Source organism: Rhineura floridana, chromosome 11, assembly GCF_030035675.1.
Source record: "Rhineura floridana isolate rRhiFlo1 chromosome 11, rRhiFlo1.hap2, whole genome shotgun sequence".
NCBI classification, from domain to species: domain Eukaryota; kingdom Metazoa; phylum Chordata; class Lepidosauria; order Squamata; family Rhineuridae; genus Rhineura; species Rhineura floridana.
In genome coordinates this window covers 23,091,425-23,215,547 of record NC_084490.1, presented here as the reverse complement: position 1 = coordinate 23,215,547, position 124,123 = coordinate 23,091,425, and the positions used below count along the sequence as shown (strand labels likewise).

At 44.8% G+C, this 124,123-nt stretch overlaps 5 protein-coding genes across 12 annotated transcripts; 4 read left to right on the top strand and 1 right to left on the bottom strand.

Annotated features, from left to right (window-relative positions):
* The first annotated feature begins 1,919 nt into the window (after positions 1–1,919).
* On the top strand, positions 1,920–26,113 carry LOC133366579 (interleukin-27 subunit alpha-like). 2 transcript variants are annotated; one of them, XM_061589826.1, is made up of 6 exons: positions 1,920–2,308; positions 4,996–5,383; positions 22,538–22,734; positions 23,284–23,382; positions 25,588–25,752; positions 25,843–26,113. In XM_061589826.1, the coding sequence occupies exons 2-6, from the start codon at positions 5,050–5,052 to the stop codon at positions 26,071–26,073; spliced, it is 1,026 nt and encodes a 341-aa protein (XP_061445810.1). In that variant the 5' UTR covers positions 1,920–2,308; positions 4,996–5,049; the 3' UTR covers positions 26,074–26,113. The 2 variants fall into 2 exon arrangements, with proteins under 2 accessions (XP_061445810.1, XP_061445811.1); XM_061589827.1 differs by lacking the exons at positions 1,920–2,308; positions 4,996–5,383 and adding an exon at positions 20,006–20,201.
* A 14,452-nt stretch (positions 26,114–40,565) lies between these two features.
* LOC133365852 (golgin subfamily A member 6-like protein 22) lies at positions 40,566–54,698 on the bottom strand. Of its 4 annotated transcripts, none has more exons than XM_061588202.1 (9): positions 54,396–54,698; positions 52,464–52,687; positions 49,670–49,892; positions 49,359–49,492; positions 49,164–49,218; positions 48,949–49,102; positions 46,294–47,636; positions 46,029–46,213; positions 40,566–45,909 (listed from the first exon to the last, which is right to left on the bottom strand). In XM_061588202.1, exons 3-9 carry the CDS (start codon positions 49,712–49,714, stop codon positions 45,846–45,848), a joined length of 1,980 nt encoding a protein of 659 aa, XP_061444186.1. In that variant the 5' UTR covers positions 49,715–49,892; positions 52,464–52,687; positions 54,396–54,698; the 3' UTR covers positions 40,566–45,845. The 4 variants fall into 4 exon arrangements, with proteins under 4 accessions (XP_061444186.1, XP_061444185.1, XP_061444184.1 ...); XM_061588201.1 differs by lacking the exon at positions 52,464–52,687 and adding an exon at positions 52,370–52,432; XM_061588200.1 differs by lacking the exon at positions 52,464–52,687.
* CLN3 (CLN3 lysosomal/endosomal transmembrane protein, battenin) lies at positions 49,197–73,178 on the top strand. 3 transcript variants are annotated; one of them, XM_061588207.1, is made up of 16 exons: positions 49,197–49,465; positions 54,900–54,988; positions 55,102–55,186; positions 56,939–57,041; positions 59,460–59,531; positions 59,620–59,699; positions 62,354–62,439; positions 62,672–62,744; positions 63,793–63,936; positions 65,620–65,750; positions 66,051–66,100; positions 68,715–68,783; positions 68,890–68,945; positions 69,061–69,154; positions 70,538–70,678; positions 72,477–73,178. In XM_061588207.1, exons 2-16 carry the CDS (start codon positions 54,940–54,942, stop codon positions 72,594–72,596), a joined length of 1,353 nt encoding a protein of 450 aa, XP_061444191.1. In that variant the 5' UTR covers positions 49,197–49,465; positions 54,900–54,939; the 3' UTR covers positions 72,597–73,178. The 3 variants fall into 3 exon arrangements, with proteins under 3 accessions (XP_061444191.1, XP_061444189.1, XP_061444190.1); XM_061588205.1 differs by lacking the exon at positions 49,197–49,465 and adding an exon at positions 54,656–54,807; XM_061588206.1 differs by lacking the exons at positions 49,197–49,465; positions 62,354–62,439; positions 62,672–62,744 and adding an exon at positions 54,656–54,807.
* A 2,133-nt stretch (positions 73,179–75,311) lies between these two features.
* EIF3C (eukaryotic translation initiation factor 3 subunit C) lies at positions 75,312–95,913 on the top strand. 2 transcript variants are annotated; one of them, XM_061589078.1, is made up of 21 exons: positions 75,312–75,414; positions 77,269–77,413; positions 80,114–80,179; positions 80,427–80,616; positions 81,777–81,902; positions 82,312–82,366; positions 82,512–82,621; positions 82,975–83,102; positions 84,463–84,616; positions 84,752–84,855; positions 87,452–87,593; positions 87,755–87,880; positions 88,473–88,566; positions 89,425–89,612; positions 90,823–91,047; positions 91,615–91,978; positions 93,462–93,621; positions 94,044–94,109; positions 94,516–94,603; positions 94,862–95,024; positions 95,721–95,913. In XM_061589078.1, the coding sequence occupies exons 2-21, from the start codon at positions 77,313–77,315 to the stop codon at positions 95,804–95,806; spliced, it is 2,736 nt and encodes a 911-aa protein (XP_061445062.1). In that variant the 5' UTR covers positions 75,312–75,414; positions 77,269–77,312; the 3' UTR covers positions 95,807–95,913. The 2 variants fall into 2 exon arrangements, with proteins under 2 accessions (XP_061445062.1, XP_061445061.1); XM_061589077.1 differs by having other exon boundaries at positions 75,327–75,431.
* Positions 95,914–100,319: 4,406 nt separating this feature from the next.
* PRODH2 (proline dehydrogenase 2) lies at positions 100,320–112,176 on the top strand. The gene is made up of 10 exons (XM_061589627.1): positions 100,320–100,571; positions 101,556–101,749; positions 106,132–106,252; positions 106,423–106,506; positions 106,614–106,694; positions 108,601–108,747; positions 109,670–109,836; positions 110,887–110,997; positions 111,779–111,867; positions 111,989–112,176. The coding sequence occupies exons 1-10, from the start codon at positions 100,320–100,322 to the stop codon at positions 112,156–112,158; spliced, it is 1,416 nt and encodes a 471-aa protein (XP_061445611.1). The 3' UTR covers positions 112,159–112,176.
* Positions 112,177–124,123: the final 11,947 nt, after the last annotated feature.

Here is a 124,123-nt window from a genome sequence, read left to right as displayed (position 1 = left end):
AACCCTCTAAATTTTCATGGTGATACACTCAACACTCTGAGAGAATTGAGAGTTCAAAGTGTAAAATGAGAAAATTAATCCAGACCCCTGTTGGTCTTTTTTCTGTCAGTGTTCTCATAATTTGTTGAAATTAATTAAAAATCAGCCATATTCGCAGAGTACCTATAATCCTATTACTGACCTTGCCCCATTCTCTGGCCTTCATCTTCTGCAGTTTAAAAGTTAAAAAAATGTATGGCTGATTTTTAATTAAGAAATTTATCATTGAAGTCTGTTATAACATTGGGCACGCTCAGTAAGAACCAACTGTCAGTGTTCTAAAAGCCAGTCTCACAGCTGTTTGGCTTGGCTAATTGGGGCCATACCAATGCCAGACCTTCATTTCACTTTAGACAGTCATGGCTTCCCCAAAGAACCCTGGGAAGTGTAGTTTGTGAAGTATGCTGAGAGTTGTTAGGAGACTCCTATTCTCCTGACAGAGCTCAGTGACCGGACTGGTTTAACAGTCAGCCACTCTGACTGAAGCCCTGTGAGGGGAACAAGATGTCTCCTAGCAACTCTCAGCACCCTTCACTAACTACACTTCCCAGGATTCTTTGGCAGAAGCCATGGCTATCTAAAGTGAAATAAAGGTGTGGTGTGGATGTGGCCAGGGACAGCTTTGGTTTAAATTTGGGTGAGAGACTACAGGTGCCTGCTGTAGAATAAAAAGGTGGGGTAAGTGCTGAGAAAATACGGTTTGCGATGTTTTCCTTTTGGAAAGGAAAGGGGCTTTCCTTTTGCCCAGTGCCCACCCACCCAATCTCCTCCCTCCCTCCTCAGTTTCACCTTTCCTAAGCATGGTTATACACAGGAATAAATCCCACTGAACTCAAAAAGCATGCAAAAGATCAAACCTGCTTTCCCTTCTTATCCTCTCCCCATCCACTTCCAATCCCCTCCCGCTCCTCTCCTTCTCTCTGCTGTCCCCTCCTCCTCCTCCATAGTCAGTTTTACTATTCCAAGCATGATTTCATGGGAGTAGATCCCATTCAACAATAAGCATGCAAATGATCAGATCTGCCTTTCCCCCCTCCTTCCCCTCCCCTCTTCCTCCTTCCCTACTCAGAGGCACGTTACCAAATTCTTCCCAGCTACACAGGAAGTGGATTGGACTGAAAGACCAGCCTTAATTGTGTTTGCGTTTTTACAAATTTGTAGTGCAGTACAATTATCTCAGAGAGAAGGTCAAGTCTCCGCTCCCCTGGTGCATTCAATATAGCTGCCCAATTTCCCTGCTTTTTAAAGTTTGGTAGAAACATCTGTTGGCTGTAGGTACATTCTTAAACCGCAGGGTTTTTTGCCTATTAGTGAATATTTTATTTATTCATTACATTTTATCCCACCTTTCCTCCAAGGAGCTCAAGGTGTACAAATGTGGTTTGCCTCTTCCCAATTTTATCCTCATAACAACCCTGTGAGGTAGGTTAGGCTGAGACACAGTGATAGGCCGAAGGTCACCCAGTGAGCTACATGGCAGTGAGGATTTGAACCCTGATCTCCCAGGACCCAGTGTGACACTAAGCCCTGCACCACACCGACTCTTCACACTTAGAAGAGGCATTCCTTCTAAGAGTGAAAGGAGGAATGCCTCTTCTCAGATTGTGTGAGCTATCTACAGTTTTACTTGTATTTAAAAATAGCTTTTTTAAAAAAAATATTGCCTTTTTATATTTATAAGGGTATTTATAAACCACCTAAAAATATCACAGTGTTGACCACTAAAGAGCACAATAAAGTAAATTCAAACAAAACATAGGACCAACAATCTATTGATCTAATTCATTCATCAGCTAAACGTTGCAACCCTAGTGTTAATAGTTATGTATCTCTGAGACCACGCCTAGTATACAGTTTTGATTTCCTCCGTTAAACTTTAGAGCAGGAGTGGGGAACCAATGAGCCTCCAGATGTTGCTGACCTACAACTGCGATCATCCTTGCCTCATCCATGTGGGAACGAATAATACTGCCAATCAGAGCTACAAAGAACTCACGTCAGACTTTGAAGCTCTAGGAAGGAAATTTAAGGACTTTGGGGCCCAGATAGTTTTCTCGTCCACCCTTCCGGTACTTAGAAAAGGAGTGGAAAAGGAAAGAAAAATACTCCAGGTGAATGACTGGCTATGAAGATGGTGCCTACATGAGAGATTTGGATTCTGGGACCGCGGGCTACACTTCCTGGAAGATGGACTGCTGGCAAGTGATAGATTGCACCTCTCAAGGACTGAGAATAACATGTTTGGCCGCAGCACGGAGAAATTCATCAGGTGAGCTTTAAACTGAATCCTAAGGGGGAGGGAGACATAAACTTGATGGTAACTACTAACAAAAGCTTTCACACAGTAGGAGGAACTGAGGGAACTGCTCTAATGGGGCCCAGTAATAGTCTTCATAAAAATGTAGGAAGAAAGCCAGGCCATAAATCACATGGTCTTCGATGTCTGTATACTATTATTTTTATTATTATTATTATTATTATTATTGTCTTTATTTATACCCCGCCATTTTTCCAAAACTGGAACTCATGGCGGCTTCCAGATAAAAATACTAATGCCCAGAGTATGGGAAATTACAGGATGAACTTGATCTCTTAATATAGGAGAGTAAATACGATTTGATAGGTGTAACTCAAAGTTGGTAGGATGACTCCCATGACTGGAGTACAGCAATTGAAGGATATAACTTGTTCAAAAAGAACAGAAGGAATAGCAAGGGAGCTGGAGTTGCACTATATGTTAAAAATATATATCCCTGCACAGAAATACAGAGGATGAACTTGGTAGCCCCAACCAGAATATCTGGATTAAAATAAATGGGGCAAGGGATAAAAGGAAAATGGTAATGGGAGTCTACTACCAGCAACCCGATCAAGGAAAAGACGAGGATGAAACCTTTGCAAAGCAAATTGCCAATGTTTCGAGAAGGCATGATGTAGTAGTAATAGGGGACTTCCATTACCCTGATATCTATTGGGAGACAAATTCTGCCAAACATATTCCCTTCAAGAAATTCCTGACCTCTGTTGGAGACAATTTTCTACACAAAGTGGAGGAAGCAACTAGAGGATCAGCTATCCTTGTCTTGATTCTCACCAACAGAGATGACTTAGTAGATGAAGTGGCAGTTACAGGAACTCTGGGGGAAAGTGACCATGCTGTACGAGAGTTCTTGATTTTCAAGGAAGCAAAAGCTGAGAGTAGCTATAAGCGTACCCTAGACTTTAGGAAAACCGATTTGAATAAACTCAGAACAATGGTAAGTAAGGTTCCATGGCAAGCAACCCTAATGAGAAAAGGAGTCCAAGACGGGTAGGAGTTTCTAAAAGAGGAAATTCTAAAGGCACAATGGCAAACAATTCCGTCAAGGAAAAAGGGGAAGACAGCAGAAGAAGCCAATGTGGCTTCACAGAAAGCTTAGAGATGACCTGAAAACAAGAAAGGACACATACAGGAAGTGGAAGGAAGGCCAGATCACAAACGAAGAGTACAGACAGGTAGCATGGAATTGCAGGGATGGCGTCAGGAAGGCTAAAGCTGAGAATGAACTGAGATCAGAGCTTGGAAAAGTTACTTTTTTGAACTACAACTCCCATCAGCCCAATCCAGTGGCCATGCTGGCTGGGGCTGATGGGAGTTGTAGTTTTTAAAAAGTAACTTTTCCAAGCTCTGACTGAGATTAGCGAGAGATGCCAAAAGCAACAAAAAAGCTTTCTTCAGGTACATCCATAGTAAAAGACAGAGAAAAGAAATGGTGGTACAGCTACTCAGTGAGGATGGCCAAATGATAACAGATGACAAAGAAAAGGCACAAGTGCTCAATTCCTACTTTGGCAGTCTTCTCCAAAAAGAGGGTCTATGACCCTCCTGAGAAACATGAAGTTGAAAGGGCAGGATTGCAGCTTGAGATTGATAGACAAATGGTCAAGGAATACCTAACCACGTTGCACAAATTCAAACCTCCAGGACTGCATCCTTGAGTATTGAAGGAACTGGCTGAAGAACTCTCAGAACCACTGTCTATTATCTTAGCTAAATCTTGGAGGATGGGTGAAGGAGGGCTAATGTCCCTATCTTCAAAACGAGCAAAAAGGAGGAATCTGGGAACTGTAGACCAGTCAGCCTGACATTGATCTGTGGGAAAATTCTGGAGTAGATTATAAAGCAGTCAATCTGTACGCACCTTGAAAACAATGCAGTGATTACTAGAAGCCAACATGATTTATCAAGAACAAATCTTATCTCATTTTTTAATCAGGTAACGTCCCTGGTAGACTGGGAATGCTGTGGACATAATATATCTCGACTTCAGCAAAGCTTTTGACAAAGTGCCCCATGATATTCTGATTAGCAAGCTAGCTAAGTGTGGGCTGGATGGAACAACTATCAGGTGGATTCACAGTTGGCTCCAGAATCATACTCAAACAGTGCTTATCAATGGTTCCTTCTCAAACTGGGCGGAAGTAACAAGTGGGGTACCACAGGGCTCAGTCCTGGGCCCAGTACTCTTCAACATTTTTATTAATAACTTGGATGAGGAGGTGCAAGGAATGCTTATAAAATTTGTAAATGATACAAAAGTTGGAGGGATAGCTAATACCTTGGAAGACAGAAACAAAATTCAAAGTGATCTTGATAGGCTGGAGCATTGGGCTGAAAACAACAGAATGAAATTTAACAGGGGTAAGTGCAAAGTTCTACACCTAGGAAAAAGAAACCAAATGCACCATTATAAGATGGGGAATACTTGGTTCAGGAATACTACATGCGAGAAAGATCTTTGGATCGTTGTTGATCACAAGCTGAATATGAGCCAACAGTGTGATGTGGCTGCAAAAAAGGCAAATGCTATTTTAGGCTGTATTAACAGGAGTATAGTTTCCAAATCACGTGAGGTATTGGTTCCCTTCTATTCGGCACTGATTAGTTCTCATCTTGAATACTGTGTCCCGTTCTAGAGACCACACTTTAAGAAGGATGCAGACAAACTGGTTCAGAGAACGGCAACGAGGATGATCAGGGGACTGGAAACAAAGCCCTATGAGGAGAGACTGAAAGAACTGGGCATGCTTAGCCTGGAGAAGAGAAGACTGAGGGGAGATATGATAACACTGTTCAAGTGCTTGAAAGGTTGTCACACAGAAGGCCAAGATCACGTCTTAATCATCCCAGAGTGCAGGACGTGGAATGATGGGCTCAAGTTACAGGAAGCCAGATTTCAACTGAACATCAGGAAAAACTTTCTAACTGTTAGAGCAGTACGACAATGGAACCGATTACCTAGGGACGTGGTGGGCTCTCCAACACTGGAGGCCTTCAAGAGGCAGCTGGACAGCCACCTGTCAGGTATGCTTTAATTTGGATTCCTGCATTGAGCAGGGGATTGGACTCAATGGCCTTATGGGCCCCTGCCAACTCAACATTTCTATGAGTCTATGATTAAGTACTCACCAGCTAAGCTTCGCAGCAATATCATCCCCTCTGTCTCCTGTTGCACAACTCTTTTGGTCAGGCCTCCAGAACAGGTGACCTGCCAAGCCAAACGCAGCCCACCATCTTTATATGATGGCTTGTTGGGGGTCTTGATAAACAGCCTATCTGTTTATGTGCGTGCTGCTGCTTGCTTGAGGATTGCCCTGGCATGCACCTGCCAGGCCAGTGGTGCATGGTGGGCAGCACATGTTGTGCAATCCTGAATTAAATCCAACTCATTCTCAAAGCTAGCAGGGAGAACCCAGAGGCCCAAATTCCCACTCAGGCACCTACTGGTGGTAAGGAAGCTCTGTGGGTGGGGAGGAGTTCAAGGGACTCTTTGTTCCCCTGCTCAGAAACGGCAGCTGCTCTAGGAAATAAGTTTTCACCACTGCAGATTTTGCTTTCTGTTTCTCAGCTTTTGAAAAGAAACCCAAAGGCCCCATTGGAAGAGGCTTACTAAAAAGACATCCCAGTGCACATTGACACACACACACACACACGCAATCCTTTCACCATGGACAGCCACAGTTCAGTTGCAGAAAGTGAGTAGGTTGTGGGGAGGGGAATCCCCTGTTGGGAGATGGCACTGTTATGTGAATAAACAGAAGCAGCTATAGCCTCAGTATTGGAAGGGCAGAAATATTGACTCGCGCTACCTACCAGGTGTGAGTGACTCCGTGGCTCACCTACACAGTGGTTTAGTGTGTGTTTGGTGCTACTTGCACCCCCTTTTAATTTGCATGGTTCGCATGAACAAACAAGCTATTACACAGTTTCCCCCCTGTAAATCCATACTAACCCAATCCACTGATAATACAAAAAGTTTAGAACAATACAGCTCCACTCCACTCATCTTTGTAGATAGTTTGCTTCGATGGTTTTTAAGGGGTGGGTGAGTCGTCACTTTCAGCTACTCCCCTTTCTCTGCCCACTAACTCTCCCATGAATTCCATTTTGTTTCTGGTGGTTTATCCAGCAACTTCCAACTGCTCTGTCCTCCCTTCTTCATAGTTTGCTGCAGCCTTCTTTCTTCCTGAGCAAACTTCCTTCACTCCTTTTGTTTCCAAAAAAATCACCCCCAAAATATCCATATTTATATTTTCTCAATATATGAATATTGATATTTTGAGAAAATATAGATATTGATGTTGATTTTTTAAAAAAATATATTGATATTTTCCAGTGGGGAAAAACGAATTCAGAAAAAGCAAGGGGCAGCAGAGAAAGGCAGGCAGATGACCCCACTTCTTTTCAACCACCAAACGTCAGGAAGTGGTGGGGGCAGGAGAGAGTGGAAATACTGCTCAGCTCAAAAATAGTTGCACATGCCCAATAACTGAGCAACTAGAGGGAATAAAAATGTAAAATTAGAGGGGGGGCACAAGGTAACAGCAACACAAATCCTTCCCAGAGGAACGCCTACTTGTGTGAATGGAAGACGACAGATTTGAAGCTACCATTGAGACAAAGTGTGGACCTTGCAAATCTATTATGACGGTAAAAGCAGTGTATTTGCTATGAAGAAATGCCTCCCATGTGGATAAGCCCTCACACTGTCCTAAAGAGCGCTGAGTGATGAGCCGAGGCTGCTGGCTGTGAGTCAGCAATATCTGAAGCAGCCGCAGCAGCAGCCACCCCCAGATTTCTGCTATGGGTGCCGGGGGTTTTCCACTGGCATTACTTAAAATCCCCTCAATTGTTTTTCTTGCTTGTCTCTTGCTCTCATGATCTGTTTTCCACTGAAACCAATCCCCCTCCATTCCAGAGTATCGTGGTCTCACTGATCAAAATATGAGGCTTCTGTGGTTTTTAAAACATGTTGCCACAGCTCTGGTTTGTCACAGAAAGCAAGCTGGGCCTCTGTGTTTTTCAGATCCAGGCTGTAGGACCTGCTAGTCTTATTACTCTTTTTTACACAGACACCTTGATGGTGGCCTCTCTGCAACAGAGAGAGAGGAAACTAAGCTGCGATTCCCAAATGACTCTCTCTTTCTAGAAAAGCCCAAGCCACTGAGAAACCTCCTTTAAAAAGGCAGGATGGTTGACCACTATGTAAGAGCCATCAAAATAATGGAACCTGCAGCGTGTGATTGGAAGAAGCTATAAGTCAGCAGTATCTCCCTGGCCAAACTTCACAACAGTGTCTTCTCCATCTGGAAGAAGCCCCATCTTAAGGGAGGGAGTTACGGGGCTACCACAGTTAAGTCCCTGCTCTGGCAGGCAGTCAGAGAGGCTAGGGCAACAGTGGCATGCTTCAATCAGCAATAGGACAGCTGGGAACAGTGTTGCTCCAGGGCATTGTGGGAAATTAAAAGCTCTGAGTGAAGTAGTAGAAATCAGGGGCTCAGGCAGGTGTGACTGGTAGGTCCTGCCTGGCATCCAGGAGCTGGCCAAAGGTGCCACATATTAACACCAACCCCCACCGATATGTCTAGTCACATGCAAATGAAGGAATGCTGAGCAAAGTCTCTTTAGATGGCCTCAGAGAATGGCACACCTAGGTATGACTCAAGAGATGTATGATTGTGATCACCTGTGTTTATTTTAAAAGTTTAAACGCAGCTGGAAGGGAAGAAGGTATGTCTTCAAAACTAGGGATCACTAACAGACATTAAAAATGTCCATAAGGTGCATAGATGGATGGATGGATTAGGGTAGTGAGAGTTTCTAGCTTATGTACTTAGAACTTAAGTACACACAGTGCACACAGGTGGCAGCCTAATTAGCCTTTGACACAACTGACCTACCTAGCCTGGTAGTTGTGGAAGAGAGTAAAAGAGAGTAAAAGGTACTTTTACCACAACCACCCTGGCTTCTCTCAACAAGCCCTACAGATGTTGGACAGACTCCAATTCCCATCATTCTCAGCCAGCGTAGCCAATGGCCATAAATGTTAGGAGTTGTAGTCCAGCAACATGTGGAGGGCTGCAGTTTCCTCACCCCTAACTTACAGGGTAAATAGCAATAGTAGCAAGGAAGGCTGAGCTCAGTGATAGATCATGTGTTTTGCATGTTAACGGTCCTGGGTGTAGTCTTCAGCTGGAAAAGATTCCTGTCTGCAGGGCCGGCTCCAGGCATGCCAGGGCCCTTGGGCATCAGCTTGTCTTGGGCCCTGGCGTGTGTGTGTTGTGTTCAAATTTAATTTCCCCCCCCTTCCCTCTAAAGGGGCGAGCTAACACACTCCTCAGCCCTGGATAGGAGTGCAAGCTTGGTGCTTTAATTTACCTGTCTCAGTGGCTCGGCCAGATACCAGACATAAACATAAAGTAGACACACAATACTGCTTGATCAAGAGGGGTCTCTAAACTGTGCAGACAGCAGTCTGACAGGAAAGAGAGCACCGTTTATTAATTGAAGCATCGTTATATAGGTTTCAGAAACAAAACAAGATACGTTATTATTAAAATCATAAAATGGGAATACAGTATTACACAGATAAAGCAAGCGCATCTTCTTATCCTTGTTACATTTCTCATAATAAAAAAGCGAGGAATTGATGAAGAATTTATATACTTGTCAATCTAAGAAACTTAATTGAAGATAAGAACTGAGGAACGCGAGGAAGAGAGTTAGATTGACACCTAGTAAAAGATAAATATGGGGCTAGTAAAAGTTATCCACTCAGCAGTGTGACGTAAAACTTATAGATACAATTCTAGCAAAGTATTTTGGGAACACTTCTAGGTTTGTGCTGAGTCCGCTACACTGTACAGGATGTGTAAAAGGAAACAAGACAAGAGAAATAGCAACAATCCAGAAGTGATACATTTTATCTCCTTTTCAAGATGTTACAGCCTGAGAGGCGCCTGTGGGTGTGATCTCTAACTAGAGAGAAGAAATGAAACTTAGAGTCTTCTGTTCCCCACCCTTTCTTAGGTCCATAATTCATTGCGACAATAGCTCTGGCTACAATGTACAACTCTTGGGGCCTAGAAATAAAATATTTCCTAACATGTGTACATGTGAATGCGTGCGGCATGTGTGCGGCATGCGTGCGGTCTACCATTGCCCTTAATGAAGATGGCAACTGCGGTTTCCCTAAGGGGATGAAGCCTCCGCCGCCATCTTTGTTGATGGCATGCGTGCTATGTGCTCGCATCTCTGCCATCAACTAAGATGGTGGCAGCGGCTTTGGTATCAAAGCCGTGGCCGCCATCTTCATTAAGGGCAATGCTACAAGGCAGGAGACAGGTAGGTGGGGCAAGGGAATGGCGGGCAGGCGGATGGTGCTGTGGATCTCAGAAGGGGAGCAGAGGGCCCCTGAGGGGCTCCTGTAGCTCTGGGGCCCTCTGTCCAGTGCCCCACCTGGCCGCCCTTTAGAACCAGCCCTGCCTCTCTGATCTCATACTGTCTCGTTTGATGGACATCAGGACTAATCTTATTTTTCTTCTACTACTGACAGCTGTACAATGTGTCCATCTGTAGGGCTGTGGGGGTTATGGTTATGTTGTTGTTTCTAGCTGAAAAAACTAAAATTAGAAAGAGAGAGAGAGAAAACTGCAGCCACCTTCACTTTAAAGACAAACCCACCTCTCCTGGAAATTCATCTGCCACCAAATTCGCCTGCTTTCAAGTTGTTGCAATGGCCCCACTGAAGGCGGGGGAAAGAGATATTCAGGCCAACCTTTCCCCTGTTTGAAACCTTGGAGAGCTACTGCTAGTAAGTATAATAGAGATTATAAATCAAGTTCCTATATTCCTATAGCTCAGGTGTGGGGAATCTTTGGCCTTCCAGATGTTGCTGAACTACAACCCCCATCATCCTGTTGGCCACACTTTCTGGGGCTGATGGGAGTTGTAGTTGTAATTCAGCAGCATCTGGAGAGCCAAAGGCTCTCTACTCCTGAAATGTCTCTTGGACACCAGTAGGCCAGAGCATATCATAAAAGCATCCAGGTTGGCTTCCTCTCTGACCTCAACAATAAGCCTGCTTTTTGAAATCCCCCTCCCCGCTTCCCTAAGTTGGTAAAAGCAGTTCATAACAGTTGCATTATGGCATCACAAATCTGAGAAGCTGTATCAGAGGGTTGCCAACAAAGGTCTTCAATAGCATCCCCATCAGCTATCCCAGAATCTGAAATTTCATTTACAAAGAAATTGAACCTCTAGCCTAGCTCTCCTAGAAAGAAAGTTATGGAGAAAAACATGCAAGTACCCTTCTAAGTAATTTATGTGAAATGAGCCAACCTAGCTGCTCCTGCTTGTCAATGTTATTAGCCAGTGAATGAAGTCAAAGCTGTGATTGATAAGTGAGTTGTTTGGACACCAGGCAATAGGAATCCCTGGGGTGAGCTTCTGTTTTCCCCTTTCTTTTAGAGCACTTTTCCTTCTTCTGTCTTCTTTCCCCCCAGTCCTTGGAATCCCCACAGTTTGCCCTTCCTTTTTCCAAAACAAACAGGATGCATATTTCCTGTGCTAGGTTCACCTGAGATCAGGTAGCACCTAGAAATTACTACCCAGTAAGTGTGAGTGAATTTTAAAGCATCCCCTCCTGCAAAAGGCAACTGTGAAAACTTTACAAAGAGGCTTAGGCATATTTTCTGCTTTGCAGGAGCTAAAGACCAGGGACTTATTAAGAATTCACTATTGTTAATTTAGAGTGCAGTGGTATAAACGTCTACTCAGAAGTGAGTCTTTGTGTTTAATGGGCCTTACTTCCAGGTAAGTGGGTTTCAATTAGTGTTCCTCCTCACTAAGTTACCTCCTTTTACTTCTCCCTCCAAACGACGGCAAAATAGATTTCCAGTTTTTATATGTATGTTTAGATACAATGGTAAAAGTTTCTATAATTTTAATAGAAATATAGCACAGCTCACCATAGAGAGAAGACTGTGGCCAGGTGACCTGTGTACCTGCTGTGTCTGCTGTCCAGGTGCTAACACTTGACAGGAAACTTCAAGGCCTCTGCTGTTTCCCTTCTGGTGGTTTTTTGTCTTTAACACAGACTTGGATCGGATAACTTTTGAAATGGGACTCCTACAAATAGAGTACTGTTCTCTGTAAAGTATGACTCATGGCCACTCTACTCCATGTAGGACTGGATCCAGGATGGGGTCACTGCATACACTTCATCCAGACTGTGTACACTTCATCCAGACAATTGATTTACCACATTCATATTTGACTTATTTGAAAATAGGAAGGTTTCTTGTTTTTAAAAAATCCATGACAGGCAGTGTCTGGGAGAGCAGTTATTTCTCCAAATTTCACGTAGTTCAGCCTTCCTGAAATTTCCCCTTGTAGATTTTGCCACATCACTCTCATTTTTATGCTTTTTTCCTTTTTAATCACACAACATGTAATAATTAGCTTACCAATGCTAGGAACCTATTACTGTTTGTTGTGAATGGTTTCTTGCTCTGCTGCCGGTGTTAATCCAATCATTCCAGCAATTATCAGCAAACTGCTACTTTAAAAGGTTAAAAAGGTGTACTTAGTTAACATAGATTTAAGCTCTAATTATAACTGACTAATTCTTGCATCTTATTGCCATTCAACTGCCACCTTCCCATTTTCTCCTTTATATCCCTGCCAATTAAGAATTAATTTATGTATCTGAGGAAGTAGGTTTGAGTCCACAAATACTTATGCCATAAAAATGTTTAGTCTTTAAGTTTCCACAACACTCTCTTGATAGTTTTTGCTGGACAAGACTGATAGGGTTACCCCTCTGGAAATTCTTAAGCTCAAAAAAGAAAAAGAAAAACCATTAGCTAGTATGACTGTGAGTATGACAAGGAGCTTCCACATTTTTGCAATCCTATATTCACTTATCTGGCAGTAAACCCCACTTAATGCAATGGTATTTCTGAACAGAGATGTGTAGAAGTGTGCTGTAAAGCAGATAAGACAAGTGTGGGGAACCTTTGGTCCTCCAAGGTTTGATGAACTGCAGCTTTCATCATCCCTGACCATTGGTCATGCTGGCTGGGGCTGATGGGAGTTGTAGTTCAGCAACATCTGGAGGGCCAAAGGTTCCCCACGTCTGAGATAAGAAATAACTTAAGGAAGTTATGCTTTATTTAAGAAAGGTGTTCATTATAAGTGAGTTTTCAGGTCCAGTCCAAGACATTTTACAGCATGAGTCAGAATGGTCCCCATACACTCCCGTCAAGGTACATAGTAGCCAAGGCTAAGGTGAAGTCATTTTGATACCCCGCAGATGCCATCCCTTCATCCTGGAAATAAAAATACAATAATTAATAACTAGCAGTTTGGTGCCCTTTCATGACACCCAAAACCAGCTGCCTCACTCTGTCAAATGGTACAACAGCATATGTACAAAGACTTGAGCTGGGTGACCAGGTTCTAGAATCTAGACCAGTGTTTCTTAAAAAGTGGAGTGTGCCCTCTCCCCGGGGGACACAAGTGTTTCCAAAACATATGTACGATATAAATAAAATGTGCATAAATATATTTGTAAAAAAACTATCATTTGTTTTTATTATTAAGCCCAACATTTTATTTATAATTACAAGTCACAATATTTCAATCCTTTTGAAAATTTAAATAAAATAATGAGGGGAGCCTGGTTTGAAGGGGTGTGTGGGATTTTTATATTAGCTAAAAGGAGGCATGGGTTAAAAAAGGTTGAGAAACACTGATCTAGACATTGTGTTGGTTGTGATGAAATCACTGGTTTTCCATTCATTTCTTTGAAACCCAGCTGGAGTCTTTGGCAGCCCTTATCTAGCAAGGAAGATTATATAGGCCTCCTGCTTTCATAAAGGCTGTCTTAACATCAGTTATGTTAGTATTCTCTGGAGTTCTCTAAATCTAGTCTCAAGACAACTCAGTGCAAGATCTGGGTTGAACAGGAGGGAGGGAGGGAGAAAGAGGTGGCCGCTTAACCCAAATCTCTTTATGATCTCACTAGGCAGCCTCATCTACACACTGAAAAGGATGAGATCCCAATATGGACATGCTTTGGGCTATGTGGGAAGGTTAGCAATTTTCCGTTACCCATTTGTCTCCCTCAAAAAACAAATCCAGGTATTTAAGCAGAGGCTAGATAGCCTTCTGTCAGGAATGCTGCAGTTGCATCCTACATAGATCCTGCACTGAGCAGCAGGTTGATCTCAAAGATCCTTTTCAACTTGAAAATGCAGTGGGTTGGATCCAGAGTCAGTTGAATGTAGGACCCATTGAAAATAATGGGAGACTGTTTTCAATGGAAATTAAGTTCCAGTAGCTTAGTTGGATACAGCCCTATGATTCCAGTGGCTATGTTCATTGTAGACCAAGGGGACCTGGGTTCAAATGTTTGCTCACTCACAGAGCTTATGAGTCACACCTTATGAGTCAAAAATCTCCCAGACCAATATACCTCCCAGGATAAAAAGAACATGGGTGTTTTGAGGAAGAGTGAAGATCAAGATGTAAGAACAACAGTTATAAAGAAATAGTGCCTGTTCAAAAAACACGATTAGCTTTGTGGTTGTTGTCGTTATGTGCCTTCAAGTCAACGACAACTTATGGCGACCCTATGAATCAGTGACCTCCAAGAGCATCTGTCATGAACCACCCTGTTCAGATCTTGTAAGTTCAGGTCTGTGGCTTCCTTTATGGAATCAATCCATCTCTTGTTTGGCCTTCCTCTTTTTCTACTCCCTGCTGTTTTTCCCAGCATTATTGTCTTTTCTAGTGAACACGATTAGCTAGCTATGCAAAAACTCAGAGGTGGCTGTCTCATCAACTGACTCTTACACTGTGGATCAGTAGAGAGCAGGAGCTGGAAACTGGGTTTCCTGCTTCCAAACCAAATGCTCCAGTTGCTTCACCGCATCAACTACAAAAATAATCACAATACAACTACAAGGGATGATGGCAACACAACATCCATTTGTATTTTTGTGTTTATTATGTCAGGAGTCACTTGTTACCAGTCATTCCCAAGCCATGGGAGAAATAAATAAATAGCAAAAGGCTCTTACAGATGAGGTTTCCCAATGCTTCTCTGCATGAGTCTCTCTCTGCACAAATGGTCTAGCCTCAGAGGAAGCTGTCTGTTACATCTCTGCATGTCGCTGCTTTAGGCTGGCTTCTTTCCAGTCTGAAGGCATACCAAGAACAGCATAACTATATTATTTATATATATAATTTATTTATTATTTGATTTATATCCCACCCTTCCTCCCAGGAGGAGCCCAGGGCAGCAAACAAAAACACTCTAAAACATCATAAAAAATTACTTTAAAATATATTACATCCTTAAAAACATATTAAAACAAATCATATTTAAAAACATCTTTTAAAAAAAGAAACGGCCGCAGCTGTCTTACAGCCAAAGCTGGTAAAAGGCACTCCTAGCCATGGAGGTCACCTGGGCCTCTAGCGACAAAGATGGATGCAGGAGCACCCCCAGACAACTGACCTGATCTTTCAGAGGGAGTATGACCCCATCCAAAGCGGGCAACTGACCAATTATCCAAACTTGGGAACCACCAACCCACAGTGCTTCCATCTTGCTAGGATTCAGAGTCAGTTTATTGGCTGTCATCCAGCCCACCACTGAGTCCAGGCAGTGGTCCAGGGCTTGCATGGCCTCTCCCAATTCAGATGTTACAGAGAAATAGAGCTGGGTATTTTCAGCATACTGCTGATACCTCGCCCAAAATCTCCTGATGACCGTTCCCAAGGGCTTCATATAGATGTTAAACAGCATGGGGGACAAGACGGTACCCTGGGGCACCCCACAGCACAGCTGCCAGGGGGTTGAAAGATAATCACACAATGCTATTCTCTGAAAATGACCCTGGAGGTAGGATCGGAATTGCTGTAAAACAGTACCTCCGACACACATCTCACCACGTTGGCCCAGAATAATACCATGGTCAATGATATCAAAAGCCGCTGAGAGATCAAGTAAGAGTAACAGGGTCGCATTTCCCCCATCCTTCTCCAGATAAAGGTCATCCAAGGCAAATTCATCCCATAACCAGGCCTGAACCCAGACTGGAATGGGTCAAGATAATGGTTTCATCCAAGAGTATTTGCAATTGCTGCGCCACAAACCTCTCAATCACCTTCCCTAAAAAGGGGGTATTTGCGACGGGGTAGTAGTTGTCACAAACCACTGGGTCCCGGGTGGGCTTTTTCAGGAGTGGTTGGCTCACCTCTTCTTTCATGGTGGCTGGAACCATCCCCTCCCACAATGACTCATTGACCACACCCTGGATCCACTTGGTCAAACCCCCTCAGCAAGCTTTAATAAGTCAAGAAGGGCAAGGGTCGAGAGGATATATTGCTGGCCACATAGTCGCAAGCACCTTGTCCACATCATCAGGCTGCATCAACTGAAACCAGTCCCAAGAAGTTGCAGCAGATGTTGCACAGGACATCTCACTGGGGACTACAGTAGATCTGGATGGGGCATCAAGTTTGCTACAGAGGCGAGCAACTTTCCTGGAGTCGATATCAACAGACCCCTTATAATACGGAAAAGCTCCACTAGATGGCTACTCAAGGATGCAATGGAGGCAGAGAAGTGGGCCTTCTTTGCTGCCCTTACCACCACACAGGAGGCACGGTTATGATGCTAAAAACTATAAAAGTAAATGTACTGCCTTCAAGTTGATTCCGACTTATGGTGACCCTATGAATAGGGTTTTCATGAGGCTGAAAGGCAGTGACTAGCCCAAGGTCACCCAGTAAGCTTCATGGCTATGTGGGGGTTCGAACCCTGGTCTCCCAGGTCATAGTCCAACACCTTAACCACTACACCACACTATATGTTGTATTAATTGTTTTATTGCATTTAATGTGACCGTTTAAAAAAAGTTAACAGTGGGGGGGCAGTCAGGAACATAGCGTGTGTGTGGGATTAAGTATTTAACCCTTCCCCCATGTTGCGATCCTGATGAAAATTCCCTCTCCTCTGCTTAGACCCAAAGCTGCACTGGGAGGAAAGCCATCAATTTCTTGCTGAAACATATGCCACTGAATTCCCAGAGGGCAGTGAGCTCTTGCCCTTATATTACACCTTTTGAATATAACCTTGAATAGTGCTTCCAGTTTTAATTTAAAACATAAAGTGTTTTAATATTTTTTAAAAATTAGTCTGAGAAACATCTAATCTGCTTGTTTATTCATGAACAAGTTCCACTTGCGAAATTCAATTTCTGTGAATTCGATGTGAATTAACTTGATCCATATCTACTGGACCCATATGCGGATTGGAACATAATACTACACTACACTACACTACACTTGATCTTAGCTAAAAGGCAGAAAAGCGAGATCTTAGCCAAAAAGCTGAGAACTTTCAAAGTTTGCACTTCTCTGAATTTTACAGTACATTTCTTGGCTCAATAAAGTACCAAAATGCACTAAAATGATTTTTGGATAAACTATTTTTACGTATGTGTACGTTGAGATAAAATATGTATTTAAATACATATTAAATACATTATTTGGATGAGGGTTTCTCAGACTGTGGGGGATCACCAGTGGTCCATGAGCTTCATTCAGGTGGTCGACCGCATGTCTATACAAATTCAACCAAAACACCCTACAGCATCTAGCTCACTGCATTACAATTGATGCAATAGGCAGAAAAATAATTAAGTGGTCTGCCAGGACACTCAGCGATTTTCAAGTTGTCATGGAGAAAAAAGTTTGGGAACTGATTTAGATCCATTCCAATCTGGGTTCTTCAGGCCTGGCCATGGGATTAAGTCAGTCTTGGTCGACCCTGATGAATGAGCTGTACAGAGAGTTGAACAAGTCAGTGTACGTAGGATTGCAGCCTGAACAGACACACAAGATGTGTGCAAAATATATGAGAGAGATGGCAGAGATTAAAAGAAGTGGATACACACAGTGAGTAGCTCAGAGACGGACAGTGTTGCAAGATTGGCAGATTGGACAGGACTGCGTTAATGGAGCCAGAACTACACTGCAGTAATAATAGTCCTAGCACAGTTGCCCAATACCTTCCTTTTGCAAGAGAGGTTGGGTGAGTGCTCTCAATGGCTGACCTTCTAAATACTTTCCCCCATCCCAGGCAGAAGTAGATGGGGAGAGTAAGACATAGAATAATTTGGAGGGTTTATACAAGAGAGGGAACTCCTATAAGGCAACTTCCCAGCTCTCAGTATTTCTCATGGAACAAGCATACTTCTTTCCATGGCGGCTAGAACACCCACATTTGCGCACCAAGCCTTTATGTGTAAGCACATGTTTGGATTTCTGCATTTGCAACACCACCTTCCATTCTGTAACTGCATTTGCAAAACTTTGGGACTTCTCTAGCAAAAGGGCCATAGCTTAGTGGTAGAGCATATGCTTTGCCATTTTGCACAAAGAAGGTCCTAGGATGGTTCAGTCCCTGGCATTTCCAGTTAAAGGGTCTTGGGTACAAGGACTTGGAAAGAGTCCCTGCTCTTTTTTAAAATTTTGATTATGTCTATATGGAATGTACTTGTGTTTGGTTGTAAGTCACCCAGAGTGGCAGATTAACCTCTGCCAAATGGGCGTCTAACAAATCTCATAAATAAATAAATAACAAATAAATAAAATAAATAAATGCCCTAGTCTCTAGAGACATGCTGCCAGTCCTTACCCCCCTTAATACTAAAACCTGGGGCCATCCAATAAAGCTGAATGTTGGAAATTCAGGACAAACAAAAGAAAGTATTTCTTCACATTAGGGATAGGCAAACCTATCAGTTTTGGTTCTCCAAGTTTCTCATTTTTCCAGTCTTAAATTCAATTTTCCACGTTTCTGCAACAATTTGCAATTAAAAAAAAAGTTCTGAAAATTCATCACCATTTTAGTGCACATTTCACCAAATAAACATATTTTTGTGTGCAGTTTTGACTAATATACACATTTTTGCAATAATATATACGTTTATGTGCATTTTACCTAGTATATGCATTTTTGTACACATTGATTGGTTGGAGAACTACATTGCAAAATTCAGAGAAGTGCAAATTTTGAAGGATGACTGTGTTGCGGTTCACATATTGTTTCAAAAAGTGTAAATTTGTTAAGTTCACCTTTAAATGTGAACTGGATCGAATTTCTCTCCCCTCCCTACTTCACACACAGCACATAGTTAAACTATGGGATTTGCTACCACAAGATGAAGAGATGGCCATCAACTTGAGTGGCACCTGGTTGGCCACTGTGAGAACAGGATGTTGGACTAGATGGGCCACTGGCCTGATCCAGCAGGCTCTTCTTATGTTCTTATGTAGACAGCTTTGGAAAGGAATTAGACCAGGGATTCTTAACCTATGGTCCATGTGTGGACAGGCTTCAGGGGGTCCATGAGCCGGGCACAACCTCCCCCCACAATTATATGTATGCATTTATAAAAAGCAGTACATAGGGACATAGGAAGCTGCCTTATACTGAGCCAGACCATTGGTCCATCTAGCTCACTATTGTCTACACTGACTGGCAGCAGCTCTCCAAGTTTTCAGGCAGGAGTCTCTCCCAGCCCTACCAGAAAATGCCAGGGATTGAACTTGGGGCCTTCTGCATGTAAAGTAGATGCTCTACCACTGAGCTACAGCCCTTCCCCAAAGTACCTGGGGAAAAGTGGCAGAGGGCTATTGTGCTCATGTCCTACTTGTGGGGTTCCCATAAGCATCTGCTTAGCCACTGTGGGAACAGAATGCTGGACTAGTTAAGTCTTTGGTCTGATCCATGATCCATCAGGCTCTCCTCAGAGTAAACAGTGCCGGGTTACTCGTACCAATGGTCTAACACTCAATATCAAGCAGCCATCTTGAAGCCACTCCCCTTGCTACTGCTGCTGGAAGATCAAGGAGAAGGAGGCAGCTGATCAGTTACGGAAAAGAAGAGCAGGAGGCCAACTAAAGGAGGAGTAACGTAACCTTGTTGTCTCAAGTGGTGAAAAAGCTGTGGCCAATGCTCCCTTCTCCCCAGTATCTCAATTCTGATTGCGTCCCTTTACAAAGTTCCTGCAGGATGAAGAGTTAAAACTCAAACCATATGGAAGAAGAAATCAATAAAGCAGCAAGTTGGACTGTCTGCTACAATGGCACTATTTCATTAAAGTGGGCTTCCTAATGTGCAGTCCTAAGGCAGACCCTTGCCAAAGAGACATGAGCAATAGTTGCCAAAGAGGAGCAGCAGTATCTATTCAGTGTGACATGGAGAGCTAGCACTGAGGAAGACTTTCTCTTCACTCATCCCAAATACTGCAATACAGTTTGGGTTGAGGTAATATTTCATGATGTTCTTTGCAGCAACAATTTTCTTTGGGGGGGGGGGATGTGAGAGAGAAATGTCAACAATGACCAGAACTGAAGTGCATGGGTGGTGCTGGAAAAGCCCAAGCTGAGTGAGGGCTCCAAAGGAAGAGAGGGAATCCCTTATCACATGGCAAAGCCGACAAATCCTCTTGACATGTGGTTTCCTTTTCCCAGTCAAGAAAAGAGGAAGCTGTACAAGCTGGTCTGCCGCTTCAATCCCTTGCTACTCCCGCCTCCGAAACTACGGTACAGAGCAGTGAGGTGGAAAAATCAGTCCCCAGAAACCAGATTGTTTTGCCTCGATTATAACAGCACCTTCGTAATTTGGGAGATTTCAAAGAAAATGAAAGTCCCTGGGCATAAAAAGGTCCCCAAGATGGGCCATAGAATCAGATTTTGCCTTCTTGGACAGGCAGACAGATACCTCACTAACCAGAGATCCTCAAGATGCTTTTGTGTGGTAAGAAACGAGGAAATATTTGTGATCTTTATATTTCTAGGGTTTCTTGCTTTGGCCCTTGAGTGTGCTGACTGGCACTGAAGAATGCCTAGTAGGTGTTTTCTTGGGCTCAGTGGATGGCAAACAATGGGCAATGCATGAAGGCTGGCTAATTCAGCAACAGGAAGAGGCATCCCAGGGCCGTCTCTAGTGTTAGCTAGGATGAGACAGAGCAGCTCAAGTGGCAGATTTTAAAATACCATTGAAGGACAAGCCTCAGTTTTTTGACCATTTCCAGTGGGGTCTGAAGGCAAGCAGTGAAGTAACTTTGACATAGGTCACTCTCATAATCATGCTTTCTTCCAAAGAATCCTGAGAACTGTTGTTTTGTTAAGGGTTCTGGAATGGTGGTTCTGTCAGGGGTAAACAAGAGTTCCTAGGACTCTTTGGCAGAAGCCATGACGGTTAAAGTGGTAAAAATGTGCTTTAAGTGTATGGTGTGGATGACACAATAGTGAATCAGGCTTGGTTCCGGCTCCTCCTTGGATAGAAGACTGTTTTAGATGCCGTCATGTGTATCACACTGAGTTTCATGGCAGAAAGAGGGAAAGAGCATAAACAGTAATACAGACAAATGGCTTAATATTTAACTTCGTGTATTTTACTTGGGAGGATGAGGGGAGGGACATTTGCAGGGTGGCATGTGTGTCCTACTTTACAGAGGACAGTATGCTAAAGTGCTGTTAGTAGGGATGGAATCTGTTGGCCGGTACCAGTTTGAAAGCATTCCATCGACTGAACAAGCCAGTAATCAAATCAAATCAAATCTTTATTATTGCGGTCAGCGACCCATCAAAGAAAATTTACAGGCAATTACAGTCAATTGACTAAATTACACAGAAGAGGGAATTAACAATAAATTGGCTACGGGGGGAGATTAGAAATATATAACAAATGGATACGTTGAACTGCATCAAAAAACTTAGCAGCTGGGAACAAGCCAGTATTGATTTGAGTACATTCTTTGTTCACTAGCCACTGCTTTTACAAATCCTTTTTTTCTTTGCAAAAAATATTGTCAACATTTTTAAAGGAAATATTGATAATTTTGAAGAAAATATCACTATTTTGAAAGGAAATGTCAATATTGTGAAAGAAATAATAAATGAAAGGAAATATTGACAAAATTATCATTCTTAATATTGATATTTTAGAGGTGGATTTTTAAAAAAACACCAATCTGATTTTGAAAATAGCCATGGAAAATTGCTACATAAAAATCCTATCTGCATCTATAGAGAATAAGTGAATTAATGGAAAATTTGGTACCAAATCTAAATTGGGCAGAATTCTGTTAGAGGACAGTCCTCTGTGAGGGCCATCCAGTCCAAGTCTGGTTTAAAAGACAAGGAACTGTAAAAAGGGAGAGCAGGAGCCTTGAAGCTGCCCATCAACAATTAGCAGCTCCTGGTTAGAAGACTGAACAAGCATACAAGTCGCCTGGTGTCTTCTCTGCTATGGTGACATGTAGTCTATTCCTGTTTATAGCATTTCTAAATTTTGTGCCTTTACATATAAATTACCATATGCAAATTGGCATCCTCTTTTGTCCCCTTTTTTGGCAATGCATAACTGGCCATCTGAAACTTTAAAGCAACTGAAAATACCTCAGGGTGGCCAGTAAAATTCCCCTGAAATTGTTTTTCCCTCTGTAGATGATGAGGTCACCTTGTGACAGGCCATCAAACCGAATGTAGGGTCACTTGCATCTCTGCTATAGTGCTCTCCTGGGAATTGCAGGAGCCAAATTGTGTGTGGGCTTTTCCCCCAATCAGTGGTGCTGTTAGGTAATTTTAGACTCTGGATTGAATGGTCTTAACCCCCCCCCCCAATAATACTACTGTGTATTAGGCTGCATGCACACCATATAGTTAAATCACATTTAAAGCACATGGCTTCCCTCAAAGAATCCTGGGAACTGTGGTGTGTCAAGGGTGCTGGGGATTGCAGCTCTCTGAAGGGTAAACTACATTTCCCAGGATCCTTTGGGTAAGCCATGTGCTTTAAATGCACCGTATGTACACAGTCTTACTTCAGAATCTGGTAATAAGCCAGCCCTGCTGCGTTTGGAGGCCTTCCTGCTCATTCTGTTGAGTGAGGCCCTGGATGTCTGCCCCAAAGTCCTGCCCTGATGGCACCTCTGTGGACAGATTCATCCCCATCCCATCTCAACCCTAGTTCTGAATATTTGTCCCAGATCAACAGATACATCCCGTGCAACAGAGTTGCTCCTTTTCTCATGTAACAACTACACCTTTTCCCTTCTTCCCATGATGACTGTTGGGGTCTCATTCTAGGTGCAGCACTCCTTCTCCAGACTCTTCTCAATTTTGACCTCCTCGTTCCCGCCACCTCAGCTGGGCTGCACAAGGAGAAGGGGTCCAATCTCGAGGGCATCCCCCAGTGGCGGGTGACTCTGCAGAAAGAATTTGATAGCAGCTTAAGACACTCACGGCAACTTCTCTGCAAAACAAAGAGCCTTACACGTCACTATGTAAGTCGACTTTTCTTTCTAACTCCTCTACACACCCACAGTGTAACAAGCTTTTGGGATATGAATTGGCTAGTTTCTGAAAGGAAAACGTAACAGCTTATTAGTCTATCAGTTCTCTTGCCTTTGGTCGTTTATCCAGTTCATCAAGGAATTAAAATCAATATCAACATAGATGAGAGTATTTGAAGCTTTTGCCACATTAATGTTAAAGAAAAACTGATTATTTGGTCTGATTATTTGGAACATTCTGTGTTATTCGTTATTGTTGTTGTTGCTGTGATCAAACTGTAATCAAAATGGAAGTCCAGTACCAACTTAGAATCTGAATGGGCAATAGTTTGATTTTATATTTTATTTTCTGTAGTTACTGCTAACATTATAATGGAATTGTTTGCCACAACCTTCAGCTCTTTGGTGGAACTAACATAATAAATACATCTGTCTCCTTCATCCCTCACAAATAATGTGTATTTCTTAAGACACAGTTACAGTGGTTGGTTGAAAAGTTGGCAACCCTACTTAGAGTCCTGCTGCTTTCTTTCTTCCCAGCTCTCTGATCGTCTACCTGGCGTCCAGCTCACTTTTGTACAACAGTCCAGGCTGTTTTCCTCAGTCAGCCTTGATCTCCGCACATGGCTTTCTCTTCCAGTAAGAAACTTTATTTAAAACATTTATATCTTGCCTTTCAATAAAATATCCTCAGAGTGACTAAAAATGACAATTTTAAAAAGCAACAATTAAAATGGTGTTTATTAACATCAGCAATCACTTCAAGAGGAGGGAAAAGCACATATAAAATATTAAGTGTCATTAAAAGCCTCAGGGAAAAAAAAGAAATGTTTTTCTACCTGGTGCCTAAAAGATGTTAAATTTGGCACCAGGTGAGGTAATAAGGACAGGGAATTCCATCACTGAGATGCTTCTACTCTGAAAAGACCCTCTCCTCCTGATAACAACTCTCCTCATCTCCAAAGGAGAGGGCACTCAGAGGGAGGCCTCTAAAGCTGATTGTAGTATCCGAGCAAATTCGTATGGGAGTTCATTGCCCTTCAGATATCCTGGTCCATTTAGACTTCAACCATTTAAAACTTTTTATTGTGATAGTATCAGGATGTGGAGGAAGGTTTGGGGTGGGGAAAGTATTTTATGCTCAGTGGGTTAGTTCATGGGGACTGTAAGTCAGGAGGACTACCAAGTTTAATCCTTTAGAAGGGAAGACTTGAAGGTGTAAGGGCAAACAAAGCTAAAGATATATCTCTATGCTACCAATTTATATGCAACATTCACTGTCAGGGCTTCCTCCAAAGAATCCTGGGAACTATAGTTTGATGAGGGTGTTAAGAAAGCTAGAAATCCTTGACTCTTCTCCAAGGGTGTAGTACAGGGTCTTGGGGATCCCTTACTTTTTGGGGAGCCAGGTCCCAGCAGGGTACCTATGTCTCCATTGTCCTATGAGCCAATTAGCATGAAAGGGTGTGTGTTAGCCACTTAAAAAAGACTTTTAAAGCACCATTCAAGCCTGGCCAGATTATTCCATAATCTTAGAAGATCGTATAATCTTAGGAGGAGGTGTGGCTGTGACTATTACGAAGGGACCCTGCACTTCTGAATTTGCCACTTCACTACTGCAAGAACTACTGTTTTTTTAAGGGTGATACAGACAGAAATTCTTTTATAGAATAGTCCTTGCTTATGCTACACTGGTTCAACTTGGAACATCTCACATTGCATCTCAGCTGCTATTTCCTATGTGGAGGGAAAATAAGAGTATCAGTGGTGGCTGGTGCCTAGCAATGGGGGAGGGATTCAGAAAGTTCAAATTTCATGCTAAATCTGTCAAATTCGTACTTTCCGAATCAATATCAGAACTGAAATACAGCCATCCTTTGAAATTTCCACTTATCCAAATTTTGCATTGCAGTTCTCCAACAAAACAATGTTTATAAAAGAGCATATATTAGAGGAAAGTCTGTCTAAAAATGAATATTTTATATTTATTTAAATTTATATTTATTGCTTATCCTTCACTATTAGGTCCCAGGGCGAGTTACAGAAATTTAAAATACTGTGCAGGATTAGTGAAAGCATTAGCAAAAATGCATTATATTAGGATAAGTTGATTGCAGAAATGTGTACACTAGTAAAAACAGCATTAAAAAATCTATTAGATGAATTCGCACTAAAATGCTGAAGAATTAAAACACAAATTGCTGCAGAAATGTGGAGAACTGAACTGAAGAGTGGGAAAATGAGAAACTGAAAGAACCACAATTGGCTGATCCTTCCATCCCTACTGCTGACCATTGGGGTCTGACTGTTAGGGTGGAAGGCAGAAAGACCAGCAGGAGTTGAAGCCAGAGCCAACGATAGGCAGAGCCATCTCCTGACTAGCTGTAAGTCAGAAGGCAGGCGAGTGAGGGCAAGCTGAGGTTGGTATGGCGGTGTCCCATTTGCCCGAATGGACCAGGCTCTAATGAAAGGTGCAATATAGGCATGGAGCAAGTATCAGCTGGTAGGGGGAATACAGATTAGGGAAACAGTGTAAGGAAAATGGTTAAACACCCTCACCCCATGCTATTTACCTGATCAAATTCATTGCCCCCCATCCTTTTCCAGTGGCTGCATTTGTTTTATTTTAAACTGGGAGATCGATTGTGGATTTTCCAGATTCACATGTGGCTTGGCCTTAATCAGTTATTAACATTTTGGATGAAAAGTATTGCCAGGCATTCCATAGTTGCTTGCTTTTGGTGATGGTTGTTTCCATGGCTCATGGGCGGGGGAGGGAGGAGAAAAGGCAGGACACCTGGATGCTTTTCACAGGTTTGGTTTCTAACCCTGCCATGTTCCCAGGATGTCAAGCGCCTGACCTACATGACCGAAATGCTGACGTTTTATCGGGGGCTGGTACAACAGCTGAGTGATCACGAGGCCATCAAAGAAGACTCCAAATTCGTTTCTAAGTTTCAAGATCTCAGCTTTTCCCTTCGAGACCTGAGCCGGCATGTGAGTTATCAGGTGAGTCTACCTGCCTTTTGTGGACACAGATGGAGCAAGGATGTCCTTTACCTTCTGCATTGTTTTACCTTTCTCTAATTCTCTCCTTAGATTTCACTTTGGGGCCTGCCATCTGAAAGCCAGCCTAAACCTACAGCCAAGCCCCTTCAAATCCTCCAGCACCAGAGTCGGTGGAGGAATCGGCAGGAGGTGTACCTCACCTTGCGCTCCCTCGAGAGTTTCCTGTGCCGTATCACGCGGGATTTCTTGCTGCTCAGGATTAAGATGGCTAAAGAAACTTCCCTTTCCATGGCTCCCAGATCCCCCCTTCTCCATTTCTAAACCTGCCAGAGAATGCCGGCATCCTGGCATCCAGACTCTTCCCCCCCTTTAGTAATTTATGGACATAATCTATAGGGTATCCAAAACATTTTATTTATAAATATTTATTTTTATATATATGTATGTGTTTTTAACTTATTTTTTTTTTCAATAAAACCACCACTGCTATGGCTATTTACAGAAACGGTTGTTTCACCTCACCAAAGGCACTTGTGTAAGCACGGAAAATACAAGAAAGAATGAAAGAGAAAACGAAGCTAGAAATGTTTGGCAGACAATTTTTAACTTGCCTCTTAGGCAGCCAGCTCTTTGCTGATCTGATTTATATGTTCAGTGTCATCGGGGATGCTGGTCTAGGGGCATGATTCTCACTTAGGGTGTGAGAAGCCCCAAGTTCAAATCATTTGTTGGAGACTTTTTTGTGAGGGGACTGTAGCTCAGTGGCAGAGCACATGCTTTGCACACAGAAGGCCCTAAGTTCAGTTCCTGGCATATCTCAGTAAGGCTGGGAAAGGTGGTCTGAAACTCTGGAGAGCCACTGCCAACCAGTACGGACACCTAGATGGACCAAATGGTCTGATTCGCTATTAATATTAAGCACCGTCACTTAGAATCATAGAATAGTAGAGCTGGAAGGGGGCCCATAAGGCCATAGAGTCCAACTCTCTGCTCAATGCAGGAATCCAATTTAAAGCGTAGCCAACAGGTAGCTGTCCAGCTGCCTCTTGAAGGCCTCCAGTTTTGGAGAGCCCACCACCTCCCTAGGTAACTGGTTCTATTGTCGTATCCCTCTTACAGTTAGGCAGTTTTTCTTGATGTTCAGCCGAAATCTGACTTCTTGTAACTTGAGCCCATTATTCTAAATCCTGCACTCTAGGATGATTGAGAAGAGATCCTGGCCCTCCTCTGTGTGACAACCTTTCCAGTACTTGAAGAGTGCTATCATATTTCCCCTTAGTCTTCTCTTCTCAAGGCTAAACATGCCCAGTTCTTTCAGCCTTTCCTCTTTGGGCTTTGTTTCCAGTCCCCTGATCATCCTTGTTGCCCTCCTCTGAACCTGTTCCAGTTTGTCTGCATCCTTGTTAAAGTGCAGTGTCAACTTTTTGGTTCAGAAGGCTGCTAAAAACATTTTTACTTCAACAAGTCTATCCAGATATATAATCTTCTAGAAAATATCTGGATGGATACGTATTTCCAGAGGGTGAGCTAAGTTAGGCTCTTGCAGCAGAAACAAATAGTCTTGTGGCACTTTAAAGATTAACATATTTATTATGATGAAAGTTTATGCCACAATAAATTTGTCTTTAAAGTGTCACAAGACTCTTTGTTTTTGCTGAAGATGTATGTATTATCTGAATAAGTATGCATAGATAAAATGGTAGTTTTGCAGGGGAAAAAGGATACTTTCTTTGGTTTTAAATAATCCATGTCACAGCAGCAGACATCTTAGAAGAGGTAGTCCTTCCTGTAAGGGACTCAAGGAGAATGCCAAAATGCCACCTGCCCTCTGCAGCTTTTATTACTTACATTCATAGCATTAAATTTTAATTTAAACTGTTGCCTATTAACTGGTGGTGCCTGCTCAAAAGCTTTTCAGTAGATTCATCTAATTGATTTATTGAATTAAGCATTCTTCTTCTTCTTCTTCTTAATCCGGGAGGTAAGAAATGGGATCCTGTGCAAGTTTGCTGAGAATGGATTCATCATTTGCATGTTTATTGAGTTCAGTGGGATTTACTCCCCTGCAATCATGCTTAGGATAGGTGAAACTGACCACAGGGGATGGGGAGGGGAGGAGGAGGAGAGGCAGAGGGTAGGAAAGGGATGGGAGCAGGAAAGGGGGTGGGGAGGAGAAGCAGGGTTGATCATTTGCATGTTTATTGAGTTCAGTGGGATTTACTCTCATGCAGTCATGCTTAGGATAGGTAAAACTGGCTGCGGCAGAGGGAGGGAGGGCTGGAGTGGGCAGGGGAGGAGGAAGAAGGAAGAGGGGAGGGGAGGAAGAAGGAAGAGAGGAGAGGAAGAGGAAGGGATAGGAGAAGGGAAGGAGGGGAAAGGCAAATCTGATCATTTGCATGCTTTTTGAGTTCAATGGGATTTACTCCTATGCAATCATGGTTAGGATAGGTAACACTGACCATGGGAGAGGAGGAGGGGGAAGGAAGAAGGGGGAGGAGCAGATTGGAGGGGGGCAAACGAAGGGGGAGGGAAGGGCAGGTTTGATCATTTTCATGCTTATAGAGTTCAATGGTTTTTACTCCTGTGCAATCATGCTTAAGATAGGTAAAACTGACTATGAGGAGGGGGAAGGAAAGGGGGAGGGGGAGGGAAGGGGGAAGAGGGTGGGGATAGGAGGGAGGAGAAGGGAGGATGGGTTTGATCATATGCATACTTTTTGAGTTTAATGGAATTTATTTCTGTTCAATCATGTTTGAAAATGGAAATGGACTGTGTGACGCCCTTCCCTGGCTCTCCCTGTCAGGTTCCTACCTGCTCGTGGTTACTGCCTGTCACTAGGCACCACCAGGGACTCCACCAGTCCGGACTGTCCTTTTTTATAGTTTCTCTCCCCGCTCTAGCACAGATCTCAACAGATCCCCCTGCTAGGCAGCACCACCAGTCACGTCCTATAACCCGTATTCCCAGAGACTCTGAATACTTAATAATAATAATAATTTTTATTTACGGTCATAGACCCAACCTAGTACAATACATTTTCCATATTTGCAGTGTATAATACAGGAAATTTTGGAGTAATAAAATTAAAAGATTAAAATATTACATTGGATTTAAAAGAAAGAAAATTACATTTTTGGTCGAATAAGCTAAAACAGCTAGACTCCCGAGCGTTGTAGTTGGGCCGTATAAACAAATTTAGCCACATTCAGTGTAATTTGTTTGTTCTGACCGGATAATAGATAACGTAACCTATTCTCAGGTGACATTTTTGATGTATTCTCTATAATTCTTGACAGAAATTCGGCACGTATAGAATCATATAGAGAACAGTCAAACGCTACATGATAAAGTGTTTCAATTTTTCCAGACTTACAAGGACATAATCGTTTTTCAATTGGTATTCCTTGATATCTCCCAAGGAGAAGGGATGAGTGAAGAACATTGAATCTGGCTTTTGTAAAAGCCAGACGTAGTTTTGGAAGTGTGAGAAAATCTAGGTATAAGGCGTAGTGAAGAGGTATTGGATTTAATTGAAAGTATAGTGGCGAACAGATTTTGGTGGCCATAGAGATGTCATTCTGAAAATCGATATCTTTGAGGCGAGTACGGATTAGTAGCTTGGCCGTGGTAAACGGTTGAGTAGAAAGATATGCCATAGATAGCCCTATTGAAGAGAGTTTACACCCAAAGTTTTTATTCCAGCTTGACACATATGAGTCCCTCCAAATTTGTTTTAAAAGGCCCGGGGGCTGTTCATATGATATTTTAGTCCAGAAATTTGAGGCTATCAACCAGGCCTGAGAATTTGTGGAGGAAATGCCAGCCTCCAATCTGAGCACTGCCGCCGGAGCGCACCTTGGCACACCCAGCAGGCGTCGTAGAAAAGTTGTAAGTATTGCTTCAATCGAAGAGCTAAAAGCATGAATCCATATTGGCACGCCAAATAGTAGCTGGGGGATAATTTTAAGTTTGAAGATCTTAATGGCTGCTGGTACATATTTTCCCCCTTTATGGTAAAAGAAACGAAAAAATTTATTGATTGCGATTCGTGCTTTAGCTATCATGGCCTTTATATGTGGGGCCCAGCTTAGTGACGAGTGAAAAATTATGCCTAGGTACTTATATTGAGAGACTAATGCTATCTTTTGGGCATTTATTGTCCAAGTACCAGTAATTCTCCGTGTTGAGAATACTAGTATCTTAGTTTTGGAATAATTGATTGATAGATAATTTTGGGTGCAATAGGCCATAAAGGTTCGAATTAAGCGTTTGAGTCCAACCTTGGAAAGAGAGAGAAGAACAGCATCGTCGGCATATAGGAGAAGAGGACAGGCTTGTTCTCCAATTTTTGGGGGGTGATAATCCTTAGTTAGGCATGTTGGGTTTAGGTCATTTAGATAAAGCGTAAACAACAGGGGAGCTAAAACGCACCCCTGTCTTACTCCTTTGGCAATGGGGATCGAATTGGTTAGACTGCCCTCAGAACCACAGCGGACCTGCATTGAGTTCTGACAATGTAGATTATAAATTAGAAGAAGTAAACGTTTATCAATTTGATATTTTTCGAGCTTTCTCCAGAGGTGTTCTCTTGAAATGGAATCAAATGCAGACCTTAGATCCACAAATGCCGCATAAAGTCCATTTCCCCTACATTTCGTGTATTTTTCCGCAAGAAAGCTTAGCAACAAGCTGTGGTCCAGAACAGAACGACCTTCTCTAAACCCAGCCTGTTCATCACCAAGTATATTCTTTTCTTCCATCCAATTATACAATTTTGATTTTAGGAAAGCTGAATAAAGTTTTCCAATTACAGAAAGTAAACTGATTGGACGATAATTGGATGGGTCCTCTCTGTCACCTTTTTTGTGAATTGGTATCACAATTGCTTTTTGCCAAGCATCAGGAATATGGCCTGTGTTATTAATTTTTGTGAAAATATTCACTAGCAGCGGAGCCCACCAGTCCGGGAAATTTTTCAGGAGCTCGGGAGGAATATTATCCGGGCCGGGGGCTTTGTTAGGTTTTAAAGATGCTATGAGTTCTATTATTTCCCCCTGAGTAACTGGGGCCCATTGGGGAAGATCAGAAAAATCAGGAAGTGAATTTGGATTGTAATAGTTAGGATGATCATTTGAGTAAAGTTCCAGAAAGAACTGTTTCCATCTTTGATGCGGAATAATGCATGGATTATGAACTGACGATCTCAACGACTTAGAAATAATTTGCCAGAAATTTTTTGGATTTTTTAGCCTGGCCGCTGCTATAAGAGATTTCCAGTCCTCCTGGATAGCTAATCTCTTCTTATTAACCAGAGCCATCTTATATTTGTTTTTTATAACATAGTATTCTGCTGGTGGAGATTTGAGGTGACTATGCCGATATTGTCGGTAGACTTTCCGTAGTTGACCTCTCAGTTCAAAGCACTCATTATCGAACCATTTTGGCTTTGTTCTTGGGTTTGATTTAGATTTTGTCTTAGTAGTATTGGGCAATAAAATAGAATTCATGTGTAGTATGAGCCTCTCATATACATTAAACAAATGTATATGAATACTTGTGGTGTTATTCTCTTCACCGCTGCCACCATTTGTTATAGTTTCCCTTCAGCCTTGGTCATTACCTTACCCTCCCTTCTGGTCTGTGAAACCCCAGCCAAGGATCAGGCCTTTGGTAAACCAAATTAAGTATTTATTTTATAACACAGATAACAAGGATAACAAGAATAACAAGATTACTTCATAAGGCACATAAGCATATGGTTTTATCTTATCCTAATCCAAACTTCACCCCCCTCCTTCTCCACGCTCTCCTGACAAACAACTCTCTCAAACCCACCAAAACAACCCACTCACTTTCATCACCTCTCCACATCCACCTACCATGCATCTCCTATACAAACAGCACTTACCATATATACACTAATAGAGGAACATCACAGACTGCCTTCAAGTTGATCCCAACTCATGGAGACTCTATGAATAGGGTTTTCATGGGAAACGGTATTCAGAGGTGGTTTTACCATTGCCTTCCTCTGAGGCTGAGAGGCAGTGACTGGCCCAAGGTCACCCAGTGAGCTTCATGGCTGTGTGGGGATTCAAACCCTGGTCTCCCAGGTCATAGACCAACACTGACCCAGGGGAGGGGCAGGGAGGGTAGGAGGAGGGGGAGGGTAGGAGGTTGGGTGGGTGGGCACTGGGCAGAGGGGAAGCCCCTTTCCAAAAGGAAAACATTGTGAACAGTATTATTGCTTTTTAGTGTTTCCCCCACCTTTTTATTCTACAGCAGGCACATGTAGCCTCCCACCCAAATTTAAACCAAAGCTGTCCCTGGCCACATCCACACCAGGCTTTTATTTCACTTTGGACACTCACGGCTTCTCTCAAAGAATCCTGGGAAATATAATTACTGAAGGGTGCTGCGAGTTGCTAGGAGATGCCCTGTTCCCTTCACAGAGCTTCAATCAGACTGTTAAACCAGTCTGGCCATGTCAGTGGAATAGGAGTATCCTCTCAGCACCCTTCAGTCTGGTGTGGGTGTGGTCCCCTGATTAGCCAAGCCAAGCAGCTGTGAGTCTGGCTTTTAGAACACTGACAGTTGGTTCTTACTGAGCATGCCCGACACTATCATTCAGTTCAAGCCAAGCTTTCTTAAATTAATTAAAAATCAGCCAGGCATTTTTTTAACTTTTAAACTGTAGAAGATGAAGATCAGAGTATGGAGCAAGGTCAGTAATAGGATTACAGGTACTCTGTGAACATGGCTGATTTTTAATGAATTTCAACAGATTATGAGAACTCTGACAGAAAAAAGTCCAAAAGGGCTCTGGGTTTTTTCTCTTTTTAGACTTTGAACTCTCTATTCCCTCTGACTGTTTTGTGTATCATCATGAAAATGTAGAGGGTTGTTAAGCAAGCGTTTCTGAGTTCAGGACTATAAGTTTTGTAAGGTTTTGTTTTGAAATGAGCTTATGGGAAGCATCAGAATGGCATGGGGGTATTTTCAATTTAACATTGCGGAATGTGAAAAATCCACGCTGGCTTCAGTACAGCCACTCTTGTGGCTGTATAATAAGTCAAATGAAATTACAGTCAAGAAAACAGGGTGGGTCATAAAAAATATCTCTCAGGTGTCAAAGGCCAGGGTAAAGAGGTGCATCTTTGTTGCTGTTATGTGCCTTCAAGTCAACCACAACTTATGGTGACCCTATGAATCAGTGACCTCCAAGAGCATCTGTCATGAACCACCCTGTTCAGATCTTGTAAGTTCAGGTGTGTGGCTTCCTTTATGGAATCAATCCACATTTTAAATGAGTTGATTTTTCTCTTATCCGCTTTTTTCACTGTCCAGCTTTCACATCCATACATAGAGATCGGGAATACCATGGTCTGAATGATCCTGACTTTAGTGTTCAGTGATACATCTTTGCATATGAGGACCTTTTCTAGTTCTCTCATAGCTGCCCTCCCCAGTCCTAGCCTTCTTCTGATTTCTTGACTATTGTCTCCATTTTGGTTAATGACTGTGCTGAGGTATTGAATCCTTGACAAGTTCAATGTCCTCATTGTCAACTTTAAAGTTACATAAATCTTCTGTTGTCATTACTTTAGTCTTTTTGGTGTTCAGCTGTAGTCCTGCTTTTGTGCTTTCTTAACTTTCATCAACATTCGTTTCAAATCATTACTGGTTTCTGCTAGTAGTATGGTATCGTCTGCATATCTTAAATTATTGATATTTCTCCCTCCAATTTTCACATCTCCTTCATCTTGGTCCAATCCTGCTTTCTGTATGATATATTCTGCATATAGATTAAATAAAATGGAAATGGACCAGCACAAGGCTTCTTTAACCAGTTCACCAAGAGCCTCACTCACTGTTTCAACCTTGGCCCAAGAAATAGATAACACTACAGAACACACCAAGTCTACTTTCTAGATAAATGTGTGGTGCCTTTGGAGGCCAGGCCTGGCAACCAAGAGGTCTTCTGTATCTTTAAAAGTTGTGCAAGGGGAAGGGACAATTCCACCTTGTGGTTTTTCCCATTACAGGGTTGCAAGAACACCTGCACTTGGCTGACTTTCTCTTCTCCTAAAGATACAGGATCAGTCTCAGGCCCTGAACCTGGCAACCCTAAATGGCAGGCAGCTGAGTCTACCCACCATTTATATTTCCCACAATGCAGCAGAGTAAAGTTGTTCAGAGCACAGGGCTAGATAGCTTCCCCCAAATAATCCTGAGAAGGGTAGTTTGTGAAGGGTACTGAGTAGGGTTGCCAGGCCTCCAAGAGGTCTTCTGTATCCTTAAAAGTTGTGCAGGGGGAAGGGAGAATTCCACCTTGTGGTTTTTCCCATTACAGTGTTGCCAGAACACCTGCACTTGGCTGACTTTCTCTTCTCCTAAAGATACAGGATCAGTCTCAGGCTCTGAGCCTGGCAACCCCAGTTGCACATGATCCTGCTTTCAATACTGTTTGCACCCACAATTTTTTTGGTGCGGTCACTCAGCCTCATTTCCAATCAGTGCATATTCTGTAACTTTCCTGCCAAAATCCCCTAACTTTTTATACCACAAATATAGTTTGGTTTTGTTCCACTTTCATTCTGGTATAGCGCCTCCAGACAGCAATAATGTGGCAGTATGGGGAAAACAGCGCAGAACAAACTAAAGCTGAACAAATCCACCACTAATGCACAGTTATTGCGTCAAGAACTTGTTAAAGAATACACCTGCAAAAAACCACCAGACTGCAGGGGCCGTTGGGAAATGCAATCACAAATCTTCCCCATCACATGCAGTTTGGCCCAAATGCAGTTTCTCTCCTGAAATTTGTGTCTATGAGCTCAATCATCATGGAGAAAGCATGAGAAAGAAAGAGAAAGAAGAGCCCAAGCTTAACTAAAACCTTAGAGCGGTTGTCCTTTTTATTAATAGAAATAATTTTTCACATATACATCTATTCCTAGTACAGAGCAAAGGGTTTTTTATTTTAACTTTTCATACTGTAAGCTGGTGGAATCTAGCGAGTTTCCCACTACTATCACCATCGCTCCTGGCTAAGGTTGATGTTATCTAGGTATCTATGTTTAAAGGACATACTGCAGTCTGAGGTGGTTTGCACATAATGCTACGCCATGGTTTGTTTGACAAACTACAAATTAATTCACTAATAGGCAAAAAAACTTGCGGTTTAGGAACATACTTATAGCCCACAGCTATTCTATCAAACTTTAAAAAGCAGGAAATTGGGCAGCTATAGTGAATGCACCAGGGGAGCAGGAGACCTGACCTCCTCTCTGAGATATTGTACTGCCCTTCAAATTGGTCAAAATGCAAACACCATTTTGGTTGGTCTTTCACAGTCCAATCCACTTCCTGTGTAGCTTGGAAGAATTTGGTAACATGCGCCTCTGAGCATATAGTGAGTGGTGGCAACACTTGCCATCTCCGAAGATAATTATATTTTTGTATGTTTGCTGGTGTTCTTCTTACTTTGCTTCTTTCCTGTGTTATTAATGTTTCTACAGAGAATCTACACTAGAAAATTTTATTTTCCTCATTATTCATCCCAGAAATCTGTGTCAAATTTGTTTTTATTAATTTCAAAGCCTTTTTATTGGTCAGTGTCATATGATGGTGAAGATAGCCTTTTGTGTTTTATATTGGAGGTTATGTTCTATTTCTATTTTGGGTGCATTAACAGTGGAATTTGGACCTGCAGTTTGATGAAAAATCAGACTGATTCCAATATGTTGCTACTTCAGCTATGACTCTAGCTGTTGGAAAAAAGAGGATGCATATTTTCAGCCTGCTATGTTTAAACCACTTCATTTAAGGCAAGGTGGGCACAGTCAATTAAAAACATAGAGCACACCTAGCATTTTGCTAGAATATATTTCACCTCCCACTGTTTTATTTTGTGCAAATTGAGACACTCCTGAGGTCCACTGGAGACTATTCTGCAGAAGTCAGTGCCATTATTCCACAATTATGTTTGGAGTTTTTTTAGTATAAATTTTGCGAAGAGTTGCTGTACTTCACATATTCACAGAAATAGAAACAAAAGAAAATGAATTCCTATAGGAAACTTCACTAAAATTGCAAAATAAATCAGACATATTCAAAGTGACAATCTGAACTATATCAACTGTCTTAATAATGTTGCTTCCTCCCTGCTAAAACAAGATCAGCACAGCACGTCTTCTTTCTATTATTTGGGCTGATTGCAGGTGTTGCCACCACTCACCATATGCTCAGAGGCACATTTTACCAAATTCTTCCAAGCTACACAGGAAGTGGATTGGACTGTGAAAGACCAACCAAAATGGTGTTTGCATTTTGACCAATTTGTAGGGCAGTCCAATATCTCAGAGAGGAGTTCAGGTCTCCTGCTCCCCTGGTGCATTCACTATAGCTGCCCAATTTCCCTGCTTTTTAAAGTTTGATAGAATAGCTGTGGGCTATAGGTATGTTCTTAAACCGCAAGGTTTTTTGCCTATTAGTGAATTTCCCTGCTTTTTAATCCGGGAGGTAAGAAATGGGATCCTGTCCAAGTTTGCTGAGAATGGATGGATCATTTGCATGCTTATTGGGTTCAATGGGATTTACTCCCCTGCAATCATGCTTAGGATAGGTGAAACTGACCACAGAGGATGGGGAGGGGAGGAGGAGGAGGAGGGAGGGGAGGAAATGCAGAGGGGAGGACTGGGAGGGGAGCAGGCAGGATGGGGAGGGGAGGAGAAGGACAGGTTTGATCATTTGCATGTTTATTAAATTCAGTGCAATTTACTCCCGTGCAATCATGCTTAGGATAGGTAAAACTGACTGGGGGGGGGAGGGACGGAGGGCTGGAGTGGGCAAGGAAGGAGGAAGGGAGAGGAGACCAGAGGGGAAAAGCAGGTTTGATCATTTGCATGCTTATTTTCAATGTGATTTACTCTTGGTTAGGATAGGAAACACTGACCATGGGGGAGGAGGAAGGAGTGGGAAGGAGCGTATTGGAGGGGGGCAAAGGAAGGTGGAGGGGAGGGCAGGTTTGATCATTTGCATACTTATAGAGTTCAATGGTATTTACTTCCGTGCAATCATGTTTAAGATAGGTAAAACTGACCATGGGGAGGAGGGGGAAGGGGAAGGGGGGATTGCAAGGGGATGGGGAGTGAGTGGCAAAGGAAGGGGGAGGGAAGGGGCAAGAGGAGGGGATAGGAGGGAGGAGAAGGGAGGGTGGGTTTGATCATTTGCATACTTTTTGAGTTCAGTGGGATTTATTTCTATGCAATCATGTTTGAAAATGAAAATGGACTGCCTTCAAGTCAATCCCCACCTATTGCGACCCTTTGAATAGGGTTTTCATGGTAAACGGTATTCAGAGGTGATTTCACCATTGTCTTCCTCTGAGGCTGAGAGGCAGTGACTGGCCCAAAGTCACCCAGTCAGCTTCATGGCTGTGTGGGGATTCTAACCCTGGTCTCCCAGCTCGTAGCCCAACACTGACCCAGGGAAGGGGCAGGGAGTGGGAGGGGAGGAGATTGGGTGGGTGGGCACTGGGCAGAAGGGAAGGGAAGCCCCTTTCCTTTCCAAAAGGAAAACATTGTAAACAGAATCATTATTTTTCAGGCTTTCCCCCACCTTTTTATTCTACAGCAGACACATGTAGCCTCCCACCCAAATTTAAACCAAAGCTTTCCCTGGCCACATCCACACCAGGCCTTTATTTCACTTTGGACAGTCATGGCTTCTCTCAAAGAATCCTGGGAAGTGTAGTTAGTGAAGGGTGCTGAGAGTTGCTAGGAGACACCCTATTCCTCTCACAGACCTTCAGTCAGAGTGGCTGACTGTTAAACCATTCTCTCAAGGGAATAGGAGTCTCTTAGCACCCTTCACAAACTACACTTCCCAGGATTCTTTGAGGGAAGCCATGACTGTCTCACATGAAATCAAAGTCTGGTGTGGGTGTGGCCCCCTGATTAGCCAAGGCCAGCAGCTGTGAGGCTTTTAGAACTCTGACAGTTGGTTCTTACTGAGCATGCGCGTTATCATTGGGTCCCAGCCAAAATTTCTTAAATTAATTAAAAATCAGCCAGGCATTTTTTAAACTTTTAAACTGCAGCAGACGAAGTTCAGAGTATGGGGCAACGTCAATATTAGGATTACAGGTACTCTGTGAACATGGCTGATTTTTAATGAATTTCAGCAGATTATGAGAACTCTCAGAGAAAAAAATCCAAAAGGGCTCTGAGGTTTCTCTCTCTCTTTTTACACTTTGAACTGTCTATTCTCTCTGACTGTTTTGTGTACCGCCATGAAAATTGACAGGGTTGTTAAGCAAGCGTTTCTGAGTCCAGGACTATAAGTTTTGTAAGGTTTTGTTTTGAAATGAGCTTATGGGAAGCATCAGAATGGCATGGGGGGTATTTTCAATTTAACATTGCGGAATGTGAAAAATCCCCGCTGGCTATAGTATACAGCCACTCTCGTGGCTGTATAATCATGAGTTGTCCCATAGACATTCAAGCAAACCATGGCTTGTTTCTCTAGCATTTTTGTTTTGTTTTCCAACTTCCCTTGCCTCATGACTTTGTAGCCTGCTGAGCACCTTGGATGGGATGACCAAAAAAATCCCAAGATTTGTACATCAACGAAAATCATGGCTTCAAATTGTGGTTTGTTGGCAGTAAAGTCAAACCATAATTAAGCCGTTGGGCAGGATTTCTACATTACACGAAGGTACATTACACCATGGTTTAATGTTATTTGCAAATCACAGAAAGACAGAAAATTGAGTTTGATCTCTCTAAGCATCTTAGGGTTCTGGCTGTATCCCTTGAGATGAGATCTGATGTAGGAGCACTAGACTTTGGCTGCCTGATGAAACTTCTGCCAATGCTCAACCTATATATTTGTAAATAAATACAAATATTACAAAACACCCATAAGCCTCTAACTGACCTCTTTCTAAAGGAAATCAACCCCCTGGGGACTTTTCACTGTTCTGAGGAGTGAGTATAAAAGCTTGTTACGGAGAAGCCTGGGTATTTTTCTAGGGAGCATGCATAGAACTGGCCTGGTGGGTCCCACTGTTGCCTTAGGTAAGGGGTTGTCAACTTTTTGGATCAGTCGGCACATTTTGAATTTGAGTGCTGAGGGCACCAGTCATAAAATAGCTGCCATGGGGGCACGGCATAACATAAAATGAGAGCGAATACATTATTTGCTGCCTCTCCCCCCCTCTCCCCCCCTCCCCGACCTCTCCCTCCCTCCCCGACCTCATGGACTATCATGGGAAGTCAGCTATGTCCTGCTGGTCGTGACTGTGGAGATGTAGTTGTTAAAGGCACAAGAACTCTGCTTTCCCCAATGTCAATGTCAATTCTTAAGCAGAGCCTAGGCTGCCATCCTGGACCCACTGACCCACTGACTCACTGGCTAACACCACTGACAGGCTGGAGCAGCCAGGCTGGTTCTTTTCACAGAAATTGCTTAGAAGGGTACCTGCACATTTTGCTTCATAACTTTCTTTCTAGGAGGGCTAGAGACTTACTTTTTTTTTTTAAAGAAAGCTCAGTTCAGTGACTCTACCTGGGGCACGTCTGTGGGCACCATGCCTTTGGTGAACAGCATGCCCTACAACACTTCACACTCTTCTACAGAATGCAATGGAAAATTGTTAGCAGTGAGCAAGCTCTTTTAGGTAAGCTTGCCCACAGCCTTAACTATCTCTTCATGAAGGAGTCCTCATAAGCTTCCGGCAAAACAGTTTGACAACCACCAATTTGATTTTAATGTTTTATTTAAAAGATTACTAATCTGCCTCTCAGGAGAAGCAATGAAACAATTTTTAAACCTAGCAATTAGATATTTTAAACCAGATATAAACACATAGCAGCTAAAAACAAAAGTAAAAGTAACTAACATTAATAAAATAGGTAAAGCAGAATGAAAGTTACCATTTAAAAGCATTAAAGAATAACATTGTCTTCACGAAGTTCCAAAAAAATAAAAAGAAGCCAGGACACCACCACTAAAAAGTCCCCCCTCTCTCCATCCACCTCACAGCTGAAGGTGGCAGCACCTTGATTATGGCTCCGATATAGATCTTAATGCAGGGGAGCTAATGTGGTGCCCTCCAGAAGTGATTGGACAACTCTGATCAGCTACAGCCAGCATAGCAATTGGTCAGGGGTGATGGGAGTTGCAGTCCAACAACATCTGGGGGACACTTCATTGGCTACCTGTCTGAATGGACTGAGCAGGAATGGATTGTGACCATCTTCCACTGAATTACAAATTAAAGTTCCCAATGGAGGGTGGGGTGGGAATGGCTTGGGCTGCTTTGGGGGCTTTGGCCAGAAATGTATAAATCATCCAATAAAGCATTCTACAGGATGGAAATGGACAGGACCACCTGCTAACATTTGCATATGGATTGGCTGTTAAAAGCACAGCTACAGAGGTGGGAGGTCAAGTAAAAGGCAGGTGCCCTTAATGCAAATGTGTAAGGCTTATATACATTCCATCTAGGGTTGCCAGGTTCATGGCCTGAGACTGATCCTGTATCTTTAGGAGAAGAGAAAGTCAGCCAAGTGCAGGTGTTCTTGCAACACTATAATGAGAAACACAATGAGAAACACCACAAGGTGGAATTCTCCCTTCCCCCTGCACAACTTTTAAAGATACAGAAGACCTCTGGGAGGCTGGGCCTGGCAACCAAGAGGTCTTCTGTATCTTTAAAAGTTGTGCAGGGGGAAGGGAGAATTCCACCTTGTGGTTTTTCCCATTACAGTGTTGCAAGAACACCTGCACTTGGCTGACTTTCTCTTCTCCTAAAGGTACAGAATCACTCTCAGGCCATGGACCTGGCAACCCTAATTCCAACAGATCTCATCTGTTCAGCAGGGGCCTTCCCAGTGCTAACCAACAAACGAACCCTCTTGGAACTAGCCTGGTCAAAACTGAGCAATCAGTTGCTACGCGGGACTCTCCTCAGTGCACTGGATGAGTGGAAGCAGCTGGTTGGCTAGGAAATGGATGCTTTCTGTGATGCTTTCTGTGATGAGGTGATGAAGGAGGAACTGGCTCTAATGAAGCAAATGTGGGGCTCTCAATGCCACACCTGTGTTGTGTTGGCAGGGGCAGACAAGCTTGCTGGAGGGGGTTATGTGGAAGAACTGGGGGGGGAGGGAAGAATTAAACATCTCCCCTCCTACTGGGGCTGCCAGGTCAGAAGCATCCCGAACCCTGAGATTGCAGGGGCAGGCCCTAGTGATGTCAACAGTATGGGCCATTAGAGCCGGCTGCATCCCATCGGGGTCGCAAGAAGGAACCTGATTGAATGTAGCTGGCTCCAAAGCCGGGAGGGTGCGTCAACAGGTCCAATTCTCCCTTCCCTGGAGTCTTCCCAATCCCTGGACTCCGGGGATTACTTGTGGTGATTGTGGGTGGCAGCAGGTGGTGACACATATGCTCACAAGCAGCTGACCGGAAAACCGGCAACTGGGGTGATTCACCCGGAGACCTGGGGGAGACCTCAAAAAAACAGTATCTGGGTGAAAACCAGAGCCCTCGCAACACTACCTCCCACTCTACCCTGCAAATGCAGCACAGACATTACAATTACAGTTACATATGTCTTGTTCCATCCTGTAATTTCTCTGCCTTCAGGAGAGATTTCAGCATCACTAGTTCATTCTGAGATACAGAATGAGATAAAGGAGGTGGCAGGAATCAGTAACCATAGTAAGAAATCCAGAGACAACTTATGCTGCAATCCTGTGCACAGTTTCCTGGGACTAGGTGCTATTGAATTCAATAGGGCTCGTTTCTGAGTAGTCATATACATTGTTAAACATCTGCTTATCAGAAAGAGGAGTCAGTGTCTTTTACACGGATAACATCCAGTGAGTTTTCTTCAGAGTATGCAAGGTACCTACCAGCTTTCAGTTAACAAAATTTTCTAGGTAAAAGGATCATTCTGAAGATCACCACTTCAAATGAACAGACAAAAAGTCAAAATCCTCCCAGACTCCAAACAAGTGTTCCTTTCACTTTGTTAGCTATAGCTTCCACACTAGCCATTTAGGCTGGAATTGGCATCATTCATTCACCCACTCATTTTTAGGGAAATCCAGACATCATTAACAAGCTGTTATATTTGAATGTTTTCTACGTTGTCTTCCCATCTTTTTCAGAACTGATTTCTGCTGAATTTTTGTTGTCTTAATTGTAGCACCAGCCTATCCAAAGCATTACTGAGGTTTTTCAGGGCTACTGTCCTTTTAATTAGTAGCTCCTGCTTATCCTCCTTTTCAAAGTGGATAATTTGGTTGCTTCCTGTTCACTTACTGTGTCTGTGACATTCCTGACTTGTCCTTTTATTAGTAAGCTCTTGGCTGGGGCTTTAAATATTGGCTTCCTCTTCATGGGCAGAAATTGCTCATTGATTTATTTTTAAAAAAAACATGACCACATTGTGCAATTGCAATAACAAATAAAATGAAATAAAATGAATCAATGACTCTAGCTAAAAGAGGAAGCCAATTATTGAAGTGCTGCACCCAGCTCAATACAGGGAAAAGTCAATGACTAATCAAGGGACAGATCAGAAATGCCACAGGAAGCAACAAATTATGTGCTTTAAAACAAGGAGGCAAAGAGGAAGCTACCAATGAAAGGGATACTGAGAGGATGAGGCAGGAATATTCCTGACTGGGAAGTACTTCTGAGAAACTGCCCATGGGGACAGGCATGGTTGGATTTTTATAAGGAAAGTGCTATATTAAGTGCTGTGTAGAACTGTGTCAATTCCATTTCCATCTGATTATGAAAAAGCGATGCTTCAGAAGCCGTAAAGGGCTCTAACGTGAAAGCAACCATAGATGCCAGTCTGTATCCTGCTGAAGGTACTAGCTCCATTTTCTATTCCTGCACCCTTATTCATCCAATGCCTCAGCCTATCACAGGGTCTTTTCTCCTTTCTCTTGCTAATACTAACTGTTGCTCACTTCTTTTTTTAACTTTTTATATTTTACAGAAAAAGAAAGATGTACATTGATTGCAGAAAAATATACAGCAATCACAACAACAAAAGAAGAAATTTCACAGGATATACTGCTTACAGGTAATGGAGTATACTAAATCCTTTTATACTTACTGCTGTCGATAATTGGAGTCCTTCTCTATTCCTCCCATATATTAACAAGCCATTAAACAACTAAACTAATTAACTGACTAATTGAACCCTGCAAAGGAAGCCATACAGGTAAGTATTTAAAGAGGTATTAAAGTTGTCAAATTTTATGTATCCAGTAATTTGCTACATGCTCGGAGCTAGACCGTCATGTAGCTGGAACTGCTGAGTGGTACATAACATTATCAAATTCCATTCATTTCTTAATGCATATCGGCACCAAGCAAAGATTGATACCATAATACATACAGTAAAAGGTGATCAAGCATTCCATATCCGTACATATTGTGCTAGATTGCTAGAGGGATCATATTATTAGTTTCATCATTAACAAAACAAATGAAACTATACCATTCTCCCATAAAATAGTCAGTTTTTACTTGCCCCCTCAATACTTTTAATTTAGCAGTGATTCCTTCCGCCACAGGCAGTCGCCAATTTTTTTTATGCCAATAATCAGCTGTGGCCCCAATAAGGTCCCTCCAGAACCTGGCTAGGGATAATCAAGCAGCTGTCAACAGATGCCTGACTAATTCTTTCCATTTTAAGTTCATTATTTGCATTATTTCCGTCAAACAGATTAAGTGACGCCAGTTTGGGGGGGGGGTCATGTCCAATGGCAATTTAACTATAGCTTTAATCTGGGTAAAAACCATTTTCCAAAATTCCATCGCCCTCAGGCATGGCCACCATATGTGATATGTACCCTTCATTTGGCATCCTCTCCAACAAATTGGAGAAGCTGACACTGTTATTCTAGACAGCAGAGTTGGAGTGATATACCACCAGTATGCTAATTTAAGTATTTGTTATTTAACTTGTGTTGCAGGGGTATCCAAGGCTGGCCTATTTCACAATTTATCCAATCCTGATCTTCTGTACTTATAGCTATGTCATTTCTCCATTGCTGTTTAAGGCCCGTGAGATTGCCCATATCTTTACCTATTAATAGTGTATAAATGTTAAGAGATTTGACCTTTAGCTACAGATGTTGTGTTAACCACGATCATTTCAAAAGCTGACAGCTTTTTCAATGCTTGCATCTTTTTCTTCCTTTGTTAGAAAAGCTGTCAGTTGTTGCCACTGAAACCACCCTAAAGGAACTTCCATTTAAAATTACCCTAATTTCTTCCTCGGATAACATCCTGCCATCTTTGTAAAAATCCCTTAGCCTATAAAGTCCTTTAGACTTCCAATCTTGCCATGGAAATATTCTATATTTATTAAAAAATTGTGGATGAAAGAACAAAGGCATCAATGGAGAGCTCCATGAGGAAATTGATTTTACTCTGAGAGACCAACATCGATGTAAGGCTGCTGTGAAGGGATTGTCCTGTATTTGAGCTATGGTTTGTTTACTTTGTTGTGTAAAAACTAAAAAGCTTATAGTGTACCCTTTAAAAAGTCTGTTTTCCATTGGCATCCATCTCTTTTCCTCGTCTTCTCTCAAAAAAGAAATCAAGTGGTATAACTGATTAGCTTCATAATAAGAGTGGATATGAGGTATCTCCCAGCCACACACCCACGGTCCTGTTTGCCTGCACTGATATTGTTGTCTGATCCGGGGGGGGGGTCCTTGAAAAAATAAAAGATTCTATTTCTTGTTGCCAAATATTCAATTGCGTGTCTGGAATCCATATTTAAGGAGTGAAATAAAAAGGTTAATTGAGGAAGCACTGTCATTTTAATTGCAACTATTCTAGCCAATAAGATAAATTTAATTTTTCCCACACTTTCATTAAGAGAGTGATAGCAGACCAAACTGGTCTGTAATTGACTAAAAACAATTTTTTAAAATCTCTTGTTATTTGTACTCCTAGATACCGAATCTGTTTTCTGTGTAAAGAGATACCCAGAGAGGAGGCTACCTTTCTGTGGACATCAAGAGGAACCTGGTAGCAAAGCATTTCAGATTTTTTATAGTTTGTTTGTAACCCTGATATTAAATGAAATGTGTCTAGTTCCTGGTGTAAAACTGGGGCTGCTTGTGCACGATTTTGCAGCATTAGTGCCAAATCATCGGCATAGAGACTTAATTCATAAATTTGTCCTCCCATCTCCACTCCTTCTATGTTTTGGGTGGTTTTCTCTAAGACGGTCTGCTAATGGTTCCATTGTTAATAAAACCGTTGCTCACTTCTAATCACAACCATGGTCCTCTAGTTTCCTCCTCCCAATTCCACATTAGCGTTTTGGCTGTGGGATTCTCAGAGGGTTAGAAGAACAGACCAGGCCAAGAGTACTGGATCCACTGCAACCAAGAACCATAAGGGCCAAAACGTGGAAGCACAGACAATAGAAATGCATGGATTATTGTATGTCCTTTTAGAGCTAAAAGAGATAGAAATCTTTCTCCAAAACTCCCCAGAAAGCAAAAAATATTGGGCGAGATTCAATGGAGCAAGCAGGTGTCTGCTCATACAATGAGGCTTCTTCTCCCCCCTGAAGCCCTCTTATATACCCCTAAACTATACTTCAAACAGTTGGGGAACACGCCACAGCAGATATTTTGCGGGGAAGAGGCTAGAGGAGGGAGGAGAGAAATAGGAAGTTCTGTTCTGTTGTCCAAGTGGATTTCCATTGTGCAAGAAGGCTGCCACATTTGTATCTCACCCATTATGATCTATATGCAGGTTATGGTGTAATATAATGTGCCAAAAGGCCTATGTAAGTGGCCACACCAGGCTGCCTTCAGCATCAGGGTAGTGGGCAATTTAGTTAACTGTCTCTGTTCAAACACACACAACCTGTTGCATTTCTTTTTTTTCTTTTCTTTGAATTGCAGACCTTTGTTCTGAAAGAAGCAGATGAATGATTGCATTTCCTATCACCTATGCCTTCCCATTTTGGCTCCTACAATTCTTGGTCATGAGCTTGCAAGTGTGTTACCCCACAAGTGCCTCTGCATTGGGGGTCACTGGGGCTTGCGCAGGCGCATCTGCAGTTCAGCCATCATGTTGGGGTGCATAGGCCCAAACCTGGGAGACAAAGAGAATGAATGGGCAGAGTGAAACAAAACTCAGAGATCACAAATCCAGACCTCTATGTAGTTTCTCTCAACTCCTAGGAGTGGCAATGATGAGATATTCATATTTACCCAGAATGCCTCAGGTTTTGCCTGCTTGCTGTTTGTGGTTGAGCTTGAGTGTTCTCCTCAGCTATGTCCATCTTTTCTGATGGGGTGTCCATTGTCTGTTTCTTCAAGCTAGGTGCCCGCCGGATAGAGCTCTTACGGCGAAGCAGCACCCGCTCCTTCTGGGCACTCGAGTCCAGGGGAGTGACCTGCAGAGCAGAAGTAGATTACTAAACTCCAGAGAGGCCTGACTCCCATCATCCTCCACTTTTCTTTTAGTTTTGCTTACCTCAGCTGGGAACATCCCAGCACGGGAGGCATTGCACACCATGGGCTCCTGCTGTGTGCTCCTCTCCGTCTCTTGTGCCTGCCTCGGCTGGACTCCGGCCTCTTCCAGGGCTTTTTCATCAAGGTCTCTGGCTTCCGCCAGCCTCTCTGACTCTCCCTCCTGGTCACTCTCCAGCCATTCTTCTCCAGTTTCCTCCTCCTGTTCTTCCTCTTTAGCCTCTGTGTCATCATTTCTCACCGGTTCCTCTAGCTCCCCTTGCTGCCCCCCTTCTCTCCCTACCAGTTCTGCTTGCTGACCCTTCCTGTTCTCTGCTACTCCCTTTGGCTCCCCATCCTGCTCTTTCAAAGTCACAACAGTTTCCTTTGGCTCCCACTGATGGCATCTCCCGGCTCCTTCTTCCCCTTCTTGCACCTCCTCCTGGTCTCCCTCAGTCTCTGCCCTGCTTGGTGGCGCTTGCTGAATTCCTTCTTCGGTTGCTGCTGCATCCGACTCCTCCTGCAGCATGTTCTCTTCAGCCTCTGGCTCTTCCTCCTGGTTTTGCTCAACCTCCAGCTGCTGTCCCTCCGCCATCTTGGCTGTCTCCTCCTGTCCTCGCTGCTGTCTCTCCACAAACTCTGCCCAATCTGCTGCCCTGTCCTGAATCCCCACATTGCACAAAGTTCCTTCCAGCTCCCTCTCCTGGTCCCCTTCAGTCTCTCTTGCCACTTCTACTTCATCCCTTGGCTCCCATGGAGGGCTTCTCCTGACCTCTTCTTTCCCTCCTAGCACCTCCTCCTGGTCTCCCTCAGTCTGTGCTCTACAGGCTATCTCTTGCGCAATTCCTTCTCTTGCTGCTGCCATATTTGTCTCCTCCTGCTGGTCCTCTTCCACCTCTGCTTCATCTTCCGGATCCCTCGTAGTCTCCAGCTGCTGTCCCTCCGCCATCTTGTCTTCCACCTCCTCCTCCAGCCCACTGTGCTGAAATTCCACAGGCCATGCCATCTCCTCCAGCTTGCTCTGCTGTTCTCCCACAAGCTGGGCCAAAACTGGTACCCTTTGCTGAATCCCCTCATCCCACACAGTTTCCACCTGCTCCCTCTCCTCATCCTCTTCAATCTCATCTGCTGGTCCTCGGTCCCACTCCTGTTTCTCTTCAGGCCGCTTCTTTTCTGTTTCTGCCACCATCTCTAGCGCCCCCTGCTGCTGAACTTCCCCTATCCAGCTGGTTCCCTCTGATTCCCATTGATGGAGCCCTCCAGTCGCAGTTGGCCCCTCCACATCTCTCTGCTCAAAGCTGCCAATCACAGCTGCTGCTGTGGTGGTGGGTCTTGGCTCTGGGGCATCAGCTGGGAAGTGAGCCGACTCTGTGGGGGAGAAATGGGGAGAGTCTTGTTTATTTATTTGGACTATTATATGCCACTGTATTCGTAAGCCACAAGGCAGTTTACAACAAAAAAATACAGAAAGTCAATAAAACGCAATCCTTGAAAAATGCATAACTATCACTGAATAATAATTACTTGCAGCAGCAATCTGGTTTTTCCTCCTCCAAACACCCATTGAAAAAGATGCGTCTTAACTATCTGCCTAAAACTAGAGAGATGGCGCCATAGACCAGTGGAGGCTGATGGCTCCAATGTCAGTGGGATAGTGAATCTGCTCCAGATTTTAGTCTGAACTTCCAAGGAGCTGTCGCCCAAGGTGCTTTTAAAAGTTGACTAAAACCCAGAGAAGATTCACTACCACGCTGACATCAAGGCCACCAGTCACCACTGTAATAGACACACGTCAGTAGGGAGAAAATTTCACATATAAGGAGCCACCACTGAAAAGACCCTTTCCTGGATTACCACACCACATACCTCATACTGTCTTGGTCTCTTCTTCCCTGTATTTAAGCATCCCTGAACCTAAAGAGATGAGTTTCTCCCCCAGCTCCCCACAAATAAACAATTTTCATCTGTTTGCCCTGGAATTAAGAATATTTATTTATTTTAAAATAATTGTATTACCCCACTTTCTTGAAAAATTCAACGAAGCTAACAAATTAAAATTAATGTGTTTTTTAAAAAAATATAGATAAAAATTCAAAAACCGGAAAGCAAATTCTCAGAATAAAACATCATCTACTGTAACAGGACCAGAAAAAAATAAAGCAATACAGGGCCATTAAATGTTCTAATATCATTATCAATAAAAATAGCAATAGAGAAGCTCTGGCACACACACACACACTGGCTCGTATATATACATTTATTTCCCAAGGCTTAACCTGAGCCAGGGTTCACCAGGTCTCAGCTTGGAAATGTTATTCATGAAGCAGGAATTAGCCCTGGAATGTGTAACAAACTCTGCTCATGTACAGAGTACTTTAGTCTCATGACTAAGTAATCACAACCACTTCCCACTCATTTCAGTTTAGGATAGAGCAGGTGTGGGGAACATTTGGCCCTCCAGATGTTACTGAACCACAACTCCCATCAGCCCCAGCAAGCATCGCCAATGGTCAAGGATGATGGGGATTGTAGTTCAGCAACATCTGGAGGCCCAAAAGTTCCCTACACCTAGAATAGAGACTCCAACTTAAAACAAACCAGGTGGCAACCCAAGCCTTCTGGAAACATCCATTGGGTCCCCCACAGTGTGACTTTGGCACATTCTAGAATTTTCCATCACCTGAGAGCTTTTCCTCAGCCTTTTCCTGTCCCTCACATCTGTAGGACAATTTGGAAGATTTGAGAATGGCCTGTGGAGCCTGAGCACCCTGGACTGCTGCTTCTGATGTTACCTGGATCTCCTGGTTGGCTGGGGTGATCTGAAAAGGAAGGGCCTTAGTGAAAGAGAGGCAGAGCTTAGATGGATCTTGCCCCTCCTCCCCTTTTCACACCTACCTCTGTGGTGAGTGAACCTTCAAAGACCTCTAGATGTCTCCTTGGAGAAATGTCCCTGCAGGGAGGAGGGGGAAAGGGTGAATCCAACTGCTGTAGAGATGATTCCACTCAAGAGGGAGCTGCGCCTTCAGGCCATAAGAAAACTCCCAGTATTATAAATAGCTCTCTCACACATGCACACCAGGTCTTTATTACCCATCGCGTGCTGTCTCCACTTCTCCGTCATGGCGGCTGCAACAGTTCTTGCTATCTCTTCTACTTCCTGACTCTTCTGCTCCTGGATGAGTTTCATCTCCAAGGAGGTAAGTGGTGAAAGATGAAACATAATCCTGAGGATGGGAAAGAGGGGGAGCAAGGAAAATACTGAATGCAGACTGCCAGTTTATGAAGCCAGCAACCAACCAACCCCCCGCCTCCCTACATAAGCCAGGGCCTGTGGATCTCCCCCCCTCCCCTCCCCTCCCCGCCCCGCCCCAAAGCTTGATTGATAATGAAAGGTTGTTTACCAAGGCCTGTTGCAGGCTCCCCAGCAGCCGTTGAAAGTGCTCCATCGGATGTCTGGATCAGGTGGAGAAGAGGTACGGTTGCTTCTCCTGTCTCCCCAGAGAGGGAAGTAATGCCGTCAAAGCTTTTGACCACATCCTCCTTCTCCTCCTCTTTGCACTCATTGCCACAGTCCGTTCTGGCTTTGCACAACTGTGAAAGCAGCAACAAAAACACACCCCAAACCTGATGGAAACAAGAAGCATTAAGACTGTTGGTCAGAGTCAACCACATCAGTTTCAAACTAAGGAGAGTGCCTAACCATTGCTGAAAAATTCAGTTAATCCTCTTGAAAGCATTTTAGCCTCCCTTGAAATCCCACAGATGTTTTGCTTATACAGTTTTCTTTCATCCAGATATCAGCCCATCTAAACGTTCTCAGGAAAGAAAAGTTAGTGGTGGCAACTTCACCTCAACATTGTGCACCTGGCCTGTGATACATTTTGACTGGAAATACACCCACATTCCGTCCCAACTTGTGGGGCAACTTACAGCGAACTTTGGGATGGGGAAAAATTTGATTCAGTTCACATTTGAAGCCAAATTTGTCAAATTCGCATTCCAAAACAATATGAGAACCAAAAAAACCATCCTTTGAAATTTGCACTTATCTGAATTTTGCCATGCAGATCTCCAACCCAAGTGATGTTTACAAAAATGCATACATTAGGGGAAAGTGCGCACAAAATGAATATATTGTTGAAAATAACATAAAAATGCATTGTATTAGGATAAACTGCTTGCAAAAATGTGTACATGAGTCAAAACTACATACAAAAATGTATTTATTAGGATAAATTTTCACTAAAATGCTGAAGATTTTAATGAGGATTTTTTAAAAAAACCCGTAAATTGCTGCAGAAACGTGGAGAACCAAATTTAAGATTAAAAAAATGAGATACTGAACCAAGATTGACAGATCATTCCTTCCCCAAGATGACATTTGCATTTGTGGGAAAACAGAACAGAGCTTACCTGACCAGTAGAATGATTACAGCCAAGGCTTTTATTTATTTATTCATGTGCTTATTAGATCATTTATTCATGGGTTTATTAAAATATTTAGATCATGCCTTTCCATTCCAAAAAAGGAACCCTTAAAGCCAACAACGGTAATAATCATAAAGTTTTTAAAGAGAGAGAGGGAGATGAAAACAAAGAGCAGCAGTACAAATTAACAAGCAAATACCAGATTATCAGTGGCCTTAGCTAACCTAACTCACAAGGTGGGGCATCTACATTTCAGAACTTCAAAGAAATCAGTGAGGGAGCTTCCAGGTAGTTGCTATTTTCAGGTAGGATTTAATCACATAACAGCAAATTGTGCCTGTCAACCACTTCGATCTGTGGAACCTGAACTCTTGCAAGCACCATACAATGTTTGCTCCACATCTGTGAGGAGTTGAGCTTTTAGTTGTGACAGCATCTGTGCTCTGGAATTCTCTGCCTATTAACATTAGGCAGGCACTCTGGTTGTGCTGTTTGAGACACCTGCTTAAAAAGATATTGTTTTGACAAGCTTATCTGGACATGTAAACAAGCTACGCAGACCCATTTTTAAATTTTGCTCATTTTATTTTTATATTGATGACTGTTTTTATTTGTACAATGGTAATTGTTACCCCGCCATTTTACTTTAAAAGCTGGGTGCCATGCCAGAGGTGCGAGTCTTATAGTGTGAGCCAAAGAGCAAGAGCTAAAAGACTCTTGTCCTGTGGCAAGAAGCATCTGGCCTTTGCAAAGAGAGGAAGAGCCCGTGTACTCCACAAAAAGGAGTGTGGAAAGGAGCTCATTTAACAGAACATGGGAAAAAGGCATCACAGACCATTCGTATCTTCAAAGGAATCCGTTGCCCCACCCCTCCAAAAACAGCCTAGAATTGAGAAATTCTTGGAGGGAGAAAAACAAGTCAGGAGGATTAAAGAAAGACAAGGACAATGTCAAAGAGCGGCACACTTTTCTTGGCAGATATTGCTTGAATTACCTGCTGATGTAAGCGTTTTAAATTATTTTATGTACACTGGTTAGGGATTCCTTGATTAAGAGATTTACACATCTTTCTAAATGCATAAATAAATACAATCTTGGGGGGGGGTTATTTTCCAATGGACAGCTTGAGCAAATGACAAGCAGATAGCCATACAGGCAGTGCTGCTTTGTCCCAATATCAGTTAGCAGCCTCTGCTCCCACAATCCAGATAACTTTTTAGCATTGTTTTCCATACAACCGTGCTGTGGCTTCAAAACTGGCCAGGAGAAACAGAAAGTTTTCTTAAGTATGGTGAATCTCTCTAATACTTGATGTTCTCCAAACAAATATCTGCCATCATCATTCAGTGGTTATTTGTTTAAAATGAATAACAGATCACCTACAAATCGCCAAGTCAAATTTTTTCCAGAATTAACAGTATCATAGGTTTTCAGTGGATCAGATAAAAAGGTGATCCAGGAAAGGAACATAAACGTATATACTTTAAACCAACTAATCACCCCCCAAAAAAGTAATTTAGTACTATGTCCCTAGTACTAAATTATTTTTGGTGTCTAGTGTTGCTATCTATAGCGTTTCTGTGGAGGAATCTGTCCCTATACTGTTCAAAGTTCCTGACATTTCATCTCATTGCAGTTCTATTAGAAATCCAAATGTTGATATTAATCCTTACCATATGCTTGTTGCTGGGTCAGAAGGACAGTTGTGCAGATTGCTATTACTCAGCCAGAAGACTCTACAAAATATATATTAAGTCCTAAGTTTACCTGTGATGACACCTCACCAAAGGGAATGAGATCCATTAGTGGAGCAAGTGGAAGCCCAGGCTTCTTCTGAAGGCAAGGCAATTCACTATCTAGCAAAAGCTGTGCACGTGTGGCCAAAAACCTTTGTCAGCAGATAGATGGGCTTGCCTGGGGCTGATCATCTGCTGAAGTAGATGATGTGGTAAGGGAAACATATTGGTTGTATCCAACAGTTCTGTATCTCTCTGAAATTAATAGATCTAAGTTAGCCATGTTTCATTAGGCCTGCTAATTTCATTAGGCCTGCTCTGAGTATGACTGTTGGAGACAGACCATTAGAACTTATCTGTAGACATTAGCATGGTCATAAGCGTAAAGAGAGAGCCTGAAGCACATCGTTCACAGAGGAAGAAGTAAAACAAGATATTACTAAGGAAGTGGTAGGAGTGTTTTAAGATGTTGCTTGATACCTAAATGTAATCATAGTCACAGGAAGTGTTGCTGAACTTTTGGAAACTTGTTAAAATAAGATTCATCCATTGTCCTGCAGAACTTACTATACTGATTTGCTAACACCATGGGTTTGGTTCACTGACATAGCTACTTCGCTTGGCTGACCTCAGGACAGTATGAGGACAGCAGTGGCTTGTGTCTCTGTACAGCTTTGTTTAAAACAGTATAAAGAGAGCTAACAGAGAGATCCCTCTAACTGAGAAGTATCTAGCACAACTATCTCTCGCATGTTGGTGAATATGAGGTGACGTTTGACCACTCAACAAAAGCACTCTGATCTGGCAATTCCAGGATAATTGCCTGCTCTATCAGTGAAGCCTTACTGGACTGTCCACATCTTGCTTTTACCTGAAGATCAGAGAGACATTACCCTTTACTGAAAGGGTCAGTTGTATTCAGGAGCAGAGAGCCACTGTTGTTGGTACTTATTCCTTGTTACAATTGGATTTTGTAGTTGCTTTATTGCAGGTATTGGGAACCTATGGCCTTCCATTGGCCATAAGTTTGGGGCTGATGGGAGTTGTAGTTCAGCAACATCTGGAAGGCTAAAGGTTCCCCAAACCTGATTTATTGTTTCATAAAAATTGAACTGTATATTTATACATTTGTGGCCTCATGTTCCCAGTGACAGTCTTATTATCTGTGGGCTTGTCCACACCAGAGTTTAATGTGAATTTAAAGCTGCTTATGCATCTATTTATTTAGCCACTCCCACACAACATCTTCCCCAATCAATCCCTCTCTTGCTCTTTTTCACCTGTAAAATAAAACCAGACATCCCAAATCTGAAGATAATCCAAAAAGGGGAGGTACATTGCACTACTCCCACACACACACCTGTGGGCATGACAGATGGGTTGAAAATTCAGTTTTGCTGCTCTCCTTTCCACATCCACACCCCATTTTTTTCTTCATTTGCACAATTGTGCATATTTTCAGTGGCTGGCTGTTAAAGACACACACAATCCATTTTTTTTTAAAAAAAAAATTGTCAGCAATGGAAAGCCTCTCCTGGGATGCTCACTTGACTCCCTCCACCTGGTTTTCTGCTGATTCTGTTTTGAAAGGTTTGAGGAAATTTGTTTTGTTTCTGCTGATTTACTTTATGATTTTTCTCTGCTGATATGGTTTATGTTATTATTTTTATATTAATTTTTACTGTCTTATGAGTATTTTGTATGGTCAGTGTATCAATGGTTTAAAATAAAATAGATGGAAAATCTGCAGTTGGTCACTTTGCAGGTATTTTTATTTAAATGCGTGTATATTTATAACAGGTTCGTGTAAAATGACGTAGGCTGCAATTCAGTATGTGTCTACTCAGAAGTAAGCCCCATTGGGTTTGATAGGGCTTTTTCCCAGGCAAATGTGTGTTGGATTGCAGCCTAAGTGTTTTTTAAAAAACTGTTCATCCTCATTTGAGCCTACCAGATAAATTACCTTTTCTCGTCGTGATAAATATGTCGATGTTCTCCCGGTAGACGAGATTGTTATTGAAAAACAGCCATGTTAACTAAGGGCACTTTCAATTTCGTTAGAGCAACTTCTTGGCAAGTGCGTTGCTGTGTCAATATCTGATTTTATCTGCACGCCGGTCTCCGGTTTCCAAGGAGGGGGATTGTGATGAATGATTAGAGAAACACAACAACTAAGGGCACTGGAGCAGGAAATGGCTTCAAACCAGGAAGCTGGGTCAGGTGGCAAGTTCAGCTCACATGATGCTGCGTAGGCGGAAGCTTCTTGCATCTGTTACGCCTCGATTTACAGAGAGGGGCGGTCGCGACCTAAAGCCGCACGGTGTAAGGCTCCGATTTCTTAAAGCTACAGAGCAGACCCTCAGAAAGAGAGAACGGTGCGTGTGACAGATGGCTCAGTGTGGCTATGATGTTTCTAGGGATAGCTGCGATTTCTGTTTTTATCTATGCTCCCCTCTTTCTCTTATAGGCAGTCGCCCCACCCGCTACCCCAGTCTCTCCTGGCTGCTATGGGATCTCCTGGGGGTGTATGGCATCACCTCCCCGATGATTCTGAAGGTGAGTCTTTGCTCCCATTCTCTCTCCTCCACCCCGCAAACACACACACATGCATACACAATTATCTTCCCTAATTCTGCTTCTTTTCACCCCCGCCCCCCTCAAAAAAACAGGGGAAGATGAAGCCGTGTCACCCTCTGAGGAACTCGAGACTGTTCTGGATGCTTGTAGCCAGCGAAGGAACATTGTAGGCTTCTGGTGAGGCTCTTTTGCTTTATTCCCATAGTTGTTCAAGGCTATTTAGCACGTACTAAAGCCGACCCTCCCGTTGTTGGTGTATGTACTTTCTGTTCTGTTATTTCTTGCATAGTGGGAACTTGATTCATCTGGTGTTTCCCGTTCATTCGGCCAGATAGGCGGCCTAAAAATAAAATTTTATTATTATTATTATTATTATTATTATTATTATTCTGTGCTTGGTGCATCAGCTTTTCCATATTTTGCTCTATGCTTTGTGCACAGAACTAGGATTCAATAGTGCAGTGGCAAATTCGGAAGTGCAGGGTGCCTTCATGATATCACAGCCAGGCTCCCTCCCCCCTTTTTTCCTGCTGGGCTGAGAACAGATCCTTGTTAATGCCTTCTCCAGTATCAACAACAGGGATCCCTAGGAGCCAACAAACATGAAAGGGGAGAGTGTTATTTATTTATTTGTTTGTTTGTTTGTTTGTTTCATTTATAGACCGCCCATAGCGAATAGCTCTCTGGGCGGTGTACAAAAAGGTTAAAATACCGAATATAACAATAAAACCTGCAGCAATAAATACAAACAGCAATAAAAATAAAAAATTTAAAATTATAACATTAAACACTTTAAAATGCCTGGGAGCATAGCCAGGCCTTAACCTGGCGCCGGAAAGATAGAAGCGTCGGCGCCCGGCGTATTTCTTCAGGGAGGCTATTCCACAGTTCGGGGGCCACTACAGAAAAGGCCCTAGATCGAGTAACTGTCCTCCGGGCTCCCGATGGGTTGGTACCCGGAGGAGGGCCTTAGATGCTGAGCGACGTGATCGGGTAGGTTCATAGTGGGAGAGGCGTTCCACAAGATATTGCAGTCCCACGCCGTGTAAGGCTTTATAGGTCAAAACCAGCACCTTGAATCTGGCTCAGTAACAAATGGGTAGCCAGTGCAAACGAGCCAGAACAGGTGTAATATGCGCTGACCGGCAAGATCCCGTCAGCAGTCTGGCTGCTGCGTTTTGCACTAGCTGAAGTTTCCAAACTGTCTTCAAGGGCAGCCCTACGTAGAGCGCATTGCAGTAATCCAGCCTAGAAGTTACCAGAGCATGAACAACTGAGGCGAGGTCAGCTATTAGTGTTAGCTATTGAGAAGAGGCTTCTCAGTTACTGACTCATCTCCTTTCACTCTCATTGGCCCCAATCAGCAGGAAAGGACAAGGAAGCATGTTAAAAGGCACTTCTCAGGGGCTAACACACTCCCCTTTAATGCTGATTGGCTTGAAGGGTGCTGGAGCCTTTGGGACCCTGCACCCAAAAAAGTAAGGGATCTAAGACCCCCAGGACCCCAGATGACTACACCCCTGCTAGTATTAAACTTGTTTTTCTGGGCTCCTCCCTTGTTGCATTCTCCATGATTGAGCATAATCTCACACACTGGACATCTCTGGTACTTGCTGTAGCCAGATTTGTATAACCTCTCACATATTCATTGCCTGGGGAAATGGAGGATGCAGAAATGGCATTCTGGCTTCTCTGATCTGAAGGCATATAAAGCAAGAAATTTGTTAAAGCTAAGCAGGTCTAGGTCTGGTCAGAACCTGGATGGGAATCCACATGGGAGCTGGGAACCCTATTTATACTCCCTTTTAATGCTGCCATGGAAAAAAGGCAGGATAAAAATGTAAGAAATGGAATGATGATGTTGACTCCCCTGTCTTGCATTCCTGATATGCTCCCAACCACACTAACTGGCCTGCTTTGCCCTTGCAGGTTGCTGGGACTCTGCAACAACTTTGCCTATGTGGTAATGCTGAGTGCTGCCCATGACGTTCTCCGCCATCAGAAGGTGCCAGCGAGTAATGAGACTGAGCCAGTGAGTGTTCAAAGGAGAGGAATATGTGGATGTTGGTGCACAAAACAGAGCAAGGAACAGGCTGGGTCGTGAACAGGGGAAAAGAAGAGAAAGTGTACAGCTAGAATGTGAACAGTGCAGACCAGAGAGAGACTGTGTGTACAAAAGATGAGAAAGTGTGATTCAGATGTTGGAACTGCATTAAGGCAGGCATTAGAACCTGGTTAACCTATGAATATCTGAAAGGCCCACTGAGCTCAAACTACTATTAAGTAGAGGGTAGATCTCAGCCGAACATTAAGAAAAAATTCTCTCCCTCCTGAAGGTCATCAGGCAGAGGCTGGACAGCTGTCTGTTGGGCATGCTGTCACTCTGGATTTTCTGCACTGAACAGGAACCTGTACTAGATGGTCTATAAGGTCCCTTCTATGGATGGGTGAGAATTTCGATTAAGGTCTCATTTACAGCTGAACTCATCAAATTTGCACTTTCCTAAATAATATGAGAACTGAAACACAGCTATCCTTCGAAATTCACACATTCGAATTTTGCAATGCAGTTCGCCAGCCAAACAATGTTTACAGAAATGCATATATTAGGGGAAAGTGTGCATAAAAATGAATATATGAGTGAAAATAACATGCAAAATGTATTTTATGACAAGAAATGGCTTGCAAAAGTGTGTACATTAGTCAATACCTACAAAAGTGTGTTTATTAGAAGAAATTCACACTAAAATGCTGGAGAATTTTCAAGAGGATTTTAAAAAAATTCTCAAATTGCTGCAGAAATGTGGAGAACTGAATTTAAAATTGGAAAAATGAGAAACTGAGATGATCGAAACAGACACATCTTTCCATCCCTAGTCCCTTCCATCTCTCATTCTCTGAGGTGGAGATTATGATGGGACCTCTAGCACACTCAGAATTGTCAAGTGATAATTCTCAAAGACTAGGGCTGCGAGCAGACTAGTCACCTACAGCAAAGTGTTTCCATTGGCTGCACCTGGGAGGGGGAACAGGTTGCTGATCAGTTGCAAAATCTCTTTGAAGCGGATAAAAAAAACCCCGCACTCAACAGGTTTTACAGTAAAAAGGGGCAGGGTTTGACTAGTATTGTATGCCCCATTTTCAGAAAAGAGAGGTTGAAATGCAGTGGAACCAGCAGAACAGTAAGTGTGTCTCTACCCTAGGAACGGCACAAGAAGTTTGCTTTCACTAAGGAGAGGGTCTGCTTCCTGGATGCAACAGAGCATCGTGTCGGACCACAGAATGGCTCTGGAAATGTGCACTAATAACTGGGAAAATGCAGGACCACTTGGTTATTGTACACAGTAGAGAAGGCATCAAGATGAACATAGGCACTAGTAGACAATATTGTGATACTGCTAGTAACAACTCCCTCCTTTTGGGTTCTGCAATGCAACCAGAGGCCACTATGTTGCTGAAAGTCGTCATGATTATCTTTAACAATGCCATTTAGTGGTGCCAGTGTTCTATAGAGTAGGAGAGACCTGGGTTCAAATTTCCACTTAGCCATGAAGTTCACTGGGTGATCTTGGGCTAGTCCACCTCACCCACTTCACAGGGTTGTTATAAAGATAGTAGGGGGAGGGAGGAATTACACTCCCCTGAACTCCCTGGTGGCGGAAAGTTGGAATAAAAATGTTATAAACAGCATCCAAAAGCCCATCAAGATCAAACCAGATGTGACTTTTAACTGCATTTTTTAATCCTGTGCTTCGGACTGGCTAGGTCTTCTTTCTTTCTTTACAAACAGCAGCTGCAGAGGGCCCTGATCTGCAGAGGACTGGGACTCTGGCATAGGGTGGTGGTGGGAAGGGTTTAACTCCAGGTTTTTACTTATTTTAGCTGCTGTGTTTATGGGTGTGCACCTGGTTATTTATAAAGGGTTTTTTAATTTATTTTGTTATTGGCGTTTTACTGTATAACATTTTGGATTGTATTTTGTATCTTAATGTTTTCCACTGAAACTCCCCCCCTTCCCGGCTGATATTTACCTCAGTTTTAAAAATCAGGATCATGGCAAGGAAGAAGAGAGAAAAAGGTGTAAACCAGGGATGAGGAACATGTGGACCTCCATTGGCCATGGTGACTGGAGTTGATGGGAGTTGGAGTCCAATATTATCTGGAGGCCACAGGCTTTCTGTTCCTGGGTTAAAGCCTACCTCCTCTCATACTGCAGCCCTGATCCAGATTGGCATCCAATTCTTTTTGGGTAGGAAGAAACTTATCCAGTCCCAAGCACAGAATTCTAAAATGTGTCTTAAGTCCATGGAAGGCTTGACAGAATGAGCTGTACTTTCATGTTTGAGTGAGGAAAGTCATGCAAGAGGAAACAGATGGCGAGAGAATGGCTGCAAAAATTCTTATCTCCCACATTTAATTTTTGGCTTCCTGTCTCCAATTCCTTCTTCAGACTCCCCCCAGCATTCCTCCAGAGAGCACTGCAAACACTTCTCGTTATGACTGCAACACTATCTCTACAGGGGTAAGTGTAGGGAGGGGCATAAAGAGGGCAGGTTTGGGAGTCTGGAACCAGCTGCTTGCTCACTCCCATCTCTTTCGTGCCCCTACAGGCTGTGTTGCTGGCTGACATTCTGCCCACCCTTCTCATCAAATTTAGTGCTCCATTTTGTATCCACTTGTTCCCATACGGGTGAGTTGGCATGGAACACTCTGGATGTTATGTGCGTAGATACTGAACTCCCTTGAAATGTGAGAAGGAAACAGGAACTTCTTTGCATATGCAGTGGACTTAATGATTTGGCGATACGTTTTTAGAACAAAATCATATCATCCGTAGAAAAGATAAGAAAACGTACTGTATGAACTCATGGCCTTTCTGGTGATACATATGAAAAACTAGTCTCATTATTCTGAATTACTATAGTAAATGATCATAGTGGTACACTTTAGTTATGCTTGGTATTGGAAAATGTCAAAATGCAGAAAATGACTGAATAGGAGAGCAGATTATACGATTTGGGTATAATGGAAAAGCTTACAAGTTACAAATCTGGTCACAATAATTTTTCTCCCCAAAATTAGTTTGGGTTCATTTGGAGAAACAAACTGCACTCATCTAACAGCATTACATATGGTTAATTTTCATAACCTAACTCTTAACTCTTTATTCACACATGCACTTATTTTGCTTTGTATATCTATCATTTTTGTAAACAAGAACACAAAAGCCTGGAGGAGCAGAAAGCTCTATGCCTCATTTGGTAGCCCACTTGTTTTCTGTACTGGGCACAGCACTCCGTCCCTCTTCTTCCATTAGCTCACTAAGGCTGCAATCCAATACACACTTACCTGGGAGTAAGTTCCATTGAACCCAATGGAGCTTACTTCTGAGTAGATATGTCTTGGATGTCAGCCTTAGTTGCCTGCATCCAGTTCCTTCTTGTCACCTATAGCTATCAGGTGAGTGCTTAAATACAAAGTTGATTATATATACAAGGAAGCAACTGTATCTCTAGGAGAGAGGGCAATGGGTAATATCAAAGTGGAGGGGTTGGGCAGCTAAGAGCAACAGGAATGGATTTAGGTGGTAATTGTTAATGTTTATTGTAAGGCATGAACACTAAACAATGATTATTTCTAAATCACTTAATGTCTGTGGCACATTAACAGAGCTTGGAAAAGTTACTTTTTTGAACTACAGCTCCCATCAGCCCTAGCCAGCATGGCCACTGGATTGGGCTGATGGGCGTTGTAGTTCAAAAAAGTAACTTTTCCAAGCTCTGCACATTAATAATCACTACCAGGATTTTAAATGTTGCAATTAAGAGAGAGCTCCCTGTTTGTAACCCTTCCCCTCTCTTTGGCTCCCCTCTAACTAGTCTTTCTTCTCTAACTTGCTCTAACTTACCATCCTAATTAACTTCTGCTCAAACTGGCTTTTGCTGCCTTGGAATGCTCCTGTCCATCACATTCCAAAAAGGTTAGAGTATTTCACTTGGGGCACAGACTTAATAACTAGACTCGCACAGATAGCTGACTTCCACATTTTTTTAAACCAGGGATGGGCAACCTTTGGCCCTCTGGATGTTTCTGGACTGCAGTGCCCATCACCCCCAGCCCTTGGTCATGCTCGTTAGGGCTAATAGGAATTGGAGTCACAATGACATCTGGAGAGCCAAAGGTTCCCCATCCCTGCTTTAAACCTTAGGCAGTGTTTTTTTTCAGGAGGGAGTGCCGCCCATAGGAAACAATGAAGAAAACTTGGAATTCGGAGTAAAGCTGTTGTTGGGCCTCAACACATCCGCCCTGAAACAAAAGGGTCATTGTGAAGAGGCGTCCAATCACTTAGAGAACAATACTTTCCAAATTATATAGTAGATGAACAGCTCTTCCTTCTGCCTTAGGAGAGGAAAAAAGGCATATAGCTCTGTAATGGACCTAGTTACTGTAATTGTTCCTTATCGCTATGGCTTGGGGAGCCAGTTGTTAAGAGTGGCTATGAGGAAGGACAGAAGAATTGGTTCTCGTGAGGAGGTGTCTTTGTTTGTGGTCTATGGCAGGAGTTCCCAAACTGTGGTCTGTGGACCACCAGGAATCCACGAGCTTCATCCAGGTGATCCATGGAGGGCTGTAAAAATACAATTAAAAAATCATATTGCGTCTAGCACAGCACAGTAAAGTTGCTACAACAGGCAGAAAAATCAAGTGGTCTAAGAAAATAAGAAGAGCCTGTTGCTGGGTCAGGCCAGCAGCCCATCTAGTCCAGCATCCTGTTCTCACAGTGGTCAATCAGATGCCCATGGGAAGCCTGCAAGCAGGACCTGAGCGCAAGAGCACTCTCCCTTCCGGCAGCTTCCAGCAATTGGCTTTCAGAAATATATTGCCTCTGCCTATGGTGGCAGAGCATAGCCATCATGGCTCGTAGCTATTGATAGCTTTATCTTCCATGAATTTGTCTATTCCTTTTTTAAAGCCACCCAAGTTGGTGGCCATCACTGCCTCTTGTGGGAGCAAATTCCATAGTGTTACTATGCACCATGTGAAGAAGTCCTTTCTGTTGCTGTCCGGAATATTCCAACATTCAGTTGCATTGAAGGTCCATGCGTTCTGGTGTTACGAGAGAGGGAGAAAACCTTTTCTCTCTCCACGTTCTCCATGCCATGCATAATTTTATACACTTCTATCATGTCGCCTCTGACTTACCTTTTCTCTAAACTAAAAGTCCCTCAGCAATTTGCAAGTGGCTTATGGGGGCCTATGGGCAAGAGCTTTTATGGTCAGTTCAGACCTCATCCAGTTGCCCATCTTGTGGTTTTTTCCCCCCTCACTCCCCCTTCCACACAGCTTACGTGTCGCCATCTGTGTCATCACAGCCTGGGGCAGTTTCTTGCTAGTGGCTTTCTCAACAAGCACAGCCCAAAGCATCACAGGTAAGAACCACCTTAATAGGAGATGTGGGGGGCAGACAGTCCTCCAGTTAACAGAGGGTGCTGTGTGAAGCAATAATTTGACTTCTGCAAAGTCTACACGATCGATCAATGAGCTGAGCATCTTTCAAACGGCTCAGTTTGTCATTTACAAAGAGCAGCGTTCCTGGCTCAGGTGACCCGAGCACAAACGGCACTCAGGTTCATGGGGTCTTTTTCCTTCTCATTGCTGCAGGTGTTGTGCTGGCCAGCATATCATCTGGCCTGGGTGAAATAACGTTTCTGGCGCTCACATCTTTTTTCAACAGGTAACCAAAGGATATCATGGCTGCAGGGCTGGGAGAGATTTTTGTGGTGGGCTTCAACGGGCCTCGCCACTTTTGTTAATGGGCCAGGTCATTGCTTTTGACTAGGATTGGGGAGTCTGTACAACATAGGAAGTTGCTTTATACTGAGTCTGACCATTGGTCCATCTAGCTTAGTATTGGCTGCATTGGCTGCCAGCAGCTCTCCAGGGCTTCAGGCAGGGGATCCCAGCTCTACCTGCAGATGCCAGGGATTGAATCTAGGACCTCCTGCATGCAAGGCAGATGCTTTACCACAGAGCTACGGCCCTTCCCCAATCTGTAACCCTCCAAATGTTGCTGGACTACAACTCCCATCATCCCTGACCACTGGTCATGCTGCCTGGGGCTGATAGAAGTTGGAGTCTAACCACATCTGGATGGCCATCCCTGTTTTAGACCATCTGTTGCATTGCCTTGTGTCTGCTAATGGGGGGGGGAGGAGAGAGAAATAATTCCTCTTTCAGAAACGGGGTAACTGCTTTTAAAGAGGCAGACAGGCATAACATTTTATATAGCAGCAGGCCCTGTTTCAGTGTCCAAGCACTTTGCCTTCCTTTTCATCCTGAAAAGCAGGTCCTGCAACTTTCGAGTTTAGTTGCTTTAAACATGGAAAAAGATAGCTGTAGAGAGTGTCTGTTGCTCGCATCCGAGTCCCCTCCCTCTTCCAGTCCCCAGTGCAGTTTGCAACTTTTTAAAAAGAGATTTTTGTCACTTTCTTTTGCATGGTGAAGGTTGGATATATAAAATAAACAATAACTACAAATAAACGTGTGCATCATCATCATTTAGTAATAATAAAAAAAGTTGGATAACTGGCCTGATGTACTACGGGAAGGAGAAGTCAGATAGCTGACCCAGTGATTGACTTGCTCATAATGTGAACTGCGTTGCAAGAAAAAAATTGTGCAGCATTTCTTAATTAGGTAATTATGGTAAGTCTGGGGTGCTTGCTAGTGTCGAGAAGTGGAGAGACACCATAACTTGTGTTCTGTTTCCTTTTCCCTGCTAGTGCTGTAGTGTCTGCCTGGTCTTCCGGAACAGGCGGGGCTGGCCTGATCGGGGCACTTTCCTACCTCGGGCTGACAGAAGCAGGTCTGAGCCCTCAACACACCCTCCTCATCATGACCATTGTTCCTGTCATCATGCAGGCCAGGTGAGGTCTGGCGGAGGGCCTGTGGCAAAGGCCTGGTGGTGCTGGGACTGAGAGAGAGGGTTACCATGGAGATAGATTGCCAGGGAAGCATAAAGTGACCCAGGAAACTGAGTAACCAGAACTAGTTATTTGGGGGTTGGGATGCTGAAGAATCCTTTGGAATGTAAAGAAGAACAGAAATCCGGCAGGCAGACAAGGTTGGTATTTGCTGCCATCATTTTTTTCAGAGTCTGCAATTTGCTGTTATGTTTTTTCCAGAGCTTGGAAGATTACTTTAAAAAAGTAAATAAATTAGTTATGATTACATGCCCCCCAAAAGTAGTAATTAGCGTTATAGTTACAATTGCTCTGAAAGTAACACATTACTTTTTCTCAAAAGTAATCACTACAATTACATTTATTACTTTTTAGAAAAAATGCCTACAAGGTGCTGGCCTTGGCTGCTGCACATCTAAGTAGCCTAAAACATTAAAAATAAACACAGGCATACAGAGGTAGTAGAATAATTCTTTTTATCCATAAGATAGCAATGGTGGTCTCTCCGCTGGTAAGGGAGGTGGGGAGGGAGACAGAGGCCACTACTCAGATCTTTGCACGTCAAACCAAGTGCAACCCCCCCCCCCGCCAGTAAGCATAATCTCTCTCACTTAACCACCTCCCAGACCCTGACCTGAACCAACTAAGCGACACTTATCCAAGCGTGCACGCACACACATGTCATTCTTCACCTCCACAGTTCTTTATCTCAATTCTGCTGCTGCCTCCTTCTCCTTTATCCATGTTCTTTCCCCCCGGCTCCTTTTTCCCTCCACTCCATTCTTCACCACCACCATCCGTTTTTTTAAACAATTGTTTTCTTTACTCCGCCCTGTCTCACTCTCCACCTCCTCCCTCGTCGCCTCCTACCCATCCACAGAGCATGAGGTAAGAGCGACACTGCACAGAAGCCCAGTTTGAGGCACATGCTTTTCATCCACAAATCAGAGGAGCAGAAGGCTTCCTCTGCTTCCCCCCCCCCAAGTAATGCCCCAAAGTGATGCTGGAAATATTACAATTACTCCACAAAAGTAATAAAATTACTCCTAGTTCTGTTACAATCAAAATGTAAAGGAATTACCCACTCATTCCTCAAAAAAGTAATGAATTACCTCCAAGCTCTGTGTTTTCAGTACAGTATTGGTGACGTTTCCCCCACATTGAATCATGAAACAATAACATAATTAGTTATGTTTGGCTACAGTGAGACAAACTGCAGTGGAACAGAAATGGCGCTGCATGAGTCAGATAAGGGGCAGAATGGAAAATGATGCCTTTTTACATCCTTTTTACATCCCTACTTGGGGGAGCTTAAAGCTGGCTGAGTGGGTCCTGGCCTGTTCTTTGCTCACAACTTAGAAGTGAGCCTTAGTGAGTTCATTTGGACTTACTTCTACATAACTGCATATAGAATGCAGGATGAGGCTGCGATCATATCCACATTTACCTCAGAGTAAGCTACACTGAATTCAGTGGAACTTACTAGCAAGCAACTATACACAGGATTGTTGTGCCCAAATCTTTATTTTCACCCATAAGAATGAATAGAAAGCTAGGGGGGGGCGGGGAAATATCCACTGTATTACCGTTATACTCCTGATGTGTATTCTTAACCTTGACCATCTCCCTTCCCCCCCTTATCCATAGCTATTCCTTTGTGTTGTCTCCACCCCCTCAGGCCCCCCGCTGCAGCTGGGGTGTTCAACCACAGACATCTCTGCATGCTTCTTCCTCGACTCAGCAGCCACTCCTAGGGGTTAAATCTGCCCTCCAACACAGTAAGTGATCCCTAAGGTTATGGTGGTCATCTTCCTCCAGCACTTCCTGTTGCATTATAAAGCACAGGATAAAGATTTATGCCCATACTGCACCTTGTTTGTCTTAAGACCTTATCCCTGAGAAGAAATACAATGCATCTTTACCTAGGATGTATTGCGCTCACGCCAAGGACAGGCGACATGTATTGTTGTCATTCTTTATGTAATTTCTATAACACTTCTCAATATCTAGAATTCTTCACAATTCTTATCAATATGTTGTTTTACCCTGTCTCATTTCAATCCCTCTTCTCTCTCCAGAGGCACAAAACCCTCAGCTTAGCTTGCAGGAAAAGGGGCACATAGTCAAGGTAAGAATCATGCTCAACATGTGGGCTTTAGTTGTTAATTTGAGACAGCGTATAAGATATTTTGAGGTGTCTGAGTTTAAAGATGTCCAAATCACATGGCATATCAAGTTAGGTTTGCACGTAAAGATGTCCATATTTTATTTATTTATTTTATTTATTTATTATTATATTTATATCCCGCCTTTCCTCTCAGCAGGAAGGCTGGCAAACAAAAGCAATAAAAACACTCTAAAACATCATAAAAACGGACCTTAAAATACACTACAACAAAACATCCTTAAAACAAATTAAAACATCTTTAAAACATAGTTTTTTACAAAAGCTGTAAGCACATATTAAAAAACAATTCCAACACAGATGCAAACTGTGTTGCAGAGTATATCCATATGTGTGTGGGGGAGGGGGGAGTGATACTTAATTTCTAAAAAGAGGCCAATTCTCAACTCTCCCTAGAATTTATGCCCCATGATCTGGAAGCCCTTCTCACTAATCCCAGACATAAGGAACCTGATTGCAACTACTCAGTAGTGAAGGTGCTCTGCACTTGCTGAGAAACACATGATCATCATTATTATCTTTTGTATATTTCAGAGCTGGGTACTTGCACTGGAAACGTGTTTCAGGGCTAAGTTCAAATGTGCCTTAGCAAGGAAGATGTCTGCTTCTTTCATTGTATTTATGTACCAGCTCCCCAGAAAAAAAATATTCCTGAGGCAATTCACAGATATTTCAAGAATTTAAAATGTTTCACTATCAGACTAATTTAAAATGGTTTAGAATGCATTTAAAGCAAGCAACAATCAAAACACATTACCCCCCCCCAAAAAACAAAGTTTTTCCATGTCTCCAAAAAGAGACCATGAAGCAGAGATGGTGAACATGTTTCCTTTCAGATGTTGTTGGACTCCAACTCCCATCAACCCCAACCAACATGGTTAACAGACAGAGATAATGGGAGTTGTAGTCCAACAACATCTGGAGAGCCACAGGTTCCCTACCACTGCCATAGAGGAGCCAAAACAAACTTCTCATATTCCACAGTTCCAGATGCACTACCAAAAAAAAAAGACCTTGCTCCTGAGAGAAACCAACCTCTGTTCTAAAAACTACAGTACCTGAAACTCAGCCTTATCGGTTAATCACAAAGCATGGGAAGGGGAATGTCATATGGGAGAAAGCAATCCCTGAGACAGAGTGCTAGCCAGTACTGCTTGACCAAGGCATTGGGTGTACAAGCTTACATCCATACCATACATTTAAAGCACACGCCTTCCTCCACAGAATCCTGGGAGCTGTAGTTTACCCCAGAGCTTGGAAGTAATTCATTACAAGTAACAAATTACTTGTAATTCATTCCTTTTTAGAGGAACAAATGGGTAATTCCTTTACATTTTGATTGTAATAGAACTAGGAGTAATTTTATTACTTTTGTGGAGTAATTGTAATGCTTACAGCATTTCTTTTGGGCATTACTTGGGGGAGGGGAAGCAGAGGAAGCCTTCTGCTCCTCTGATTTATGGATGAAAAGCATGTGCCTCAAACTGGGCTTCTGTGCAGTGTCGCTCTTCCCGCATGCTCTGTGGATGGGTAGGAGGCAACGAGGGAGGAGGTGGAGAGTGAGACAGGGCGGAGTGGAGAAAACAATTATTTAAAAAATGGGTGGTGGTGAAGAATGGAGTGGAGGGAAAAAGGAGCCAGAGGGCAAGAACATGGATAAAGGACGAGAAGGAGGCAGCAGCAGAATGGAGATAAGGAACTGTGGAGGTGAAAGAGGACAGTGTGTGTGTGTGTGTGTGTGTGTGAGAGGGGGAGGGGGAGGGGGAGGGAGAGGGAGGGAGGGGGAGGGAGAGGGAGGGAGGGAGAGGGAGGGAGGGAGAGGGAGGGAGGGAGAGGGAGAGAGAAACGCGCGCGCACAAAGTGGCCTCCACCACTCTTTCTGGCTACTGTGCTGCATTTGCAGTGTTTTAACTTTTTTGCATCTCGGGGGCAAATGTTTGCTTGGGTGAGTGTCCCTTAGTTGGTGGCAGGGCAGGGTCCGGGAGGTGGTTAAGTAAGAGAGATTATGCTTGCTGGGGGGGGGAGTTGTACTTGGTTTGACGTGCAAAGATCTGAGTAGTGGCCTCTGTCTCCCTCCCCACCTCCCTTACCAGCGGAGAGACCACCATTGCTATCTTATGGATAAAAAGAATTATTCTACTACCTCTGTGTGTGTGTGTTTATTTTAAATGTTTTAGGCTACTTAGATGCGCAGCAGCCAAGGCCAGCACTTTGTAGGCGTTTTTAAAAAAAAGTAACTGTAATGTAATTGTAGTGATTACTTTTGAGAAAAAGTAAAGTAATCTGTTACTTTCAGAGCAATTGTAACTGTAACGGTAATCACTACTTTTTTGGGCCATGTAATTGTAATTGTATTACTTTTTTAAAGTAATTTTCCAAGCCCTGGTTTATCCCTCGCAGAGCTAAAATTCCCTACACCCTTATTGAATTAAATGTATGGTGTAAATGTGACCCGAGTGGTAAAGTGTGCTGTTTGTGAAGGCTGCATTATTTGAGGCTGATTGCCTCATGGTTTCATGGCCTTCACAAGATGCACTTCCATACATCTTTTTTCCAGGGTCTCTTAAAATACCTCATTCCTTTGGCCATTGTGTATTTTGCTGAATACTTCATCAACCAGGGGCTGGTGAGTAGTTTGAGGGATGGGTGGAGACTTCTTCATCAATGGGTGGAGCTAATGCCTCAAATCCCTCCCGTTAACCCTTTCTTCTCTCTGTCTTTTCCTTCCTCAGTTTGAGCTGCTGTACTTCCACAAAGCACCTTTTAGTCACCCGCAACAATATCGTTGGTGAGTGAAGGGTGGGGAGGTGAGAAAAGATGGGATTTCTGAATTTGAGTGTGGGTTGGTAGGCTAGAATAGGAAGATGACAGCAGCAAAATCTCCTGTTTTCTATCTCTCATAGGTATCAAATGCTCTACCAGGCTGGGGTCTTTATTTCTCGTTCCTCTGCCAGCTGCGTACGGATTCGGCACATATGGCTCCTTGCAGTGCTGCAGGTAAAACATTCCCCCCTCCAACATACACCTGGATGGATGATTCCTTCTTGCCATCTTCATTCCTTGTCAGTGAACACAGGAGGCTGTTTTTGATGGGGTCAGACATTGATCTATCTTGCCCATCTAGGTTTGTTTAGTCAGCTGACAGCCTTGCTATCTAAGATTCTTTCAGTTGGAGATTCCAGGGACTGAACTTGAGCCTTTGTGTTTTCCTTCAGTGGTAGAGGCTAAGAATAGAATCACTCCTCCCACTTGTTTCATAGGCAAGGCTATGCAAATGACTTCAGGTTTGATCTGCTTCAGGGGGAGGCGCATCCTGCAGTTTCAGTCTGGCCCTCTTTTGAAGCAACAGTGCTTTCACAGAAACTAGAGTTCTGTGAACCTTTTTTTCCTATGTTTTCATACTAATTTGACATCTACCACTGAACTATGGTCCCTCCCCAGTGGTATATCTTTGACTCTGTATGTGATGCTACAGCATACAAACTGGGGATGGGGAACCTGTGTGGTCTCCCAGATGTTGTAGGGGATAATGGGAATGGAGAGCCCAACAACTGACAGTAGTGGCTGGGGAGCTGGAGTCCCACAACATCTGGAGAGCCACAGGTTCCCGATCCCTGTTCTAAACAGTAAATAATAACTGAAGGAACAATGGACTGGACCTCATGTGACAAATGAAGAATGAGGGCACGTTTATTGCACTGTAAGTTGTTGCCTTCCAGATTGGTGTTTTTTTGTGGGTGTATTCTGCAGCATATTCTTGACACAATAATTGTGCTATAAGGATGGATTTATTCTGGTTTAGCTTGTTCTGCGATGCTTCTGAGTGATACTACATTGTTGCTGTCTGGAGGGCTACAGCACAACAAAAGCGGAACAAAAATAAACCAGAACATTTGTGGAATAAAAAGTTTACAGTAGGAAAGTTACAGGATATGTAATGACTGGAAATGAAGCAGTGTGACTGCTGTAATACTTTTGTAGTCTCAGGCAGTATTGAAACCGGGATCACATGTAACTGCCCCAATAGCATCATGAGCACAAATCATCATGAATGAGCAGTAAAAAGGATGTCTGGAGGGGGCCTCAGCCTAGCTGTTTTAGTGCCTTTAAGAGCAGCCTAAGCAGCAGGTGGTGGAGTTCAGCAGTATCACCTGCTAATGTCTGCAGAGCACACTGTTGTTAAAGACCAGAGCATTCATGAAAAAGTTGGCAATGCTGAGTCTCCATGATGGTCTGTTTTCTGAAGTCTCCCACCCTTGTACCATATTTTCCTGTGCTCTATCACCTTTCATTCCTTTCCACACCAGCACAACCTTACTGACTTCCCATCCACTGGTCACTGTTTTGTCACACTAACTGTCTCTTCCCCTTTCACACTAGTGCCTGAACATGGTGTTCCTCTTGGTTGCTGTGGCCCTAATGTTTATACCCAGCATCTATTTGGTTTTTGCTCTGGTGCTCTACGAGGGATTGCTGGGAGGAGCTGGCTATGTGAACACTTTCCACTGTGTCAGCGAAGAGGTGAGTTTGTGTGGAGAAAGGAGAGGAGTGCCAGAATGGGGAAGGACGTTAATGTAACATCCAGGAGTGCGGGGCTTCAGTCACATAGTTGTGTGGGTAGAGGATGCGTTTCAGTGCTTGAGAGAAAGGGACATGGGCTAGCTCCAGGATTCGAAGGGAAGGGCTTCTCACAAGTAACAGGCAGTGGACCTCTTCAACCTGTTAGGGATAAAGTGAAAGAACATTCCCCTCTCTTCCCCCATCCCCAGTCCCCCTCTGCAAAGCCTTTTTTGTGTTGCAGAAGATTGAGGAAGGGATGTAGGCTCTCTTATTTTTCACAAGGTGCCTCAGAAGGTCAAAAGAAAGGTGTCACTGCCTAAGAATAGTACCTTCCATATTCAGAAGCAGTAAACCCTCCTAAACTTATTACCAGGTTCTGGGGACATACAAGTGATGGCTGTTACATTCGTGCCCTGCTTGAGTGTCTCTTGAGACATGTTGGAAATAGAAGTGGGACACAGTAAGTGATGGGCAGAATGTAGATCAGAATCTACCAATAGATCTCTGAATAGATCTTCAAGGATTTCTGACTGTTGGGGCACTTTGCTATTTTCTGATGATGATGATAATAATAATAATAATAATAATAATTTAATTTTTAGGCCGCCTATCTGGCCGAAGCCACTCTAGGCGGCGTCCGAAGCCACTCTATGGGATTCAGTCATACTGGCAACTTCAGGTTGCATAGTTAAAGTTTGATTCAGAGTTCATGTACAACCAATCCTCTTCCCTTAAAAAACTGGACTTTTTGCAGTAAGGAAAGTGACATGAAAATGTGCTGGAAAGCGTGAGATACCATTTGCTGGATGCAATGTTTTCTAACTTCTCTGCAAACAAATTGGAATGAATGCTCAATAAATAGCCAATATCATACAACTTCCCCACAAGCACATGAATGCTCAATAAACAGGCCATTTTGAAGCGACCCCAGGTGTTTAACAGCAGCAATAAGGAAAAGACTCCCCCCCCCGCTTGCTTCTAAATTAGGCTGCTGAGATGAAGAATATTTGAGGTGAAAACCAGGAGTGGCTTTTCTTTTATGACAGGACTGTGAATTTAACTCTGGTCACTTTTATTGTGGATTTGATTTCAATGTTACCCAATCTGGGATTGCTTCAACAATAAAAAGCGAGAAAGAAATATTTTAAATAAAAAGACTGAAAAACAATTTCCTGGGCTGAGTATGTGATCAGAAGCATCCTGTTTTTAAATTCTACGTCCCCCCCCGCCCCAGAGCCAGCATGTTGCACCTGGCTCCTGTCAGTGGACCTTGGAGTTCTAAAACAAAAAATTACATCCTGGTGTAACTACCCAATTGTGTGTTGTGCATAGAAGGGCATGGGGAGAGATAGTTGCTGTTCTGAGAAGATCAAAACAAGGGAGTTAAGGCACTAGCTACAATAAAAAAGAGAGGTTCTCAAAGTGCCCAGAAAAAGTTTATTGTGGTTGCTAATGCCCAATACATGTTGGGAAGGGGGGAGAAAGACATTATTCAGGGGCACAATTGGTGGTATTTGGTCAAGGAGGCACCCTCAATAGTATTTTTCTGCAGTATTGCAACAAGAAGAATTGTCCCTGAAGAAGGAAAAGCATTTCTGAAATGTGCTTAGCATTAACAACCACAATCAACGTCTTTGATGGCACTTTGAGTGCCTTCTCTCTTTTGTTTTCTTGTTTTGAGAAGACATCAGGAATCCGCATCCAGTGTCATAGCAGAGAATTACTGTTTAATTACTTTCTTTTCTCCCTCTAAACACAGAGCAAACCAGAGCACCGCGAGTTTGCCATGGGCGTTGCTTGTACAGCCGACACGTTGGGCATCTCACTTTCGGGTGCCATTGCTATCCCTGTCCACAAATATTTCTGTCACCTCCATTGAGGTCAACTTCCCAGAGGGACCAAGAGAAGTTTTGTCTCAGCTACAGTGCCCAGTACTGAGGAGGGAAAGAGACTACAATTTTTAGTGTTTGCCCTTCTCTTGCTGTCAAAGGAGAAAGGGGCCATGAGCAGTTGCCCATTTTGATTCTGGGGATCATTTTATTTTCACTGAGCCTGGCAGGGAGTCCAGTTTTTTCCTCATGTTGCACAGATGTCAGAGGGCTTCACCACAGCATGCACAATCACAGTTGGATGGGAAATCAAGTTCCACAGTTTTTAGAGGGAAAACATTTGAATGTTGCACACAACAGGGTACACAGCACTTCCTTGTATGGGGAAGGGAAAGCAGAGGAAGAATTTTTAGTATGACACTTTGAAGTAACTAGAAGTAACTAGAAGATACTGCAGAAATGGGAAGCTCAAATGTGTAAGTGCATTTAGAGCTATATGTTACTGTGACAGGAGGGAAGGAAGGCTATTGGGGTGAGACTTACACTCAGTGCAGGATGGGGGAAGGATAATAGTTTTGCACAGTGATCAATTTGTCTTGTGCTTAATCAATAAACCAGTCCTGGAAAGATGACGGTGACTTATTTCAATTATTGCTCTGTTTCAAAGACACCAAGTAGGTCCACTCAGCCTTCCATCCATCCGTGGTCGGTAAAATGAGTACCCGGCATATGCTGGGGGGTAAAGAAAGGCCAGGGAAGGAACTGGCAATCCCACCCCATATATATGGTCTGCCTAGTAAATGTCACAAGACGTCACCCTAAGAGTCTGAAACGAGTTGCACTACAAGTGCAGGGACACCTTTACCTTTAGTATGTTTAGGGGGTTTGACGAGACAGTGACTAGAACTAATGGGCAGTGGTGGCTACTACCCATTGGGACTGATGGGGCGGAAGACCGGGAGCCCAATAAGTAGGTGGTGTCAGAGCCAATGACAGGCAGAGCCAACTAATGCTAGTTTTGTTTCCATCCGCCTTCCTGCTGAGTTCTACATGGCAGTACTAAGCTAAGAGGAGGAAGCTGACAGGCAGGGCCACCCCGTGGAATGATTGTAAGTAAAAGGGCAGACAGGTGGGGGCTGGCTAAGTGTAGACTGAGATTGGTGGGGCAGTGCCCCATTGGCCCTAATGGACCACTCTCCACTGCTAATGGGTGAAAACTGGAAGTAGTTTTTGGCTAAACATTATGAGAAACTTCCTAACAGTAACAGCTGTTTGACAGTGGGAAAGGCTACCTTGAGAGGTGGTGGCCTCTCTTTCACTGGAAATATTTAAGCAGAGATTGGACACCTAGCTGTCAAGACTGCTGAAGTTGTAAGTTTCCTGCACTTAGTACAGTTGGACTAGATGTCCACAATCTCTTCCAACTGTAAAATTCCATCTTCCTATTACTGGGGTCCATTACATGCATATTTGTATAAAATGAAACATATTTTAAGTAATGTTTCTAATCAGTGCTGCTGGGGTGGGTAACAAACAATAAAGCAGTAGTATAAGGGTCAGAGGTGTGAACAGGCCAAGGAGACCAGAGTTCGGCTGTGAAGCTTACTGGTGACATTGGGCCAGTCATTCCTTCTCGGACCAACTAATCAGATAGTGTTGTGAGGATACAGAGAGAAGACATATATGTATTTATTTAAAAGTATTTCTAAAGTGCTTTAATGTTTTAAATGTTTCTCAGCAGTGTATAAACATTACAAGGTAACATAAAATATAAAAATTGTTAATCTAATGATACTGGGTCCAGTCTTATAAGAGAAAGCTGCCCCGTGAAGATACGTCTGAAGCAAATAAATGATGGTGCTTCATGTAGGGCAGAAGGAAGGTACAGGGGCAGATTGTTTTGGGGGTCACTGCCCTATGATATTGTATAGGGTGTGTGGTACCTTGAGTAAAAATTCTGGAGAATTTTTACTCATGGCACCACACACCCTGTACAATACCGGAAGTGATCTTACATGTCTATTATACAGGGCTTCGTAGTAACCTGGTCCAGAGCTAAGGACTTCGTATTCTGTGTTAATGAGACCTGCCTGAACATGACCTGGTAGCTAACTGGCAGCCAGTGCCGTTCCCTCAGCAAAAGTGCGCTGCTCTGAGATTATGGGACAAAGGCAAATAAAAGATTGAACGGTGTAGCTGGAGTAAATGGAGTAAAGGTGTGCCTGCGTCAATGGGTAAATCAGTGAGGTATTAAGTGAAGTTACAGCTTAGGCTGTACGGATACCAGTGAATATATACAGCAGTGCAGATTTTTTTTGAGGGCATAAAATTTAGTAAATGTGGTAGGGACAAAGAACGGCGTCATCACTGGGAGAAAAATCATATGGTACAGTATCATCGTTACGAAGCATCGCTACTGAGTTCCACGAAGCCGCTTTTCCTAGTTATGATGCTAACGCCACGGCGGCTCAGTGTGCGCGCGCAGTTTAAAATAGATTGCGTCTTTTTTTGGACTATAACGCCATCATCCCCTAGACCATTTCTCTACGTAAGCGACATTCTTACGTCACTTCGCCGCAAACTAAGACCACGGAGACTAAAGTTAGAGTGACACAAAGCCTAATATTCCGGTAGACATTGAAAGCCACCTTCGTGATCATGACGCAAGAGAGGCTCCGCTCTACCACTTAGTACTGTATCTCTATATTTCCTCATTGGAAGAGCAAGAGCGCCATGTTCGGCCGGAAGCAGTCATCAAGATTGCGCTGGAATGTCGATGAATGTTACGTTTAGGGCGCGACAAAGGCCTTGCGCGTGCGTAGTGGCTGTGTGAAGCAAAACGCCTTCTCTTTATTAGGCCCGGCCCTGGTAAGCGTGCGTGAGAGGTACGATTGCTGGAGGGGTCGGTGGTGGAACAGGGGAAAATTCAAATATTAAGGAAAGAATGAGAAGGCGATAGATGGGGGAAAGTCGCCTGCTTTTTGGAGTATCTTTAATGGAAGGGATGTTTTGTCCCTTTTGTGATGTGCGCCTGTCTGATCTGTCAGTGTTTTGAACTCAGTTAAGTTTTTAGAACAATAATTCTATTAAAATGAATGAATGCTTTAATATAATATAAACAGCACGTCTCGTATGCTAAGAGCGATCTCAATTCTCTGAGCGCTGGTCCTTTACGTATCCAAAATGGCACCGCTCCATCCAGAAGGGAAGTGTCAGTAGGCTTAGAGGGTGTCCGAGGTGCGTAGAACTACCAAGGCAATCGAGGTTTACAGTTTTAAAATACTAACACAAATTGTATGAATGGGTTCCTAGATGTTTCTGGACAGAATTCCCATCATTCTGACCATCGGCCATATTGGCTGGGGCCGATGGGTGTTGTAGTTCAACAACATCTGGGGACCCAAAGGTTAGGAAATGCTAGTACAAAGTGTAGAATGACAGAGCCCTCTCAGGCTGTCTGGGAGATGATGTCATAAGCTCTCTGGCCTGGGCTTCCTTGCATCTGCCTTCCCACAGATCTTAAATAGATCCCAGGAAAGGGGGGGAGGGCTGCCCCAGCAGTTTTGTCAGGCCATTGGTGGTTCTATCAGGTATTCGCCCCCTGACTGTTGGAATGTAATGGGAAGATTATTGGACAAGGACTAAGATGACCAGGGTTCAAATTCTTCTCAGTCAGGAAGCCTACTGGATGCCCTTGGGCCAGTCACTGTCTCTCAATCTTACTTACCTCTCAGGTTTGTTGTGAGACGAAAAAGTGAGAGGTGAGAGCAGAATTCTGTAATCCTGATACCCTCCAGATGTTGTTGACTACAACTCACATCATTCCTGACCATTGGTTTTGCTGGCTAGGGCTGACAGGAGTTCAACAATATCCAGAGGGCCACAGGCTAGTTGCCCCAGATTCTTCCTCCCTGGGAACTTTAGAGAAAGGGTGTGATAAAAATTGCATCAGTATGTGCTTGATGTTCTATGAGTAAAACAAAAAGACAGTCCATTCCCTGAAGTGCATATAGTCTGAAATTTAACACAAGCAGGCAGTAGAGCCGCTTTCCGTCATATGAGGCCCTCCACATCTTGCTGGACTCCGATTCCTATCAGATACAGCCAGCATGGCCAATTTAGGGATGATGGGACTTGTGGTCTGGAAAGTCTGGAGGGCACCAGGTTGGAGAAAGCTGTCATAGGGTGAAGGGAGGATAAACAGGAGAAGCATATGCATTCAGCCCTGTTACATGTATTTAGGCTTGGTCTCCATTTAGGATGGTGACAAAGGGGTTGTGCCAAAGTTTTATGGTATGGTATAGTTTATTTATATACCACTTTTGGGCCCAAAGGCTCCTAAAGTGTTGAGCAGCATTAATACATAGTACAAAAAATATACAGTAGAAATACAATGCATATGACAGAGCAAACAAATCAATATTTTAAAAATAGCATGAAAATTCAATCAAGAATGCAAATTACATAATAAGATTGAGTTATCAATAGGAGGTATAACAACTTTGCCATTCTTGGCTTCTTTGCAGAAGGACAGAAATAATCAGAACCACCTTGCTGGCTTTCTTCTTATTTATTTACTGTTATGTCAGTTATGTCAAAGCATGCAAAGTAACTCATGTTCGCACATCAGTTGTTAAAACTGTAAATGGAAACGAATGAACGCACCCTTGATAGCGATCGTTAAACTCACTGTGCCTTTACATTGTTATCCTTCCCACCCAGGATTGGAAGCAGCAGGCTACTGATGATCCAGAGCCGCTGCTGCCATGTCGCGTTTCTTTACCACTGGCTCTGACAGTGAGTCAGAATCATCACTCTCCGGAGATGAGCTTGTAGCCAAGCCAGTTGGGGGCAACTTTGGAAAACAGTAAGTATGGTTGTGGGGGGGAGAGAGAATTTGAAGGAGAGGGCAAGATCAAAGAACTTCCTAGGAAGTGACTTGAGTTGGGTAATAAGGGATGTGGTATAAGAAGGAGCATATTGTGGTGCTGCAGAAACGGAGTGAGGCCCACACGCCTATCCTTTTTCCTTAGTTTAACCTGAACTCCCAGCGTCCACACAATTTTTTAAATTTATAAATATATTTTGTGGTGGTTGTTAATGTGCCTTCAAGTCGATTACGACTTATGGCGACCCTATGAATCAGTCACCTCCAAAAGTATCTGTCATGGCCTGTCATAAATATATTTGTATACCACTATTTCATTCTTAAAAAATATCGAAGCGGTTTACAATAAATAAAAAAGCCCATGCAGTAAAATCCAATACTATACCTGTTTCAGGACCCCAGAGTTACCATCTCCTCCTTCTGGGTTCTGCTGTGCCACTCCAAATGCTCCAAACAGGCTCTCCCTCTCTGTTTGACCAAGCCATTTCTCGATCTCTCCTCCCCCCACTTCTTCCACAGAGATTATCCTGAAACATCCTAGCAGGGCTTTACTTATTCCTCTTCTGCTACTTGCCATCAGAGTAGGTAGAGAGTGGGAGTCAGCAAAGGAAGCCTGCTGTCTCCTTTGCTGATTCTGACTCTCACCCTCTGCTGTTGTCTGAAGCAGCCTGACTTGATGTCCTCCAGATGTTTTGGACTACAACTCTCCCCATCCCTCTCCATTGGCCATGCTGCCTGAGGCTGGAGAGAATTGGAGTCTTAACAACATCTGGAGAGCATCATGTTGGGTAAGACTGGTCAAAAGTATATCATTCATAAATAGGGAAAGGAATATATCTGCTTTTAATGGCCTCTATTTGGCCTAGTACACTAGGCAGTAATAGAGCTGGGAATTTATTTATTTCAACAGTTTATACCAGCAGTGTCCAATTCTTTTTTCATACTTGCTAAAATTGTGGCAAATGTGTTAACAGTTTCACCACATGAGAAAAAAAATTAACTGTATTTTTGAGGGTAGTAAATACGCAATTATTTATTGATAGAATTAGGGAGAAATCTGACATGTCTTTTCATTAAGTAGTGCAGAGAAATCAGGCATAAAATGAGTTAGATTACATGTTGACTCCGCCTCCAAATTTTCATCCAGTATCTGCAACCTATGTTTTGATTTCACCATTTTAACCATAGAAAGATTCACAGAGCCATGTTGAGCCAAAAATTTAAAACAGCTTTGGAATAACTGTAGTTAAAACTGCAAATTCATTTTGATTTATAATATGAATTCACATCGTAACAACTGAATCATCTTTCAAATGTTGAGCGCTTTGAAGTAAAATTGCATCTGTCTCAGAAAGATGCCTCTCCAAAGAAAGAAGCCTCACAAGTTCTTTAGATAGTTGACAATTGTAGATGTCATAGTGAAATGGAGCTTGCATGAAATAAAAACAATTCTGTATTTTTCAAAATTGGAAAAGTATATAAGGCCCAAAGATGAATCTGTATTTGTTAGGGATGGAGGGTGGACTCATTTTTGAACTGGTATAGGTGGAAGAAGTAAAACACCAATTTGCCACAGATCAATAGCCATTTAACCACATGTTGTGTCAAGTGGCAACCATGTTGAACACCAAGGTTATATATCATTGTCTCTCAGCAGTGTACAATAAGATTTAAAAAGTACAACAGAGGTAAAATCAGTTAAAACTAACCATAAAATTTGAAAAACTTTTTAAAAATCTCTGTTGAAATCAAAAGGTCTTCACCAGGTACCAGAAGTTCAACAGGGTGGGGTCCTGTCTGATCTCAGCTGGGAGGAAATTCCACAGAATTGGGGCCTGCAGTACTGAACACACGACTCCTTATGAATACTAAAAGTGACTCCCCCAAAGACCTTGGTGATTGGGCAGGATATAAGGCATCACTTTTCCCCCTTTGTTTGCTCTTTTATTTCTTTATTTCATTTAAAAGTAGTTGTAAAAAGCAAAAGATTTATGTGTTCTGAAAAGAAACCACAGTATGATGAGAACGCTGTTCTGTCTGAATCACAAGACAATATAGAAGTGTTTTCCTGAGCTTTTTAAAAAAAATCAAAGGTGTTTGTACCCTGCTTATGGAAAATCAGTAACAGACATCCCTGCCCACAGACATATAAGCTAAAAGACACAACAGTTCTTAAATTAACATGACAGTTCTCAACATGACCAGCTAGAATGGAAACAGTTCAGGGAGAGGAGGACCAAATGGAGCTGGTCTCTCAGTGGAGCGAATGGAGTGGGCTGTGCTTCCCATCGCTCCCTCCGCTGCTGCAGCCAGATGGAGTGGCATCTCTTATGATGAAAGGGCAACACATTTTGCATTGGAAGTTACGGCAGGAAAACTGGTTCAGGTTTTAGACTGGAAGCACTAATAAAGGTTCTGATGTGTGCTATGGGACCCATCCAGTAGGGGCAGAGGTGGAGGATGGATCAGGGTTAGGAATCCGCTAGATAAAAAGACATTTAGGTGGTAATATTTCATTGTGTGTGCATACTGAAACCACTCTCTGGAAGAAAATTTTCCTACCAGCATCTGTCTGGACACAGGATGTGCCTCATGGGCTCTTTTTCCTCCTACCTACACCTTTGTCTGAATATTGATAGAGCAGGGATCCATCATTTGTTTCTCCCCCTTTTCTTTTAGGCCTCTGCTGCTGAGTGAAGATGAGGAAGACACAAAGAGGATTGTGCGCAGTGCAAAGGACAAGAGGTGATGGTTGGCTGGCTTGATGGAGGAAGTGGCACCTCTGGTTTCTGGAGGGCTGGACCAATACCATATTCTTGGGTAGCCAGGAAGTTTCCCATTCTGTTGGCAGTGCTTTTCCTTTGGGGTTCACGGCACTGTGTTCTCTGAGGACAAAGCAGCCGCTACCTTTGCTTTTGAGTGACCCAGCTGGACCCACCCACCCTTCATCAAGAGGCTTAACCGTTCCTCCTCTTGTTTTCCCTTGCCCCAGGTTTGAGGAGCTTACTAACTTGATCAAAACAATCCGGAATGCCATGAAGATCCGGGATGTCACCAAATGTCTGGAGGAGTTTGAGCTGCTGGGCAAGGCTTATGGCAAGGCCAAAAGTATTGTAGACAAGGAGGGAGTGCCCCGTTTCTACATCCGTATCCTGGCAGACCTAGAGGACTATCTCAATGAGGTACTGGGGCGAGCAGGGAGCTAGTGGGTCTGCAAAGTCCCCATGCCTGGCTAGAGAGGGTTACATGAGAATTTCAGCAGCTGGGAAGAGTCTGGCATCTAGGGCTAAAGAGCTGCTCACCCTATCTACCCCATGATGCCCTTACTTGCACAAGGGGGCTGAATGCAGAGCCCATGTAAAAACCAAAGAGCCAGAGTGAGCTTTGATACCTCTCTTGTCATCTTCTCCTACTCATTCACTTCTGTATGGATAGAGTTGGAATTAAGGTATGTCTGTTTATCGGGAAGAGAAGAGCTCTGAATCTGTTGAGTGATGGAGTTACTGCTAATATCTGAAGGGCCACCTTCTCCATGTGGACCTGCCTGCTTGTTAAGATCATCATCATCTGAGACTCTCCTTCGGAGAATTAGCCAGGTGATGACTGGGACAGGGCCTTTTGGTGATGGTGCCCCATTCATCTCCACATAAACAGCCATCTGGCGCCGACTTATTTACTGCTTAAGTGACATGTTTAAACTGTGTGTTTTTCTAGTTTTGCCAAGCAATAGCAACAATCCTGGTTGCTGTTTTCATGTTCTTTCTAGTTTTGTGTATGTTGGTTTTTGTTGTGCAACTGTTTTTCTGACTTGTAAACTGCCTTGAAGACTTTGCAGGCTGAAACTAAAAATATGAATCACTTAAATATATAGGGAGTAAAAAAGTATATATGGAAAATGAGGGCAAGACAGCATCCATTTACGTTAATTACATTTTTATTCTGCACTTCATCCAAAGGAACTTATGGCAGCTTCCATCATCTCTTCCCCATCCCCCATCTTATCCTCATAACAATCCTGTGAGGTAGGTTAGGTTGTGATTGGGTGACTAGCCTAAGATGCTTCATAGCTGACTGGGAGTTTGAACACAGATCAAGTCCTGAAACTCTCACTGCTGCATCATTTTGGCTCTTCATGCAGCACTCTGATGGTGAGGGGTGAGCAAGCCTTGTCCCACAGGCACAAGATTCCTGGATCCTGTAGGAGTAGCTAGAGAACAAAAGGGCTGTCCTGTACTGTACAGCCTCACTTGGCACATCTCGAGGAACAAGGAGAAGCTGGTTGATGGGGCAGGGGGTTGTGCACTGCCTGTAATTGCATCTCCCTTCTCTCCTGACTTTCCAGCTATGGGAGGACAAGGAAGGCAAGAAGAAGATGAACAAGAACAATGCCAAAGCCCTGAGCACCCTCCGCCAGAAGATCCGGAAGTACAACCGGGATTATGAGACCCAGATCACAGCCTACCGCCAGGTACTGGCACATCGCAGGGTGGAGGTCACTCCAGGGAGGCAGCTGGAAGTCTCTCAGGGGAAGGTGGTCGAACCTTGGGACTCCCTGAGACAGGAAAGGGGAACCTTTGGGCCTCCAGACGCTATGTGACTCCAACTCTCATCAGCCTCAGCCAGCACGGCCAGTGGTCAGGGATGATGGAAGATGTAGTCCAATAATGCCCAGAGGGATGCAGGTGCCCCATCGCTGCTTTAGGCAACAGGGGTGTATTAGTGGCTTTACCAGTTGTGTTAAGGCTCAAGGCGGCCTATGCGCACAAACAGAGGACAGAAGGGAGGGTTTGATGATGGAAGAGTGAGTCCTTGTCAATAAAAAGTAATGAGAAGAACCCTGCGTGCATTATTACCACAGCATCTCTGCTTTCCACTAGAACCCTGAACAGTCAGCTGATGAAGATGACGACAAGAAAAGTGATGATTCGGAGGGTGAGTGGTGGTGGTGATGATTGTGCAGTAGGTGGAAGCTCTCTGGCTCACTGGACACGCTTTTGTGTGATGGATTGGATTTGAGGTTTTCCCTCTCAACAGCCTCTTTCTCTCCCCCCGCCTCTGGCCCGGTTTCTGTCTTCAGGATCTTCCTCTTCAGGTGAAGACGATGATGAGGGAATGAGCGCGTCAGCTTTCCTACAGAAGAAAGAGGGAGCAGCTGAAGGACGGGGCAAGTTTGTCAGGAAGGTGGAGGTGAGAGCTCCAGAGTGGAATATCTCCCCCCCCCTCCGCTGTCTTAACAATTGCTTCTAGCGCTTCCCTCAAGGTGGCTGCCAGAAGGATTTTTGTGCCAAGCAATTCTGGGTCCATAGCAGGGTTGACGGAGGCAAAAGAGCAATACTCTTTTTCCAGCAAGCAATAATTGCAGAAACATAACCAGAAGCCTCAGAATTAGGGGCAGATTCCCCATGAAACTTAGGCTAGTAAAAGACTGATTGTCACTGCTCTGTGCTGGGTTGTTGCCCTCCCTAGCTGAGTCTGGGTGAGAACATTTTCTCATGGCGTGGTTTGCTGGTGCAGAGTTTTCTCCTTTTCTTTCCTGACAGGATGAAGATGAGGATGAGGAAGACTCTGATGATGATGAAGACTGGGGCTCATCAGATTCGGAATCTGACTCCGAGTCAGATGAAGATGAGGGCAAATACACTTCCTTGGCTTCTAAGTTCCTTAAGAAGTAAGGGGGCAGCCTGTGTTGGCGCAGCACTTCCCTTCATCCTTTAATGACAATCCCCACTTGTCAGGCTGGGGGAACCATCATTTGTGAATCTGTCTTTGATCAGAATCTGGAATTCCTCACTTGGGAGCTGGACGTGAAACTTTTTGAGCTGTACTACTCTTAGGTCCCGCTTCTGGGGCTGAGTTGTCAAGGGGCCTGACCCATTGTTGTGGCCCTTGCTGCTTTAGGCAGCGGTATCTGTGTCAGGTGTCCATCATGCAGTTTTGGTCAGCTATCTTGCCTTAGCTAACCATCTTAAAGTTTGATGGATACTTTTCGACCTAGGCAGTTATGGGCCCATCTCAGGTGTGATGGGTGCTCCGGACAATGGAGCAGATTTGTTCTCCAGGGGTAGAACTAGAACCAACGAGTATAGAAATTGCAGGGAGACAGATCTTTGCTAAACCAGAAGTAGGAAGCCTCGGGTCTGGGGGCCAAATGTGGCCCTTGGGACTCTCCTGGGGCCACACCCATTCCCAGGCCAATCCCCCTCATCAACCCTACTGCACACCCTCCTTGAGCGCTTTTGCTTGGCTCAAATGCGTCCCTGAACTGTGATAACCCTTCTTACATGCCCGGATGGAATGGTATGTGTGCAGAATCCTCTGGTGGTGGTGTGTGTGTGTGTGTGTGTGTGTGTGTGTGAAATGTAGCCTGCTATAGCAAGGTAAGAATTGCATCCATTGCTCTGCCTGCTTTTTCCTCTGACACTACCCACCACTGAAATGTGGCCCCAAGAAGGTTGTCCATGAGGGAATGCTGCCCTCAGGATGGAAAAGGTTTCCCACCTCTGGGCTAAACACTAGGAGAAACTTCCAGACAGTAAGTGCTGTTGAATTGTGGAACAGACAGCCTCAGGAGGTGATGGGACACTGGACAACCATCTGCCAGGGATGCTGCAGCTGCAGGATTCCTGTCCTGAGCAGGGAGTTGGGCTAGATGACCTCTGAGGTTCTCTTCTGACTCTAATTCTGTTTCACATCTGGCAGGTACTTGTGAAACTGAGACCTGCAAGCAGGTCAAGATGGCATCTCAGATTTGCCTGTGTTTTGGACATTATCTGGACTCTTGGGAATTCTATGCTAGGAAACAAATTCTCTGAATCAGTCTGTCACGGGAATCTTGGCCTCTGTGGCTGGGTTTATAAGTCTCTGCGTTGGGCAGTTTGGTACCTGTGTAGACCTGGCTCAAATAGGCTTTTTGGTGCTGGTGATTGAGATGAGTGGGTGTGTCTGGGCTTGTGTAGTTAGGGCAACTCGGGAAGTCAGAATCTTGGGGTGAACAGGGGATCGATCCTATTTTGATCTTCCCTGACCAGGGCGGGCACCGAGGAAGACAAGAGAGTTGTGGAAAAGAAACGAGAAGAGAAGGCAAAGAAAAAGCAGGACCGCAAATCCAAGAAATATGAGGATGAGGAGGATGACGACGGTGGCGAGTGGAAGGAGGTCAAAGGGGGTGTCCCGCTGGTCAAGGTGAGGCCCTTCCGTTGCCCTCTGCAGCCAGCTGGTAGACTGGCAAGAGCGAGGGTGTTTGCAGCCTTTTTTCTTCTTTTCCCCACCCTTCGAGCATAGTTTGAGTTTTATGTACCTTTTTTTCTCCTCCTGCAGGAGAAGCCCAAGATGTTTGCCAAAGGCACAGAGATCAACCATGCCGTAGTAGTGAAGAAACTCAATGAGATCCTGCAGGCCCGTGGAAAGAAAGGCACTGATCGGTGAGGCCGACAAGAGTTGATCTGGGGCTGTGGGGGAAAGGTTGAGTCGGTGGCATGGAAGACTACACATGGAATGCCATTCTGGTTGCTTCAACCTCAAAAAAGGATATTGTAGAGCTGGAAAAGGTGTATTCCTTCCTTCATTAAATTTATATCCTGCTCTTCCTCCCAAAAGTAGCCCAGAGTGGCAAAGCCCAGGGTTTAGAAAAAGGGACTTGGGTGGAGAGCCTGGCTGGGACTCCAGAGTCCGTGAGTTCAAATCCCCGCTCGTGTCTCCTGGGTGTCAAGGGCCAGCTAAAGATCACCCCACAGGGAGTGGCTCAGGGGTTACATGCCCTGCCACCTGTGCAGCCGTGGGCAAGCTGCATAGTCTCAGGGAGCCCTGTTGCCCCCAGCTGGCAGCTGCGGACAAGGAAGGGGCTGGCCTGTGCAGCTGTGGCAAGCTGAGCAGGCCCTAGCTAGCTGGGGAGGACTAGCCTCAGAGGGAGGCAATGGTAAACCCCCTCTGAATACTGCTTACCATGAAAACCCTATTCATAGGGTAGCCATAAGTCGGGATCGACTTGAAGGCAGACCATTTCCATTTTTTGAGGATAAGGCTATTGGTGACTACAAGCCATGATGGCTGTATTGCTGGGAATTGCAGGTGGGGAGAGTGCTGTTGCATTCAAGTCCTTGCAGGCTTCCCATAGGCACCTAGTCAGCTGCTGTGAGAACAGGGTGATCCAGTTAGGGCTTATAAAGCCTTTGCCTCCATAGACTGGGAAATTAGCTCTTCTGCGTGGCTGTCATCACCAGACAGAAACAAACCTCAGGAGGGGCTGGGGAAAGCTTGTTAATTTGTAAAAAGGTAAAGGTGTCCCCGCACTTGTAGTGCGAGTCGTTTCTGATTCTTAGGGTGACGTCTTGCAACGTTTACTAGGCAGACCGTTTATATGGGGTGGGATTGCCAGTTCCTTCCCCAGCCTTTCTTTATCCCCCAGCATATGCCGGGTACTCATTTTACCGACCACGGATGAATGGAAGGCTGAGTGGACCTCGACCCCTCTTACCGGAGATTCGACTTCTTCCTTCCATTGGAATCGAACTCCGGCTGTGAGCAGAGCTTCGGCTGCGTTACCGCCGCTTACCACTCTGCGCCACGGAGGGTCATTTGTTAATTTGTAGAAAGGCTCAATTTGGCATTCAGAGGCCTCTCCCTCCCCCCCCTCCTTTTTTTTGCACTGAAAGTTTATTTTCCACAAATGTTCTTTAAACAACTTTTCTATGTAGGAGATGAGAAGTGATGAAGAGCCACTAGGGGTACAGTGGAGAGAAGGGAATTGCCTCTAAGAGTAAAAGATGTTAGGCAGATAATGGAGACGTGCTGTAAATAATTTTTCTAGCACCTTCAGAGGGTTGCTGTTGCACAGTCAAAAGTGCTGCCCTCAGCTGCCCCGGGGCGGGGGTGGGGGAGTAGGAGGAGATGAATGCAGCGGAAACAGGAGGAGACTTTCATTCATTTTATTCTGCCTCCTGTCCATGGAACTCAAGGGCATACATGGCCACCCGGAGGCTTTTTTTGGAGGGGGAAGTGACTGGCCACTGCCAGACCTGCTTAGATTCTGCAAGGTGAAACACAGAAAGGGCCTTATATTGGGTCAGGCTGTTTGCCTGTCTACCCCAGTATTGTCCACTCTGACTGGCAGCAGCTCTCCAGGGTCTTTGGCAGAGGTCCCTTTCCCATTATCTATCTTTGTTTCTTTTCTTTTTTAATGGGAGGTGTCGTGGATTGAACCTGGAAGTTTCTGCATGCAAAACATGCGCTCTTCCACACACACACACCCCCAAGACAGCTGCGTCATGTCCCTTCAGGGGACGGCATGCTATGTGATACAGCGTTGCAAGGGTTGTCTCCAATATGGCTGCATGAGGGGAGTTCCACTTGCACAATGTGACTTCCCCTTCCTCTCCCTGTGTGCCTCCAAAATCTTCTCCAAAGTGTTCCCCAACCCTCTGGATCAGATTTTGAGGGTGCTTGAGATGGTTGCAGGGGAGAGGAGGGGGAAGTTCAGTTGCGCAAGCGGAAGTCTGCTACCTGGGCTGAACGACAACAATGAATACAACCACAAATCTTTCCACTGCTGGAAATCCTGAGGAGGAAGGGGAGTATATAAATGTTTTAAATGAATCCAAAGGAAATAAAAATGGCGGGTTTTGCACAAGGGCTAGGCCAGGTATGGGGAACCTTTGGCCCACCAGATGTTACTGAACTACAGTTCCCATCAGCCCCAGCAAGCGTGGCCGGAGTTGTGATTTTAAGGGTTTTAAAAATTGTTTTAGGTGTTTTGACTGTTGTCACCTGCCCTGGGATCACAGGGTGAAGTATGGGTAATAAATAATAATTACAATTATAGTTAGTATTACTATTCAGCAGCATCTGGAGGGCCAAAGGTTTCCCTTACCTAGGCTAGAGGTTGTGGCACAGGGTAGTGGGGATTCTGCTGGGCAGAAGTGCCTCAAAAGAACATGTGCAGCCGTCTCCTTCCTCCGCTGCCTCCCATCGACCACACTGAGTGCCTCCTCTCCCCCGCCTCCCCGGTTTCCTTTCTCGTAGGGCAGCACAGATTGATCTTCTGCAGCTTTTGGTTGGAATTGCAGTAGAGAACAACCTGGGGATTCCCATTGATGTCAAAATCAAATTCAACATTGTTGCTTCTCTGTATGACTACAACCCCAACTTGGCTACCTATATGAAGGTATGGAATTAGGAAGTACGGGGGAGGAAGGAAGCTATTCCAAAGCACAGCAGAAGGCCTGTGTGTTGGCTGTAGAGCCCACGGGCCAGGGGGTTTCCTTCCTCTAATGCCAAGGGCCTCAGTGATTGTCATGTTTGCACCTCCTCTCCTTTCATGGGCAGCCGGAGATGTGGCAGAAATGCCTCGTCTCCATTGACGAGCTTCTGGACATCCTCTTTGCACACCCCAACATCTTCATTGGCGAGAACATCGCAGAGGACTCTGAGAACCTGTCCAACAGCGAGCAGGTAAGCATTTCTGTGGCAGGTGCCTGCAGTTCCTCCCCATCCTCAGGGCATCCAGCCAAGAGGGTAGGATGGGCTGGCTTGAAATCTGCAAGAAGCAGACAGGATGCTGGTATAGACTGTCAGGCCAGAAAGAAAAAGGGTGTGTAGAGTCATAGAATAGTGGAGTTGGAAGGGTCCTGTAAGGCGATTGAGTCCAATCCCCTGCTCAGTGCAGGAATCCTGACAGGTGGCTGTTGAACTGCCTGTTGAATCCCTCCAGTGTTGGAGAGCCCACCACCTCCCTAGGTAATTACAGTTAGGAAGTTGTGCCTGATGTTCCATAGAAATCTGGCTTCCTGTAACTTGAGCCCATTATTCAGTGTCCTGCACTCTGGGACAGTTGAGAAGAGATCCTGGTCCTCCTCTTTGTGACAATCTTTTAAGTACTTGGAAGAGTGCTATCTGATCTCCCTTCAGCCTTCTCTTGTAAAGACTAAACAAGACCAGTTCTTTCAGTCTCTTCTCATAGGGCTTTGTTTCCAGTGTCTCTCTGTGCCTAACAGTGTTGACCCCCTTCACCCATTTGTGTGTGTGTCTCTCTCTCCGTGGCCAGCCCTTCCGTGTACGTGGCTGCGTTCTGACCCTGGTGGAGCGCATGGATGAGGAGTTCACCAAGATTATGCAGAACACAGACCCTCATTCCCAGGGTAAGTGTGTGTGTCATAGAAAGCAGGGTCTTAGGGGGGTACAGGCTAGGACGGAAATTTGCACTGGACTTCAGCTAGTGGAGGACTGGCATAGGGCAGAGTTGGGAACTTTTTTTCCAATGAAAGGCTGTTTTTTCCACTGGAAAAGTCCACCAGGGGCTACAGATGGAAGCAGGTAGGGCCAGAAAGATGGTGGGCTGAGCTTACTGAACTTTATAGCTCTTTCCCGCTCTGGGCCACCCCATTCCCACACTCATACAATCCCTTTCTCTCCCTGGAGAGACAGATGACACTGAGGGCCAAAGGTTTCCCACCCCACGCATAGAGGATCTCTGCAGTGCCTGAAGCGCCATTGAGTGGCCTAAGAAAGGTTCAGTGTCCGCTGTGTTTTCCCCTGAAAAGACCCTCTCTCCACTGACTGTTTTCTGTTGGAAAGGGCCTATGGAAACTCAGAGCCAGGAACTGAACTTGGAATAAAATGAGAAAAATCAGAATATTTGCCAGTCTGTCTGTTTTTACGCCTCCCAGTTATGTCTGCTTCCTACGAAAACTCAAGAAGAGTGACTTCAAAACTTCTTTTTAAAAAGAAAAGCTTTACAAAGAGCAGTGGGGTGGCAAGAGAAGTCTGGGTAGGTGACAGAAAGCGACAAGGCTTTGCAAAAAGGACAGCTAGTCAGGGCCTGTATGTTTTCATGTCCTTAATTCAGCAATCATAAGGACTAGAAGTGCTTTTGGGGCCACCAAAATGTAAGCTGGGGCTTTTCAGGATTGTGCTTGTCAAGTTCCGCATGGCAAACAGGAAAAACCAGCAGCCATGCTTAGGAAGATGGCTGTGAGTGCACATTTCCTTTCCACCAGAGTATGTGGACCACCTGAAGGATGAGGGCCGAGTCTGCAAGATCATAGACCGGGTGCAGACTTACCTGCAAGACAAGGGCAGTACGGAGGAGGTCTGCCGCATCTACCTGCGCTGCATCCTCCACACCTACTACAAGTTTGATTACAAGGCTCATCAGCGGCAACAAGGCCCGGCGGGGGACAGCAAGGTAGGCCGGCATCTGTGACAGTGAAGCTCCTGGTTTGCTAGAGCGTTCTCGCTCTCCACTTGCACCCATGGCTTTTTGTGTGTGGAGGGCATAACCCCTTAGATGAGAAGATGTTTCCCATGCCCTTAAACTGTTCGTCAACCTTGGGTCCCCAGATGTTAGACTACAACTCCCATCATCCTTGGCCATTGGCTAAACTGGCTGGGGTTAATGGGAGTTGTAGTCTGACAACATCTGGGGACCCAAGGTTGACGAACAGTGTCCTAAATGGTCTGATACATGAGAAACTGACGCATATCAGGTCATACTTTCCCCCCTTTAAACCAGCACTGTCTGCTCTGATTGGCAGCTGCTGCCCAGGGTCCAGGACAAGCCTCTTTCCTATTGCCTTCTAAATGTAGATACCAGGGGACTGACCCTGGGACCCTCAGCATCCTACACCTGAGGCAGGTAACCTGGGACCCTCCACGTGATGCTGCATTGCAGGCCCCATCAGTCATGGTGACTGAGGATGATGGGAGCTAGACTGCTCCAACATGTGGAAGGTCAGAAGTTCTCCACTTCTGCACTAAGTTAGGGTCTGCTCCCTGAATATAGGCTCGGTTATCCCCATCGTTCTTCATCATGATGGCACTGGAACAGCAGCACAGGTATATTCTTGGCCACTTGGAAATGATACTGACGACCTGGGAGAAGTTGAGGGGTTGATACTGTAAGACACGTGCAGCATGATTGCCAAAGGTTTGATGTGGGAATATTTTAGGGCTTTACATCTTTATTTGAAACTTCATTGTGATTTGATTTAGCTACCATGGCTTCCTTTAAAAGATCCTAGCAACTGGGGGGGGGTGTTGTTCACCCAAAACTACAGTTCCCAACATTCCTTGGGTTGGAGTCCTGACAATTACGCACATTTGAAAATTGATTTTGCACAAAACCCTTAGCATTGTACTGGCATAGCAAGACAGCAAATGTTGGAGGTGATTGATACAGTAAGGTGCAGATAGCCAACCTGGTGCCCTCCACATATTGCTGGACTACAACTCCCATCAGCCCCAGACAGCATGACCAGTAGTCAGGGATGATGGGAGCTGGAGTCCAACATCTGGAGGGCACCACATTGGCTATCCCTGCCATAAAGTAGTATTTTGATATGGGGGAGAAGGGATTCCTTGCACTGAATTTCATTGCATAACCTGCTTGCTCACAGTCAGAACAAGACCAGGCTGAGAACGAAGCTGAGGATTCTGTGGTGCTGATGGAGCGCCTCTGCAAGGTCATCTACGCCAAGGACCGGACGGACCGAATCCGTACCTGTGCAATCCTCTGCCACATTTACCACCACGCCTTGCACGACCGCTGGTACCAGGCCCGTGATCTGATGCTCATGAGTCACCTGCAGGACAACATCCAGCACGCAGATCCGCCTGTGCAGGTCAGAGAGCAAAACTGTCACAGGAGGGGACTCTGAGGCACAGCTAAGCAAAGCCAGCCCTTGGAGACTAAGGGGCTCAGAGAGGCTCTTTTGTCCCAGGGAGCTGTAAGTTGCCAGTGGGGATGACGGTGCAGGGTTTGGAATGGGGAGCAGAGGCAACCTTGCTGCTCAGTGCCATTCCTCCCGCCTGTGGGCAGCACTTGGGTCCAGTGGGATCAGCCACAGCCTCCTGTGTGGCTGGCGAGACTTCCTTTCCTGATTTCATACTGCCTCTTTGCCCATTTGGCAACATGCTCACTGATGGCTGCAGTAGCTGCCGTGGAGCGAAAAGCAGCAGGTAGAAAGAGCCAGAGTGGATGGGAATGAAAAGGGGTGGCCCAGATTAATGGAGGTAGAGGGGCAGCAGAGCGTATGGCATAATTCTGTGCTTGTTTCCGTCTCGTGAAGAAGCAGTTGCAGGAAGCAAATCTTTGGGGTGGGAGTTATTTTTCTTAGTGTTGCTGTTGCCTTTTGTGGGGGGTAGTGCAGATAGCCCAAGGTGGGCGATCACCTTCTCGGCTCTTGCAGATCCTTTATAACCGGACGATGGTGCAGCTGGGGATCTGTGCTTTCCGCCAGGGCATGATCAAGGACGCCCACAACGCCTTGCTGGACATTCAGTCGAGTGGGCGGGCCAAGGAACTGCTTGGTCAGGGCTTGCTGATGCGCAGCATGCAGGAGCGCAACCAGGAACAGGAGAAAATTGAGAAGCGCCGCCAGGTCCCCTTCCACATGCATATCAACCTGGAGCTCCTGGAGTGCGTGTACCTGGTCTCTGCCATGCTGCTCGAGATCCCCTACATGGCCGCCCACGAGTTCGACGCCCGCCGGCGCATGATCAGCAAGCAGTTCCACCACCAGCTTCGGGTGGGCGAGCGCCAGCCTCTTCTTGGTGAGCGTTCCTGGGGTAGCCCACTTGCCTTTTTTAGCCATAAGGTGCATTTCTGGCTACAGGTCTGCACCCACACCCTGGCCTCTCGGCTGGCTTTCCTCTGTAACGTGAGGCCCTGTAAGGGGAATATTCTTAGGTTTGATTTAGAATCCTCCTTATCCCTCTGAGCACATAACGGCTCAGTAAAAATGTCTTCAGTGCTCAGTACTGTTCAAACTAAATACCGCAATTTGCTGTATATTATGCAGATTTAGCCATTTTGCCTGTTTGCATAGTTTTGCAAGTTGTTTGGGGAGGGGCTAGTGAAGCCCCAGGCCCTGGACAATAGGAATCCTGCTCAGGTGTTCCTTTGGCTCCTGTGACATCCCCAGGTGTGATCCTGAGGCTCACAAATGTTGTATTGGCATATTAGCCAGCCTTTATTTAAAATCTCCACCAGCCCTCCACTTCCCCCCACTCCACTTTGGGAAGGGCTGTAGCGCAATGGTAGAGCCTCTCCTTGTGCATGCAGAAGACCCCTCATATCTCCAGGGAGGCCAGGGAAAGACTTCCATCTCTGTATGTTCCTAACTCCTCCCCTCTTCCAAGTCCCCTTGGACTCTCAGAGAGCTTCAGAGAGGGGCAAACTATTTCGCTTGTGATGGGCTTTGGAGGATGTAAGAAATACTGGGAGTGTCTTCCAAGCAACTCGGGAGACCTCTGTTGTTCCCGACCTCCTCCTTCAGTTCGCTGAGAACTTGGGGACAAGGACTGTGTGCTGCTGCACAGTCTGTCCTCGCAAGGGCCAGGGATATTTGATCAAATAACCTAGCAAAGGATTTGGGGTGGCCTCGGCATTGTCCATATTACAGGAATGCAAGATTTTGTTGGGTGGTTGGTTTGATCAATTTCTTTAAAGAGGATATCTTTTTTTAATTTCAAGCAGGCAAGCCATTTAAAACTTTTTTTTTTAATATAAAAACTGCAGGTAGCAAATACCACCTTGGTGACAGTCACTCTTATGTTTGAGAAAGGGAGAACTGATTCTTCCAAAACGTTGCCTGGTGTGAATGGTGTGGCATCGTCTACAAAAAAGTGTTATTTTTTCCTTTAGAGCTATGTTGCCTTCTCAAGCATATTTGTTTAAATAGAGCACAAATCTACTAAACCTCAAGTCAATTTCATCAACTGAGTTTTCTTCTTATTGGTTGACTTTTTAACATCTTGAGAGCTATCTTGAGGGCACCTGGTTGGCCACTGTGAGAACAGGATGCTGGACTAGATGGGCCACTGGCCTGATCCAGCAGGCTGTTCTTATGTTCTTATGTTAAATATCTTTTTTTTTTATAAGCAGCTGATTTTTTTCAGACCATAGAATAATGTGCCTTTTTGCCACAAATGAGAAGATGTTCAGGAAATGTGGCTTGTCTTGCTAGCTAATTAAAATCCTATTCACCAAGACAGGGAATGCCTTCCCCGTTTGATGGTCTCCCCTTTGCTTCAGGCCCCCCAGAATCAATGAGGGAGCATGTGGTGGCAGCATCCAAGGCTATGAAGATGGGCGACTGGAAGACGTGTCACCGTTTCATTGTCAACGAGAAAATGAATGGGAAGGTCTGGGACCTGTTCCCCGAAGCTGACAAAGTGCGCAGCATGCTCGTCCGGTCAGTTGCACGGGGAGAATTGGGGGTTGAGGGGGGAGTTATTCCTGCTCCTTAAGCAGGACAAGAAAAGCTGAGAAGTTGGAGAAAGAGAACAGAGAAGCTGCTGAGTCAGGCCACTGGTCTGTCCAGCTTCGGATTGTCTACTCTGATGAGCAGCAGCTCAAGGGTTTAAACCTGGAGCCTTCAGTGCTTGAGCCGGTGAGCAACTGGGCCCATCTGCAGGCTGAGGACAGAGGGCCAGAGCCCTGTTCTTGAAACAGAGAGGAGGGAGCAGAAGCGGAGTGGCCGTGCTGAGAGTGGCCCCCTTGCCTGGGTGCAGCTGGGTGGCGAGAAGCGAGCAGAAAGGGTGGGCCAGGCCACTTCTGAGGGGCCTCTTGCTGATGGCTGCTTCTCTTCCTTGCTTCCCCCCACCCCCCGGACAGGAAGATTCAAGAGGAGTCTCTCCGGACCTATCTCTTCACTTACAGCAGCGTCTACGACTCCATCAGGTACCATGTGGGGCTTGGAGTGGGCAGGCCTGGCTGTAACCTCTGGAGCTTCTCTCAGCATGGCAGCCTCTTGCCCAGGGCCTGAGGCACGGACTATTTTGTGGATGTGGCATCAGTGGCTCAGTGCACCTTGGTGGATTGGGATGTACATGACATTGTACATCTCCTCTGCAAACATCCTATTCACAAATGTTATTAATCAAACGAGCCCGTCCCTTTTCCTCGGTGCACTTTATATCAGGTGCCAAATCACAGAGCCTTCTGCAGGCCACCATGTTCCATCTTAGATTTTCTGCCCTGCAGGCTGCTGATGGGACCAGCCTTTGATGGCTGAAGTTCACAATCTCTGCTTCCTCTTTTCCTCCCTCTCCCTCTCCCTCTCCCTCAATTAAATCTGCCTTTCTAGCATGGAGATCCTGTCTGACATGTTTGAGCTGGACCTACCCACAGTGCACAGTATCATCAGCAAGATGATCATCAATGAAGAGCTGATGGTGAGCAATCCTTTTTTTCCTAAGGCAGGCAGGGGTAATCAGAGAAGGTACAGAGGTGGGTGGCAGGCCTGGAGAAAATGCATTGCTCCTGTACAAACCAGCTCAGAGATTAGGCAGAGGGGGTCCAGGCTGGGCTTCCGCAGGAGCCTCACCATGAAACCTTCTGAAAGAAAGAGGCAATGTGGGGTTTTGAACATGCACAGCAATCTCTCCTTCCCTGGGTTTGTCTGAGCCCTTCCCAATCGTGCCTCCCCTCAGGCCTCACTAGACCAGCCCACACAGACAGTGGTGATGCATCGGACAGAGCCCACATCCCAACAGAACCTGGCGCTGCAGCTGGCCGAGAAACTGGGCAGCCTCGTGGAGAACAATGAGAGGGTCTTCGACCAGAAGCAGGGCACCTATGGGGGCTACTTCCGGGGTGAGTGACAGTTCCAGAAGCCACTTGTGGTCACTATTTCTTGTCCCCCCCTTCCATTCACCACTTTGTGCCTGTGATCTATGTGGAGAGGCAGATATGGCCACTGTTTCCAGGTTTTGCCTGTAAGTCTGCACTTAAATTCTAGCCTTCATGGTTGTGAAGCAAAATATGTAAGATCGGAGCATCCATTTATGATTGCGGTGCTCCCAGTTGTTACTTGGCAGCCATGGCTTTACCTGTCCCTCATCTGATGTCATATGAAGTCAGGTGAGTGCAAAGAACAGGCACTCAGGCCTGCCAGGCCAGCCTACGCAATCTAATTTGGTCCACGGGCTGGACATTACCAACCCTGCATTAATCAGATGGTTTACCTGCTTTCCTTACCTCATCACATCCAAATCCTCTTTAGTTCACCATTTCTTCCTCCATACAGGACACCTTTGTCATTAGAAGACAGTTCTGTCCCCACTTTCAATTTTATAAAGCCAAAATATGCAGAATTCATTGAAAATTATGGTCTGTTTTGGTGGAAGAACAAGGGGTGTTCACTCAAGAGCCACTTTGCATCTGTCTCCTAATCCCCATCCTTATCCCATTTTCTGTAAGCTACACAACAAACCCATTTATGCTGTATTTTGCTGGCTGCTTTTGTGCCGGTACCTTGTACCTAATCACCTTTTGCTTTTCACCCTGCAGACCAGAAGGACGGCTACCGTAAGAACGAAGGAGGCTACATGCGCCGTGGAGGGTATCGGCAGCAAGAGCGACAAAGCAACTACTGATTTCTTGAGCTGTCGCTTTAGAGTTTCCAGATGAGGGGAGGTTACCAGGGAGATCTCATTCCAATTCCTACATTTCAAACACTGAATAAAGAGTTTGTTTGAAGAGATATTGGCTGTGATGTCTTTGGGAGAAGAAGAAGAAGAAACTTGGAAGAGGGTGCCAAGGCAAGCAAACTAGAGTCGGGAAAATGTTGCCATGCTACATCCCACGTGGGCTCTGAGACGTCGCCTCCACCCTTTTCCAGCTGATTCCTACCAGGGACGGGGTGGAAGTGTGAGTGTCGCAAACATCACAAGAAAGAATCTTTTGAGCAAAGCTTCTTTATTTAAGTACTAGAAGCCTCATACCTGCCACTGCTCAGGAATTCTAAGAAAAATTGAGTTTTGAAAGGTTCAGCCTGCCATCTTGGTTCGGAATGGTGTCCAATTGTATCCAAGCATAGATCTCAGGAACCATCATGCAAAATTTGGTTACAATATCTTAAGTGGTGTCCAAATGTATACAGAACAGCCAGCCAAATGGCTTTCAAAATATACAGTAGGTAAATGGCTTCCCAACAGATGTTTCCAAAGTAGTGTGCAATATAGATACCAGAAAACAATTCACAATAGAAATAAATATGCAGTAATACCTCATACCTCAGTTAACAAAGTAGATGTGTTCCTGGACATTGCTTCTTTAACAAACTTTCTTACCAGAGGTAGGAATAACATGGAAAGAACAGGGATGGGTTCCTACACCCGCTCATAAGTGGTGGGGGCAGTTTCAACAGGACTTTAAAGGGTGCCTATGCAGCACCTACCTACTTCTTCTCCGCCTCCTCTTCGTCTGAATCATATGAGATCCTTCCCTCCCCAACCCTGGGAGAAAGCAAGAGATATTTTTAATGCAAAGCAGACACATAGGGTTGTCAGTTTCACCCTAGCAAAGCAAAGGTACCTGCTTATCAGTTTGATTGCAAAGCAAAGACACATGGTGGTCAGTTTCACCTTAAAGCAAAAGCACAGGCTTGAAAGTTTATGCAGTGCAGAGCAGAGCTGGTAGGGTTGCCAGGTTCTTGGCCTGAGACTGATCCTGTATCTTTAGTAGAAAAGAAAGTCAAGTGCAGGTGTTCTTGCAACTCTGTAATGGGAAAAACCACAAGGTGGAATTCTCCCTTCCTGCTCCACAACTTTTAAAGATACAGAAGACCTCTTGGAGGCTGGGCCCAGCCACCAAGAGGTCTTCTGTATCTTTAAAAGCTGTGCAGGGGGAGGAAGAATTCCATCTTGTGGTTTTTCCCATTACAGGGTTGCAAGAACACCTGCACTTGGCTGACCTTCTAGAGATACAGGATCAGTCTCAGGCCATGGAGCTGGCAACCCTAGTTAGCAATAGTGGGTGTGTGTGCGTGCTGACAGGTCCACGTTGTTATAGAATGGTGAGCAAGCTACATGGCCTTGGACCCATATCCGTTTCCCCAGTATAGATCTTAAAAGCTTGGAAAATGATTAAGGCTGCAATCCAATACACACTTAGCTAGGAGTAAGTTCTACTGAACTCAGTGGAGCTGACTTCTGAATTAGATGGATTGCAGCCTAATTTACCAGGCTTGCCTTAAAATCCACAATCCCATATTTGGAGTAAACAGTCTGGTAAGTGTGGGCCATTTTGGTCTCGCAGCATTGCTGTGGCTTGGGCCAGTTGCCATCTCTCAGCCTAACCAAGCTTAACCCACTGAGCTTCCTGGCTGAGTGGTGATTTTAAACCTTCCCAGTCTTAAATCCCTCAATCTATCCAGTACACCAAGTGTGAGGACTCTTTTGCCCTCCAGCTATTGCTGAACTACAATTCCCATCATCCCTGGCCGTTGGCCATGCTTGCAGTCATTTTAATGATTGTTTCATGTTGTTTGATGTTGCTGTACACTGCCAATTATGTTTTGTGAGAGGTCAGTATATAAAAAGTTCATAAAATAAACATCTAGTCAAAGTTTCCTCAGCCCTGCAGTATATCACTCAGCATTCCTGAGGCGTTGTTCTTCAGCAGGTAGCTAGAAGAGGATAAGAACATAAGAAGAGCCTGCTGGATCAGGCCAGTGGCCCATCTAGTCCAGCATCCTGTTCTCACAGTGGCCAACCAGGTGCCTGGGGGAAGCCCGCAAGCAGGACCCGAGTGCAAGAACACTCTCCCCTCCTGAGGCTTCCAGCAACTGGTTTTCAGAAGCATGCTGCCTCTGACTAGGGTGGCAGAGCACAGCCATCATGGCTAGTAGCCATCGATAGCCCTGTCCTCCATGAATTTGTCTAATCTGGATCTGTCCCTGTGGATTCAATAAAACACGATATTCCCTCTTACAGTCTAGCAATGCCCTCCGTTATGGCAAAGGTGAGTGGTACCTTACTGCCCCAGTCAAGGCAATCTTGGGCAAAAATACTTTTGCGTTGTTCACTGGAATGAAAACATATAGCTCTCCTCCCTGCAAGTGAGCTGAGCAGAGGTGGCGGTTGCTGGATGCCTTTGCTTGGAGCGTACAATGCTTATGTACTTCCCACCTTGCAGCTCAGCTGCCTGATTGCCCGCCACCAGGTGTACTTCCTTGCACCCGAGCCTTCTTCCTTCCCAGCCTGCATCTTCTCTGTGTTGGATCCCACTTCTGTGCGATGGGAGGCTGCAGGGAGGGAAGGTAGGTGCAAGCAGGCAGGAGAGTACCTGCATTAGCATAGTGGAGGGAGCGAGACATCAGGCCCCTAGGCCTTGTTATCTGGCCCTGGTTTGGGTTCCTCCTTGAGTGCTTTTGCCAGGCTGGAATGTGCCCGTTAACCGCGATGATGCCTCTTGCTTGCCTCAATATAGGATAAAAGAGATGTGAATGGGATGGCGGTGCACATGAAGAAACGCTCTGACCTTTAGCATACAAGGGCAAGAGCAGGGCCAATGCCAGAGGGCGGCCAGGGCAGGCCCTGGCTGAGGGCCCCTGAACGGCCCCTCCTTAGGGTGGGTGGGTAGCGCTCCCATTCCACGATCCATGGCAGCATCGGCTCCCAACCCTACCATGGATCACAGAAAGGGAGCTCCCAGGCACCCACCCACACATAAGAACATAAGAACATAAGAAGAGCCTGCTGGATCAGGCCAGTGGCCCATCTAGTCCAGCATCCTGTTCTCACAGTGGCCAACCAGGTGCCTGGGGGAAGCCCACAAGCAGGACCCGAGTGCAAGAACACTCTCCCCACAATATTCCAGGCCCACGATGCCACCTGCAGGTGCCACCTACCTTTCCTGTTGAGGTGAATGCTGGCTGTGCTGCGCGCATGCCTGCCATCAACCAAGATGGTAGCTGAGGCTTCCTGAAGGGGCTGATGCCCTGTTGCCAACTTGGTTAATGGCAGGCATGTGCATAGCGTACATGTGTACCATCAACCGAGATGGCAGTGGAGGCATCAGCCACTTAGGGAAGCCTTGGCCACCATCTTGGCTGATGGCAGGCATGCACACACAGCGCGGCCAGCATTTATCGCAGTGGGAGAGGTAGGTGCAAGTGGGCACCATGGGCTCGGGGCAGGCTGGTGCCCAAGGGCCCAGTCATGCCTGGCACCAGCCCTGACCTCTGGGCTACAGTATGAAGCATGTCGGTGCACAGCTAACACCATGAGCTTCAGAGATAAACCACAAGATTATTGTTGTTGATGATGATGATGTTGCTGCTGCTGCTGCTGCTGCTGCTGCTTTATCAGCTGTCCTGGGAACATAAATCTATGCTGAAGGTAAAATATACTTTGTGTCAATAAATAAATAAATATTATTTTTGAAATTGACATGACTTATATGCCGCTCAGTCATCAAAACCTCTAGGGTTTTACAACAAATATATTTAAAATGACCAATAAAGCCAGATGTTAAAAACAAGTTAGCCTAAACTTTTGTCAAAATAAAAAAAGTCAAGATGTAATCAGCAGTTTTAAAGATATGCATTATGAAATACAATTACATATTAAAATATACGTCAAATTTACATGTCTGAGTGGGCTTACTTAAAGAGATCAAGTTCTTGGCAGGTGCCAAAAACAGTACACCAAAGGCATCTGCCTAATATCTATGGGCAGGGAGTTCCAAAGTGTAGATGCTGCTACACTGGAGGGTCAATTCCTTGCAAGTCTGGAAAGAACATGTGGACACTAGTCAAAGTGCCACTTCTGTAGATCAAAGTGATCAAGTGGGCATATATGGGTTAAGGCGATCCTTCAAATAATGGGCATTCTTTAAAGGGAATCGCATCTGATGGGATAAAGCAGTGACTGTCCAAGAGCCAGGAGCTCTGATGTTAATAAGTGACTTCACCTCCTCAGCAGTTTTTCTACCCTAGTGAGCTGCTGCCCCCTTCCACTAACCTGCTGAGGCAGCACCTTGTTGTGCTCTTCCTCCACTTCTCCCCCCGCGGGTGTTTCCTGCTTGCCCCCAAATACTGTGCGACAGGCACCAGGTCCTGCATTCTCAGAAGCGCTGTTGTGGCCCTTGGACAGAGCTGGCAGCATGCTGACCTGCGGGCCTCGCTTGCTGCACCAGAGGCTGGTCACCCTCTGGATCACCCGAGCAGCTTCCCAGAAATCCACACTTCCTCTGCCAGCCCCCCAAGCTACTGCAAAGGGACCCACACCTCCCTGTCCTTCGCTGAACTTAGATGATGGGAAGGTTTTCCGCCTGAAGAGCAACTGGGAGCTCACTCGAGGACTGCTGGTGTTCCTGCTCTGCTCCTCCCCATGGCTGGTTCGGAAAGCCCCCACGGTGAGCCCAGGAGCACCTTGGATCTTGACTAGGGTGGGAGGGAGAAAGTCAGCTTTGTCTGCAGTTTATGAGAAACTACCTGATTTGCACTTGACAGACCCATACGCAAACTGAAACACAGCCACCCATCCTTTGAAATTTGCTCATCCCCGAATTTTGCAATGCAGTTCTCCAAAGTGTGCAAAAATGCATATATCAGGAGAAAGACTGCATGGAAATGCATGTTATTACTGAACATGACATATAGAAATGCAATATCATAGGGAAAGTTGCTTGCAAAAATGAATATAGGAGTCAAAACTGCATGCAAAAATGGGCTTATCAGGAGAAATTCACAATAAAATGCTGATGAATTGTCATGAGGGTTTTTCTAAAACCAATTACCGTGGAAATGTGGCAACCTCAGCTGAAGAGTGGAAAAATGAAAAAAGGCAGAGAAACCAAAACTGAGTGATTCAACCATCCCTAATCTCGATTCACCACAACTTATCCTTCCACCCAAGCCATTCGTTTTCAGTCACCACCTGTTTATTAAGGGGTGTTCCTTAGTGCTCTGTTTTGACCGGGGTGGTGGTGGTCAGGGTATTTGGGCCAAGCCATGAAATGGATCACCTCTTCACCCTAAGCAAAAAGGAAATGTGTGGCACCTTACCTGCAACAAAATGTTGCTGTGTGGGGTGCTGCTGTTCCAGACTGCAGCCACACCATTCTATTGCCATTGATTCTCCTCTCTCTCTCCACCCTCAACAGCATTCCATGCCCACTGCCCATAGAAATAGAGGGAATGATTTTGTGGCATAAGCTTTTGTGGACTACAATCCGCTGCATCAAATGTGTGAAATGCATCCTTCCTTAGTAGATGAATGGAGTGGGATCCAGCCCTTGCAAACTTATGCCAAGATCCATTTGCTAGCTTTTAGGACTTGAAGTTTAAGTCTGTGTGGAATTTGTTCCATAAACTTGACATGTCTCTGCCCCTCCAAGCTCCTTTCTGTCTCCCGACGGGTTCTGGGCCACCGACTCTGGACTTCTGCACTCCGTCTTACGCTGTATGGACAGTTTGTTGCTGGTGAGACCCACAAAGAGATCAAGGAGACACTGCAAAGGCTCCAGAGTTTGGGGGTGCGTCCTCTCCTTGCAGTCCCTATAGAGGAAGATGTGGGACAGGCAAGGGATGGGTGAGTACTGGGTGAGTGGAGGAGGGCAGTGTTGGGACAGCAGAAGAGAGGCCAGATAGTGGTACTATGGGAGAAGGACAGACCTAGAAACTAAGAATCCTGGGAACTGTCATTTCCCCCTCACAGAACTACAATTCCCAGAACCCTTAAACTACAGATCCCAGAATTCTTTGGAGGACGTCATGTGCTTTAAAGGTATAGCGTGTACATAACCAGTGTCTTTTGATGGGTTAAAGAACCTTTTTCAGTTCAAGGGCCGCATTCCCTTCTGGGCAACTTCCTGAGGGCCACATACCAGTGGTGGGTGGGGCCAAAGACAAAAGTGGGTGGAGCAACAAATAGTTTTCTTTGTAGAATTGGCTCGTTTTTCTACACACACTCACACACTCCTCTCTATCCTCCATCCAGGCAAGGAAGAAGTGTCCTAGTAAAGCAAAAACACTTAAGGTGTGAAGCAAGGCCAGTGAGGGGTGTGGCCTGGGGAGAGTTCTAGGGGCCATATAAAGAGGCATGAACAGAGCTTGGAAAAGTTACTTTTTAAAACTACAACTCCCATCAGCCCCAGCCAGCATGGCCACTGAATTGGGCTGATGGGAGTTGTAGTTCAAAAAAATAACTTTCCCAAGCTTGAAGGGCCACATTTGGCACTCCTGTCTTAGGAAGAATGGTTGAAAAGCTGTGTCTTTATAGCATGGGGAAGAAAAAATGAAGGGGAGGCATAACAGTGGTCTTCAAATATCTGAAGGGTTGATAAAGAGAAGATGGGACAGACCAATTTTCTGTTGCTCCAGAGGGCAGGATTAGAATCAATGGGTGGAGATTTCAAGGAGGAGGCAGATTTTGGCTAAACATTAGGAGAGCTGTTTGCCAGTGGAACAAACTGCCTCGCTAGGTGATAAGCTTTCCTTCTCTGGAGCCATTTAAGCAGAGGATGGATCTGTCAGGGATGCTATAACTGAGCCTTGCATTGGAGAAGGTCCTGTACTGAACAGGGGTTGGGTGGACTAGATGACCCTGATATTCCTTCCAATGGGCTGTGTATACCTCATACACTGAAAGCACATTATTTCCCCCAAAGAATTCTGGGCAGTGTAGTTTACCCCTCACAGGCCTACAATTCCCAGTATCCATAACAAAGACAGTTCCCAGGATTCTTTGGGGAAAATAATGTGCTTTAAATGTATGGGGTGTACACAGCCTATGATTCTAGAATAGTACTGATGTCCTGAGCAAGTGTAAATGGTCAGGGTGGGAGAAGGATGGTTTTCTACACTATCCAAAATTTGGTTTGTCTGGTTAGGAAGTTTTGTTTCAATGCCCGGATTACAAGGGGAAGGGAACTCAACTTTTTGGTGATCAGCTGCTTAGATTTCCATTATAGGTCACATCTGCACTGCATATTTGAAGCACTCTTATATCACTTTAACAATCATGGCTTAGAACCCGGGGAACTATAGTTTGTCAAGGGTTTTTGGAGTCGTTAGGAGACCCCTCACAGAGCTACAATTCCCAGCACCCTTAACAAACTACAGTAGGGCCCTGCTTACCAGCGCTTTGCTTTCCGGCGATCTGCTAATGCGGCGGCGGGAAATTCCCCGTTTTAAAGCCAGTTTTGTGCTTTTGCGGCATTTAGCGGCATTTTTGCGCGACGCGCCCCATTATACTCAATGGGTTCCGCTTTATGGCGATTTCTGCTTTACGGTGGCAGTTGGAACAGAACCTGCCGTATAAGCGGGGCCCACCTGTACAGTTCCCAGGATTTTGGTGGGACGGGGAGCCATGCCTTTTAAAGTGGTATAAGAGTGCTCTAAATGGAAGGCTAAGAGGGGTGGGCACATGGTTTAGCTAAAACTGGTGAGACAGGAAGCTAATGGGTTTAATTAAACTTTCTGTGATCACCACAAAGGGAGAAACACACTTACTGCTCTGCCGGTTCCAGTGTGTCTCCACCTCTCTCTTTTGAAAACGGGGGCATGCAGTGCTAGTCAGATTCTGCCCCCTTTTACTGTAAAACCGGGTGGGATCAGCTCGAGTGCATTAAAAAAAATCACTTCAAAGAGATTTCACAACTGATCAGCAGATCAACCTGTTTCCCTCTCCAGCTGTGGCCAGTGGAAATGCTTTGCTGTAGGCAACTAGCGTGCTCACAGCCTTAGCTTTCCCCCTATATCTGGGAAGAAATGCTCAAGGGTTCATGTTAACAGTGGAAGCATGATTCACACATCCTCGGCTGGTGTTTCCCAGTAATGTGCACAAAGCCATCTTCACAACCTTGGTGTTTTGTTTCAATATTCAGGAATGACGGAATTGCTCTCTATTGAGATGCGTAGCAAAGTTGCATAGTGCTGCAGAACGGAGAGTATTGAGCGAGCTGTGTGTGTGTGTTTGAATCTTTGCTAAGATTCTACCTTCCCTGCAAATTAGTCAGACAGAGACTTAAGCTTTAAAATAAGAAACAACTACTTTATTCTGGAAGTACATGCTTGATAGGAAAGAGTCCTTACATTCTAGCTTAACTGGCTATGCTGGAGCAGCGAGCACTGGTCCCAGTACTCGCCCTCATCCTGGTTGAAAGGAGAGACAAAGAGAAGTTGTCTGCTCCCCTCTCGAGAGAAAGAGAACACTGAGAAAGGCTGGAAGGAACTGAGATCAACATTCCTTTGCTTATCAGTCTAGCAGGAAGGGAAGAGGCGGCAGGATCAAAGGAATAGGTATAGCCTCAACCAGCAAGAGGTCTAGCTCTCTAGCTACCCTTATTAACCCCATGCAGCCTCAACCCACCAAGTTGGAGTTGAACCTCATACATTCCAACAAGGAAGTGGTTACCCAGAGATTAGATCCTAAGGGTAGCTCTGCACACTTTCACACAGCACATTGCAGCCACTTTCAATTTGGCCAGTCTTTTAACAAGCTATAGATAATTAAGCATTTCATCTAACAAGGAAGCCCCCTCTTGCTGAAAATGGCAAAAAAGGCCAAAGGTCCATGTAGTCCAGCTTTCTGTTTCTCACACTGGTCAGCCAGATGCTGTTGGGCATAAAACCAATAGTCCTTCTCCAGCAACTGGTGTTCTGTGATATAGTGCCTCTGAATCTGGAGGTTCCACTTAGCTTTCGTGAGATTAACTGCCACTCATAAACCTATCCTCCAGAACCAACTCACAGCTTTGTTGGGGGCAACCTGAAATGTTTCTGCTGCTCCAGGTGCCTGCACCGCCCTGTATTTCCACTGGAAGTTATAATTCACTGTTTTTTTAAATAATGTTATTTGTTATTTAATTTTTGTAAATTGTATTGTTTATTGATGTATTTCTATATCTGTGTTTTTCTTGTAAGCCACCTTGAGGGCCTTTTGGCCATAAGGCGGGGTGTAAATAAACCATAATAATAATAATAATAATAATAATAATAATAATAATAATAATAATAATAAAATATCCTCCATGAACTTGTTTAATTTACTTTAAAGGCCATTTAAGACTGCTTCCAGATGGGAGCTTAATATGCAAATGGGTCACTGGCAACAGTTCTTTAAAAACTTATTGTGGTAAGGGTAAATCCAGTTTAAAGACAGAAAAGATACATGTTGATGCTGACAGTGTTGTGTGGTCACTGTGAACAACTTCCATACGTGGGGAGCAACAATCCCACAATAAACATCCATCTGGAAGCATCCCTGTTTACAGTCTTCTCCACAATGGCAAGATGTATTGTGTTCTTATTTAAATTATACTAATTATGTCTAAATTTGCATTTACACACGAGCACAGTTAAATTTTATGCAAATCTGTGTCCTCTTTTTTGGTGATGCTAATTGGAAGAATTGCTCGGCTGCTTTTATTTGATATATTTGTGTTGTTTGCTGATTGATTTTAATTGGTATATCGCATATTTTATTGTTATTTTTGTTTTAATGTGCATTGGTTTAGAGTACACATATCCAGTTTGCAACTAAGGCAGAGGTGGGGAACCGATGGCCCTCTGGATAACGTTGGACTCCCCAACTCCCCGAATCAACCCCAGCCAGCATTGGATGAGTCAGTGGTGGCTGGTGGCTCCATGTCAGTGGAGCAGTGGAATCCCCTCTGGGTTTTAGTCTGACCTTTCAAGGAGCTGTCCATGGTACACCTTGGAAGTTCAGATAAAAACAACCCAGAGCAGATTCACTGCCCCACTGACATCAGAGCCACCAGTCTCCACTGAGGAAAGGTGGCGAGCAGATCACAAGAGAGACTGGAAGACATTGGCCCATGAAGGCTTTGGGAGAGTTTGAAGGTGTTGCTCTTGATGGGCGGTGGCTGCTGGGTGTCTTCAAGTGAAGGGGTCGTGGACGAAGGAGATTCCAGACTGACTTTGGGGGTTCCTCTGCTTTGTCCCAACCAGGGAGGAGTGGTACAACAAGAATGCCAAATCTATGCTCACCTGCCTGGATCTGTCAGTCAGGGGCGGCCCCAATCCCATGATGCAACTGAAGGTGACAGCGCTGATGGCAGCTGAGCTGTGTGTAAGTATTGTGGGATGGCAAAGGGACTCCTGGGGCTTTTGGGACAGAATGCATCCCGTTCTACCACCCTAGTGTTCTAACTGTTGCAACGATCCATCACATCAATGAGTGGACCACATTCTGGCCCTGGAGTCTCTATTTTGGATTCCCTTTTCTCCCTCCCTTTGCAGAAGACTGTCACCCTGCATTTGCAAGAGCAGGAGAGGAAGTCGGACCTGAGCATAGAGAGAGTCGTGGCTGCCATGAAAGGAGAGGTGAGGTGCCTTTTCACCACGGCCATCCAGGTGGATTACCTTCGATCCTTAGAGAATTAACACTTTTCAAAATATATATGTTCTCTCCCACTACCCGCCCCCCTCAGGACCTGAACTTTGACTGCCTGACCCAAGAAGAAAACCAGCATTTCAAAAAATCGCTGAGTCGGCTCAATTCTGTAGCACAGGTACATAGCTGGGGAGCAGGAAGGCAGGGGAACCCAGCTCTAGGGAGAGGCAAAGCTATCGATTTCAGCTTGTTTTCCAGCCTTCAGTTCAGTTGTCCGCATGTCCACATCAGTTTATGATTTTGTTCTTTTTTTAAAAAAAGTCTTCATGAAAATTCAACTGCATTTTAGGAAAATTTCTCTTAATATACATATTTTTTGATAATTCAGTTTTGCCAGATAGGCATGCTTTTGCAAGCAATTTCCCCCATTACAATGCATTTCTCTATGTTATTTTCACTAACATATATGCATTTACATGCATATTTTACTGCAGCATGTGCATTTTTGTACACATTACTTGGCTGGAGAACTGCATTGCAAAATTTGGAGAAGTGCAAGTTTGTGAAAGGTTGCTGCATTCAGTTCATTTTGGCATAATGGAGATTCTCTTTTAGATGCACCCACCCCTGGCCATCCCTATGCAGCCAGGGCCCTTTTTTCACAACAGCAATCATGTCACCCATCAGAGAGTTATTTGCCAGTGTTCTAAGCATATGTGTATGTCTTGGAGAAGAGGCCTGACCTAGCACATGATCCCTCTGTCAGGTAGTCAAGGCTCAGATAGCAATTGGTCAAAGGCCACCCAGTGAACTTCATGGCTGATCAGGGATGCGAATTCTGGCTTCTCCAGCCAAAGTTCAACTCACTAACTACTGTGCCACCTTATGCCAGCTCATTATAATATGACAATGATAGTTTTGGGGTATTTGCTAGGACTTACCACTGCTGTGCCTGTTGCATGCCTGTGGGCTGTGGCAGAAAAATCAGGATTTGTGGCATAAAACATAAAACCGTGGCATGGGCTTGGAGGGAATACCAGATTTGAGGGTTCATAAATAACCCAACTCTCCACATTGCTAAGGTTACAGGTGAGAAAGGTGTCATCTTCCAGAAGTCGCTGTATATGAGGTACACACAAATGCATTTTTTCCCTACCGCTGTCACCAGTCATCCTTGGGTTCAAGGAAGGATGTTTCAGGACTGTCGGTGTTTACTCTAGCCTAAAATCTCAGGGCGCTTCCAGACTGTTGCTATTTTCAGGTGGGATTTTCAGGTGGGAGTGGCAAATATTAAATTGATTGAGAAATCTTGCGCAAAACAAAATGTCTCCCAAAATATTGGACTTTTTGCGATAATGAAAGTGACGGGAAGAGACACTGGAAAGTGTGCCATAACTTTTGCTGGACATGTTGTCGTCTAACCTCCCTGCAAACAAATCAGAATGAAAGCTCAATAAACAGCCAACATCATCTAATCACTGTGTTAACAAATCAGGATGAATGCTCAATAAACAGGTAGTCTGAATGTGATCTCAGTGATTTTCTGAATGGAACAGAATGAAATCTTCAACAACCAGTATACCATAAACCTGTCTTTCGTATTAATTATGGCTACATTCACACCATACATTTATTCCACTGTTATTCTTCTTTAAACAGTCATGGCTTCCCCCAAAGAATCCTGGGAAGTGTCATTTGTGAAGGGTGCTGAGAGATCCCTATTCCCCTCACAGAGCTACAATTCCCAGAGTTCCCTAGGAACAGAGACTGATTGTTATACCACTCTGAGGATTGAAGCTCTGTGAGGGGAAGAGGGGTCTCCTAACCAGAGCCTGGAAAAGTTACTTTTTTGAACTACAACTCCCATCAGCCCAATCCAGTGGCCATGCTAGCTGGGGCTGATGGGAGCTGTAGTTTAAAAAAGTAACTTTTCCAAGCTCTGCTCCTAACAACTCTCAGCACCCTTCCCAAACTGCACTTCCCAGGATTCTTTGAGGGATGCCATGACTGTTTAAAGTGGAATAATAGTGGAATAAATGCATGGTGTGAATGTGGCCTATATTTCTTTTCCTCTCCCTCTTCAGTATGCTGTGGAAAAAGAGGTCCGTGTTCTGGTGGATGCGGAATACACCTACATTAATCCCACCCTGACTCTAGTCACCATGGCAATGATGGCTGTCTGGAACACCCAACACCCATGGATCTGGAACACATACCAGGCATATCTCAAGGTGGGTCCCCTCCCCTCCCCTAGAAATAATCCTCCTCCTTCTATCCACCATACTTCCTGGAAGTAAAAATGCCCACTCTAACCTTGACAACTCAGGGATATTGGAGTATTGATTCAAGTTGCATTTAAAAGTGAATTTACTTAATTTGCACTTTTCAAAGCAAGTTATGAACTCAAACGCAGCCATCCTTCAAAATTCTGCACTTCTCTGAATTTTGCAGTGTAGTTCTCCAGCCACGTAATAAACTGAGGTAAAGTCTGCATTTAATGCATATATTAGTGAAAATAACACACCAAATGCATTATATCAGGGCAGTTGTTCTGCAAAAATATGCATGTTAGGCAAAATTGCATTTAGAAATGTGTATATTGTGAGATATCTGCACTAAAATGGTGATGAATTTTCATGAAGACTTAAAAGATCCCCATAAACTGGTGCAGAAAAGTGGAGAACTGAACTTAAGATTAGAGGAATGAAGCACTGGAAGAAACCCATACTGCTGACAGGTTTGCCCTTCCCTATGTTGGAGTCAGGGTTGCCAGGCTCAGGGCCTGAGAGTGATCCTGTATCTTTAGGAGAAGAGAAAGTCAGCCAAGTGCAGGTGTTCTTGCAACACTGTAATGGGAAAAACCACAAGGTGGAATTCTTCCTTCCCCTGCACAACTTTTAAAGATACAGAAGACCTCTTGGTTGCCAGGCCCAGCCTCCAAGACGTCTTTTGTATCTTTAAAAGTTGTGAAGGGGGAAGGGAGAATTCCAGCTTGTGGTTTTTGTCATTATAGTGTTGCAAGAACACCTGCACCTGGCTGACTTTCTCTTCTCCTAAAAATAAAGGATCAGTCTCAGGCCCTGAACCTGGCAACCCTAGTTGGAGTCCTCCTTTGCTTTCTTGTTCTATGGCAGCCATTTTGTCTTTCTCCAGGATACTCTGGAGCGGCTGAGTCAGGATGTGATCCTCACTGAGCGCTTGGGTGTATGTTTTGGAATGAAGTTGGTCCGGGGGGCTTACCTAGAGAAGGAGCGGAAACTGGCAAAGGAAAAAGGATGCCCTGATCCCGTGCAACCCAGTTGGGAGGCTACCAATGAAAGGTGAGGAGAACTTTTCCTGCAAATCTATACCTCACTGTTCCTGTTCTGCAGGCCATGAATATGAGACATGGGAAGATACGCTTCCTATTGGGTGTCCTCCCTCCGTGCTAGGATGGCCATGTGTTCTACTTTACAGAGGATAGTCCTCTGAAGGAAACCTTTATTTGAAAGGCTGTCTAGTCTTAAAGAGAAAGAACCGTAAGAAGGGAGAGAAGCAGTGTGTGTGACTTTTTCTTTTAAAAAAAGATGTTTTGTTTTAATATGTTTTTAAGGATGTTTTGTTGTAATATAGTCTGTTTTTATTATATTTTAGAGAGAGGTTTTAGTGCTTTTATTTGCTGCCTGGGCTTCTACTGGGAAGAAGGGTGGGATATAAATCTAATTAACAACAACAATAATAATCACTTAGCATACCTGGACAGCAGACTGAAGTCTTCATAGAGAGTAAGGCTGTCAGTGGCTACTAGCCACAATGACTATGTTCTACCTCCATTGTCAGAGGTAGAACTGAATATCAGCTGGTGGGAATCACAAGTAGATAGAGCACTATTCTACTCAGGTCCTGCTTGTGGACTTCCCAAAGGTGTCTGGTTGGCCACTGTGAGAACAGGATGCTGGACTAGATGGGCCACTGGCCTGATCCAGCAGGCTCTTTTTATGTTCTTATCTGGTCACTGTCCTACCCGCTATGGTGAGATGTCTTATACGTCAATTGCAACTTAAGAGTGATTATTTGGATGCAATTTTAGAAATAATTACTCTAATTTGCAATGGAAATATAAAGCATATAAATTAAAATGTAAATGTACTGCCTTCAAGTCAATTTCCGACTTATGGTGACCCTATGAATAGGGTTTTCATGAGGCTGAGAGGCAGTGACTGGCCCAAGGTCACCCAATTAGCTTATACAAATTTCATGCAAATCTGTGTCCTCTTTTGTCCTCTTTTTTGCAGTGGGGGGGGGAGGGTGTGATGCATTTTCTCTTCTTTGGTGATGTGCAAGTGACCACCCTTCATGCTGTGCTCTTTCTGTTTTTTCCTGTGATACAGTTACCAGTGCTGTTTGGATTTTGGTTTGGACCAAGCGTGTCGAGTCAGGGGAAGATTTGAGCTGATCGTGGCCACACACAATGAAGCTTCAGTGATGCACACTGTTCAAAGGTACGAGGAATTCAAAGAAGGAAAAGATAGGGGGGGCAGTATTTCTATGTAAGCACCAGCTGAAATGTCCAACAGTTCTGACAAATTGGATCTAAGGGTAGTCTCTGAAAGCAGAGAAAGAGAAAGGGTCAATAAAGGAAACTGGCTGCTTTTTGTCTGGGAGAGCCCCCCAAAACACACACAAACATACTTATAAAAGTCCTTTCACCCTAGAGCTGCTTAAGGGAATAGCACTGCTTTCTCCATGCTCCAGGGTGAAATCACATTGCCTTTGTAACAAGGAAAGTGGCATAGTACTATCATGACACACCTGGGAGTAACAGTTCAAGAACAACTGTAAGCATATAGAGGTAAAGAAAAACCAGCACACATCACCTGCAGAGACAACTGACAGTGCATGCATCCCTTGAGGAGGGGTGCAGAGGGACACATCAGCCAGGGCTCGAGGCAATAACAGCCACCGAAGCCCATTCATACAGAACCCACAACACACATAGCCACTAGTGGTGAACGTCTTGCTAGTAATAAATAATGCTTCCATAGTGTCATACAGCAACCCTGTACAGTAGGCCTTTATTTTTATCCCCTGTATTGCAGGTGAAGGATTGAAGCTGAGATATAGTGGCATGTGGCTTGTCTAAAGCCAGCCAGTAAAATTGTGGCTGAGCTGGACTTCTAAGCCATGTCATTGTAACTTACAGCTTATGGTTTTCACTGCGTTGCTACGCCAATACTTCTCCTCAATTTGTTACTGGGATGTGCTTGTTTTATCCATTTTAAGGATGGCAGAGATGGGCATCGACAAAAGTGCTGGACCCATCAGTTTTGGGCAGCTGCTAGGCATGTGCGACCAGGTTTCGTTGGCACTGGGTGAGTGTTGATCCACAGTGATCCTTCTCACCACTCCCATCATCACCACTACCACTTCCCTTCTTCTTGTGATAACTTCCCCTCCTTCCCCTCTTATTTTTAATATCCTGCCCAAACCTAGGTCAGGCAGGCTATGCCATCTACAAATCCATCCCTTACGGTTCTGTGGAAGATGTGATCCCATATCTGATCCGTCGTGCTCATGAGAACCAAACTGTCCTACTTGGGATCCGGAAGGAGCAAGATCTGCTACGCTTGGAGCTACGGAAACGGGTTCTGAGGCAGCCCTGAGGACATCTAAATATCCTGCAGAACTATCCCATCTCTTCCCCACACGTCCTCATGGTCCAGGGCCCCACAATACAATGTCTCCATCTCACTTCCCGCAGGATCTTCACAAACACCACCCTCTTGGGTTCCCCGGTTTCCAGCACCCCAAAGCGCTAGACTCATGGGGCGGGGCTTCATGATTCCATGGGGTGGGTTTAGTGATGGCAACATCAGCTGGTGACGCTTCTGGACAGTCACTGTTTTGTGGGTGGAACGCAGTCACATAATAGCAAATTCAGGTTATGCAGTTAAAGTGGAATTGGTGCTCTTGCGCAACAAACCCCCTCTCCCCTAAGTCCGCTCCCCAGATTTTTATCTACAGTGTTTCCAAATGCCCTGAAACTCAGAGTCAGCCAATGCAGATCAGCCATTCTGCTTCTCTAGTGTCCCAGGATATGAAGGAGCTACATTCCCAAAGCACTGTGAGATCCAGATCTCTTTTGTGACATGAACTTGTGTTTCCATTGCTTCAATGAGGCTCCAGCAAGAGGTGAAGATGGGCATGAGCTCCTGCCTCCCTCTGTTTCCTTTTCTTTTTACAACATCTGCAAAGGATTTTAGGAGCAAGTCCCCATTGTCACAATCATGCCTTTTCAATAACAGGAATAAACAATGTTGTTTGAAGGAGGTAATTCACAACGCACATGGAGTTTGAGATTTATTTATATTATTTTTTCCTGTACAGCTTTCTTGCGTACATCTTCCCAACCCCTTTCCATCATGTTTGATTGTCCACTCTGTTTCTTATATCAAATTGAGGGAGGGGCAAGCGGAGGTTCCTCATGATAAGGTCTTTTGTCACAGTGGGAGATGACACCGTGGCTGCACATACAAAACACCGTTTTCTCAGTTTCCGGTTTAAAATGCTATGAAAACATGTTTGTCCATGACCGGATGCATTTTCCTTCCTTGCTGCTGATCTCAGACCTTTTAGGACCGCCCAGAGCAAATATATATATATATTGTCCGGAAGCACCATGTGTCCATTCAGTTGTCCCCTGACTAGCTTGATTTTGTGCAGCTGACCAGTGCAAGGCAGAACTGCAGGCCGGGTTGGGGGGAAGGAGGGGGAGCTGGGGCTTTACAGAATGGGGCTTAACCAAGTTTGCATATTATTAGAGAGCTGAACTCTCCACACATGTGGGCTGGAATAACTGGATAATAGCCAGCTGTCCCACTAAAAATTGCCCAAATGTGCTAGATGGAGGAGAGATGGGATTTTATGGCAGTCCATCTAGAGTGTCATCATGGTAGGAGACAACTGGGGTCTGCAACAATTTTTGACTGATAGGGGGCCTGCTCCCTTGTTGTAGCTGTTTGGTACTGTTTTTTGGAAGTCTGTGAGTGGGAAGGGGACATAAATGCTAAACCTAAAATTGGGGGAGTCAGGGTGGCCCTTGTAGATTGCATTAAGAGAGCCCCCATCTTTCCCCACCCTGCTCCCCCATAATCTGAGCAGCACTGGTCCAGAGGGGGCTCATGGCGGGGCTAGAAAGTATAGTGGCACTGAGGACAACGAGGCAGAAACAGAGCTAAACCTATTTTCCTGGGAATGACCTTGACATGTCCTTGATGGTTTGCCAGCTACTCTGTCCCCCCGGCCCTGCGATTAGGGGAATGGAGAGGGGCGGCAGCTGCTTCAAGCCCCATGGCTTTTAATCTGCAAAGGGCTATTAGGTGGAAACAAACAGGCCTGAAGCTGTAATCCTTTCCCTAGGCCAACTCAGCCAAGAAGTCCTAGCTCCTCCCAGCTTCCCCCCTCTATCTGTGCCAGGCCAGACCCTCAAGAAGACTCCCTGATGTACTGAAGCTGCCTTGCGATCAATCTCAGGTGTGGTGGTTCCCAGACTCGCTTCTAAAGGCCCTTTGCCCTCCTCCTGCTCTTGTGCTCGGAGGACCTGGTTTCCCTTTTAATACGTTTATACCTGCCCATATGTTGCCCTTCCGAGCAGCAATTAAAGAGGATAAGCTGCTTTCGGCAGGGACTGAGCTATCAAACTGTTTTTCTGATCTCAGCAGATGCTGGCAGCGTGGGCAGCTCTGGCTGATGCACCACAAGAAAGTAACCTGATCTGGAGAGGTCCTATACAGGAAGCCTTTATTGCACATGGTTGCTGGGGTGGGTGAGGTAGAGGGGACAGTGATGTTCTGCTGGCATAGGTTTGAGAGGCATCAACAAAATGTGGTGGACCAATTGTGGGACAGATTTGAGTGTGGCGCTGGGCAAGAAGAGATGCCATTTTATAAAGGATACTTGCCCTCTTTTTAGGGAGACAACCTAAGAGCCCCACCCCACCCCTTGCCCTACTCAGTCTCTTTTGCAAACTGAGGTTTGACCTCACCTCCCAGTTCACTGTGGGGTTTGATGTTGACTGCCATACATTTTTAAGCACTTGTGTAGTCTGCCAGTCATTGGAACCAGAGAGGGATGGGTAATTCTATCAGCGTGACATCATCCTCACAAACTCTGCAAGGCAAACATCAGGAAATACATCAGTGTGGCAGAGAGACCTGGCTTCAAAATCCTTATGCAACCATGAAGCTTGCTCAGTGACCTGAGCCCATTGTGCTCTCTCTCTCTCTCTCTCTCTCTCTCTCTCTCTCTCTTTCATATCCTAGTAACCCACCTCGGGTTGTTGGGAATATCAAAAAGGAAAGAAATCTCCAAGAATGCCAACCTCCACTCCTTGGGAGAAGAGATATACACGTAATATACAAGTAAAATAATGATGCACTGGTTACCAATTTGCCAGATTCAAGGCTCCTGTTTTAATTCACAAAGCCCTCAACTTGGGCCAAAAGTACCTTAAGGGCAACCTGATTCTTTATGCTCCAACTCAATCAGTGAGATCTTCTGATGGGGCACTTTTGGTGGTCCCCATACCTTTGAGGTTCAGTCAGCTTTCACCAGGAACTGAGACTTTAGAGCAGCAGGCCCTGACCTGTGGAACTCCTTGCCAATGCAAGTTCAGCAGGAGTCGTCCCTGCTTTCTTGCAGATATCTTCTTAAAACTGCATTATTTAGACAGGCCTTTGGAATGTGAATCTTTTTACCAAGCAGATTTTATTGATTTGTTATTGATGTTTCTACCATTGTTGTAGTAGTATTGTGTTTTCGTGTTGTAATTGCCTTATATTTTTTCTATGAAAGTGTAGTAGATAAATATTTAAACAAATAAAGCTTACAGCACTTCACACCAATCACAACCCTTTAAGGTTACAATGGTATCATCACCATCATCATTCATTGAGTAAACTTCTAACCTGCCCTTCCCCTTAAGGTCCCAGGACGGCCTTTATATCTCCTGTATCACAGGTAGGGAGGCTGAGAGATAATGTAAAGCCACCTGGGGAGGTCATGCCAGAGGGAGCATTCACACCCAGAGTTTCCTGATTTATAGCTCAGTCTCTTAGCCACTAAACGACAATAAACATAAAGAATGTTTTCATCCTACCCTAACCATTTGCCCCATAGTTGGGAAGCCAGAGATCAGTATCCAGTAGCTGATGAATCAAATCAGTCCTCTTGTAGGTGCTGCCAACTGAGAGTTCAGGGTGGGGGCAGTGGAGGCTGGTGGCTTCACATCAGTGGGGCAGTAGAATCCACTCTGTGGTTTCCCTGGAGCTGTCCAAGGTGCTGAAACCTATTTGTTGCAGCACGTTGGACAGCTACTGGAAAAAAACACAGTGTGGATTCCACTGACATGGAGCCACCAGTGTCCACTGGGGGGTGGGCTGGGGAAAGTAGTTCCATTGCCCAATAGACTTGTCAGCTGGTTGGCACGGGGCAGGAAAGCAGGGAGGAGGAAAGAACATTTGCCAGTGGCACCTGGTTGGCCACTGTGAGAACAGGATGCTGGACTAGATGGGCCACTGGCCTGATCCAGCAGGCTCTTCTTATGTTCTTATGTTCTTATGCCATTCCTCGTTCCTGCCCTAAAGAAGTTAAAGGACAGCCAGCCAGATGGGCAACCAATAAATTCTATAAATAAATAAATAAATAAAGAGATCTGTGACACCTTAAATGAGGTGGGGGGGTTGACCTGTGGCCCACTATGTATTGTTGCACTCCACGGCCATCAGCCCCAGACAGCATGGCCAATGGACAAGGATGATGGGAGTTGTGGCTCAGCAACATTTGTAAGGCTACAGGTTAGCCACCCCTACCGTTAAAACTTCAATGTGGAGGTGTCCATAGCTCAGTGTCAGGACTCTTGCTTTGCATGTAGGTCCAAGGTTTAATCCCCAGCATCTGCAGTTAAAAAAGGATCATGGAGCAGATGAGGAAGAAAGCCCCTACTTGAGATCCTGGCAAACCTTTGCTAGTCAGAGCAGGCAATACTGACCTCAATTGCCCAAACTATTTGGTCGTCGAGGCCAGTATTGCCTGGTCTGAGTGGCAGAGGCTCCCCAGGGTATCTGGTGGGGGCTTTCCTCCTTATCCGCTCCCTGATCCTTTGTGAGTGATATCAGTTGTTCAGTGGGTGGCCATGGGGAGAGAAATGATGACACACCACACCATTGTGTGATATAACTATGGAATGACCACAGACGTCATTTTTCTCCTAGGAGTTTTTCCTAGACAAGAGCTTGTGACATCATTCAAGGCATGGGTACTGTCGATGACATATATACATATGAAGTTTGGCAAGGTGAGACCCCAAGATGATACTTCATGCTAGCAGAGATTGATATGGGTTGAACTGCTTGTTTCCACTGTCATAGTAGCTCAAAACAGTCCCAGAATCTGTTTTGTATTCTGAAATCACCTAGGCCCTATTTACATGAGAACATAAGAAGCGCCTGCTGGATCAGGCCAACAGCCCATCTAGTCCAGCATCCTGTTCGCACTGTTGCCAACCAGATGCCCATAGGAAGCCAAAAAGTGGGACATGAGTGCAAGAGCACTCTCCTCTCCTGCAGTTTCCAGCAACTGGTATTCAGAAGTATATTGCCTCCAAGAGTGGATGTAGAACATAGCCATCAGGGCCAGTATATATTGCCTGGGGTGATGTGACAGTTCCCACATTGTGCTATCTAATGCCTACATCTACCAACATGGTTATGTTATGTATCCCATTAGTACCACACACCCCCAGTGAAAAGGCATCACTGTTCGGCTGCAATCCTATACAACAGGGTGGGGGGTGGATCTGGCCAGTATAGCAGGCCATTTTGACAGGTGGGTTCTGCAATCCCTGCGTAACTGAAGCAGTCCAATAACTTTCTAACCCTATTATCCAGAACCACTGTTACAGAAGATTCTGGGTATATTTTAAGGCAGGGGTGTGGAACCTGTGGCTCTCTAGATATTGCTGGATTCCAACTCTCGTCATCCCTAGCCATTGTCCTTCCTGGCTGGAGCTGATGGTAGTTACAGTCACACAATAATCCAGAGGGCCACAGGTTCCCCATCTCTGTTTTGAGGCCTCCCTGTGAGCTGAGCGTGCAACCAACATTCTGCTACAGCTGCGTACTCCAGAGGAAGGAAGACTTGTGTGGTGGGCAAACTGCCTTTACGCGAAGCTCATCTGTTGCCGATCTTCCCATCAAGACATCTCTCGTAAGCCTCTGAAGAACCTCATAATTTCCCAGAACAACCATTTGAAAGATCACAAATGCACACTCTACTTACCTTCAATTTCATCTGCTCCCAGTTCCCGCTCCTGTAAAACAGATGTAGAGACATTCATTGCAGTGTACACACGTAGAAATGAAATGCAGAAGTCCTGGCTCGCAGTTCCCAATCTTAGGATAACTCACTCTGCCTTTAAAAAACAAGAACTCCCCCCAGTCCTAATGCCTAGCCCATCTCTCCCCCCAACCCATTATGATTCCTAAACAAAGCCTTCTCTTCCCTAAGGCCAATCCAAATCATTGCATTGAACTGTCAGAATCATAGTGATGTGCCAGTTGTTGACAGCTCAATATTTACAGGCACACAGAAGGGCTAAGTGATTCTAGCAATGAACTGGAACTGTGCCCAGAATGACAGAGCCAACACAGTGAGATGGAGGAATGAGTTTGGGGTGGGAAGAGAGACCCTACATGATCCTAAAATTCAGTGACAAAACCCAGGAAGCGCAGAGCCCATGGAGGAGGAACCGTGTTGCTGCAGAGGTCTGGGGACAGAAAGGCTGAGACCATCTCACCATGCTTTCTGATCCAGTGATCTGCCGGGAGACCCTTCCTCAAAACTTCAAGCATGCAACTAAGGGTGAGTTCATGAACAAGCACAGCTGAGTGTCTTGAGGATAATCAAGATATCGTCATCTGCTAGCTCCTGAGTCAGATGGACGATGCATGCTATTGGGAGGGAATTGGGAAGAAGACTTGGAGAGCCAACAAGCGGCATTAATAGGGGGTGGCCCACTGGGTGTCTCGCACAATGCAGTGCCAGTGAGAGCCCAGCCATTTGAATTTGCCCAGAAGCAAATGTGTGCCTGTCTTTTAGCACCCAGCAATGCCCCTGGAGCCACCGTAGCCCAAAAGCCCTTCCCTTACACACTTTTCTGGCACTCAGTGACCCACATGGGTCAGATCTTTGGCTGTGGAGACAGACAACAGATGTGAAAGAGGCATTGGTTCCTGTGGGGCACACATATATTTCCCATCATCCCACTCCAGCCGTAACGTCTGGGCAGATTTTGCAAACCATTTGTTTTAAAAATCCAACCAACCCTGTCTGCCAGCAGCAAAAGTGGAACAAGAACTCGCAGCATAAAGCAGCAATGATTCTTTCAAACCAGCTGTGTGGAAAAGAGCAACAGCCTGTGAAATCTAGCCCTTCTGCAAACAGAACCCGAGAGTTCTGATCTCCCCCTTGCCTCCCACTCTCTCACCCACCGCCCTTCTCTGCCCAGGGCCTGGATTCCCGGAACCCATTTCCAGAACACAGTAAACTGCCTTCCTAGAACCGAGGCTGGAATCCTGGGCTCCTGCATCCTACCACGGCCCACTTTTGATTAATTCTCCCTTGCAGAGAAAAGTGGCAGTCTAGCCTTTGCTTTGGCATTCTAGAGCATTTGCCCTGCCTGCAGGTCTACCCCTCCTGCCCTCTGGATTGCCATACCCCTTGTTTCTCCGCAATCCCCTTGTGGAGGAAAATGCAGGCTGGTCCCAGGGTGTTCTGCATAGTGCTCAGTGCTGCGTGTCCCCGTCCAGTGCCCTTGACACCTGCCACGGCCTTTCTGATGCCCATTCCTTTTAGCAAAAGAAGAGATGGCCCTTATGATGTGGGTGATTTATAGAGGGGAAAGGGGATTATCTCTCCCGTCACTTCTGATTCCACCCCCCCAAATCCAAGCCTTTTTGTTTTCCTCCTGGCTGTGACATCTGCAAAATAAATCCCTCCTTCCCTCCCCAGTTTAACATCTGCCACATGGTAAGGGCTGGCAGCCAGGACTCTTGAATTATCAGGATGGGAGGAGGAGGAGGCTGAAGAGTCCATAGAGTTAGAACAGAGGCATAGGAGGAGATAGGCAGGCTGGGGTACAGGGTTCTGTTCAATGGCAACTGGTGGCTCCATGTTAATGGAGCAATGGAATCCGCTCCTGGTTGTAGTCCAAACTTTCAACAAGCACCTTGGACAGCTCCTTGAAAGTTTGCACTAAACCCCAGAGCGGATCCCACTGACATGGCGCCACCAGCCTCCACTGATTCTGTTGTCACTGTTTGTCTGGGAAAGAGGGGGTGAAATTTGATGGGTTGGAAAGGAGGGTGGTGGTAGATTTGATCCAGAACTCTTCAGTGTTCTTGCTTGTTCTCTTGAGACACTTAGGGCTCCTCCAGATGATTTATTTATAGGGCATTCATCCTGATTTGCATGCACAAAGCCTACATGGTTAGATTATATTCTGTCATTATTGAGCACTCTGATTTGTTTGCTGGGAGGTTATAGGACAATGAACATTCCTTCTACATACATCATGATTTGCATACAGGGTGTTTATACATCTTCCCAGGATGGAAAATGGAATATCGGTAGTCAGCAAAAGCGGTTTAAAGATGTTCTTAAAGCTAATCTAAAAAAATGTAACATGAGCATCAAGAACTGGGAAGCTTAGGCCCATGAGTGTCCCAATTAGAGGTCAGCAATTAAGGTGCTATAGACTTTGAAGAAGCACGAGTACAGGGCAAAAGGGACAAATGAGCTAAGCGGAAGGCACGTCAAGCAAATCCTCATTGTGACCATCTTCTATCTGGAAACCTATGTCCTCACTGTGGGAGGCTGTGTGGATCCAGAATTGGCCTCCACGGTCACTTACAGACCCACCGTTAAAGACCTTACCCTGGAAGATCTTACTTGGCCATGAGTGATCGTCAATGACATCTTCCCATTAGCATTTGTTCATTCTACACTTATCAATGCATTTCTCCCTTACTTTCCTAGCTGCAAAAAGTCTGATTTTTAAAAAACTGGATTTGTTGCAGTAGGGTGACAGAACACTTGAATCCATTTTGATTGCACAAATCTGAATTTCCCAGTATGTGCCTGAATCCCTCCCACAAAATACAGACAGTCTGGAGACGCCTCTAGTGACAATGGGTAGATTTCTGTGTAATTATAGCACACATGGTTTCTTTTGGACAGCCATGTTGTTGGAGCAAGAGTGACTTGGGTGGGTTCTTGGAGACATCATACCACTCGCTTCCTGCCCCCTCCCTTGGACATCCTTTCTTACAGGTTTTGCCGAGCCCTGAGATGGGGAAATAAGATCTTGTTCTGTTGTGTGATGTAGATGGCAAACACCCAGCAGCAGATCTGCCAGGAAAAAAAGATGGTAGTCCAAGGTGTGGGGGACAGGGGTGTAGTCATCTGGGGTTATGGGTGGTGTAGACCCGTTACTTTTTTGGGAAGATGGTCCCAGCCAGGTCCCTATGTATGAGCCAATCAGCATGAAAGGGGAGCATGTTAGCCGCTGAGAAGAGGTCTTGTCCTTCTATGCAGACTGGAACCAATCAGAATGAAAAGAGGAACACACAGCCCCCGCTTTCATGCTGATTGGCTCCTAGGGATGTCTTTTGTAGTGAAGTGTGAATTCAGAGACAACACAGAGAGCCAGGGAGAGGAGGGAAAGTGGAAAAGGGGTGTGGCTGTGAGGGGGCGTGGTATGACTATCAGGAAGGGGCCCTGCACTTCTGAATTTGCCACTACACCACTGTTGGGGGAGGGTAAAGTATCTTAACAGGTATGGAAAGAGTGGGTAAACTAAGTGTATTTTGATTGGAAGTAGAAGGCCTGTGGGTGTGGGCAGGAAAAGAAAGAGCAACTGTTTCCTTAAAATACAAAGTGATATTAGTGGCAGTGGTATCAGGCAGGCAGCTAGGTTGGGCAGCAGCTGAGGGCCTGTGTCAGTGACAGGGGCCCCTATGGCTGGGGCTGGGTGAGCGTAGCTCTTGCTTTGCGATCCACACTAGCTTCAGGTCATGGAGCATGTGCCCTGTGACCCAGTACTGGTGTGGATTGTGGAGTGGGAGCCATCCTCCCTGGCAACACCCCCTCCTGGTAGGCTGGCCACGTCAGCGCCCTGTGCACACGTGCTTCCCATCACCCAAGATGGCAGCAAGGGTGTCAACATACCCCCTCATCTTGGGTGATGGAAGGTGTTTGTGCACAATGTGCTAACAAGCTGGTGTGGCCAGGCCTATGTACGTCCCCGGCAGCGGCAGTAGCACTGCATCTCCGCCACCTTCAAAGGTCTGCTACAATCTGGTGCTGGCCCTGCTATCAGGCCAGCATGTGTGCCACACAGTTAGGTCTGTGTCACCTAGTTCATGAAATATGAGTCAAATGATCGCATCGGTTTAAATCAATAGGCTAATTAATTAATTGGGCTTGCCATTAGGAATGGTGGAGAATTTTGATTCAGTTCACATTTAAAGGCACACCTTGGACAGCTCCTTGAAAGTTCGGACTAAAACCCAAAATGGATTCCACTGTCCCACTGACATGGAGCTACCAGCCACCACTGATCCCCATCATTCCATGCTGGCTGGGGTTGTGTCGTGTCCGGGACTGGACTCAGAAACCAGACCAGGTTGTGAAAGCAGTTCAGTCTTTATTAGGGTAATATCCAAACAGAGGCTGCGCCTTCTCATGAAGGAACACCATAACACGTGTCCAGCGACATGCAAGAGAGTTAACAGAACAAGGAATCCCTGCCCCCCCCTGACTTTTATAAAGGGGCCTTTCTGGCTCGAATTCTCTCTCTGCCTTAAGGAGCTTTCGTCTACACCCCTCCTTTCTCTCCTCTTTTGCTTTCTCCTGGTTCGCGGTGAAGGTGGAAGCGCTGCCCCCTCCCCTTCTGAGGATTCTATCTCTGGTATTGGAAAAAGAGGGGGGTGGATGTCATGCCCATCAGGCGGTTCTTCCTCTGACTGAGGAGGGAGTTAAATTCCCCCTCCTTTCGGTTCTAACTGCTCTGGCCTGGGAAGGGGGGTGAGCATGGGAAGTTCCTGGGAAGCGTCTGTGTCTGTCTCGGCTGCAAGGACTTCACTGCTGGGCAAAGCTAACTCTGGAATTCCTCCCCCCTCCCCTGGTTGTTCTTCACACAACTCTGGGAAAATGATCTTCTCCCCCTCCTCGTCCTCCGAAGTGCCAGGGTCCCAATCCTGCATCCTGACAGGTTGATGGGAGCTGGTGAGTCCAACAACATCTGGAGGGCCACAGGTTCCCCACCAGTGACTTCGTTGCAGACTGGTTATGTGTCATCTAAACCAAAGCTCTGAGTACACCCGTACAAATTATTGAAAGGAGGGTGGCAATTTCTGGTCTACCAAATGCCTTCAACGCCACCAATTATGCCGCCCGACAAGATCGGCCACACAGGGCCTTCTCTCAATCCCGCCAACAAAAACAGCCAGATTGGCGGGTACAAGAGAGAGGGCATTTTCAGTGGCGGCCCCCACTCTTTAGAACTCCCTCCCACAAGATCTCCGGCATGCCTCTTCCCTAAATGTATTTCGGAAAGCCTTAAAGGCCTGGCTTTTTCAGCAGGCCTTCGGGGTATCCGGGGAGGGTTAATCGATATAATTGTAATGCCTCCTACCCAATTTTAATATTGTTGTTGCAGATCTATTGTTTTTATTGTATTACTGTATTTTATTAATTGTATTTTAATAATTTTGTAAGTCGCCTAGAGTGGCCATTGGCCAGATAGGCGACGAAGAAATTAAATTTATTATTATTATTATTATTATTATTATTATTATTATTATTATTATTATTATTATTATTAAAGCAGCGTAAGGGGGTGGCCAGATTCTCTCTAAGGTTTCCAGCTGCTCTGGTGAAGGTATCATAGAGTAGGACTGCCTAAGTCCTGAGGCAAAGGACAAGACAATGAATGATGATGATTGATTAGATGTATTAGTTGTTTGTTACCTAAACGGTCTTTAAGCACTTACATTTAAAAACATGAACAAATCATGCAAAACATCAACATTTTCACCCATAGCGCTCTCTCTCTCTCTCTCTCTCTCTCTCTCTCTCTCTCTCTCTCTCTCTCACACACACACACACACACACATGTGTTACACATACAAATTCTCCTCCCCATAACAGCCACAGGAATATCTTTGGCAGCACACTAACAGTGTAACAAAATCAGCTCAGTCTATCGAAGGCCTGGGGAAAAAAGGTTAAGTCTTTACCTGATGCCAAAAAGATATCAGTGATGGCCCCAGGCAGCCCTCTCTGGAGAGAGCATTCCACAGATGGAGAGTCACAATGGAAAAGGCTCTCTCCTTTGGCATCTCCCTCAAGGAAGGACCTGGAGAAGGGCCTCAGGAGAAGGCCTAAGGGTCTGGGTCAGTTCCATACACATTCCTTTCCCACTCCGTAGAAAAAAGCTGACTGGAATGTCAGTTGAATCTTACTTCAGTAGTGGTGACAGGACTCAGCTGCACCTAAGGGTACCTGGCT

Coding starts and splice junctions, on each gene's coding strand:
- LOC133366579 (XM_061589826.1), top strand. CDS start 5,050: ATGATCAGGGGACTGGAAACAAAGCCCTATGAGGAGAGACTGAAAGAA. Junction 5,384..22,537: donor GCTGGACAGCCACCTGTCAG/GTATGCTTTAAT, acceptor GTCTCATTCTAG/GTGCAGCACTCCTTCTCCAG. Junction 25,753..25,842: donor GCCGGCATGTGAGTTATCAG/GTGAGTCTACCT, acceptor TTCTCTCCTTAG/ATTTCACTTTGGGGCCTGCC.
- LOC133365852 (XM_061588202.1), bottom strand. CDS start 49,714: ATGGAGCACTTTCAACGGCTGCTGGGGAGCCTGCAACAGGCCTTG. Junction 49,493..49,669: donor GGAGCCTGCAACAGGCCTTG/GTAAACAACCTT, acceptor TCCCATCCTCAG/GATTATGTTTCATCTTTCAC. Junction 47,637..48,948: donor GGCTGAGGAAAAGCTCTCAG/GTGATGGAAAAT, acceptor TCTCCCCCACAG/AGTCGGCTCACTTCCCAGCT.
- CLN3 (XM_061588205.1), top strand. CDS start 54,671: ATGATGCTGCGTAGGCGGAAGCTTCTTGCATCTGTTACGCCTCGATTT. Junction 54,989..55,101: donor CCTCCCCGATGATTCTGAAG/GTGAGTCTTTGC, acceptor TCAAAAAAACAG/GGGAAGATGAAGCCGTGTCA. Junction 63,937..65,619: donor CCTGTCATCATGCAGGCCAG/GTGAGGTCTGGC, acceptor CCTTATCCATAG/CTATTCCTTTGTGTTGTCTC.
- EIF3C (XM_061589078.1), top strand. CDS start 77,313: ATGTCGCGTTTCTTTACCACTGGCTCTGACAGTGAGTCAGAATCATCA. Junction 84,856..87,451: donor GGAAAGAAAGGCACTGATCG/GTGAGGCCGACA, acceptor CCTTTCTCGTAG/GGCAGCACAGATTGATCTTC. Junction 88,567..89,424: donor CACAGACCCTCATTCCCAGG/GTAAGTGTGTGT, acceptor CCTTTCCACCAG/AGTATGTGGACCACCTGAAG.
- PRODH2 (XM_061589627.1), top strand. CDS start 100,320: ATGCTGACCTGCGGGCCTCGCTTGCTGCACCAGAGGCTGGTCACCCTC. Junction 106,507..106,613: donor TGGCTGCCATGAAAGGAGAG/GTGAGGTGCCTT, acceptor CGCCCCCCTCAG/GACCTGAACTTTGACTGCCT. Junction 109,837..110,886: donor TGGGAGGCTACCAATGAAAG/GTGAGGAGAACT, acceptor CCTGTGATACAG/TTACCAGTGCTGTTTGGATT.